Raw genomic sequence first — 144,179 nt, forward strand, 5'->3', positions numbered from 1 at the left:
AATGCCAAAATTGGGAGAATTCTTATAGGCAGTCTAGCTCAGTCGTTTGTTTCAAATATGAGTAAATGTTTGGCTAAAAAAGCTAGATGACAAATTCACCACCAAGTAGGGTCAGTATTGGTACAAAAAACAGTGTCTTAGGTCACACTCAGGAACTTTTCCCCAAAGCCTCTGGTGGAAGGTGAAAGCATTAAACAAGTCTGTTTTAATTAACTTTTATTTTTCCAGAAAACCACTCCAGGCATCTGTTTGAAAGATCAGTCAGCACTACTGAAACCTTTTCCTACTAGTGAACAGCTAGCGTCCTCCCTCAGAACTTCATACCCAACCGCATTCTGGCCATTGAGAGGAACGATTCCACTTTACTTGAGTTTCTCCGTGACTGTTTCCCCCACACTCTTCTCTGTCTTCTAGGAATCTTCTCTTCATCGCTAGTGTTTGACGTTTCCTGTGTGTGGAGGAGGGATGCTGGGGGGTTTCCACTGTTGGTTATGACGCACCATCTCCGTAAAGGAAATCTATCCTGCTTCCATCTTTAGGCTCTCTCTCCCCTCTCTTTTAGTCGCTCTATTTTTCTGGACTTTCTATTGCTTCAAGATTAGGCTCCTGAATTGATTTCCTAGTTTTCTCATTTTTTACAATCCAATTTTTTTAAAGATTTATTTATTTGACAGACAGAGATCACAAGTAGGCAGAGAGGCAGGTAGTGGTGGGGAGCAGGCTCCCCGCTGAGCAGAGAGCCTGATGTGGGGCTCGATCCCAGGACCCTGAGATCATGACCTGAGCCGAAGGCAGAGGCTTAACCCACTGAGCCACCCAGGCGCCCTGTACAATCCAGTTTTTGAAAAGGATTTTTATTTATTTATTTAACAGAGAGAGGCAGCATGAGCAGAGGGAGTGACAGAGGGAGAGGGAGAAGCAGGCTCCCTGCTGAGCAAGGACCCGATGTGGGGCTCGATCCCAGGACCCTAGGATGGTGATCTGAGCCAAAGGCAGATGTTTAACCCACTGAGACTCAGGCACCCCTTTTACTCTCCAATTTCCATTCATATGCCTCTTTCTCTTCGTAATAGAGATTTTCTTCTCCATTTCTTAATTTGAAAATGCTTATGTACTGGGGTTCCTGCGTGGCTCAATTGGTTAGGTGACTGACTCGATTTCAGCTCAGGCTGTGATCTCAGGGTTGTGAGATCAAACAGAGCATCAGGCTCCACGAGCGCAGAGTATACTTGGGGTTCTCTCCCCCTCCCTCTCCCCATTACCCCACCGCAACCTCCCACCACCCTCTGCTCGGGGGCTCACTCGCTCGCTCTCACAAAAAAAAAAAAAAAGCTTATGTGCTTATGTATTTTAACATTTTCTTCCTTCACAATCTCAAAGGATCTCATGTCCTTTTTTTTTTGCAAACACGAAGGGCTACAATAAATAGAATATTTAGCTCTTTCTATGTCCCTCAACATTTGAATTTAGAGAAAATTTCAATTTTCTCTAAAGGATTTAAAAAAATTTTTTGGTATACATCTTTCATGGGATTTACTGCTACATACATTAGGGTTTTGTTCTGTTGTAGCGAGTACATATTTTCCGTTTTTCTGTGTAGTGTACAAAAATGCTATTGATGTCATGTATTGAACTTGCATGTAGCAATCTTGCCATACCTGTATTACTTCTGTTTTTGATTTTCCTAGATTTTCACTTATTTTTTTTAAAGATTTTATTTATTTATTTGACAGAGAGAGACACAGCGAGAGAGGGAACACCAGTAGGAGGAGTGGGAGAGGGAGAAGCAGGCTCCCTGCCGAGCAGGGAGCTCAATGTAGGCCTCGATTCCAGGACCCTGGGATCCTGACCTGAGCCGAGGGCAGACGCTTAATGACTGAGCCACCGAGGCGCCCCTGGATTTTCACTTATGCTAAGCATATTGTATGGAAATAACTCTGATATGTTTATGCCTAATTTCTGTTTCCGTTTGTTTTGGTATGAAATTAAGACCACCTGGATATGTTGAATAGTAATGGTAGTGGAGAACACATTGGTCCAGTTCCCGAGTTTCATGGGATGTTTCTGAGATTTTATCACTACACATCATGTTGTATGTTTTTGGTAGATATGCTTCCTTAGATAAAGAAGATCTTTATTTTGCTCAAAGTTTTAAATCCTGAAACAAGTGTTCAATTTGACCAAATGAGCTTTATCTATTAAATGATAATTTGGGTTTTTTTTTTCTGTTAATACTTTTCATTTATACTAAATAATGACTAAAGGTGAACCATCTTTATATTCTTTTTTTTTAACCATTATTTTTTTTAACCATTTTTTTTATTTGTTTATTTACAGCATAACAGTGTTCATTGTTTTGGCATCACACCCAGTGCTCCAACAGTACGTGCCCTCTTTATATTCTTAACAGTCATTGGTATTACTCATTGCTTTTGCCTCAGATTCTGGCTGTTACTGCTCCTGTCTTGTTAATAATTTCGATATTTTCTTCATGAATTGCTTAATTTAAAAAAATGGTACATTGTAATATTATTGATCTTGGTTATTGACTTTTTTTATGTCTTTTCAAATTTTGTGCCTGAGGCCTCACTCTAGGCCCGACCTGGCAGTCAGATCACAAATTTCAATAGTGCTTATGCCAGGGGGATGTTTGGAGTGGACTTGTGACTCATACCTGGTTAATCAGAAAGTCACACTTCTCTAAGCCTGATATTTGGGTGAAGGCTGGCCATTAGATATTTGGGTCAAAAAGAGGGCAGCCAGGATTTTTTTTTAATAAGAAAAATTCCTTAGAGTTTTTGTGTCCACAGCAAAGTTGAAGGAAAGATACAGAGCTTTCCCGTATATGTCCTACCACGACACGTTGCCAGTCCCCCAGCAGCGTGTACGTTTGTGACGGTGGATGAGCCTCACTGACATGTGATAGTCACCAAAAGCCAGAGCTTATAATGACTCACTCCACGTACAATCCACGGATTTGGAGATGTAATGACCTGTAATGACCTATTTCCATCATTACGACCATACACAGAGGATTTTACTGGTTTAAAAATCCCGTGCTCTGCCTATCGCTCTTCCTTTCCTACTTCCCCTCGGAGCCAGGATCTTTTTACCATTTCCAGGTTCTCTTTTCCACAGCACCACGCATGGGGACTCCTACAGCACGTAGACTTCCCAGTTTGGCTTCTTTCACCTAATAATATTCATTACAATTCTTCCATGTCTTCTCACAGTTTTGTAGCTCTTTTCTTTCTGACACTGAATAACGTTCCGTTGTCGGGATGTAACACCGTTCATCCGTTCATCTGCTGAAGGACCTCTTGGTTGCTTCCAGGTTATGGCCATTAGGAATTAAGTTGCTGCAAATATCTGTGTAGGCTTTTGTGTGGACAAACATTTTTATCTTATTTGGGTAAATAGCAAGGAGCTTGATTGCTAAATGGTATAGTAAGAGTGTGTTTACTTTTGTTACGAACTGCCGAGTTGGCGTCCAACGTGGCTAACCATTCTGCGTTCGTACCAGTGACAAGTGAGGGTTGCGCCTGCTCCATCCATGTGCTTGCTGGAACTTGGTCATTTCATGTACCTGGTTTTAGCCGTTCCGGTGGATGTGTAGTAGTAGCTCATTGTTGCCATTTGTCTTTCCCTGAGGACCTGTGGCGCCACATCGTTTCATTTGCTTATGTCATGTGAGCTCTTCTTTGGTGAGGTGTCTGCTAAGGCCTTTGAACATTTTTTTTTTAAACAGCATTGTTATGTTTTAGTTTTAAATGTTTTTTATGTATTTTGGTTAACAGTCCCTTATCAGATGTGTCTTTTGAAATTTTTCTCCCAGTTTATGGCTTGTTTTCTAATATCTTTTATTATCCTTTGCAGAGCAAAAGATTTTAGTTTTAATGAAGTCCAGCTTGCCAGTTATTTCTTTCAGGGTCATGCCTGAGGCCAGGACTTCAATTCTTTGAGGTAAGAGAGTATAAACTTTCCTAGAAAAATTTATCTGAGAGGATGTGAGCCTTAAATCCTAGAAGTCATCGTGTAACCCTGTAAGATTAAAAAGTAAAGGCAAAAAGTGCTCGGCAGAAGAATCAGAAATAAAGATAGACTGAGCACCTGAGTCCACTATACTGAAGTAAAATAACTTTGGCCTTTCTAATTTGGTGATCAAATATATCCCTATTTTGTTTCAAACTTTGGGGATCCAAATTTTTGGATGAGGAAATCCTATTCATTGTCCTAATGCTCTATTTTATCACATTAGATGACTAAATGTGTTCACATCGCTCCTCTCTCTTTGGTGAAATGAATTACCATATATCACTATTCCCTTAAACAGTGCTCTGCATAATTCTAGCCAAGACACCAGCTACGTGGTTGTAATTCAGAGATTGGCCCCAAGGGACTGATGTTCTGTGGGGTGGAATACAAGAAAAGTAATTCAGGTGTGTTCATGCTAAAGTTCTTGAGAAAGAACTGAAAGTCAAAAGTTGGAAACTAAATTCAAATAATAACTTCATAAAAAGGAGACAAACAGGAACATTTTATAAAGTAACTCAAGATTTCTCCTAAATAGCTGATTAATGTCATTTTCTTCCTCCTTCTGGCATGGAAATGGGCCATGACACCTTTATTAGTCAAGATTGGAAGTCACTTATAAAATCTGCAGTTGGGGCACCTGAGTGGCTCAGTGGGTTAAAGCCTCTGCCTTCAGCTCAGGTCATGATCCCGGAGTCCTGGGATCGAGCCCCACATCTGGCTCCCTGCTCGGAAACGAGCCTGCTTCCCTTCCTCTCTCTCTGCCTGCCTCTCTGCCTACTTGTGATCTCTGTCTGTCAAAAAATAATAAATAAAAAAAATCTTTAAAATCTGTAGTTAATGATATATATTTAAATATGCATGTCATATTTACGTAAATGTAGGAGATGATTGTAGAAATACATACGGAACGGAGTATGCATTGTAAGGCATAGTAATTAACTTGTTCAACAATTAAGAAGTCCTAGTATATGAATGCACATTTGTGATTGAAAGGAGATTATTAGCAAATTCCAATAAGGGAGGTAAAAGTCAACTGAAGCTTATAGAACAATTTTTTTCTTTGTCTTAGGTCTCAGTCTTTGTAATAACTGAAGAACACTAAAATTTTTTGAAGTATAAAAAACTTCGTAACAGTTACATTTAGTATTTTATTTTATTTTATTTCTTGTAATGTAAAAACTAAAATCATTTGATCAGTTTTCAGCATGATTTGTTAATTTCGAACACAGACTAAGCAAATTTGGTAAATATATATAAATGTTATATAATGTAATTCTATATAAAATTCACAGTAGATGTATTTGATTATGTAAAACAAAGTAAGACGGTACCACCAGAGAGCTTCTTATCTAAAAATACAGCAAAAATAATATTCTTGTGAATTAAACATTGCAAACTATCTCAGGTGAGTCTTTCTTGATTACGTAATGAACCCATGGATGGTTTTTGGAGAAAACGTCCAACTCACTAATGCGTTACTCATACATTGTTGGTGGCAACTAATCACTTGACCTGAGGAGACTTTACCCTTTATTTAAGGGTATTGCTATCCATTTGTAAATGACAAGAAAGTGTATTGCACAGGGATTTTGGTTTCCCAAAGTCTCAAATTCCACAGCAAACATTCAGTTTAAGACTATTACTTATGTATATATTTTGTGTATGTATTCTCTTTGAAATCAAGATATAAAATTAAGTGAACTATTTTATAATGATATAATTTTTATGTCATAGGATGAAAATGATTTATAATTATATCTTAGGACTTCATATTCAGCCTCAAAACTATGTGGATTTTATAGCACACATGAGCTGGACCCTGAATTCATGTGGAAAGTTGAGAAAAGATCACATTTTTAGGTAGGAAATCAGCATGGATAAGTTGAGTAATTAAAGATGTATTCAGTGAATAGTGTATATACCCTTTTAACTAAATTGAAAGTCAAGGAAGAAGGCAGTAGTTAAATCCAAAAAAATACATATCAAAATAAACTTGTGGGGGATGGGGTGGCGTAAAGTACCAACTAGTGAGTCCTCGATGGATTCTGAGTGGTGGAGAAATATACTGAATTAATTCTTAGGAATTAAAGCAATACTGTTGTGAAGAATGCAATAGGGGCAAAAACCTGGAGCTGAAGGTTATGAAACAGGAAGAAAAAAAGTGTTCAGAGACCGATTATATGTATATTTTTCTTCATACATCCATGTGTGAAGAAAAACAAGAAGTCAAAATTGGCTTCAAACTTTCAAGACTGAGGAACAGGCAAAATTACAACACTACCACTAGAGAATAGTCATTAAGCTAAACTAAGTAGATGAAATGGTTACTTCTAGATGGCGAGTTCAAATTTAAATGCAAAGCTAGAGATGAGCGCTACAGACTGGCACGTCCCAGAGGCTGTGGGGACGCCGCACCGCAACGGCTGAGCCGGGAAGGAACGGTCTAGCTCTGGAGGAACAGAATGAACTCCAAGGAAAGGCTAGGTCACTGAGAGGGAATATCACATAGATTTTCTAGTAGAATCTTCCTCTTCGACAGAAATAACATGACTTTTTTTCTCCCACCTTAAACATGACTTACTGGGTTGTACTACATGCAAAGCCTAAGGATAAATAAGTAGGTTTCAGCAGGTTTAAATATTCTTACAATTTTGGGTAAGAGAAAACTTTGTTAAACAATGAATTTGGGAAGTACATTAACGATTTCCTTTTGATTACCATTAAAAATTTCCCTTTCCACCAAGCCTCTTCTTACCATGATCTGTACTTAACACACAACTATTGAACCATTTTTACAAATATAATGGGTCATAAACAAACAAAAATAGTTAATCAGAATCAGGCACATGATAGAGTTGACTCTTTTTGTTCTGATAATGGTTTGGCTCAAGACTGATCTGAGGCACTGGCTTCCAAAAAAGGAGGAAATTCTGTCCAGGGAGGGAAGCGCATGATGGGATTGCGTTATTACCAGCTCTCCTTCAACGCGGAATTTCCGATCCTTACAGAAGAGAGTGCTGGTCACCATTTTAGATGGGAAGTCCAAAGGGTGCTTGATCTTTCATAGCTATATTTTTTAATCTGTGCATAGGCAATAAAGGAGATTATCATCTACATGATCAAAAGAAATAAATGACAACGTATTTTCAAACAACTGATTACCAAATGTAAAAATGGTAAAAATGGACTGATTGGATATGGTCAGTCATATGATAGCTTGTAGTCAATGGGAAATAGAAAGGGATTGAGAGAGTCAGTAAATTCATAGTCGTCAGCCCCTGAATATGCACTTTGATTACATAAAGAAGTTAATTCTAATACAAATCATTAATAGTGGTTAATATGTACATAGAAAATTCATGGAAATATTCATTAAAAGGATTTTGGGAAAGAAAATATAGTGAAAAGTTTCATCCAGAATATTTAGAACTGATACAATAATGTAACAAAATTTACGTTTTTTTAACAAAAATTTTTTCATACACTATTTTCACTCTCTGCTTCTTTCTTTTTCTTTTGGTTTTAATTAATCCTCCTTTTGATATTCTTTGGATGAAACCTACATAAGGAAGAGAAACAAATTTATTATGCAAAACAGAGTAATAAAACATTTTATTTAAAATTTTCTCAAGTTATCTTTAAATACATAAATATATATATAAATATTTATATTTAAATATATAAAAATATTATATTTATACATAAATATATAAAACCAAAAAATTGGCTTAAAAGCTTTAATTAGTCTTTATGCAGAACAAGCTATTTCTAAGGAAGTCATTTCACATATGTAAGAATGAGCAAAAATGAATAAGCATGTTTCTGACTTTTATCTCTCATCTTCAGTTAGAAATTCATGCTCATTTTATTAAAGCAAACCCGAAGCTGAATATGATTGGTGGACTTATGTGTGATTTTTACTTATACGTTAATACCCTATAAACCTGCATCATTTTAATATCCAGAAGAAAATCAGTAGCTAAATTTAAATGTTGTGCATTGTAAGACAGCTTAAAAATATTTTGGCATAATTTAAAATGAAAGCTTAGTATGTAAATATTAAAAATTGAATGTTTTGTTTCAAGTAGATTATTTTTTCTGTGAAAGACACATTATGAGGAATTGTAGTTAAAATCTCCAGCAGCTTCATCTAAATGTAGTTGAAAAGGGGACATGTATTACCTAAATTATAATATTTTGTTTCTTATTATAAGTAGGACTAATATCATAATATTTTTCTTATATTAAAATTTATTCATAATTTCAGTGCAATTGTTATCTTAAACACTAGTGAATTAATGGGAAGAATGTCCTTTTTACCTTTCTTACAAGCCCTAAGACATGCTTTTTTAGAAGTAAAATTATTTTCATTCCCTCCACATCCACTGTACTTAAATGGGCGGCATTTCCCAGTGACTGAATTGTAGTAGAATCGGCTCTCATTGGCGTGACACAATCCTCTGTCTGCTGGAGTCAGACACCAGGAAGGACCGTGAAATTCTACGAACATCAAGAGAACAGGGTAAATCACATGGTGTTAATCTGAAACTTTCACATTGTTTATTGCTTATCTATTGTCTTATAGTATATTCGAAACCGTAATCGGAATGAATAAAAGTAGTACTCGGTGAAACTCATGTATTTCAACTCCAGGAAAATGCTCTAGTCACCTCCAAGTGTTCGCCACAGTAAGACCTTTCTCCGGTAAATAAAGTAGTTGTATTTGTGAAAGGGAAGTGCTGTGGTCACGCTCTACAAGGGAAAAAACTAGTTGTACGTGATAGAAACCGCTATTCAAAAATTTATAAAAATTTGTTAACCGTATTCCCTTTAGCAAGTTATCAGTGTTTACACATCCTTTTTGTTCATGAATGTTCGACCTGGGGAGGAGAAGCGTCCTGATGACCAGTCCTCACTCGCTGAGCGACACAGGCCCTGACTCTGAGGAAGCGTTGCTGCTGCTGCCGGTTGACTCAAGTTCTAGGTGGTGTAATTCACCACAGTTTCAGGCACAGGAATTCAGGCGTTCAGGCTTCAGAGAAGGATCCCTGAAGAGATGACGGATGTAGTGATAAGGTTCTCTTGTGAACTGAGGCATCGGTTCTTGATGAATTAGACGTTTTTGCAAAGGAAGGCGTATTGTTAAAGCCAGTAAGATAGGACACGTGCGGGTTGAAACCAAGCATACAAACTGGTCTGTCGACGGGACAAACCACTTTAGAAACCAGGAAAGAAAACACAACCAGGGTAATAAGAGGATCGCTCATTTTCTTAAGGCAAAGCAGAGAAATAGTTTCAGTTCAATGGTAGTTTTTAGCTCTTTTGGGAATTCCTGTCAGTGAGGGGAAGCTGGTGTTCTAGCAACAGACTTACGCAGCTTGATATTAGTAAACCAACGCTGCAGGGAAGTTGGTAGATGGAGAGAAATCAAAATAATAAAACTTTAGTGGCTTTGTCAGATTGTGAGATGCGGGACAGCGGATGCAGACAAAGAAGGTATACTAAATATACAAAACTGGCAGAAAATAGGACTTTGAGGAATCCAGCCAATGAAGGCAAATAGGTTGGCCGGAAAGCTCTAAGTGGTTTGATGATAAGCGAACCCCCGAGGAGACTATAAAAGAAATAAAATGAAACAGTTTAAGGGGAAAATGCAGAATTTGATATGATCTGAATTAATGAACAATAATCCTAATTAGACATGAAAAATACAAACATCTGCATTTCCTCCTGCCTTCTTGATAATGTAAATGAAGATGAGAGTGTCTTGATGTAATGGCTCGTATAATAGAGAAATTCTGGAAAACAGGAGTCAGAATACTATGGAAAATACATAAGACATTTTAGGAAGATGAAAATTCTGTGTCAAAATTCAAGAACTGGAGTCACCTAAAGAATATTGTATTATTTAGGTCCTTGATTATGTCTATGAACACTGATTTTTAAAAGAAGACCTTCAGATCTGAAAAACTAAATCATTAGTCTAAGTCATCTTTTATGTCCTCCTATGTGGGGGTTACAGTGCATGATCACTGCCAGCATTAATCAGAATTAAAATGTTATTCGGTGAGAATGTACACTTAACTTTCTAGAAATGGTTGCTAGAAATGGTCCTGCCTCCAATACGGTTTATGCAAGAGGAACTTTCTAACAGGACAGTAGAGATATACTGTAATGGAACCTACTATTGTGCAGACTTTTCCAACTCTTTTTGCTCTGGATTCTCATTGACCCCGAGCCCAGAATATGAGATGGCTTTCTGTTGCTACCACTTCTATCTCCGTGAGCTTCCAAAGTCATCACCTGTGTTCAGAAACAAAAGAAATCCTCCTCACGCGATTAGCCTAATTTGAGAAACAGAAAATTTCTTTTTTTTTTTTTCATTTTCAGCAAGCACCCACAGATGCTTCACAGCTGCTGTAGAAATATGACGGTACGGCTTATACCTCAGTTTCACTTTTGTATGTTGTAAGTGAGATTTAGTAGTCCACAGTAAGTTGAAGACAACATATATGGACGTTTCTATAACTTTATACTCCTTTACAAGTGCTGATTATCATGTCCTAACTGCAATGTTCTACTAAAGTTCCTTATTCCAGGACAGAGAGAATTTTCTGATAACATGAAGCAAATCCATCCTTCTTCTCCTGTAACCTGGAGTAAGCTGGGCCCCATAACAAAATCAAGGCTATACCAAAGTAAGAACAAGCTCGGTGGGTACATCTGGGGCTCCAGCCCTGGACCGAAGTTAGCAATGGAGGCGGCTCTGGAACCGTGGAGCATATGCTACGGGTTTGGTGGGAGAGGTTCCCTAGCTTCTGTCTTCCTTTGGTCACTGAGTCTTCCAACAATGTCTGCCACTCACCAAATCTACTCAGAAGCCACGGGCAAGAGCACAATGTACGTATGAGACAGGGCAAGAAGGCGGCAGTGAGATTAGTCTGAAGGCAAACAGGCAATTGGCCGGCACAGATGCCGTTAGAGAGTCTCACAGTTGTTCACCTGTTTCACTGTGTTTGCCCTGGTTTTAATCACTGTCTACACAGATTATCAAATATAACTCACTGTGGACCCAGATAATTATTGCGGTTCCTAGCACTAAAAATACAAGTATTTTGATAGTGGGTTAAAATTTGAAATTCATTAGTGAAAATGTTGTATTACAGTTAACTTTTAAAAGTTTTTAATACAATAGTTATCACTTGTAGAGTTTTTATAAGGCCATTATTCTTCAGAACATGAATTATACTTGCTGTGTAACCAATTCATTTCTCCTAAAACCATTTGAACTCCAAGTAGTTAAGACTATCATTGGATTGGTGCACATGGTGGCTCAGTCAGTCGAGCGTTTGACTCTGGATTTTGGCTCAGGTCATGATCTCAGGGTTGTGAGATCGAGCCCCACGTTGGGCTCTATACTGGGCATGGAGCCTCCTTGGGATTCTCTCTCTTCCTCTCCCTCTACCCTCCCCATTCCCCTCCCTCTCCCTCTCTTAAAAAAAAAAAAACAGAGACTCTCATTCGATTACTCTAGCATAGGCAACGAGACTATGACTACAATAACGAAGCAGGTGGCTTCTCAAGGACTGCAGCTCTCACGGGTTTTGAGTCTTTGATTATCATCCAGTTCATCTCCAAAGGTGAGGAAACAGAAGTTCTTGCCCCTCATGAGGAGGTAAGCTTGTTTGTTTTCAGTTAACATACACTCTAGATAAACATAGGCACTCACCTATTCAAAATCCAGACAATGATATCTATAATGAAAGAAAATATAAAGGTTTTGAAGTAGTTACACAATGTAATTTTTTTGGTCTAGATTATAATTATTCACAGGTATTTAAGATAGAATGAAAAGATACTAACCTGACTTCTGTTCATTTTTCCAAACGTAATTTAATAACCAAATGCATTCTGTCTTGATCTTGCCATTAATAAGAACTTGGATGGCTTCCACTTAGAGGCTCTAGGATATTTTTCAGAATTCAGGCTCCACTTACACGCTGCCAGGACCTGCCATGATCTAGTGGGACGGCTAAACTGGAGGGAGGCGCTCCAAAATCAGTCTTCTATTTAAGTGGTTTATGTAAATTTTCTCCAGAACTTACACTGTAAACTTCACGTTCCGTAATCACTTTGAACCCTTACCGTGGTGTCTTCCTGTTCCCGTTTTACACACTAACAATTGGGCTTTTATTTTACCAATTCAGGATTTATGAATCACCCCATGACTTGCTGAGGAATGTTTTGTCTTCTGAGATTGTTTTAAGGAATTGAATAATAAATCTTTCCTTTGAGTAATGTGTTTTTCCCCATAATTTTCTAGTAAAAATATAAAGACTTTAACTTTCTAATTATAATTTATCATTGTAAGACACTGAATTAATGCAAAAGTATAACAGCTATAAAACAAAAGTTCTCTATAATTTGACCCTTGTCCCTAAACTGTTGTCTGTGTTTTGGTATATATTTTCCTTCAAATTGCTTGCACAGGCACACGGATACGTGTACTCTGTGTCTTCCTGTACTTACTAGTATTTTGTGACTGTTTCAATATTTGCTCATATCCACCTTCTTTTTAATATGTGCAGTGCTCGTTTCTTGAATTGAGTACAGGGTGTTCAGTCAGCCATGATTCATGAGAAGGTGGATTCCTGTTTTCAGTTCTGTATTGATGGCACACTGGTTCAGATATTTCTAAAGATCTTTCTAAAATCAGAATTATGGGGGTGGCTGGGTGACTCAGTCCTCAAGTGTCTGCCTTCGGCTGAGGTCATGACCCCGGGGTCCTGTAATCAAACCCCACATCGGGCTCCCCACTCAGCAGGGAACCTGCTTCTCCCTGTCGCTCTGCCTGCCGCTCCCCCTGCTTGTGCTCTCTGTCTCTCTCTGTGTCAAAGGCAGACCTGTAAAGAGCAACACCATCTTTCTTATTTTTTTATTCAGACTCCCCATCCCTGTGACAATTCCCATCGTATAGGAGTCACTCGGGATTTGTTGCATTGAACTGACATTAAGAAGTATAATAGACTTATTCCTCGGGTCATAGGATAAAATTAGAAACACAGGTTTACAAGTCCTCCGATTAGAGCATATGGTCCAAAGACACAAAATACGTATTGGTGTTTTATAATTACATTTGAATTTTAGAAGGGCTTTATTTTATTCAGATAGTCATAGTATGACTATTGAATGAGATACTTCAGATCAAGGTTATAGGCTTTACTTACGTGTAAAAATTATCACTAATAAAATGTATAAAATAAAACCCCTGATTATTTCTTCCTGTTATAAATCTCCATTGACACTGGGTAATCATCATCAAAACCTTCAACTATTAATAGTTCTGAATCCTTATTGCATGGTAAACATGGGGATAGAATTTTATATTTGCCATAATCATCAGCAATTCTGTGAGCTATTACGCTCCTTATATAACAAATGAGGACCATGGCCAAGAGTTGTGTGATTCTTTCAAGTCCACAAGAAGAGCTGGCAAGTAGGAGGACTGGAATTTAAACCCACCTCTTTCCGCCCATAAGCCAGTGCCCTTAACCACCATAAGGTGCCCTCTGAAAACTACCTAGAAAATAAAAAGAACCGAGCAAAGACAATTTAATAATCATCAGATAAAGAGAAAGCTGTCACAACTTCCCTTTTATATCCAGCTTCCAAATTCTCTCTCCTTTGCAACTCAGGTTCAGAATGTACCCTAAGTTATGTGCATGAAGTCAGAGTTTATCAAGTTTGAACAGGAGAAAATATCTCATCAAAATAAGTCATCAAATGGAGAAACTGGAAACAAGTCTTGGGAGTAGGAGTGCTGAGCCAAACAGTATTCAAAGAGCTCAAATACTTAAAGGCAAGAATCACTGTGTTTGCAGAGTCAACCCGGACTGATTCTGGAAAGAGACTGAAGTCCCACGTGTCTGTGTGTTCCGTGAGCACGTTTGCCAGTCGGCTCGGCTCTCCTGTTAATAGCGATGAGAAGTGACCGAAGAGTAGAAACCACCTTCCACCGTGTCTCCAGAAAAAGATAGAAGTGGGGTTTTCTAATTAATACATTTTATAAAAGTGCTTTTTAAACGTCTTCCTGAACAGATTGTCATTATTCAAATAGAAGTAGGGCAGTCAGAGAATGACAACAGAGTAGCACAGGCTTTCCTGGCCCGTTCCTCATTCCTAACCTGCTCTAGAGCAGCTAATCCCAAATGCATGTCATAATAGGGATGCGCCACCTGAAATCAGACACACAGGCCCATGGAATGAAAGAGCCCAGTAATAAACCAAACTTATTTGGTCAGTTGATCTATGACAAAGGAGGGCAGGATATAAATGGGAGAAAGACCGTCTTTTCAATAAATGGTTTTGGGACAACTGATCAGCTCATGCGAAATAATAAAACAGGACCCCTTTCTTCACCATATATAAAAATAAACTCAAAATGGGTTAAAGATCTCAATGTAAGACCTGAAACCATAAATTCCTGAAAGAAAACACAGGCTGTAAACTCTTGGGCATTGGTCTTACCAGTTTTGTAGGAGTCTGTCTCCTCAGGCAAAAGCAACAAAAGCAAAAATAAAAAGTGGGATTACATCAAAGTAAGAAGCTTCTGAACAGTGAACAAAACAACTAGACAATGGAAAACGGAAAGGCAACCTATGGGATGGGAGATGCATTTGCAAATGAGGTCTCTGAAAAGTGGTGAATATCCAAAATGTGTAAAGAACTTGTACAGTTCAACACCATATTAACAATTCCATTTAAAAATGAGATAACCTGATAGACATTTTCCAAAGAAGAGCTGCAACAAATACATGAAAAGAGGCTCAACATTACTAGTCCTCAGGAAAATGCAAATCACAACCACAAAGATATCACCTTATACCTGTCAGAACAGCGAGTATCGGGAGACAAGAAACAAGTGTGGGCAAGAATGTGGCGGAAAAGGAGCCCGCAAGTGCTCCCGATGGGAGTGTATATTGATGCAGACACTGCAGGAAACATTATGAAGGTTCCCCAAAACATTAAAAAGAGAAATACCATATGATCCAATAATTTGCTACTGAGTATCCAAAGAAAGCAAACACACTAATTTGAAGAGGTACGTGCGCCCGTGTTCACTGCAGCGTTCCTGACAGCAGCCAAGCTCTGGCCGCAGCGCCGGTGTCCATCGGTAGATGGATGGGCAGAGGTGTGGTGTGTGCCCACACGCCCACGCTCACACACACGTACACCCCACAGAATATCACTCGGCCACAAAAAAGAATGAGATGTTGCCATCGGTGAGACCATGCTTGAACCTAGAGGGTTTATGCCAAATGAAATAAGTCTGAAAAGCCAAATTCCATATGACTTCACTATATTAGAATCTAAAGAACAAAACAAAACACAAATACAGAGAACAAACTTGTGGTTCTGAGAGGGTACGAGGACAGAGGAGTCCGCAAGTGTGGGCGTGCTCGAGCCGCGGGAAGTCTCCCTCCCATGGTGGGTCATGGGTGCATAGCGCAGGGAGGATGGCCCAGACTGGAGCGACTCTGTGTGGGGACAGGCGGTAACTGTGATGTATATAAATGTCAGGTCACTGCAAACTAACAGTATTGTAGGTTAAAAATTACCATCCAGTTAGTCTTGTTAACTCATTAGTTTGCAGCTTGTACTCATCTGCGAGTTTCGATCGATAGTCGTATAATGGTCAGATACTTAATGAGACACAGTACTTTACTCGCTCATAGGTGATTAGTGTCATACAAAAGAATTTAATTCATAGATTAGAAGTATGTTTTTTTCTTTTAAAGAAAGTTCAGGAACACTTCTCTGGAGGCCTCCCATGACCGGGCCAAAGAACGTATCCTTGCTGAAAGCAGAGAGGGCCCAGGAAGAAAAGGATTAGCCAAAGTGGTCAGTGGTCACCTAGGGTGACCGTGTCCGCTGGCAGAGTGCTGGCAGAGGGAAGGTGCTACAGTTTTGTTTCTCGCCGGCTCTGCTGCCAGGAAGTAGATGGTCTTAGGGTCCTGTCCACAAGTTACCTATTTTTAGAAAGCCGGCCTGTCAGTAGACCAGCGTGTGGGAACCAGTGTCACTGAGCATTTCAATGAGGAAAGTTTCTACGCTTCTGGGTCGGGAGCACAGGGTGGGGAGGACAGTTTCAGTGGGTTTTTGATGAAGGGGCTTCTCAGAATTGTAGACAGGTGGCGGCGAACTGTGGAGCCCTAGACGACGGGGGTATTTTCTTTGCACTTTCAGTGGTTGTCACATGTAAGCAAATCTTCAACCACAGACCAAACAGGTGACAGTGTTTTCTTGAAAATCTATAAAGTAACTGTATCAGCGATGGCATTTGTCAATTTATATAACAATAATAGATTCAGTCAATTTATATAACATCTCTTCCAAAAGGCCAGTGATAACCAAAGATTTTTTAAAAGGTACATGTGTATGTATGTGCATGTTTATATATGTTTGGTTTGTGTTTATGTTTTCTTTTCTCCCCATTTTCCCACATGTATATGGAATCTGGCCGTAGGTTATACCTTGAACATGGGCAGGAGAGAGCAAGCCTCAGGTACCCACATGGCTTGCAGAATGATACACAATCATTTTGCCTTGACTTAGTGGCTGCCCCGAGGAACTACAGATGAGGTCCAATATTTAGGTGATTTTTTTTTCTGTCAGAGACCAAGTGGGAGACTGAGTTGCCAGGTTTTTGAAGTCTATCACAAGATTTTGTTTTTTCAAAATACATAGCTGATATAGTCCCAAGGCAGCTATTACGAGCTGGCGTAGAGAAGTAAAGACACGATGAGAACCAAGAAAACAAATCACTTTTTAAAAGATTTATTTTAGAGAGAGAGAGTGAGCATGGGGGAAAGGGCAGATGGAAAAGGAGGGAGAGAATCTCAAGCAAAGCCCCGCTGAGTGCAGAGCCTGACGCAAGGCTCAGTCTCATGACTCTGAGATCAGGACCTGAGCCGAAATCAGGAGTTGGATGCTTAACCGACTGAGCACCCAGGCGCCCCAAATCACTTTTTTAATCAACGGGTCAGGTCCATTCAAAAAACCCAGAATCACATGCAACTGATGAATCACAAAATTAACCCCTGAAATTAATAATATACTATATGTTAACACATTGCCTTTAAATAAAAAATCACAGAAAAATAAACAAATAACTCCTTTAAAAAAAAAAAAAGGAGCCCAGAATTAGTATGAACACTTGAGAACATTAACTTTTCTTTGATAGACATTTACCAGTGAGCTCTATTGAGAGGACTATATTAGCTATGTTCACATAAATATTAAAACTTTATTAATGGTATGTTATCAAAGGCATCACATACGATATAAAGCAGAAATATTAAAATGTGCACAAAACGCTGACTTATCCTAAAGCGGACACGCACACATGGACGTGGAAGGACGTGCTTCCAACTGCCATCTGTTCTTCTGAAACTGTGGGTCGCAATTCACAGATAAAAATTGTGAGCCTCCTGTCTTACGTGTAACACTGACCTGAATACTGAGAAGGGAAGATCTGCAAAACATGTAATACATGGTCTCTTTCCTCAAAAAACTTGTCATCTAGCCAGTGAGGCAGGGCTGAGACAACATCCAGTCATAGGAGCGTTAGGGGAATCAAACTAGGAAGCCGGGAGAAAAGGGGAAGAAGGCTTCCTCGTGGGGGTGAACGCAGCCTCCATGCAGAGGGCCATGAATTTCAGGAAGGAGAAACCAAACATCAGGAGCCCAAGAATGGATAATTCGTGTTTACTAATAACAGAGTAAAGGAGTTCTACTTAATGACAATGTCCCTTCAGAAGGGACAAAAATATTTTGTGTTTAGTGAGACGAAAATCCGGGACAGTTAGAGGGGTAGCAGATAATGCAGAAAAATCTAAAACAAGCGAATGAGGCTAAATTACCACAGAAAGAGTCTATCTGTTAAGGTTTTAATTTATTTTTCTCTAATGGAAAAGAAGTATGGGAACTCGCTTGACTGAAGATCAATATAATGGACGAGTGTGAGCAGAACAGCAGTGTCCCTGTCAGAAAGGCTGTATCCGGGGCGCGCCACGCCAGACTCCCTTGTCCTCTGTCCTTTCTGTGTCTCCATGGATGTCCATATGCATTGTGCACGTGTACATACATGTGCTGTGTCTATGTGCACACCTGTAGGAAATGTTGTACTTAGCATGTGCGATACAGAGTATATATTAATATATATGGTGTGTCTGATCTCCTTGATATACTGGCTTGCCTGAGCCAGTATCGGTCCAAGCTCATTTTTTTGGTAGATCATATCCCAACACATATGTGATTTTTTGAAGATTGAAATACTTTAAAAATAAATCTATTTTATCTATCCACCAAAATGACAGACCTAGTTTTCTGTCATTATATATTTATCTCAAATAGATCTTTTTTTTTTTTTGACATCCCCTTTCATTTTTGTTAGTGTCCCTGTTTGATGACATCAGACGGAGATCCTCGAAACCCACAAGACTGATACTCTGAACAAAACAGGCAGACTGAAATTGGAGAAGACAGGACTGAACATTGCATTAGAAAAAGCGATAGAAGGACTGACTAGAAGGAGAGGGTGATCAGAGGAGAGGACCAAGTGCTCAGACTGAAGTAGCTAGAAACAGAGGCAGAACTCTCAAAGTCTGGAAAGCTGCAAGTTTTCAGAAGACAAAAGTTACACGAAGTTCTTTTGGCTTCAAAGCCCCATGATACCTCTATATGACAATAATCTTAACTTGTTTCCACTAAACACATCTGAACTGTGTAAGTTTCCGTCTCTGTATTAATTTAGGCCTATTGTCCTTTCTCTTCTGAAGCTTAATTGTAGTTTTGTGACCGTATGTGTACCGATCCGCTTAGATGAATGAGCAGAGATCTTAGGAGTGTCTGAAATACCAGCTTCTGTGAAGAGGAACTTAGAGACGGTTGCTTTGCAGGTGAGAAAGGAAGGCCAGGGGAGTTACGGGTATCGCTCTGGGTCCCACAGGTAATACGGATGAGTGATACTCATGTGCTTAGTGGACCTTGTATACTGACTGACTTCACCTCACAGCACAACTTACGAGGTGAGCACTGCATTACTGACACCCTCGTGGTATAGTGGGAAACTAAGGTTCAGAGAGGCTCAGACGCAACTCAGGGTTGCACAGCAGCAAGTGAAAGAACTGGGATTCAAGCCCAACTCTTCAGGCTCAGAGTCTTTGACTGGACTGGTGCTGGTCACAAAGGAAGAGTCAAGAAAACTAACTGTGGTAGTTTTTCGTTCTGAAGATTAAGTACAGATGTACACATGTGTAGAGGGGAGCTTTAGAAGGATTTCTCTCACACACGTGGTGAGAACAAGTATTTGTTTTACCTGCATCGATATACTCATTAGTTCAGCCCAAACTCAAATACTTGTACATAAGGATGTGCTTACAAAAGATGTTATAAAAATCTCTTTAAGGGGGGCACCTGGGTAGCTCAGAGGGTTGGGCCTCTGCCTTCAGCTCAGGTCATGATCCCAGGGTCTTGGGTTTGAGCCCTGCATGGGGCTCTCTGCTCAGCAGGGAGCCTGCTTCCCGCCCCCCTGCCTGTCTGCTTGTGATCTCTCTCTCTGTGTCAAATAAATAAATAAAATCTTTTTTAAAAAAAATCTCTTTAAGGAAGAGCCAGCCCCAATCTTTGAGATCCCCTATATAGCCTACCAATAACGAAATCTGGAAATGAAAGGAGAAAATTAAAGCTCACTTGCACTTGGCAGGCATTCCAGTATTTCCAGTCAAGGAGGCTCACTGGGAAAAACATTCTCAAGCTTACATGCAATTTCATGGTAGTTAAGAATAAACAGCAAACAAAACTTCTAAAAGGTTTTCCTATTATCGTGAAGCAGAACATTAAAATTATGTTTACAAATGTTCTCCTTCACAATGATAACACAGTCTAGCTACTGTTTTGGAATATGCAAATACTCTACCTAAGGACTACTATTTAATGGAAAGAATTTTAAAGATTTTTTTATTTTATTTTATTTTATTTTATTTTATTTTATTTTATTTATTTGACAGAGAGAGATCACAAGTAGGCAGAGAGGCAAGCAGAGAGAGTGAGAGGGAAGCAGGCTCCCTGCCAAGCAGAGAGCCTGATGTGGGGCTCGATCCCAGGACCCTGAGATCATGACCTGAGCCGAAGGCAGCGGCTTAAACCACTGAGCCACCCAGGCGCCCTTGAACAACAAGGTTTTACAGAAACATAGAAACATATTTGTTAAATTAAAATATGCTAATATAATTGCAAGCACTGACAGATGTAATTATTTTTGAGCTGGAATAGCAACAGTGTCTTCATAGACCTCAGCAAAAGTCTTTGGTGGAGTAGGAAAGGGATAGTCTGCGTACAGGACAAGTGGGGGCGCAGTTGCCTCTGACACTGAGTGAGGTAGAGAAGAGGTCTTCTAGATCTCGGTGAAGAGTGACAGCTGCATTTCCACCTTCTCCACCTTGGACAGGAGGGACAGGGATTGAGTGGATCTTACAGAGCGTGAGGGCACAGCTGCATTGTCCCCTTTCACGTTAGTGACTCTGCGTCAAACTGCCTATAGTCACTATTGCAATATTGTTTCACACTTTAGCTCAGGAATGTTACAAAACAAAAGAATGAGAAATTCATACTCTAGCAAAGGAAGAAAAGGAGTCAGATTGACTAGAGGAATTGAATAGAGGAATTGAAGTCTCGAGGCAATTACATATAATAAAAATGAAATAATTATCTAGACAAAGAAAGGAGGAAGATTTCCCTAATTTTAAATGCAGTTACTATAAAAGAATTAAATATCTATTGTTTTAAATAAAAATCCTCTTAATCTTGTTTTCTTTTAAATTCATGTTGTGAATTTTTACTGTTTCCTTAGTAATTTTCTGTTATAACCACTAATTTGGTTTTTTTATACTTTTCATTGCGCAACTACATAAAAACTTAGGACATTTATCAGACAGTATTTAAAGCTCGTTTATCTTCTCACACTTATTTTGTCTCCTCCTTTCTATTTTGGTCATGTGCATGCCAAAAATCATGATTTTTATACTTGATAAAACTTTAAGGCAAAACTTTCTCATAACTTATTCCATTCATTATGATAAATAGATACGGATCTCTATTTGAATTAGTGAAGCATTCCAAGCAAAAAATATTGAAACATATTGAAAACTGATTTCATGATTTATTTTATTAGTAGACATATCGTATCACATGTCTCTTTAAACCCATTAATTTGTTATTCTAAACTTTCGCATCTTTCACACAGTACGATTTAGCACGCTTTTCAACATGGGATATTTAGCTGGATAAAACAAAATGTCACTGAAAGACACAGGGCTGGAAGGACACAAAGAAACAATGCAATGAAATTACTTAATTTCACAGATAATAAATCAGAACTACCAAGATATTTACTATTATCATTATTACAAACAAAGTCGTGTTTAAAAACTAGACGTAACTCATCAGGCATTGGACTCGCTGCTCTCATTACAGACTCTAATCTGAGGCCCTGAAGGCATTTGATATCCTGTTTTCAAACTCCCTCTGACATTCTGCTCATTTATGACGCCTCACAGGCTGCTGGAACGCGGCTCGAATGCCTGCAATTTCGGGAATTTAGTTCCTATGGAACCCACTGATTTTTTAAGACCTCACATTAAAAAACAAACACTTTACTAAAGGAACCTTATACTTCACATTTCATGAATTAATCCTGCTTCTGAGACTGGTTGAGGCAACGAGGAAGGACGGGGACCTGGGCAGGAGGAACCAACCCGCAGAGGACGGGGGTGAGGATGTAAACTTGATGTTCCCTCGTGGGGCAGCGCCTGGAGCGCCGAGAACATGTGTCACGTTCCCTCTCGGCCTCTCCCACTTACACTGCCCTGTCCTCCTAAACACACGTTTCCAGTTCTCCTTGAGGCCTCTCAGGGCTGGCATTTGGGGCTGAAGCGACGCCCACAGACATGACGGGGTCCCTGTGGCACTGAGCGTGGCATTTACATCCCTCCCTTGGGACAGGGACAGGGACAAGGACAGGGTGCAGCCACCACTGCTCTCCATCTGTCCAGCAGAGCCGCTCCCCGTCTGCCTGCTGATGTGCTGGAGACTGTCCCCACCTGATTCCCACATGCTGCTGTGGGAACCCCTGCTGCACACTCTGTCTCTTCTACCCTCGAGTCACGGTTGGATGAGCTACAGAATTCTCTCAACTCTCCTCAACTTGACATTTGAGACATTCACGCCGACTGCGTCAAAGCAAAATCTCCAGTGTGTGAATGAGCACGTGTGATTTTTAAAATTTAGGTAAGACCTTATATTTAGCCTGTTAACCTCAAGCTCTCTTGGTTGTTTTTAACTGCCTACATATTTGTGGTTTCCAGTTCTGTATTCTAATATTTTTACTATTTTCCTGCCCTGCATTTATTGTGGGCATATTTCCTCTATGTCTATTTAAATTTGAAAAATACATTGACAGGGTATAGCCCAGAAAAGAATCTTGCAGAAATGCAAAGGACAGTTCCCTTCAGAGTGACATAACCTTTGGTGATGGTTATTCAACAAATTCCTGATGTGTCCTGTGACTAGACACCTGAGACCTTGCCCAATGCCATGTTCAAAGAGCCCTATGCTGCCTTTGACACAGCGCTGCCATTGTAATCATTTCTCACGAGACATTGATGCTGACACTTCTGAACACGATTTTATAAGGTAAATTTGGCAGAGTTAAACATCATAGGAAAGCTTTCATGTGATATATAATCAAAAGCCTCCCTCAAAGCGTACTTTAAAAGAGAGGAAAATTATCACCCTTACAGGATCGAAGACAAACATTTTGAATTTCAGTATTTCAACACACCTATTATAACAGCTGTATTTAAAAAAACAAAAACTTCCAATATACATTCTACTTCTATTGTTACCATAATATTTTGGGGAGAAAAATTTAAAAAAATTTATTCTTACCCAAAAAGCTGGGAGCCTCGGTAGGCGGGGGAGCGGCGGACTCACTGTTCACAGAATCAGCCGGGGTTACGTTATTCGTCAAATCAAGTGGTGTCATGCTGCCGCCAGAACTAATGGGCAGTGTATTATCCGTAGAGTCAGATATGATTGTATTATGCACAGCTTCATCCAGCTGATCATGTGCTGGGAAAAAACACCGTTAAAATGCAACATTGTCCTAAGTCCATAATTACAAACACAAAGCAAGGCTTAGCGGTTGTGTTAAGAAGAGGAGACATCAGGGCACCTGGGTGGCTCAGTCATGATCCCAGGGTCCTGGGGTCAAGCCTGTTTTGGGCTCCCTGCTCAGTGGGGAGCCTGCTTCCCCTCTCCTGCTCCCCTTGCTTGTGCTGTTTCTCATTAAATAAATAAATAAAATCTTAAAAAAAAAAAGAAGGAGAAAGAAAGGGAGCAGGGGGAGGAGGAGGGGGGGCAGGGAGAAGGAGAAGAGGAGGAGAGAGAGTGGGTATCTACAGACACCAGCGCCTTAGTTTGCGGAGACTCGTGGCGTCGGTTTAAACCAGGATTTCATGGATCTCGAAGGGCAGCCCCCGTTGGGTTCTGTGCTCCGTGGGGAGTCAGTTTCAAGGTTCTCTCCCTCTGTCCCTCCCCCAGGTCATGTGCACATGGGCGTGCACGCACACTCTCACTCAAATAAATAAATAAATCTTAAAAAAATGAGTTGGCTTCTAGAAATTTTATTCACATTGCTATGTTAAATTAGTGAACAGTAAATTTTCATATTTATCCATATCATTTAATAAGATCATATTTCTGTGAGTAACTTTGTAGTTCTTGGTTAAAAAAAAGTCAAAGTTTAAGGCAATCCTTTAATAAATTTCATGCTCAGGTAAACCTGATTGATTTCAAGTGGTAGGTTCCAAAGAACGACTTGTCTTCAAACTATTATAAACCTAAGGGATGTCAGCAGTCCTATTCTTATGCTTACATTGTACTACAATATTCTCAGGAAAGAAAATTAAATAATGTAACTTAAGATAAATCTATGGAAATCTATGGAAAGAAGTTCCTCTATACATTTCTTACTTTTCTGTTCCTTTTTTTTTTTTTTTAAGTTAACACAGTGACTAATTTTTTTATCAGATTTAGTGGGTGGTAATGTATCTTCATCTGGTGGCTGAAGCAAACATCTAGGTAAGCTTGAACATCCTTTAAGATCCGTCCTTCTTGAAAGAAGGCCTGTAAATGAAGTAAAAGGAGATGAAGACGACTTACCGAGGTCCTCACAGGTGCTCTTGCATTGCTCCAGTGACATAAAGTTGTTTTGATTGCCGAGGCACCCGCCATACTTGAACTCTTCACATTTCTTTGTCTCATTGTTATAAAAATACCTAGTCAGATAACCTCGACAGAGTCCACTGTCTTCATCCAAAAAGCAGTAATCTGGCTTTTCTGGAAATTACCAAAATGTCAGAAAGCAATATACTTTTTTGTGAATAATAGAATTATGCTGGGTGAATGTACAAAACAACTAAGTGGAAGTTATTTAAAGAGTAAACATGAAAAGTTAACGGTACAAGGTAAAAATGAAACTTTATCCACAGCCGCACAGTATTAAAATTGTCCACTACGTCTGCTGGGACGTTGAGAATAAGGAAGACGTATCTATTGCACACATTGTTGCTCCTGGAATTTCAAGTTCTAAATTTATCAACATAAATTAATAGGGCACCAACTATCAACTCTTTCATGAGTTGAAAGAGTAAACGATATTGTTATTTTACCCTTGGTTTGGAAGAAATATTCAAAATTTCATAATATTACAAAATATCATGTCAAAATTTTGGTTCAGTTATTTTTTTAAATATTTTTTTTTTATTTATTTGACAGAGAGAAATCACAACTAGGCAGAGAGGCAGGCAGAGAGAGAGGAGGAAGCAGGCTCCCTGCAGAGCAGAGAGCCCGATGTGGGGCTCGATCCCAGGACTCTGGGATCATGACCTGAGCCGAAGGCAGAGGCTTTACCCCACTGAGCCACCCAGGCGCCCCTGGTTCAGTTATTTTTTTAGGCCTACATGCATTGACATTTAGGAAAGATCTAGGAATATTTCATATTCTTCAGGTGTAGACTCTCATTAGGGAAAGAAGTGTAATGTGTTGCTTCATTACAGTGGTTTCAATTTTTAAAAATATTGGAGTAGGAGCTTTGAGGTTTATGGAAGCTTTCATGGCTATTCTTAGAAGTTCCTGAATTCTTTGGCCGGAGTCTGTATTAGGTGAGGCATGACACCCTCTGCCGCCGTGTCTCCTGTTTTCTTCTTCCCAGGCTGGAGTGACTCCAACAATGCAGAGGCAGAAAGGAAATACATGTTCAGGGATTGGAGAGGCTTTTGAGAAAAATCTAGTGCCCGTTCTTTGATAGTGGTCCAAACCAGATTAAACCCAGCTGTCACCGAAGCTGCCACTGTGATCTACATTACAAGCCTTGTCTACATGCACACTCTGCAAAGAGGAGAATTAAACTTAGTTTCAAAATGGTGATTGCAAGATAGACGGAGCTTGAACTGGGCGAGGTCCCCATCTCCCCACTTTTCCCTGCAACTGTATTACCAGAGTGGCAAAAACGAACTGTCGTTCCTTTTACATTTTAAAGCAACTTGTTCTATCTCAAGGAAGCAACACTCAGGAGGGTTTTACTATAAAAAGCGTATATTTAATAATGATTTCTGCAATAATTGCAAACCTGCAGGAAGGCTGATCTCCTAGGAAAGCATTGTTTTATTAAATAAACATCCTATTTTCATGTGGTATGAAATATCTATCTTCTATAACTTCTCAAATTACCAGTTTTAAAGTTATTTTGTTTATTGTTTATTGCCTCTTGTTTCTCAGGGTGAATGTTACTATTATCACCATATCAGCCATTTGTGGTTAAGCGTAATATATGGGACAAGGAACAAAACTAATTCTTTAAATTTTTGTAATACTTTTTTTACAAGGGACTGAGGAAAAGATATCTTCAGTTGCTAACATTTTTATTTGTTTTGGCCTTAGTATTTACTTCATAGGAAATTTTAAATCATCCTAACAGAATATAAGAATTCTATGTTTAACACAAAGGAGTAGGTAGAATACATTGTGTATAAAGAATACAAAACAGGGCGCCTGGGGGGCTCAGTGGGTTAGAGCCTCTGCCTCGGCTCAGGTCATGATCTCAGGGTCCTGGGATCGAGTCCCGCATCGGGCTCTCTGCTCGGCGGGGAGCCTGCTTCCTCCTCTCTCTCTGCCTGCCTCTCTGCCTGCTTGTGATCTCTCTCTTTTAAATAAATAAATAAAATCTTAAAAAAAAGAATACAAAACAATAGGAAATTATGCTGAGAAGTATAATTAAGAAACTGGAAGTTGCTATTATTTATGAGGCCCCATTCTAAGGACATACATTTATTTTAAGACAAAGTTGAAATTGCACACTTGGAAAATAATTCCACTTGGGCCTACTGTTTAAAATAAGGGTACAGATCAGGAAATTCATGCCCCATATTTCGCAGGTAAAGTAACACTCGTACTAAATCTGAAACACAATTCTTGCTCTAGGCTGAGTCTCGGTTAAAACACAGAATACAGATTTTTCGCGAGAAACAGACTTCCACTGGCCACATTAAGTTTTACCATGAACTTCTGTTTGAGGCTGCACACTTGATAATTGTCCTAAACCAAACTATTTCGAGGAGGCTGTCCTGTAACTGTCCCAGTGTCGACACTGAGAAGCCTATCACGCAGTTCGTCTGAAGCGGGAATGCTCTCATTAGAGGTCTTTATTCTCTCAAACGCGTAGATAATATCAGTTAAGGATGAGAGCAGAGGACCTCCGAACTGGGACACATCTGCCTGACGGCCCCGTGACCATCCGCTGAGCACAGCGACCACCAAGCCCACCTCCCTGACTCTTGACAGATGCGTTCGTTCAAGTCGCCTCTTGATCTTCCTCTTGCTCTGACACAGCAGTCTCCCATCCTGCGGTCTCCTGCTTACGTCGCATCTCCTATAAATGCTGAAGTCGAACTCTACAGACTGGGGATTCTGGAGGCTTGGTGGTCTCGCTGAGCAAAGCAACGTAATGAACCGAGTAGGTCATGAACAAAATTGAGGACACCTTGTTTTGCTCCTGAATACCACCGCTATTCTAGGATGATTAAGAAATCCATAAACCTACATGGAACGGAGAACATTCTTACCTTGTATCTAAGGAAATGTTGTATATTTTTTCTTAATCAAGTTAATGCCAATCTGACAAAGCTCCTAAAAATGTTGATTTAGAACTTGTTAAAGGTAAAGGGCTCTATTTCCCTTAATTTTATAGTCAGGGAAATAGGAGTTCCAATGGCAGAGTGGTTCTTTCAGTTGGTAGCGGAGGTAGGCCCTTTGCCTACCGTGGAGGTCTTCCTCACACCTGCTAATCTATACTGCACTTTACAATGTATATGGTTACTTTTCATACGCTGTCGATTTTTGACTGTGTGGAGCCAATAACTTGGGTGAAAATAAAATACTGCATTTTTGGAAAAATATAAATTAATTAAATTAATAGAAGAAAAAGAATGATTGAATTCCAAATCATTACATATACATTAAATAGCATAATTTTATAATTAGTTTTACCTGCATACATTTTTTTATTAATTTCACATTTTAAAAAAAATACCCTAACATTTAAATGTTCGTATTTCTTTTCACGAAGATATCACCTTTTACTTGGTGGATGAAACCCGCTATTTGTAAATATCCTGCATTCTTTGATACCGCAGATAACGAATTTCATTTAATTGGGACATGGAAGGCGCCCAGCTAGCTCAGTCAGTAGAGCATGGGACTCTTAATTGGGACATGGAACATTTCTGTAAAGATTAATTCAATATTTATAAAAAGTTATTTTAAAATTTATAGATAAATACATCCACTGATAGTGTTTGTACAAATCTTGCTACTGAATTTATTTTATAAATTTTGATTCCAAAGTCTAGTAAGTCTTAAGTTTATCAGCCTCAAAAGCTTTCAACTTTTTCTCACACATTTTAATCGAAGTCAGAAAAATTAAAATTTTGTGACTCATTTCCCAAGTTAAATAATTTGACCTCTTTGTTCAGTTCTTCTCATTCAAAAGAAAATGATATAAATGGTAGTTGGACTAGTTAGTTTCTAGACCTTTACTAAAAGGAATGTATTTCTTAATCTACCAATACTTTTTCATGTGCTAATATAACCCATTAATCAGAAAAGTATTTAATATAAATATAAATTTAAAACCAATAAATAATTTAAATCACAAGATAAAAGTGTGCACACACAGTGAATAACATTGGTGAGAGCAACCGCTTATTGCCCTGCATCTGCATTCACTGCCGCGTGCGGACTGGGACAGCTCGGAGATGTGGACCAGCTCGGGGACTCCTGGGTGTACCTTGCGGAAGACGCACAGTGCTGAGATCATCAGGGGACTAGGATCTGAGAACTAAAGTGAGGTTAGCAGCATCTAAGTTACCGCCCAGGAGATGGCAAAACACCATGTGCATGGCTGTGGGATTTGGCTGATCTAATATTAATCACCATGCTGCATCAGAAGGAGAGACAGACAGTGTTCGAAGACTTCCTACCAAATATCATGTACACTATTTTAAATGTTTCATTATATCGATAGAAAATAAAACATAATTTCAAAGATCATATGGATTTATGATGAGCTCCATATAAAAAAAAACTAAGAATCGAATTTCTAAGTGTCTTACATAAATTCTAATTAGCATATAAATGAATGTTTACCTTTTTCTAATTTTGTCTGTGTCCTAGTCTTTGGATAAACTGCAAGAAAAAAAATATGTGCATCAGTTACAACAATATATATAAACAAAGTATATATAAATTTCAATTTAACAAACTAGGATGATGTATTTATTGCCATTAAAATTATTCTTACACAAAATGTCAACAAGTAGCTTAAATTTCTTATTTTCTCTAACGATTAAATAATTTTAATTTTTATAAATATGAGGCTGTCTACATTTTAACATAATAACGTCTTAAAACCAGGGTCGAAAGTTTCTAACACACTGACAAAAGTAAGAATTGGTGGTGAACTACAACTGCTATTCTAAAGACCGGTGACTGAACATCACTGACGTGATGTGGAATATGAAAGTAATTCCAGTGTCGCGCTGTGCATATCAGAACAGATCATTTCTACAGGGAAGTGGCAGTAGGGGAAGAAGAAACCAGAATTGTCTCCTTTCCTGATTCCTTCCCACTCATTGCTTCAACCCAGTCACAAGTTTTATTATGAATTCTAAGTACGAAGAGAAATGAAACAAAAATCTGTGACATATTTTTCGGTTTAACCTCAAAGAATTAATGGAATTACTCAAGAACTAGAATGCTGCTTGTCCTTGAGCCACTATATTCAAGTATAGATTCTAAGTTCTAATTTAAATGAATAGTAATGAAATGCAAATCAGTACAATATGTGACGTTTTAATTTGCTCATGTGAACATTAGGAAGGCTGAGTGATGTTTCTTGTACAATAATTTGTTTCGCAGGGAAAAGCTTTGGTCAAGGCAGTTTATAATTAGTTGTATAGCTGGAGATAGGGGTTGGGACAATAAGTTGGTTTATATGCTCTTTCAGCCAAAAATCAACAGTTAGGGTGCACCTGGGTGGCTCAGTGGGTTAAAGCCTCTGCCTTCAGCTCAAGTCATAGTCCCAGAGTCCTGGGATCGAGTCCCGCATCGGGCTCTCTGCTCTGCGGGGAACCTGCTTCCTTCTCTCTCTCTGCCTGCCTCTCTGCCTACTTGTGATCTCTCTCTGTCAAATAAATAAAATCTTTTAAAAAAATCAACAAGTTAGGTTATTCTTTGCAGAATAAAACATCTTTGAAAGAGAAAGTAACGAGGTCTCTTTTTAAAATTTTCCTATGCTTCATTAAATAGTCTTTAAAAATATATATATACAGTATTTTAAATATTATGGAAACTTCAGGGTCTTTCTCATCGTAAATAACCAACTGTCAATGTGTTTCAGTTAGTGAATTGTCATAATAAGCTTATATTGAAATATTTTGAATATTTCAAATTTTTGAAATAGTGAATATTTCAAATTTTTGAAAATATTTTGAATATATTGAAATATATTGAAATATTGAAATATTTTAATATTTTATATTAAAATTTAATATATTATATATTATTTATATTAATTTTATTTTTATATAATTTATATGATTTATATAAATTTATATAAATATATATATTTATATATTATATTATAATATATATGATATATGTGATATAAAATATATTTGATATAAAATATAATATTTTTATATATATATTTATATAAATATATAAATATATTTATATATATAATATATATATTCTGATATATTATATATAATATATAATATATATAATATACATATATTATATATAATATATATAATAAAAATATAATTATATTATATATTATATATATAATATATATTATATATTATATATTATATATTATATATTATATTATATATATTATATATTATATTATATATTATATATTATATTATATATTATATATTATATTATATATTATATATTATATATTATATTATATATTATATATTATATATTATATTATATATTATATATTATATATTATATTATATATTATATATTATATATTATATTATATTATATATATTATTATATATAATATAATATAATATAATATATATAATATTATATATTATATATAATATATATATTATATATTTATATATATTTATATATATGTCATATATATTTATTATATTATAATTATATTATATATATATTTATCATGATATGATATATCATGATATCTATATGATAATATATCAATTAATATATACATATTTATATATAATATACTATTATTATATTATAATATATGATATAAAATATAATATTTATATTTTATATTATATTTTATAATATTTATATTATATTATAAATACATAATATTCATGTATTATATAAATAATATTTATAAATATAAATATAATATTAATAGATCACATATATTTATATATAAATAAATACAAATTTCTATCAATAATATTATATTTAATATTTTATATTAAATTTACATAAAATTAAATATTTTATATTAAAATATTTTTATATTTTAATGCACAACTGTTACACTTTTAATTTATGAGGGCAAAGAAGGAATACATACAGATAAATATTACATCAGACTAGAGTGCTAAATAATAATTTTTACTGTTTTGCCTACTGATAGTAGCCATTGTATAGGAACAGAGAAATGCTTGATTTCAGTGTTCATGCAATATTAAAAGAGATAACTTGTTTGTTTTCTGATTCCATTCCAAGTTGGATTAATTTAGCTGCCATACATGTGAACTAACTCAAATGTTTGTTTTGGCATGCTAAAATTTAAATATATTTGTGATACCAGTGATTATCTTTGAGGATTCTGAAAATAACATGGATACCCTATTTAATGGGTATTTATGCCAACCAGCTTTATTTAAATAATATCATACCAGTCTGAAGAAATAGATAAGTTTTGCAGCAAATTATCCAAATTATCTTTTCCTAGATTTATGTAGAGCATAACATATGTGAATTCACATTTTAAATATCTTATTATGATTATAATATAATTAATATCTAAGAAATTAGTTTGTAATTACATAACACATTTTAGTAATTTTACTTACCCCCTATCCTTTCTTCATCTTTTTCTCTTATATTGGGGACCAGAGGGTAAGAGCTTAAGACTAACTTTTACTGATCCATATTTGTTGAAGTCAGCCTAGAAACTATTCTAAGCAAGCAGGTGGGGAAAGGACTGTATGGTCAGAAGATTCTCATTAGGACTGAACAGGTCTTCATGGTTCCAAACAAAACGTGAAATAATAAAGTTAAAGAGAAAGGAGCAATGTTAACATGCTCATTAATTCCCTATGGGGAAAATTCCTATCTAAACCCCCCACGAAAAGCCACAAGTCACTACTAGTCCAGCCGTAAAACGGCAGGCCGTGTAAGTAGCGTGCTTCCGAGAGCCTTTATGCCTGTTTCCGGAGTTGGTGAAGTCCTGTGAAACCAAATATACTTTTAGCCACGCCGTAGAGGCTGACTGGCTAGAAAACTGAATGAGAATTTGATAATTTGATCTTTACATCTAATTCTCTAATTTCCCATGCTACATTACAGCTATTTTTCCAAAATTACAATCAAAGATAATATTGTTTAGGCTATAGGAAAAAAGCAACTAACCCGAAAGATAATCATTTTAAAAGTCATGTATTTGAAGCCATTTTACAAACTTAACTTTTCTTTTAAAAAAATATTAACCTTAATTCCATGTCTCTATTATTAGATAGGTAAATACACCAAAAATTATACATATGTGGAAAAAATTAATAAAACAACTTTATGTGCAAAAGGAGAGCTGTGCTTACATAGCAAACTAAACACAGTCATAGCTCCTATTCTCTGAGATACGTGGCTTGCTTTTATTCTCAAACATGGCAGTTTACGGGATAGAGTTCTCACCGGTCTTCCCAAAGAATACAAAACTTCAACTTTCAAGCCTTAATATAAAATATAAATCATATTTTGATTTTATGTTTCCTATACTTATCCCATCTTCCCTTTACCTAGGAAAAACACTTAAAGGGGTATATGAATTTTGGGGGCACCTGGGTGGCTCCATCAGTTAAACATCCAACTCTTGATTTTGGCTAAGGTCGTGATCTCAGGGTCCTGAGATGGAGCCCTTGTTCGGCTCCTGCTGGGCATAGAGCCTGCTTGGGATTCTCTCTCCCTCTCCCTCTGCCCTTCCTCTCCCGCTCGGTCACACATACTCTCTCTCTGTCTTAAAAAAAAAAAAAGTGATATGAATTTCTATAATGAAACACTTAATAACATTCTGTCAACAGAACGTTAACTAATTAAAAGTAATTAACATATTAAATAAAAAACAACCAAAATTTTCTCAATTGATCTTGGTTAACTGTAAAATAATTAGGTTCTCAGCATAAAGAGGGCCACTTTTGAGAGATTTCACTGGCTGCTTCCCTAATATTTATACCTTATCACAGTAACTAAGCAGTGTGCTTTACATGTGCACAAAAAATTAAACTACTATGAGCATAATGAAAAAAGTGTATAATTTAACAGATAGAGACACCAGCAGCAACATGCTCATGTCATTATTTTCTAATGTTTTCAAGTGCTGTCAAGCCTACAGTCACATTATTTGCTCGCAAGGTTTTTCCCCAGGAACAAGTGCTATAGTGAACATAGCATTGATGATTTTGGTCTACGTGATCATCACATCCTCAATGTGCACAGGAAGTAACTGAGCTTCAGAGAGTAGCAACATTCAGGATTGAAACAAAACGAGCATTTATCCCATTTATTACTTTTTATTAAACTGTTATTCTATTCAGAACATAATGTGTCCATCCTCGCTGAAAGTCACTTAACGGTGATGGTGGTGTCTCTTTCTGGATTATTCTGTTCCATTGACTTCTGTCTGTCCTACACTCACATCATTCTGCTCAGTTTTGGCAACTGTGCTACAACTCTTGAAATCAGATAAAGTCTGGGCCCCTGAGTGTCAGACTGTTAGCATCTGACCTGGGCTCAGGCCACTGTCTCGGGGTGTGAGATCGAGGCCCACACTGGCTTTGAGCTCAGCGCAGTCTGCTTGAGGTTCTTTCTCTCCTCCCTCTCTCCCCCTTTCTAAGATAAACAAAATATTTTTTAAAAAATGGAAATCAGATAAAGTCCTCCAAATTTGCTTTTATTCAGAATTATTTTAGCCATCCTAGGTCCTTTGTATTGTGTATCAATTTCAGAGTTGACTAATTAATATGGAAACAAAAATGCACTGGAATTTGATTGGCATAGGATAAAATTTCCAGATCCATTTGCGGAGAATTTACATCTCAACTAAAGTGAGTCTTTCGATCTATCGTTTTATATCTGCTTTCACTGAAGTCTTCTTTATTTCCAATGGAGCTTTAACAATATTTTATAGATTTCATTGTAAATGCTATGCATTTTTTAATTTAAATCCATCATTAAGAATTTTATGTTCCTGGGCTCCTGGGTAACTCAGTGCATTAAGCCTCTGCCTTTGGTTCAGGTCATGATCCCAGGGTCCTGGGATCGAGCCCTGCATTGGGCTCTCTGCTCAGCGAGGACCCTGCTTCCCCCTCTCTCTCTGCCTGCTTGTGATCTCTGTCAAATAAATAAGTGAAATATTTAAAAAGATTTTTTATATTCCATTATTTTAAATTGAATTGTTTTTTTTTTAATTTTGTCTAATTTTCTATTTGTTCACTGCCAGTATGTGTGTGTGTGTGTGTAAATATTTATACTGTCCTTTTATCCAATGAGATTTTGAAAATCATCTGCCAGTTCCTAAAATTTGTCATATATATAATCGGGTTTTCTCTCAGTCATGTGGGTGCTCTGGGGTGTTCCATTTACAAATCCCTGTAATTATTTTCTCAAACTTAGGGAATTTTGCCAAATGCATGCAGTTTTGTTGTTCAGTGACAAACTCAAAGGGACTCTTGTTCTGACTTTTTAGCTTTTTCTCTCCATATGTCCATTCTCTCCCACTTATTATGCCCCCAAACCCAGTGACCTCAGTCTCCTAATGTCCCATCTCCTTCTCTACCAGGGAGACCACCGTCCTGGGCATGGGTTCCCCTCCCGTGGCTGTGGTTCAGAAGTGCCTTCATGCAGAAATCTGGGGGGCCTGACTCTCCTCACATGGTCCCCTTCTCTCAGGGGTCACGTCCCGCACTCCCTTTTGCTCCACGCCTGCCAACAGTTGCTTCGTGTATTTTGTCCAATTTGTCTAGTCACTCAGTTTCAGCTACTCCATTTAGCTGAGGATAGGATTTTCTCTTTCGGTGGTTTTCTTTTTTTTTTTTTTTTAAAGATTTTATTTATTTATTTGACAGAGAGAGATCACAAGTAGATAGAGAGGCAGGCAGAGAGAGAGAGAGGGAAGCAGGCTCCCTGCTGAGCAGAGAGCCCGATGCGGGACTCGATCCCAGGATTTGGGTGGTTTTCTTTTTTTTTTTTTTTTTTTAAAGATTATTTATTTATTTGATAGAGAGAGATCACAAGTAGATAGAGAGGCAGGCAGAGAGAGAGAGAGGGAATCAGGCTCCCTGCCGAGCAGAGAGCCCAATGCGGGACTCGATCCCAGGACCCCGAGATCATGACCTGAGCCGAAGGCAGCGGCTTAACCCACTGAGCCACCCAGGCGCCCCTTGGGTGGTTTTCTAAAGCCTGGCAGTCCCTTCTCCATCTGCTAGTTACATCCTCACAGTAGTTTACTACACAAAACACTCCTGCTTTCAAGCAGTGAGCGGCTTCGGAAGATGTAATAAGGAGAAGGAAGCCGGAGCCTCGTCTCTGTATGGTAGGTAGGAATGACGTTGTAGAAGATGCTATAGGTAAGGGGGTCACTGAAAGGCCAAATGATTATATTTGATCAATTTCTAAAGAAAAGTGTAACTTTTATACGATGGTGAAATAAAAGAAACAGGTATGCATTACGGGAAAGAGGCCAGCTGATGAAAACATTCAGGCTGCTAAAGAGAAAGACGAGTATCAGGAAGAATGAGGCGAACGGGTCTCTAGCCGAGGTGCTGAACCTGAGCGCTGGTCAACTCAGCACGGAAGACGCTTGGCCCAGCACGGACAAGAACAAGGCCCAATGAATGGAAAATGACCAGGCGATCACCAAAACCAGAGGCCCCACAGAAGAGCCCCAAATGCTTGATCTGTGTTAGTAACATTTCTGCTCTTGTACGGAGGAGAAGCAAGGAAATAAGTGCTCAAGGGCAAAGAAATACATTCACATCAACCTTCTCTATGGGCTCTAGAACCTCACGGAGTCACACACGGGAGACATTCTCTTTTTCACCACAGTGAGATTTTCCCACACGCCAGGAACATCATGAAGCCAAGGCTATTTTGTAAAAGCTGCTTGGGAAAGCATTAGCCAAGTGAGAATGCAGAACTGTCTGTTTTGCAAAAAGCAAGACACCTCGTGTTACTAAAGATGCCCTCTCCATAGTGCTACCATTTAATTCAACTAGCTCTGATAACGTGCTCTGGGAAATTTGGGTGAGACACTGGGGAGATAAAGACAATTCAGATTCTTCTATCCTGTAAGTAGCTCACAATTCAGAAGAATTAAACAGACATAAAAGCATTCCAAATTTTGACCAGCCGTTATCTGGAATTTATCTCAGTGAGATGAGATAAAACCATATTATAGCTTGTAAAATTCAGGGGGAACTGTTTTAGTAGGATTAAAGCAAAATAAAAGTGTTCCATAAAGCTTACCAGCAATATAATATGATATACTTTGAAAAAAGTGTAATATATATGATATATTTTGAAAAATAATATGATATACTTTGAAGAATAAAAATATGAAAAGTTGGGCTTCATGAAGTCTACATGGGTCAGTAAGGTTCATATTTTCTTTTCCACACTCTTCCATTCTCTTTAGGTAGAGAATGACTTAATTTTCATATATATATATATGAATGAAATATATATATATATTTATGAAAATATATATATATTTCATATAAATAACTAAATAATATGTATAAGTATATATTTATGAAATATATATATATTTCTGCTCTCTAATGTAGTTTAGAATTTTCTAGTGAGTAACTACTGGACAGCTCGGAGCAGCTTGACAGGAGGTAACTATCAGGTCACTGTGCTGATGAAGGGAAGACTAAGTCAATGTGACTAACAATTTCCTTCCTGACAACTCACAGCTGCCCAGGAGGCAGAATTATACCCAATTCACTGCAGATATAAAATCAGTGAACTTAAAGGTTTTTCTTCTTTCTTTGTTATGGAGAAAAATATAGGATAACAAATGGGGCTTAATATAATTTGTAATAATGGATATGGAAAATGAAAAGCAGTAGTTGAACATGAATGCCAAACATGTGAAAAAAAATTCATTGGAATGTTCAAATAGTTCTAATTTCTTTCCTAAAATTATCAAATCTATAATTAGATCTGATAACCCTAAACTTTTTTTAAAAGTTAAAGGAGCTTCGAGGCTCCTGGGTGGTAAGTGTCTCCAGAAACCTACCGTCTGTACATTTTTCTTGGCAAGCTTCCAGAGTTGCAAATCGATTCTGATTTCCTTCACATCCCCCATACATAAATTCTTCACACTGCTGAGTGTGGATGTTGAAAAAAAATTGCGTAATCATGGCTCTGCATGGGCCGTTATCCGGTTTCAAAGCACAAAATGAATGTAAAAGTTTCAGTGGCGGCAACTCGACATCTACAAGGTAAAAATAAAAGATACAGAACCTTTCATCCACACAGTGATAATTATTTTATTTCCTTTTCCATCTGTCCTGATTTTTCTTAAAAAGCACAGCAGAAATAACACAGGCTGAAGAAACCAGAACAAGTTATTTAAAATTATCAAAAAAAGTAAATAACATTTATAAACATACCAAATGAAAAATACTTTATCAGCAATTAAACTTTAAGAGTAGAATAATTTTCGGGGCACCTGGGTGGCTCAGCGGGTTAAAGCCTCTGCCTTCAGCTTGGGTCATGATCTCAGGGTCCTGGGATCGAGCCCCACATCGGGCTGTCTGCTCAGCGGGGAGCCTGCTTCCCCCTCTCTCTCTGCCTGCCTCTCTGCCTACTTGTGATCTCTGTCTGTCAAATAAATAAATACAATCTTTAAAAAAAAAGAGTAGAATAATTTTCTAGACTAGTGTTAGAGATTTGGTTTAAACGTATACAGTCAACCAGCATGGAAATGCGTAGTCGTCGTAAGGTCAACACTGTGTTGACATTGCAAGTAAGCAGAGACATCTTTTTAAGTTCAGCAGTTTTTAGGGGTAGACATTAATGGGCAGCTCTTTGATTTGCTCTCCCTAATCCACAATTGTGTCATTTTTTACATACAAACAACTTTTTAAAAGCAGCAGCATACACATGTTCATGTATATATACGCATACATATATAGCATTATCACACTGTATTAAGCCGTTCCCAAATTATGAAAACGCTGGTGTTTAGTATTAGAAATACATATATGCCATGGTCCATTCTTTTACTTACCATGGCTGGTTTTTAACAATGTTGAAAAAACTTAATGCTGTCTATATTTTAAAATAGAATGAGGCAATGTTTTTTGATCTTGAGTTAGAATTTTTTTCCCTCAATATCCAACCACTAATTTTAGTCACAGAGGAATTTCATATCTTGGGGAAGGACTTGTGTATACAAAAACTCAATTTAAAATTTTAAGTTTTATAGAGTCTAATATTATTAATATAGGACTAATTTTAAATAAGTTGCATTGCTTATAGAATCTATCAGTAAGACAGATACTGAAAATTGTGGTTGGTACTATCAGAATAATAAAAACCAGATAATATTATTTATACTTCTTGAGTATTGTCTATAATATATTTTCTAAGACTTTCAGTATTCACGGCGATCTCTTCTGAGGGACAGTGAAGCCTTAAAATGACCTAAGCCAATTTGCCCTTTAGAGGGCAGCAGTATGCTGCTAAAATAAAACTGATGAAATCTGGGTATCTTCCAAAAGGAGTTTAAGGCACTATAAATTGACTTCGAAAAAATATGAATGGATGTCATCATTTAAAAATATATGGGGGCGCCTGGGTGGCTCAGTGGGTTAAAGCCTCTGCCTTCGGCTCAGGTCATGATCCCAACGTCCTGGGATCGAGCCCCGCATCGGGCTTTCTGCTTGGCAGGGAGCCTGCTTCCGTTCCTCTTTCTCTGCCTGCCTCTCTGCCTACTTCTGATCTCTGTCTGTCAAGTAAATAAATAAAAAATCTTAAAAAAAAAAAAAGATTTTAAAAAAAATAAATAAAAATATATGAAACATTTTAAAAGAATTAAATAAAAGAACAAGTTTGTGAATATATAACTGCCTAGAAGGAAATCAATTTTGAATGTCCTATAGTTTTAAAACTTCTGTGAATTTTTTGAAAGAGAAGTTATAGATATCATAAAAGTTGGATTAGATAATTTTATTAAATCTCGTCTACCCTCCAGCTTTTGTTACCTTAATGATCGAGTTAATGTCAAGTGTGAGCCACATTTTGGTAGTGTTAGAACTCTTTTTGATAAAATAATTGGAATTTTTTGTTAATTTCCATATGGGTCATAAAATGATAAGTAAGCCCTGAAATCTTAGAAGGGTTAAAAATGTAGCTCTCTATACGTAAGTTATTATTATTCATTTCACAGTAATCATTTATGAACATGTGAATTTTATCTCAACCTCTCATCCAGCTTTTAAACTTAAAAAAAAAAATCAAAGTTTAATTTATAAAATGTCAAATCGTCATTTTGATTTCTTGGATAACTGAATTGACAATTTTTTCAATTGAAATAAATTGAGCTGAGAGAAGTGATACAACAGTAAGTCTTCAGGCCCCAAATTTGACAAGGTAGAATAACATAAAACAGAGATTTATTATGACACACAGATCGCCATCTACGAAGGACACGGATATTTTCAGCACCAAACACAGTTTTCATGAATTGGCTAATTAGCAAGTTAGCTAATTATTACTCGTCAAACCTTTAACGAATGTTGAATTTTATGCACCTGCACACTTGGGCGTTTTCAGCTTCCTATGTGGTTATGTGCAAACAAAAAAATGTAATTTGAGTCTTATCTCTATGATATTTTAAAATAATTTTATACCAATTACACAGCGTCCCTAGCGCCAATCAATCTCTATAACATACATGTAAATAGCTTACCAAAATGAGTCAATAACCATTTATTGACATATACAATTTTTGCCTCATTTCCTTTCAATTATGTACCTCATATTTTATGCTGATAAACTTATTTGAATATGATTGGCTTTAAAATATCTCTCAAGGCATATCAAAAGTTTCTGGCACCTAATAATATGGGTACTCCAGAATTATAATTTTCCTTAAATGTTCTTGGATGTCCCTGAAATTCTTATTTTTTAAAATTATATACACAACTACTTTTCTCTATAGAAATTCATCATATATATATTATAGCATTTATATAGACATTATATATAAAAGAGCATTTTAGAGAATTTGTAAAAATATTTTCCATAGATAAATATGTGAATAAATAAAAATGTGATTAATGGAAAAATATGTGCTTTCCATTCATCACTGAAGTTACAGTTGTCAGTTTGAAACAAAAAATAACTAAAAGCCTTTTCAGAGCAGTAGTACACTTGCGAATAATTGTAAGTCCTGCTTCCATTCTCTTTCTTGAAGATTTAGAGTCCGGCCGCTGCCGCTGTGACTTGTTAAGAGCGCGAGAAGCCAGAAGACTTTGCATCTAAGACCCTACAGTGGGTGTTACTGCGGGCAGACCCACGGCAGGCACCAGTGCATGGGCACGATGTGTTCTACACTCCACACACATTTTCATGCCCCCGATAAAAATCTGACTCGTCGCCCGTTCTATAAATATCTGATCTTAGAATCAGATTGCAGAATCTCAGAAGTCACATATTTAGTTTTGAGACATGAACTAGGAATAATAATAATCTGGTATTCTCAATGATATGGCTGCACACGATTACTTCAGAAATCCGTATAGCGCTCCTTAGACAATATGATGGTCCCCGAGTCCCACATCAACGTGACTTCGGATGTTTACAGACACAGTACCTCAGTCAGGTGTCCACAGTGTAACTCTCGACCTGTAGAACTCGGGCGGGGCTTTATCTAATACCTGAGTTGCTGTAGATATTCAGGAGAACTAGTTTTTATCAATAGTAACTTATATAAGATTCTTTCTCATTGATAATTCCTCTGGTTCTGACTTTTGATCTACCTGCTGGTACTTTTCATCAGGCCAAACTCGTATTGTCCATTTTCTCTATTAAGTCTGTCCCACCAAGTTCTACTCGCTATTGAGGATTGTGCCACCAGGGAGGTTGTCTGCCACAGAAGTCAAAGCTGGTGTCCCTTTCTGTCCTTGTCGTAGTTACACTAGCTACTGTTCACGCAGTAAAGGGCCCCAGACATTTGGTGATTATATTATTTAGAAATCACACCAATCTTCGAAAGGTATTCTCTCCAATTACAAATTACAAAACGGCACCGTGGAAAGTGACCGCTCAGTTCGCACCATGAGCACCAGCTGTGGAACTGACCCACACCTAGTTTCGGGCCAGGCAGCTCCCACGCTCAGTCGAGTGATATTGCTAGAGATCTGCATGCCCGAGATTCCTCAACGGGCATTGTAGGTCTAGCACATAAGATTTAGTTCTAGAATTTACACTCAATACACTTTTTCTCAAACTGACCCTATTAAAACTGAAAATGTTTCAGCTGTGAAAGTTAGGTAATTTTATAGCTACTTCCCAAGTGAAACACTAAGAACTACAGTTCATTAATTTATTATCTAATTATTCATCTTTACCCTTCGCACTTTAATGCATTTCTTAGGTGAATCACACACCAGGAGACTCTTCCAAGCAGTCAGCCTCTGACCCACCCTTGGCAGAGCACCCTGACGTGCGGGAGTGATGAGGTGTGGTGCTGCGCCGCTCCACCCAAAGGAATGGGAGTCAGTCTTGGTTTTCATTTCTTACCTTGGATAAATCTCCCTGAAAGTTAACAATCCTGTGTTGATCATGGGTCAGGTGCTGTGCAGTCATGGTGGATAAGATAGTACACTGGGGGGCAGGGGCGTCCCCCGTCAAGTAGCCTGTGGACACTGAAGACTTACAAACATTCAAGAAGTTCAAGGTGCTCGGAGAGCTCAAGCAAAGTGCTACTGACAAGGATCTGCCTAACCCCATGTAACCAGAAGACATGTGTGGGGCTGTGTGATCGGAATTTAATCTGATGCAGCACGGGAACAGAATTGGTTTTTAGTGTATCATTTTTATAATTGACTTTTTGCATTTTATGTCTCACTGTCCCCTCCCCCTGACCCGGAACGTTGGATAGCAGGCTCATGATAATATTTGGGGACATGTCATGTCATTCTCCTGGAACTTGTGTGGAAACCAAGAGCTTTAAGGTAACTTACTATTGAAGAGTCTACATGCTGTTTGATCCTTTCACGAAGATTTGGTTTGTCTGGCAGCGAAGAACAGAGCCATATGCTCTCTCACTTCTCCGTGCCAGAAAACATGCCATGTGCTTTTGTGCAGTTTATGGAACAACCATAGGAACAATTTTTTGCATCACGTACATATCAGCTAAGACACTGGGAGTCAGAGCATTTACGTAACTCATCGAATTCTGCAAAGCTACCCTGTAGCAAACCCCACATGGGAACTCGGGCCTGCCTGATCGTGAATCGTATGAAAGACACCTGTCTTCCTCCCAGTGCTCCCTGCAAAGCTTCTCTCGCTCTAAGGGAATTTTAAAAAAAAGAGCTTATCACTAATTTTTTATTATCAAAAAGTTTATTGTATTTCAACTTCCCTGTTGGTTGGACTGATTAAGAAAAAGCCTACTATTGCCTTGTGAGAGAAGTGATAAAATCTTGCATGTTTTTCTCTAAAACGATAGTGCCCTCTTCCAGGAAGTGGCACACCGCTGAAAAAAGACGGCATGACCTTGGCACCGTGTGATAAATGGTGTCTTCAAAATCGCATTGATTCTGATGTGGGATCATGCTATTTCAAGATTAAAAGCAAAACAAAAGCAAAGAAACCCCAAAACTGGTTCAGACTGTGCAGCCGGTTTCATGATCTTCACATCTAGCTTTCAGATTAAAAAAAAAAAAAAAAAGTTTTCTTAGCCAGAAAGTTTTGGGTTGTTCTGAATTTATCGAGAGATTTTAAACTCCAGCTGAATTATGGATGGGCTAATTCCAGTTTCTTGGCAGACTGTACCAGCCCTAACAATGTCAGGAAGCTTCAGGTTACCTGGCTTGCGTCTTCTCAACCTAACTGAGGGACGTCAGATTAGGTGAGTACTGGGGATCCTTTCTCCTCCCATTTTCAAGACCGGTTTTCTGCTTTTTTCCCTTTTGGGACTTTATTCTCTACGTTCCTTCTCTTCTCAGCTTCCAGAATATTAGAAACCTTCTCTTTTGATAAGCGAGACAAATGAAGAATTAGAGCCCAGATTCTCATTTTATAAGACACATTATAGTGTCTACGTTGTTAAATAGTGTCTCATCTTTAGGAAGTTTTTATAACAGTATTTTATTTCCAGTGACAATTTAAGTCTCCCCTGTGAAAGTGTGAGGTTCTTGAGAACTTGGTCTGAGTCATCGCTGCTTCCCCAGTACCTACCGATTTCAAGCACATGAGATGTATTTATTCCATCTTTATCAAAGGGAAGTACATTGAACAAAATCCCCCTCGAGAGTGGCTGGATATATGAAATAAGAATGTGTGTGGAAGTCTTCGGTACGTCGTCAACATGCCACCAACAGAAGCTGTCACTTTTGTTTGTGTTGTCTCACTACACCAATGACTTGAAATCTCTACCAATAGTTTACTAATTTGCCACAAAATGCTAAGAAAGAAATATATAATAATAATCACTATACAGTTTTCTTCTTTTCTGTTGCGGGTTGTTAATAGTTTAGTTTAAACACAGAGCTTTATGAGATGGAACTAAATGCATTATGTCAGATCTCCTAATGTCCTGTTTGACTAGATTCTCACACGGGACTCATCTCAGAAGTTGTTATCTTGAGAATAAGGCAAAAAGAGAATGTCTGTCGTTTCCTTCCCTTTCTCATGCTTTTCCCGCTACAGGGTGGCACCAAGGTTCACAGCTGTTTCTACAGTACTTTGCTCCTTGCAACTGTCCAGAGATACTTCTGAAAAAAAGGAAGTCTTCCTTGCTAGTGTGACTTTTTTTGGTCTAAGTTTTTTTTTTTTTTTTGACAGATTACATGTAAGACAGTTCCCAAGAAGGATGCCACATCCATAAAAGCTAGTTTTCCCACACAATGGAGAAAAACATATGACATTTTGGGATCAAAACTGAGAGCTTTAACTAGCCGAAAGATATGAATGCTTCCAATATCTTACCTGTAATATCTGCATAATCTTCAGTTTCGAGGACAGCACTGAGCGGGGCAGAGGCACAGTCAAGCAGTAGATACACAGACACCCAAAAAATCTGTTCCTTCTTCATTGTAAAAATCATCTCTGAAATACAGAACCCAGATATATTTAATGAAGAGTTAATGTCCAATTACCTGTAGACGAGCAGGAATCTGATGCATACCTCCCAACGTAAGTTTCTATGACACTTCACGTGTACTCCACAGATTCCATGAGTCATGTTTAAAGCGTGTGTAGATAGCATTCGGCATTGGAGGTGCACAAATGTGCAGTGCGTGTGTCTAACAATATTCAGATAAGCAGCTCACAGTTCAACCTCGAAAATGCAAATGAAAACAACCACTGATCAACATGCCTACGTGTTACTAAGACCCATTTTCGTGTACGGTTCTATTTGCCACATCTCTCTCGCATCTATTCTGTCAGTCAGAATTAACGATATTTTAAGACTTCTGGCATTTTTCTATTATTTCATTAATGCAACTTTCAATTCCCGACTTCTTTTTCCATGGCTTCAGATCTTTTCTTCAAAAAGAAAGACATTTTCCAAAGTTTTGTCTTTGTTTCCTTTAAAATATATTTGTTTATATAACCAATTTTCAACCCAGATTTTCTATGAGACAGCAGACGGAACTGCGGAAAAAAGAAACCTGTGGGGTCCCAGCAAGTCCTTCACCCCAGTCTCTCACCCTCGACTTAGGGAGTTGTCTGATTCCAAAGAGCCTCACAGACAAGTGACTGGAGTGACAAACCGACACATTTACACTCTGAAAGAAACAGATTTCAGCAGGAGAGTGAGACTTCCTCTTTCCAAATGATTTAGAGACTCACAATGAAAAATAATGGGAAACCACACTGAAATTTGTTTAGGGTCTTTCTACTCTGGCTCAGAGGCAGAAGGGAGTGTGCTGAGAAAAAGTAGGAACACGTCCAGCCACTGATGTTATCAGAGTCAGGAGGGAGAGAGAAATCTTATCAGTAAACCTCACAAGGGCAAGAACAGACACTCCATCTGGAATAATCTAGGGAATTCTCTGTTTACTCCTAGAGTGAATCATAGCGGCAATATACACCATTACGGTGTATGCAGCTTTATAATAAATAGTAAAGTAATGCCGTTTTGGTTTAAGTTTCATTAAAATCACTAGTGAAATGTACAACCTATTTTTCACAGCACTTTGTGTTAACATGAATTTGATTTTCTGTCAGTAGTCATGTTATAGACCTTCTATGTCATACCCTAAACTATTTGAGTCCACAGATATGTGTGTGTATAGATATGTAGGTGTATATACATACACACAAATAATTTTGAAGAGTCAATCAGCTAAAGTTCTAGTCTTTATCTTATGTTTGAAAACGTAGTTTTCAGAAGGCCTGGGTGACTCAGTGGGTTAAGCCTCTGCCTTTGGCTCAAGCCCTGATCCCAGGGTCCTGGGATCGAGTCCCGAGTCAGGCTCCCTGCTCAGCAGGGAGTCTGCTTCTTCCTCTCCTTCTGCCCCTCTCTCTGCTCATGTGCTCTTTTTCAAATAAACAAATGAAACCTTAAAAAAAAAGAAAATGTATTTTTCAAGGACTTTTCTGTCTCCATTAGTTTCTTTCAGATATACAACCCTGTTGTATTTTGAGTGCAAAGTATAGCCTAATTTTCTATCCCATCACTTAGGGAACAGGCTAAAGTTGGGTGCCTGCGACCTTGATGAGAAATTGGGGTCTCAACCCACCAAGTTACTTTCTTTAAAACTAGTGGCCTACAGTGTCGTTTAATTTCAGTTGTTCCAGACTTTCCTTGGTTGCAAGGATCAGAATCAGATCAAACAGTTCAGACAGTTTGGGTCCAAAGGCCATCAGCTCATTCAATCCCGAGAAGGTGGAAAATCCCAGATCAGAAAGGAAGGTCTGGGTTGGATCTGAGAGTCGGGGCACTGAATGCCGCTGGAAGTCTCCCAAGGCTGCTGTGCCACGTGGTCAACGTTTAGTCTCCCTCAGTGCAGCCCAGGTTCCCTACGTAGGAGGACGCATAGAACCGCTATTTCCAGGGTTTGAAACCTTAAAAGATTCTTTCTTCAAAACAGTGTGACTGGGACACCTGGGTGGCTCAGTGGGGTAAGCCTCTGCCTTTGGCTCAAGCCCTGATCCCAGGGTCCTGGGATCGAGCCCTACATCGGGCTCTCTGCTCAGCAAGGAGCTTGCTTCCTTCTCTCTGCCTGCCTGCCTCTCTGCCTACTTGTGATCTCTGTCTGTCAAATAAATAAACAAAATCTTCAAAACAGTGTGGCTGCTGCTTTTTATGGCCTCGAGTCAAACAGCCTGAGAACAGCACCGACGCTTCAGTGTGGAGAAGCTGCCCCCGTCACTTCGGGCCAGTGCATCCGAGGTGGACAGCTGTTAGGGGAAACTAGCCCAGATGTGGAGGCTGGGACGGGCTTTCTCAGGGTTAGGAATGGGAGCTGTGCTGACACTACGTCTTCGCATGGGTGGGAGGTTTTCGGGCGCAGCGGACCAGGGTGGGTTTTCTTCCAGAAGAGAAGGAAGAGCGTCAGACAGAGAAAACCCTAAACCCTGAGTGTGTGCTGCAGCTGCTGTGGCTGATCCAGAGCCTGAATTCCAGGTGCAGAACCTCCCAGAGTGAAAGACTGACTGCGGCAGACCCCGGAGGACAGTGCGACTTCTCGTGACGCTGAGAAACTGTAGCCTGCGGAGGCCGGCGGGCGAGCTGCTTCAGTGCAGATCCTCCTAACTCATTCCCTCTGACATTCCCAAACGCATCTCTGAGTTACTCGGCGAAATCGCAGACAAGACAGCAAGGCCGAGCAGAAGCGACGCGTCGGTTCCCTCACTTGGCCTCTCCGCACGCGTCTCCTTGAACAGCTGACCCCACCTGAGACACCTGCCACCGTTCCCGGATCATACAGGAAAAAAGGTTCCAGGAATTCAAAGATCTGAGTGTGAACGATAAAACAGTCATCTCAAAAAGGAAACACAGGAGAATATGTTCAGGATGAGGCCGGCAAAGGCTCTGGGGCAGGAGACAGACAGCACCAAGCGGAAAGTAAAACACTGTTCCCTGGGCCTCGAGGAGATGGATTCCGGCTCATCGAGTCGAGCACCGTTAAGACGGCGGAAAGGCAAGTTGTGAGAACGTAGCGGAGACTCGTGTATCTGAAGGTTCCACAAATACTTGTGGAATTACAAATAGTGTCCGAGTAAAAGGGGTCAAGATTGACCAGGCACGTCTCAGAAGACGATAGGCAAACGGCAAGAGGCATATTAGAAGATACACAACACAATTCGTCAGGAGCGGGCTATGGACATTGGGGAGGGGAGGCGAACCATAAGAGACTATGGACTCTGAAAAACAACCTGAGGGTTTTGAAGGGTCAGGGGTGGGAGGTTGGGGGAACAGGTGGTGGGTGATGGGGAGGGCACGTTTTGCATGGAGCACTGGGTGTTGTGCAAAAAGAATGAATACTGTTACGCTGAAAAAATTAATAAAAAGGGAAAAAAAAAGGATGAAATCTAAAATTAACACCATTGTGAGATAGTGTGACAAAAATTAATAAAACTGACAATGCAAAATATAATATAAAAACGGACAATATATAAACAAAGTGACTTGAAGCTTCAGCATTGTCGGTGGGATTGTGCTATCATCCGAATTATCTGCTTCCCCAAATTCTTATATAGAACCCTAACTCCCAGACCTGATGGTGTTCGAGGTAGGGTCTTTCAGAGATAATTAAGGCTTGATAAGGTTCGTGTTCTTATAAAAGTGACCCCACAAAGTTCCCTCATGCCTTGCTCTATGTGAGGACACAGCAAGAAGGTGCGAGCTATGAACCCCTTTTAATTTCTAATCCAGTATCAGAAGTTAAAGCAAGAATACATGATATAAATGTGTTGTGTCAGTGACTAATTGTGCGTAATAATACCTTAGACACTAAGACAGATTAAGAAAGCTAGAGGAAGCCTTGACCCTTGGGAATTTACATGTAACCAACTGAGCTAAATAAAAATGCAACGTTAAATGCCTAGATAATGGTCAAGGATCTTTGTATATGCCAGGCACATAGTAGTGGAAAATGAACACGAGTTAAATTATTTAACTTGAATAAAAATAATATTTATTTTTGGGGCAACAAACTAAAAATCCTAAACTTACCTCTGCCAGCAACCTGTTAAATAACCTTTGGAAATAAATTTATATATATATTTTTAAAGACTTTATTTATTTATTTGACAGACAGATCACAAGTAGGCAGAGAGGCAGGCAGAGAGAGGAGGAAGCAGGCTCCCTACTGAGCAGAGAGCCCGATGTGGGGCTCAATCCCAGGACCCTGAGATCATGACCGGAGCCGAAAGCAGTGGCTTAACACATTGAGCCACCCAGGTGCCCCATATTTTTTAACCTGATTTATAAAACACATGACTTTGGCTACATTGTCCTTAAATTCCGTTCAAGTTCTAAAAATTTATGCATTTTAATTAACATATTTTATACACTCCACAGAACAATTTATAGTTATGTTGTAGAACTTACATTTTCCATTCACTTTAATGCCAATCTGCAGCGTCAATTTTATCCTTTTAGGTCAAGACGTGTTCTTAGAATATCAGTTCAGCAAGATGTTATTAGCTGTTATAAAAAAAAAAAGTGTTCATAGGATAATATATATTTAAGTCTGAATTAAAAACCTTATATAGGTTTCTCAACTGTAGGATGCTTACAGGATCCTTACTATGGTTGTGTGCAATTGTATCTTCTATGGGAGAATACAGGCAATGTATTTCCAAACTTATATGACAAGGGGCTATTTTCCCATAAAATATTTTTGGAAAATTCCTTGACAAATAATGTTACATTTAAGGAGAAGTCAGTAGATTATCTGATCTAGAAAAATATTTAAAAGCATGGTGTGATCTGTGCTTTACTAAAATCCGGCGTGGATAGCAGGACGTCGAGAGGGGAAAATTTAAGTGGAACTGGCTGCTGGAAAGTCACAAAGAATCAGACTGAAACTATGAACCGGGATCGTCAGTGGAGCTACAGAGCCAAGGGCAGGTCTGAGAGACGTTCTGAGTTAAGTATTGCAGAAACTGAGAAATCGAGTAAACACAGGATATGAAGGACAGAGAATTCAAGTATATCCTGATGATTTATTGTGCTGGGCACACAAATAGGTAAATTAATATAAGTATTGATTGGTGTGCATGTTAGGGATGAATTCAGTCTGGACAGATTGTGTTTGAAGTTACGTTTCTCTAGGTGGACCTGTATAGAGGCAGTTAAAGATGTAGGACAGGAGCTGGGAAGCGTTTTGCTGAATCACCATCATCATCGTGAGGCAGCGTCATTTCACCAAGGGACACGGTGCCAGTAAGTCATTCCCAGCTCCCCTTCAACTTTATTTCCTGCACGTCTGTCCTGTAATTGCTTGCTCTATGGACACTGCCTACGCATCCCCTGGCTTCAAAGAAACGGCTGATTTTTAAACAGACCATGCTCATTCTAGGTGTACTCCACTGACATGCCTGTTTCGTGTGACCGGAATGCTCTCCTGCAAGACCCTGGAAAGGCAGACTCCTCCTTTAGGAGCCTCTCCATAGATCTTTTCCCCCAAAAGATTTTCTTTGAGCACCAGACTTAAAAAGTAACCCACACTGGTTCCTTATCGTTTTCTACCCTGGTTTTTCTTTTTTTAAGTTTCTTTGTCTTTTCAGTACTAAACTGTAGAAGTTCTTAATCTATTATAGATATAAATTCCGTGCCAAATGTAAACATTATACATATTTTTTCTTGGTTTATGTCTTATCTCTTCTTTTTCATATACGGGTCTTGATGAGCACAAGTTTTTATTTTTAGTAAATTCGATTTTTAAAAATAAGTAGTTCAGTAGCTATTAGTTTATCTACAAGTTGTACAAACGTTGCCCCAGTCACTTTTAGAATACTTCATTATCCCCTAAGAAAATTCCCCACCCATTAGCTATCACCTCCTTGCTCCCCAATTTCTGTCTCCACATATCACCCAATTCTGGACAGTTCATATAAATGAAATAATGCACTCTATGGCCTTTTGTGTTGAGCTCCTTTCGTTCAGCGTCTTCAAGGTTCGTCCACACAGAGCACATACCAGTATGTCCTTTCTTTTTATTGCTGAAAATATCCTATTCTGCAGAGATACTGTAACTTATCCATTTATTAGTTAGTGAGCATTTGTGCTTCTTCTACTTGTGGGGGACTATGACTAATGTTAGGAACATTTGTGCACAAGTTTTTGTGCAGACAGATGTTTTCCTTTTTTGGGTACATAACTAAGAGGGAAATTACTGTATCATGTAGTAATTCTGTTTAATATTTTAAGGAACTTCCAGATTATTTTTCAAAGCAGCTGTACCATTTCACATTCCTACTAGGAATGTTCTGCTTTGTTTTCTGAATAGCACTTATCACCACTTATATATTTATTTTTGTACATGTTCACTGTCCCCATCACTAAGCATTTTCCATTCAATCATAGATACTTTATGTAACATTCACAGTTCCATGTTTAGTACCCGAAATAATGACTAATACTTGGTGAATAAATGAATTAATTAGGGTATACTTTGTGACTAATTAATTATAATATCGATCTTTGGATATATCCATGCAGTTTTATTTATTTCTCTCAATCCCACCAAAAAATAAAGAGATTAGAAGCAAGTGTGACGGAGTGGTCGTCCATCCATATTTCTCTTTGTAACAGTGGTTTTCAATTGCTTATTCTCCTTGTCTGGAAGTACGAAATATTTCAATTGATAAATTTGCTAAATTTTTTTAAAGAGAAGGTAAATACAGTAGATTTTGTGTTTATAAAATTTTGCTGAAGTGGTAGGTATTTTCCAAATCAAAAGAGGAGTAAGAATGATCGTGAAAATCCAATCAAAAGAAATGGCAGCATGTAGGAGAAAGTGTGTGAAAGAAAGGGAAGTGGTTTGTATGACCTAGGGAGTGAGGAGCCAGAAATGGAAAGGAAAAGGGAAGAACCTTGAGATTTTCACTTATTGAGGGTATAAGCTTATCAAGATTTTATTTATTTATTTGACAGAGAGAGATCACAAGTAGACAGAGAAGGAGGCAGAGAGAGAGAGAAGGAAGCAGGCTTGCTGCTGAGCAGAGAGCCCGATGCAGGACTTGATCCCAGGACCCTGAGATCATGACGTGAGCCGAAGGCAGCGGCTTAACCCACTGAGCCACACAGGCGCCCCTATCTATGAACTTCAGATCAACTATAATCCTCTTAAAAAATCTTACCTATATGAAATCTTAAGAAAACTGAGGCTCAGAAAAAGGGCGTAACTTTTCCAAATAGAATGAGATGGAGCTAAGGTTGCACCCGTATCCCTGTAACTCCAGAGCTCACGGTCATATCACCAGACCAAGATGCCTTCCCAACAACCGGTCAGTCTTCACCATCGTCTACAAAGCACCCTGCCTATGAGGTTACTCTGGTTTGCTTGGCAAGTACATCACTGTATAGAGATGGATATCTTCCTTAGGGAAACCCAGAACCATCAAATCAATCCAAGTAATGTCCCATGCTATAATACCAAATAATATCTTTTCTTCTTCCCTTCCTCCTTTTTTTCTCTTTCTCTTCTGTTTTTCCTGCCTTCTTCCTTGTTCCCTCTACCCTCCAATGCTCTCCCCTTCCGTCTTTTCTCTTTTTTAGGTTTGTTTAGCAGTTAACAGAAGGGGTGTGGAATGAGACTCTGTCGTGGGCTCAGTTGTGTCCCCTACAAATTCGTAGGTTGAAGTCTTAACCCCCAGTACTTCAGACTGTATCCTATTTGGAGATAAGACCTTTAAAGAGGTACCTGGGGACAAATGGGGTTGAGGTCGGTCCTAATCCGATGTGACTGGTGTCCTCATTAAAAAAAAAAAAAAAAAGGAAAAATTATGGTTCGGATACATACAGAGTAAAAGACTTATTACCTATTAGCCCAGAAGAGAGACCTCAAATTAGTCTTTGTTGACACCTTGACCTCCAACCGGCAGGTCTCAGAGCTGTGAGGAAATAAGTCTCTGTTGTTTAAGGTGCCGATTCAGCAGCACATTTTGACGGCCCTGGCACAATGGCACAGGCTGTAAGCTTCGAACAGCGGTTCAGCAACTGACCAAGTATCTGAACTTGGTAATACATCCATCCCCTCTTTGCCTCTGTTTACCCGTCTCTAAATGGGCATTTGACTAGAACCGCTCTTGGGGATGTGAGGGTTAAGAGGACTGAGATGAGCGTCGGTTTCAGAGGAACCAGAGCGGCGACCAGTTCAGTCGCTGCAGCTGCCACAGTCCCGACCGGTCGTTCCCGACCGCGTGCTGGCCCAGTGTGAACGGCAGCTCCAGTTCGCGGCGTGTGTCCTCCGTGAGAATGTTCTCCCAGACTCTTTGAAGGTCGGAAAGACACCTGAAAACATAGCACTGGCTGGGAAGACTTTAGGGACAGCCTGAGGCATTTCAGGTCTCATCTGGTGATGTGGGGCACTGCTGGGCTGCGCGTGGACACAGCACAGACCTTCAGGCAAAGCGAGGCTCATTGGGCCGCGGCCAGCCAGGCGGGAAGAGCACTGGAAGGCCATGACCATGGGTATGGATGCGGCTGGGAACTTGGGATTCAGAGAGCAAAAGCTCCCGAGAATGGACGAGACCCAGAGCTGGAAGCAGCGCCGGATTCTAGAACATCCTTTCGGGGAAGGTGTGAAACAAGATGAGGACGGCCACTCCTCTATCATTCCTAACTTCTGTTGTTTTATCATCTTGTGTTTTAAGATTTACTTCTTTGAGAGAGAGAGCGCGCACAGGGGGAGAGGCAGAGGGAGAAGCAGATGCCCCACAGGGTGGGGAGCCCAAAACCGGGCTTGATCCCAGGACCGTAGGGATCATGACCCGAGCCAAAGGCAGTCGCTTAACCAACTGAGCCAGCCAGGAGCCCCTTATTTTATCATCTTTAAATTAATCTGGAAAAATTATATACTATGTTTATTTGTATATCATCAGCATGGTGCTTATGTAATTTAAACTTCCTAGTTCAAATGTTCTTTTTCACATATTGTTGAACTTTTTTGAAGTCTTACTATTAATCTCGAGACCAATGCATACTCTGCCATGTCGAAAAGAAGAAATTCCATTCTGGCTGCGTCTTTGTGGTGCACCAGCGAAAGACAGGAGAGACAAAACGTGACAACCAGAAAAGAGAAAAAAATGACTTGAAGGATAATTCCAATTTTCTGCTCAGCAGTGGCTAATACTGTATCCCCTGGCGTTTCTTACTGCCGTCCACTCAATTTGGCTGCTCCCTGGGGGGGCTACCCTTCTGCCCGCTAACATCTGAAGCCTGTTTATATCTTTAACCTGTGCGCTTCCTTGACTTTTTTTTCATTTTGTGTCAATTTGCAGTACCCAAACACCAAGGAGTATGACTGAAGAAAGAAAAACTTAGGATAAAACTTCTGGTGGGAAAGCAGAAAGATTAAAAACCCTATAAGAATTATAATAATTTTCTCTTCTCTCTTTATGTTTTGAAGTTCATTTTTTGCAAGCAGTATTTTCAATGGAAAATTTCCAAATATTCATAATGACTAGGGTCCAAAAATGGGTTTTTGTTAAAAACTATTTTTAATAGGCTTCCCACCCTCGTTTCTGAATGCAGTTTCTGAACTTGCATCATCTCAGGGAGAGGTTTGAGAGCCAGACTTTTCTCAGGAAAAGAGTATTTTTTGAGTAAATGCGTTGTGGGAATGCAACTGTTCCGGCAGTTCTCCAAGAGAGGTCTGAGGCTGTGTGACCACACGTCCGCCACACACCAAACTCTGACAAGTCAGGTCAGGGCCTTCTCTATCGCTTTGTTAACTTTCCCCCAGGCCCACATTCTTGGGACACCGAGTCATCATTATAAACACTGTTTTGGCATCGGGATTATTTACCTATGAAATAAGATTAAAATAAAGATACAATGTCATGAGGTTCTGACTATATGGAAATATACACCACATTTACTTTAAGAAATACTGAAAGTACAAAGATATCATTATAAGACATCATTTTTTGCAGTATTTTATCATTATTTTGAGTGGTTTGTTATCATTCGGCTTCTGCATCTTGACAGTAATGCTGTGCAGCCAATGGGACAGAGACACTGGATTTATGTTGGACGTACGTGACTTGTTTCCCAACGTCATATGCCCAGCTGGCTGGTAAGCGACAGAGGCAGGACTCAATCCTGGACTTTCCCCGAGATTTCCTTAAAATCAGCCGGACTCATGTGACAGAGATGAAACCCGACTCAAAAAATATGATTCAATGTATTAACTACTTACATCTGTCCATGTTTATTTGTCTTTGAAATACTCATCTTCCCTGTGAATCAGAGACTATGAGTAAGCAAGATCAGCAAAGGACCTGCAGGATAAAAATCAGTTTCTCTGGATGCTAATCCTATAAGTCCAATTCATTAACCAAAACAAATTTTTACTGTGGTTATTATTATACCACATATGATATGAGTTTGATATGAGTTGAGTTGAGTTGAGTTTGATATGAATAAGTTGCCTAAATGTTTCTATTCCTGGTTTAAAATATATATACTTCATTAGTGATTATATTTAATACTGTGTAAATATTTCTACATCATTCTATCCAAATATATGGGAAGTTGGTTTTTGACTCAACCTACCTAAGCACATTCACTAAGGGCATAGGTCAAGGCCTTAAAAAACCTGGGGGGTTTGTCCCTTACACTTGAGAAGAGGACACAGAAGTTCACCTGCATTCAAAGACCCAGTGAACAGAACAAGTCTACACAAAGGAACATCTACAAAAGGTGCCTGAAAATCTATAAAGTATCATATTTTCTTTTTCTCTCCAAACTTTAGAGGAAATAGAAGCTACATCTACAAACATAAAAAAAAAAAATCTTGACTAAAAGCCAAATTTGAAGGAGCACGTGGGTGGCTCCTTCAGTCCAGCATCTGACTCTTGGTTTTGGCTCAGGTCATAAACTCAGGGCCCTGGGGTTAAGCCCCGTGTCAAGCTCTACCACCCAGCAGGGAGGCTACTTGTCCCTGTATCCTCCCGCCTCTCCTGTCTCTCCCTCAAATAAATAAATAAAACCTTAAAAAAGAGAGAGAGACAGCGAGAGAGGCTCATATGATATATAATATTATTACAAGTGGAAATGGTGAGAAGTGGGCTGATTTGTCAGTGAAATACAAGGTAAATTCAAGATGATTTGATGGTTAAAATTACATGGACGATGAGGAAGAGAAAGAATCAAGGACAGCTACAGTCCCTGATTTAACAAAGGTGTCGATGAGTCGTTCCAGGCAATGAGTCAAGAAGCCGAAGACAAGGAACTTGTTGCTTTAGGATGACTGAAGGTGATGAACTCCGTGTGAGGCAGTTTGAGTTCGAAATGTTTGTGAGACATTCACAGTGTAAGGACCCATCTAGCCAGAGCGACTCCATCCCGGTTAAGAGCCATTTTGTTGTTTGTGCAGTAAAACTGAAACAGACCCTGACCCCCCCAGCCCCCCAGAGAAACTTACTGAGAAGCAAGTCTGGGAAACCAGTAAAATATGGTCCGCTAGTTCCTAATAACAGAGCCCAGAATACAAGGCCAGGCCGGCCAGTTCCTGATAACAGAGCCCAGAATACAAGGACAAGTCGGGCCAGGTGGAGACATCCCATCAGTAAGAAACACACATACTGTCTCCCTAACCACCAAAGAATGTAAACCCCGCCGTTTGGGCACCAACCTTGAGCGCCAATTCTGACCAGAGTGAAAGGTTAGTTCAAACAGCTACTATAGGGTAAATTATAATTCAATTATATTGAATTATATACACCTGCGTGTGACCTAACATGACTGTGCAATGTTACGATCTCATTGGCCACCTAGTTTGGCCAGGCTTTTGCTCCATAAAAGTTAGTCTGTGAGGCTGGGAGGGGTCGCTCTCTTCAGAGATGGCCCTGGCCGGTCAGTCTGACTTCTAACGCTTGGCATGGAATAGAGCTTTACATAACGTTCACCTTGTCTCAGTCTCGTTCCTTTGATAACAGACCCTAACGGTAGGAGCCATGAAACAAGAAGCCCAGTATGTAGACGTGGAGCTCAGGGCAGATATCTCGGCAGGAGACGGAAACATGACGGTCGAAGTGGAAAAGGTCATGACTTCCGTGGAGTGGAGTGGACGAAACTGACTGCACATTGTACAGCATTCGCTCTGGAACAGGCGTTCTTCTTCTTCCAAGTGATTTTGCAAACTTCAGTTTGTGTGATTTGTGACTCTTCGAGGTCAGTGTGAAGACTGGAAAGGGGTACCCTAGAGCTAAAGCCCAAGAATGAGAAAGAGGAAAAGAGACCTGAGAAGACAGCTAAGAACTGGCCAGGGAAGCAGGAGGAGACCTGGCGAGCTACAGCGGCAGGAACGTTAAGGGAAGGGGACACTTGGAGTCGACAATGTCTAAAGCACACGGGTTCAAACTGAGGCAAGAGCTAAGCAGGCGTGGGGTTCGTGACAGGGACGTTGTCATTGCCCTTGCAAAATTATGAGGATTTGGTTCGGTTTCGTGGGCAGCAGCAGGTGAGCTACCGAAGGGGCTGAAACGGAGGCTGTGAAAACAGCAAGTTAGGATACCGTTTTATGAGTGTTTCCTGAAAAACAAGGAAGAGCCTTGTAAGGGAGACTTTTGTGGAGGGTACAGTTTTGTTTCTGCCACTAGAGAGAGGGAGACAAAAGCTAAAACAAAAATAAAATGAACAGAGGGGCCCTGGGGGCTCAGTTGGTTACGCTCCCAACTCTTGATTCCAGCTCAGGTCATGCTCTCAGGGTCTGGGACTGAGTCCGTCAGGCTCCACACTCAGCGGGGAGTCTGCTTGGGAGCCTCTCTCTCCCTCTCCTTCTGCCCCTCTTCCCACTCCCATACATGCTCTCTCTCTTTCTAAAATAAATAAGTCAATCTTTGAAAAAATAAAATGAAGAGAGGGTCCTGGGCAGCAGGTGCAGAGGGCCTAATTTTGGCCTGAAGAAAAGAGTATATTCCATTAAAACAACATGTTCTCTTTTTTTCTGGGGGTAGGGACGTAGAGGGATATGACCCATTTCCAAGTGTGTGTACGTGTGTGTTGAGAGAGTTGTTAAAGGATAAGTAGAAAGTAGATTTTCTTGCTGTGATTCAATTTTCTAGGTGAATGAGAGGTTGAGATTGTTGAAAATGTCAAGAAGTAGGGCATTTTTAAAAACATGAGGGTTTAATGAAGCAGAGTTGCGCAGCGGAAGCGTGCTGGGCCCATAAAAACATGAGGGTTTGATACTTTCTCTAGATGAAATAAAAGGATATACTGAAAATTTCTTATTAAAGGATTTATGGGTTTCTGGAATCCAAAAATTATCAATGCATGATAATTACACCTCAAAAATCAGTGCTCCTTCTTTCTCTCCAGATATAAAAATTAAACTGTTGAAGGATTCAGAGTTGGAATTTATGAATTGGACAGACGTAAAAGACAAAAGGGGCAAGACTCTGAGGAGTGTCAGCCAGAGGAAATATACAAGTAAAAGTTGCTGTTCGTGCAGGAAAATGTGCTCTAGTAAGGGAATATGGATTAGGCCAGTGAGACTATGGACATATTTTGAACTTTTTAAAATGATTTATTTATTTATTTCAGAGAGAGTGACAGAGCGCATGTACAGGGGCGGGGGGGGGGGGTCGACGGGGGAGGGAGAGCAGCAGACTCCCTGCTGTGCCCACTCGCTCAGGGCTGGACCTCACAACTCCGAGATCAGGACCTGAGTCGAAATCAAGAGGGGATGCTCAGCCGTCCAAGCCCCAGTTGCCCCTTATCTGTGACACCTGGAACTGTTCCCTCACAGGGATTGGTTTAATTGTCTCTACATGATAAATCGCCAACCAATGACACGAGAAAGAAAATATGCCACTTTCCAGGGATGGGCACTTTTGAACAAGGTCCTTTCTCTAAATGAAGCCACATGGGAAAGGCCACGTGATGTCCCTGTTTACTGACATGCAGTGACTTTGGCTGAAGCAACCATCATGTAATACTGAGAATTACCTGAAATAAAACTGCATGTCAGGGGCTCCTGGGGGCTGAGTCGGTCAAGCCTCGGCTTCAGCTCAGGTCGTGGTCCCAGGGTCCTGGGGTCGAGCCCCTCATGGGGCTCCCTGCTCGGCGGGGACCCTGCTTCCCCCGTTCCCGGCCTGCTGCTCCCCCTGCTTGTGCTTTCTCTGTCTCAAATAAGTAAATGAAATCTTAAGAAAAAAACTAGCTGCTCTAAGTGATAGAGAGAAAAGGACAGAAGAACCTGGTTTGCTAACCAGTCCTGAAGCCTGTTACCCCTCTGCTTTGTGTGATAAGACCATGTGACCAGGTACGTAGCCTCATTGTTTAAGCTAGTGGTGCTGCGGCTTTGTCCTGCCACCAGCCAGACGTGACCTGACTGGCAGTTATTTTGCCATTGTCGCCTCCCAAACTGGTTATGAATCAATTTGTTTCAACTGCTTTTACTTGGAGGATGCTTAGGAGACGAGGAAATAATACTGGTACTACAAAGCCTAGGTCAGAATTCCCTTCCTTTTCATTAAAACTATTTGACATTAAAATAATGCCTGATGGGGGCGCCTGGGTGGTTCAGTTGGTTGGACAACTGCCTTCGGCTCAGGGGGTGATCCTGGAGTCCTGGGATCGAGTCCCGCGTCGGCTCCCTGCTCAGCAGCGAGTCTGCTTCTCCCTCTGACCCTCTCACTCTCTCTCTCTCTCTCAAGTAAATAAATAAAATCTTTAAAAATTTTTTAAAAAAAGGTAAAATGATGTCTGATGTTTCGTTATAAAAGTCAAATTTTTAAAGTTTTTTAAAAAGTTTTAGTGTCTTTTATTTTTTATTTTTTAAAATAATCTCTCCACCCAACATGGACGCAAACTCCCCACCCTGAGATCAAGAACTGCGTGGTCTCCTCAGTCTACTGACTGAGCCAACTGGGAACACCTGCACGAGTGAAATTTTTAGATTATGTTTCAGAAGTATACGCAGAGGAAAGGTAAAATATGAGAAACAACGAAGCAAAACACAGTGCTTTTGTAAGTAATATTAGAACACAAGAGTGGTTCAAAAAGAAAACAAAATCAAAACAACAAGAAAACCTCCTGAAACAATTGCAGACTATTGACTCCACTCATGTTTATCTAAAGATTGGCCAATTCTCTAGGAAAACATCTCTTAGGTCTGGTTCTTATTACAGGAAGTGACATTTCCGGAGAATTGTGTAATGTAAAATTCCCTAATTAGTTCATAGGTCAAATCCTAAGACTGATCTGTAGTTTAGATTGTGACAATCCCATAGATAAAAAGCTTTGTTACTCTTTCTTTTACATTCAGAAGCAGCTCTCAGATATGATTTTATAAAGTTTCTTCTAAGAATAATACATTAAAATCTGTTCACCATGTAGACTTAACTTCTTGTCATGTAGAATGTAAGAAATGAAAGTAAAGAAAATCCCACAGAAAGGAAATGGTGACACCAGGGAGAAAGAGTGAGTATCTTCATGTTACAAACAAATAGCCTACGTGCATAAACTATTTATTTACAAAATAAACACGGGGAACCTGGGTGGCTCAGTGGGTTAAGCCTCTGCCTTCATCTCAGGTCATGATCCCAGGGTCCTGGAATCGAGCCCCGCATCAGACTCTCTGCTCAGCAGGGAGCCTGCTTCCTCCTCTCTCTCTCTGCCTGCCTCTCTGCCTACTTGTGATCTCTGTCTGTCAAATAAATAAATAAAATCTTAAAAAAAGAAAAGAAAGAAAAATCTATGGTTGCTCCTATTTTTCCTACTTTTTGTATTTGCTTTTCCAGCTACTCATATGGAGCAAGATAAGAAAATGGCTTGTAGACCTCCCCTCTCTATGTCTGTTGTCTGCCTAGCTAGCCCTCTGTCTCTCATCTCTCTCTTTTCTTTTGGTTATATAACTCACTTATTGGTTCTAATGATTCTATCATCTTTTGGTTATACAAATGTATTGATTCTTTTTAAAAAGATTTTGTTTATATATTTAGAGAGAGACAGAGAGAGCATGACTGGGGAGGGGCAGAGGGAGAGAGAGAGAGAATTTCTGCTGAGCACAGAGCCTGACATGGGGCTCCACCTCACAACCCTGAGATCATGACCTGAGCCTAAAATCAAGAATCAAACCCTTAACCAACTGAGCCAACCAGGCGCCCCAATAATTTATTAATTCTAATGATTCTATTAACTCACATTGACTGTGACATCTATGGGCAGGAGGTATACGAACTTTGGAAAGACGTAGGAAGACAGTAGAGATGGTTCAAATCAGAACTGTGATTCATAGCTAATGGGGTTCAAGTCGATACTACCTTTTCCTGTTTTAAGAATCAATAACTGAAGTCAGGTCAAATCTCTTATTTCCCCTCAAAGTCTGTTGCCGTCCCAGATTTTGTGTCTGTTTAGACAAATATATTAGTGTCCTCTCAATTTTTTGCTTCTGATTATCTCAATTTGTATGAGAAAAGCAGAGCAAAATGCTAGCCGATGTATGAGGCAGAGGCCCAGAGCAGACTGCTCCAAGATGGGCCACTTTGGCATGATTCTGAGCTGACGGCCGGCAATCAACACCCTAAGAGCTCAAGAAAAACTTTTGCCCCTCCCTTAATTACATAGAAGAACCTAACCTGGGGGGTCTTTCCCAGAATACAGGTTATTAGCAGAGATAAATTTTATCTCGAGTGATCCATCTGTATGACGGTACGAATATCTAATCACCTGACATCTGTTCACCTAATTGCTCTGTGAATTCCACCCTTTCCTCTGAAGTCTGAGACCTCCATCCCCTTCTTCTTAGCTCAGGGTGACATATATACCTCATTCTGCCTGGCTGTCCCTGGAATTTGCGTGCCTGTGTGGATTCCCATATGTATGATAATAAGTTTGGTTTCTCCTGTTAATCTGCCTCATGTCATTCTGATTCTAAGTCCAGCCAGAAGGGCTTCTGAAGAGGACACGAAGCAGGTAACTTCTGTTCTGGCTGGAAAGGGGTTATACTTCCAAATATTATCTAAAGTTTTCATCCTTAGGTACAATAAACGGCAACTGTCGGTGACTGTACCCGTCCTGAGTTCAGCTTCCTGGAGTCCTCGTTGTAAAGGAATAGGCAGCCCCGGGGATCTGAGTCAAGGACTTCTAGGAACCGTGAGCGTTTTCTCCTTTAGCTACTTCCATTCGAGATGCAAAATGTCAGACCACAAAGAAGGAGAACTACGGGCCCAGAGAATGAAAGGCAATAGTGCCACTACCGTTCTGATTCAGAGCATCCTACAAATAGTCTCTTTTCCCCTGGTTCCTTACAACTAATGCTCGTTATTTTACATTTTTATAAAGATGAGTTCATTTGTCCAAATTATCATTTTTCTTTCTTGTCCAAATTCAACCTAATACCTACTCATATAATCAGGAATTGGATAACATCTTCTTGTAATGTAAACTTAATTTCTTTGATTGTAATTTTCTGAGAATAAAGAACAGAGTGTTGATTTTTTGGTAAGCTACTTTAAATCTTAATGATTAAATTAATGTATACATTATTAAAATGTATGACATTGCATACTTTTTGCATCATGCAAAGAATCTTATATATAAAAACATATAGTGGGAAAGCCTGGGTGGCTCAGTTGGTTACGCATCTGCCCTTGGCTCAGATCATGATCCCAGAGTCCTGGGAAGGAACCCTCCGTCGGGCTCCTTGATCAGCAGGGAGTCTGCTTCTCCTTCTGCCTGCTGCTCCCCTTTCTTGTGCAGATGCTCTATCTCTGTCTTTCTCTCTCTGACAAATAAACAAATAAAATCTAAAAAAAAATAAAATAAAAAATAAAAAGCATATAGTTAATGCTCAACTTTGAAGATACTAAAAACTGAATCTGCTTATCCAAGGGAACAATAGAACTGAAAGTGATCTTAAAATGATTTAATCTCTTCTTTGGCTTCTCAAAAAGATCTTTTCTTAAAGATTTCTTTTTCATGGGATAACTTTATGGCTTATCTCACACCAAGAACCTTATAAAGAGGGGCACCTAGCTATCTCAGTTGGGAGTGCATGCCACTCTTGATATCAGAGTTGTGAGTTTGAGCCCCATGTTGGGTATAGAGATTGCTTAAAAACAAAAATCTTAATTAAAAAAAAAAAACATTATAAAGATAACTTCTTTATTTTGCCATCTCCAGGACGTTACTACCTGTTTCTCTTTTCAACCCTGAGTCTATATACTGTTTTCTTTAGACGTTTAATCACGGCCCAGATATATTCTTCATGGTGACATGCAAGCTCCTGAGGGAAACTGCCGACTCCTTTCTAAAATGCAGATACACATCCGCACAGACACTTTTTCACACACATTTCTGAAGACCATGTGTGGATGCCCACTCGTTCCTGTCTTTTTAAGTGAGGCGTCCAGGACCTATTATAAGGACCATCTGTCTTTCTGTATCTCTCTGGCTCCTCAATATGGAGATGATGGTATGAAATGCAGCAAGTGATCATGGGAAGAGTAATGTTGATAGAACGGTGAAATGGCACATTTCAAAGACCTTGATAAAAGGATGGATAAAAGAATAGAGAAGGTACAAATTACTCACGTCAAGAAGTAGAGGTTTCACATCATTATCAATTCTAGTCTAAGTTCATTTCAGGGACCTTTAACTTTTTTAGGGGCTTTAATTAATGAATGCAATCCTAGAACTGTTTTAAAGGAGATGACCACTATAGAAAAAAATCTCTCCTGCCATGTGAATTGAAGCTAATCTAAATTCTCCTGATTAAACATCTTTCCTCAGGATTTCCTTAAGAGAAAACATACAAAAAGAGGTTAATCTTGGGAGGTCTGGAACCTGATGTAATAAAATTATTGGCACCGAAAGAAGGGCCTAGGCATTTCTAGGAAAAACTGCTTATTTCACAATTTTTTTGATAAACCACATTAACATCAGGATGTGGATGTATAATGATTTCTCATTGTGTCACTGTTTCCTTTCCTCGTAGACCGAACAACTACGCTAAATGAGATTAAAACCACGGAACTCAAACAGGATGTGTAGAGACTCGAATAATGTATAAGCTCTCATCCATGACTATGAAGTCAAATTCTAATGCTTAATATAAATTTTGTCTACAATATTTATTATTTGGGATCATGTTTGCTTCACCTGGTATAAATGATTGAGTTCTGAGGTAACATTAAACATCCTCATTAATACACATGTCACCAGAGTCGCGGAAAGAGAGAGTGTGCCTGAGAAGGAAAATGACCTTGGATGGAGCGTGGTCTACACAAAGCAGTGAAGATGCCAGTGTGGCTACGTGGGGAAACATAAAAGACTTTCTTAGCATTTAAATCTGTTTAAAGATAATTAGCTCCCCAATTTTGACAAATGTATCATCGTAATATGTTAATAAAAGGAGTTTGGAAAAAATGGCTAGTCTTTCCAGCTTCATAAATATTCTGTAAATCTAAATATATTTAATTAAAAAGTTTTTTTAAAAGGTAACTCGCTGAAACCAGAATAATGACATTGTACTGTGTTACTAATAACATATATGGAAGCAAATGTATGACAACAATAGCAAAAAGGCCAAGGAAGGAAAAGTAGAAGTATACTGTTTGAAGTTTCTTATGCTATAAGAGAAATGGCTTAAAATCTCTTGAAAATAGACTGGGCTATATCAAAGCTGTATATTCCCAGCCCCAAAAACTGTTAAAATAAAAATAATGATAGCAAAGAAACCAACAAAGAAAATAAAATATTATCATACATAATACTAAATTCAAAAGACCCCAAGTAAGTAAAAAAGAAAACAAAAATAGGACTGATAGAACAATAGCTTAATGAGAGACTAAAATCCAAACGTATCAATTATCACATCAAATGTAAATGTTCTAATTTAAGGGCAGATATTGTCAGGGCACCTGGGTGGGTCATCAATTAAGTGTCTTGATTTTGGCTGAGGTTGTGATCTCAGTCAGGGTCATGAATCAAGACCCGTCTTGGCTCTTTGCTCAGGGAAGTTGGCTTCTCTCTCTTTCTCCCTCTGCCCCCTCCCCTGCTAAAGCGCGTATACACACGCATGTGCGCACACACACGCACACACACACACACTTTCTCAAATAAATAAAATCTTCAAAAATTAAATAAAGGCAAATTTTGACTGATTGAATAAAACATCAAGACCAAACTATATGTTACCTAAAAGCCCATTTTATATACGAACACAGAACTTAAACGTTCAAAGACCTTGATATAGATGGATAAAAGAATAGAGAAGGTACAAATTACTCACGTCAAGAAGTAGAGGTTTCACATCATTATCGATTCTAGTCTAAGTTAATATTATAAACAAATTTATGCCTATAAATTTTACAACTTAGATAAAAGGACCAATTTCTCGAAAGACACAAACTACCAAAGCTCACTGAAGAAGAAATAAATACCTTGAATATTCCTATAATTATTTTTTTAAAAACAAAATTTTGTAATTACAAACCTTTCTACAAAGAAAACTTCAGTCCCAGATGGTTTCACTGGAGAATTGCACCAAACATTTAAAGAAGAAATAATATGAATTTTACATCAACTCCTCCAGAAAATTTAACAGAAGGGAGGGAATACTTGCCAACCCCATCTGTAAGGCCCAAATTACCCTGGTACCAAAACCAAAAAAACAATATGACCAAAAACCCCAGCCTCCAGTACAGCAATATTAGGTAAAAACATGTTCCTGTTTTCATCAGGAAGCAAACTAGGAGGAATCTGCTTTGATTTTTAAAAATTCAGGTATCCAACATCATATTTGTATTTTATTCTACTATTTGAGAAAACGTAAAGGGAATATTATTAGGAATCTAGAATTCTTCAAACTGTGTTCTTATTAATAGTTTTCTTTTAGTGTTTTCTGTTGTAGTAGATACACCATAAAATACGCAGTTGTAACCATTTTAAGTGTGCAGTGTGGTAGCGTTAATTCCATTCACAATGCTGTACAATCATCACCACTGTCTATTTCTGACATCTCGTGTCTCCCCAACCAGAACTCCGTAGGCATTAAGCAATAACTCACCTTTCATCCCATCCTCTAGATGCTGGCGACCTCCAGTACGCTCTCTGGCTGTGTGAATTTTCTATTCTGGGTAGACACATGGATTATGTTCTTCTGTGTCTAGTTTATTTCACTTAGCAGAACATTTTCAAGGTTCATTGATATAGCATGAATCAGAAATTCATTCATTTTGTTTGCATGTATATTTGAAAATAGTTGGCACGAAAATAAGCAAGAGTAGGCATATGACATTTTGATATAATTGTTTCAATTCATTTTCTAAGATACAATAGGTTCCTAAATGAACCTTAAAAATATTATCAAAATTTGCAACAAACACTATTTTTCTGAAGACTCAACCCATTACTAAGATTTACTCCATTTCTAAGCCTTGTGGAATGAGGAATGAGGGGATGCCTCAAGATGGGTCATTACAGGGTTCAAGGACAGGTTAGACACGGAGATAGACAGACTGACGGCAGAGTGGTGGTGGTGCTGAGGGTGCGATGCAGCTGAAGGGATCCGTGGCACATGATGTTTGGTGATAAAAGCCCTACATTTTATCAGTGCCATAAGGATTGATACTTTCACACTCCTGATGTTGAAATAACCTAATCAACAACATAATATCTATATTAGCAGTGCACTTTGACTTGGGAATTACTTGCAATAAGTCCATGTCACCTTGGGAAACTCGTTCACCCAATGGAACAACTGGGATAGAAATATTGCATCACTGGGACTTCCACTGCGGACCATGTTGTCCTTTTACTCTTTTGTTTTTAAAATAAAATTAAAACGTGTTTATTCCAACCAAGAGAGAACAGAAAATCCCAAGGGAAGGCCTGAAGAGAGACGAATAGAGCAGATTTGACATAGGTCCAGTGCTTTTGGTTATTGGTTCTGGAAAGAAGAAATGTGGAAAAGACGAGGTCACCCTCAACCTTTTGTTAGTTGAATCTTTGTGTTCCCCAAAGATTTCATCTATTCATTTGAGAGAGAGAGAACAGAGGAGGAGGGAGGAGAGGACTCACTGCCGGCTGAGCAGAGAGTGGAATGTGGGGCTCAATCCCAGGACCCTGACACCATGACCTGAGCTGAAAGCAGCCACTTGGAAGTTGAGTCTAAGCTCTTGTTCTACACCTACCACTTGGAGAAGAAGTGGAAACAAGGAAAGAAGAGGAATGGGAAGACCGGGTTCCTAGAAATGACGTATCCCACCAAGAAACCAGTTACTGAGGATCTCGGAGAGACCCAAGAGAGATGGTCTAGCATGAAAGAATTTTCTGGAATAACTTGAACCCTTTCTTCGTTTTGGTTAGATTTAATATTCAGAAAGGAGGACTTCATTAGTCACTCAATTTCTTTTCTTTTTTTTTTAAGATTTTATTTATTTATTGGAGAGAGAGAGGAGTAGAGGGAGAGAGAGCATGAGAGGGGAGGGTCAGAGGGAGAAGCAGACCCCCAACCGAGCAGGGAGCAGGATGTGGGACTCAATCCTTTGACTCCAAGATCATGTCCTGAGCTGAAGGCAGTTGCTTAACCTACTAGCCATCCAGGCACCCAAGTTACTCAATTTCTTGAATTCAGATTTCTCCAAACCACAAAATAATCTGAAGGAATTATAGTAATGATATATTTCTATAAAAACTAATGCATTTAAGAATATTTGTTTAAAAATGGCAGCTCTGTAAATTAATTTCCCAAGTTAAATATTTTAGATGGAAAACAGAAAAGGGAGTGGGTTGGAGATAGCCTTTATTGAAATAGATGACTTAAATTATAGTACAGTTCCTCAATCATGTCTACATACCAAAAATAAATTGGTAATACAATTAACTTATTTTAACCAATATTATTATTATTCAACTTATCTAATGTATGCTAACAAATATTTTGAAAATCCTATTCTAAGTACTTCCCTTCCTTTTTCATATTGTCTTTCCTGCTCTTTACTTTTTTACTTTGCTTTTTTTTTTCTGGCTAATTATGTGGTGATATGAGGTGCAATCTGTCTCAAAAATTCCAGACACTGAATTAAACCAACCATTTCTAAAGAATGTATAGAACATTTGCTATTTGGTTAGCTGTTATGTATTCTGGGAATAAGTAAAGCCTTTTGAAGTTGGCCTTTTCTTCCAGTAGTCAGTCATCTTGTCCAGTTATCTTTTGAATTTGAATAATACAGATAACCAAGATCAGGGAATTAATTCTGAAGAAAAGAGTAAATCAATGTTATGAAACCTATAGTTTAACACAAAATAATTTTTCACTTCATAAATTATCTTTCAATTTAGCAAAAATGTTTATAATAGAAGCTTCTAGTCAAAGAGTTGTACGACCAACACGTAAGTGAAGCCTTGAGTGACAGACAAGCAATCAGACCAGTAAGTACTGAGAGCATAATTCATCTGCACAGGAGTCACGTTTCCCAGGGATTTTGATCCAGTCATTGGAGGTAAGACAAAGTCTTAAAGATACCAGACTATACCTTTGAAGAAACAAAAACAAAACAAAATTTGTGCCATTCAGCACACCTAATAGAAAGAGGAACCAAATGGCAATGAGAATATCATTAAAGTTCTCCAGCAAAATTCTATGGACAGTCACCTAAAGACAAATTTGGTTTCCCAGTGTAACTATTCAAATTGTTAAAGTATTTTAAAGTTTTTGTTTTAAGTCTATAATGTTAATTATCTGTATTTACAGTATTTTTAATGTAATCTCCGTTGATCTCTGAGTATTTAATATCATCTTATTAACCCACGGTCTCTGAATCAAATTTCACACTCCAACACATTTTCAAAGACATTATTCACTTTTGAGCCTAAAGATTAGATGAGATACAGATAATATGTCTTGAAATAATCATCACTAGAATGATGAATTACAAAAATCTAAGAATGTTTTAGGAAAGGATTGTGGTAGGTTTAAAAACTTTGCAATATCTAAAAACTGACATGTTTCTCTTCTGACATAAATATTAGGCCTTCACACATAAAATATGGCTCTCTGGGCTGTACGTTTCCTGCGTGGGTTCTGCCCTTTGTGTTTATCACACAATTTACAGAGTCATTTGTGACTAATTTCCAGAGCACTGTGACTCAGTGTGGCTGTTGCTTATCTTTTCTGTTTTCCTACATGGCTCTGCTCTCGGCCTTCACTGTTCGGTCATACTCACAGAAATGAGCTTTCTCCATCCTGAAATAACTTGGTCTCACTGTAGTTCTGTGGTGCTGTGCTTCTGTATTATGGGCTTTTATTGACCAATGTCTTTTCATAACCGTCAGGAACATGACAGTACATCATGGAGGTCTATGCAGATCGATTGCTTTAATTAACATAATACACTATCTGGAGTGCAGTTCTTATCCTTCTGTATTCTTATCTAAGTATCTTAGAATATGAGCTTTGGTCTTTAAAGACTTGTAAAGCATTTCCTCCGAGAGGCTTAGTTACTATAGGCATAAAATATTTAATTTAGATTGCAAGAATTCTAATCTTTCTACTTCATTTTAACTATCAACAACTAAAAGGAATGAAAAAAAAATTCTTTAAACATGCCAGAGAGTCTCATTATCACATTTCTTTGTATGTTAATAAATAATATTTAAAAGTAAACCAAATATTCAGAAAATTCTAATTAAACACACGATTAGTAAGAATTGCCACAAGTGGAAAATTAGAAGAAAGGCTACATCTCACCAACTTCTGAAAGAAAAAACACAAAGATATGCTGCACATACATTTCCTTAAGAAGGCAAAGTGCAGAGAGCTGAATTTTGTGAGTTTACTTAGTTCCCAGAAGGGTCAACTTCCCTTGTGGGTTAAACAACAACGGTCCTCCCCTACCAGGCTTTGCCTCTCAGTAGGACCTGCTCTCCTCCCAAGAAAAAGAAAGATTATTTCTCAAGGGCTAGAAAGTATATTGCCAAATACTCACGAGTAAAATCTCTGAAGAAAGTTCTTGGAAAGATTTTTTTCAACGCGGAGTTGAGGGTGTTTTGTTTTCCCTTCCAGGCAGTGAAGACAGGACTTATCTTTTCTGCTTCTTCGTTTAAACAGATCAAGAAACTGGGGAGTGGAGACTAGTGCGGGATGTAATCTGATCTTGCCAGCAGCAGAGGGCCGGGAAGGAGTCGAGGATCCCACAGCCCAAAGTCGCTCCCGTCTATTGGAGCAGAGAGGGAGCCTCCTGGCTGGTTTCAAAGGCCGGGTGGTGGGGACGACCCGGGCTTCCTGTTTAGGTCACTCCAACAGTATTTAGGCTAATTCTGCCAAACTCTTTGAAAGGCTTTTCTTTTATGGACGAAACAAAGGAAACAGTTTACACTAAGAATTCACAATTACTATTCTTAAATAACCCTTTCTTCTACCTTCTAGGATTCCTTTTCTATCAGTTGAAAAGCAAAGCACTTCCCCCCCCAGAGCTATATATTTTTAAAGCAGTCTATATGTGGTATTACATTGTTACTTCATAAAATGAACTTTTTTCCAGTTTGTTTTTTCTTCAGATTATTTTATCCATAATATCGGTATACTCGTGCAAAACCTGGGGGCGACGCAGGTGTCCCGTGATTAGAGAGGGATACGCTGCCTCTTCTGTTGCAGCGCGCTGGGCTGTGAGCCCCGCAGCAAAGCTAGCTGCTGGTGTGGCAACTTTGGTCAATTATTGAAACTCTCTGTGCCTCTGTTTCTTTTTCCCTAAAATAATGACCAAAAAGTTCCTAGCTTTGATGTAAGAGTAAATGTATTAACACATATACATGTATGTGTACGTATAGCACGTATAAAGTACTCGAGATGGCTCCCACACATAGCAAACCTTCAATTACTGTTAACTGTTGTGTTTGTTACTGTTTATTGTAGGATGATGATGATATTAACATTTTACATCACTTCTAAGTACTTAACTCTGTCCCTTTGCTCTGCTATAGGCTGCTGCCATGGAGGTAAACCTTTAGGATTTTCCTAATGGAATTATGGTCATATCAGACTAAGATCACTAGAGCTTTCCTAACACATCAGAATCTACTATGCCCTGAAAGCTTAGGTCATTTGATCAGAAAATCCACCAGTTTCTTGTTTTCTCCATTTCAGATTGTCTTTATGCCTTCGACTTTTTTTGATTCATTACTTTGATCTCTGGTTAAGGGGTAACTTTTCTTCTGTGTTTTTAATATTTATTGAATAACTCTTGGGTGTCTAGCTCATAAATCAACACATTTAATTCTCACAACTAGCTTAGGAAGAAGGTCTTCTCTTTATGGTGTAGGTGCTAAGGCCACCCCAAGATGGACCACTTTGGCATGAAGTTTACTTTTTCGTAAAAAGCCATCAAAACAGGGCACCGGGGTGGCTCAGTGGATTGGGCCCCTGCCTTCAGTTCAGGTCATGATCTCAGGGTCCTGGGGTCGAGCTCCGCATTGGACTCTTCGTGGGGAATCTGCTTCCCCACCTCTCTCTGCCTGTCTCTCTGCCTACTTGTGATCTCTCTCTCTCTCTCTCTCTGTCAAATAAATAAATAAAATCTTAAAAAAATAAAAACCCAGCAGGTTCAGAAAAGTCTATTTACTTCCCCCACAATCGCCTAAAATAATTTATGTATTTATTTTTAAAGATTTTATTTATTTATTTATTTGACAGACAGAGATAACAAGCAGGCAGAGAGGCAGGCAGAGAGAGAGGGAAGCAGGCTTCCTGCTGAGCAGAGAGCCTGATGTGGGGCTCGATCCCAGGACCCTGGGATCATGACTTAAGCCAAAGGCAGATACTTTAACCCACTGAGCTACCCAGGTGCCCCTTGCCTAAAAGACTTTAGATAGAATACTTGCTCCAGGAATATAGCTGTTGCTAGAGATAACTACAGTACAACTTGAACTCGGCATGGTAGACACATTTGCTCATTTTTATCTTCCAGCGAATCTAGACCCCTGCCCCCTTCTTCTTAGCTCAGAATGACACATATACCTCATTTTGCCTAACTATCTTTGGAATTTCCACACCTGTGGATTACCCATATGTACAAAATTAGTATTATTTTCTCCTATTAATCCATCGCATGTCAATTTAGTTCTTATTCCAGCTAGAAGGACCTTGAAGGACCAATAAAATGTTTCCTTCCCTGCAGTAGTGTAGGAGAGAAAAAAATAATTTTCCCTCTGCCCTTCTAGGTTCTTGGCTGACCACTCTGCTTGTGACCTCTCTCTCTGTCAAATAAATAAATAAAATCTTTAAAAAAAAAGTGTAAAAAAAAAAGATCAACAGGAAAAAACAAACACAAGTGTAATCATATGTATGCCTACTGTATACAAGGGAGATACCTAGGAAAACTGAGTAACTCTTGAAGTGGCCCAAGCCACCACCTTAAACATCTCTAAAGACAAAGACAAAGACAATGTTGGGGTGTGGGTGAGCAGTGATGGGAGGCTACGGGAAAAGACAGTAAACGAGGATGCGGTTGCTCTGAGAATTGAAGTCTTTGCCTTCTCCACTGATAAACTCCCGCTAGAGGAAGGGGGAGGGAGACCCTGTATGGATGGAGACTTCTCTTACAAACGTAAATGTCCCTTAAAAAAGGGCAACTTCTCCATTTTCAAAGCTTTTCCTGTATCTGGCATTTTTCAAGAAATATTCACCCTACGTAGGAGATACAGACTTCCAGTTAGGGAATGAGTAAGTCACAGAGATAAAAAGTACAGCACAGGGAAGACAGTTAATGGTGTGGTATGGTGACGCACGGCAGGGGCTACCCTTGTGGTGAGCATAGTGACCAAGCACCGTCTCCTATATGTGAAACTAAGGTAACATCATAAGAGATACATGAATTAAAGAGGTTTAAATAAATAAATAAATAAAAGTTATAAATCAAGTCAATGAAATAGTAAATATGTTCTATTTTTTCTAACTTGGAAAAATAAACAAACAAAAAAAGAGCCTACAATTACCCTTATACCAAAGAAGAATATTTTGGGGATGATAAATTCCACTCCCTTTCCTTTTTTAAAAATATTTTATTTATTTATTTGACAGAGAGACAGTGAGAGGAGGAACACAAGCAGGGGAAGGGGCAGAGGGAGAGGGAGAACCAGGCTCCCCGCTGAGCTGGGAGCCCCATGGGGCGGGGGAGCTTGATCTCAGGACTCTGGGATCATGACTTGAGCCAAACACAGACCTCAAGGACTGAGCCACCCAGGTGCCCCTCCACTCCCTGTCAGTGGTCACTTCACAGGTTAAGGAAGGAGGATGATTTGTGGATTCGATTCTGTGGTCTGACTTCAAAGCACGGATGTTTCAATGTTCTTTTGTGCTCCTTTCTCACACACATTCTGTAATTCACACCAGAACAAAGCTTTGCTGTGTGTTAAAACTTCACTTTGAACAATGAAACGTTGCCGCATAATTATTCCCCTATTACCTGCTATCCTGCCACTGAGGAACGCCAGTTGGGAGGGAATGGTGAGCGGAATAGATGTGGGGCGCCTGGGCGGCTCCGTCGTTAAGCCTCTGCCTTCAGCTCAGGTCACAATTGCAGGGGCCTGGGTTCAAGCCCAGCATCAGGCTCCCTGCTCAGCAGGAAGCCTGCTCTCCCTGCTCTCCCAGTCCCCCTGCTTGTGCTCCCTTTCTTGCTGTGTGTCTCTCTCTCCAAATAATGAAAACAAAAACCAAAGAGTAAATGGAAGAGAATGCGCAGCCCCCAGGAGACAAGGACGGAATGAAAGCACGAGCAAGGCTGGAGCAGGACAGGTGGGAGAGGACGCCCCGGCTCCCCAGCCAAGTCCCTCTCCAGGTCCAGTTCAAGCTCTTCTATGCACTCGGAAACATATACCCTTTTACCAATCCCTTTTCCCCTCGTTAAAAAGAAAAACACAGGCCCCACATAGCATCAGTTAAGTCAAGTCACTAAACTGGGGCTTAATACCTACTTAACTAATTGCGATTTCAACCTCCCCCCAACATGTCAATCCTAACCAGTTATTCAGGAACTTCCTGATCTGCGGCCAGGGCCTCCACATTCCCCAAGGCTGATATTTACCTTGTAAGGTCTCTTGCCCTTAGCCCTAAGGCAAGAAGGTGGCCTTACCCGGGACCATCTTTTCTTTTCGTTGGTGAACGACCTTGTTCCACCCCCTGCTTAGAAAAACCTTCCATTTCGTTCGATTCCTTGCAGCTCTCCTCTCTTTTCGAGATGGGATGACACCATATTCCTGACTTGCTTAGTAAAGCCCACTCGATCTTCATATCTACTTGGTTGGATTTTTGTTCTTTAACACCCTAAAGCACTGAAGAAATCTGCGTTCTGTGAGGTAAAGAACCCCATTTGGAAGAGCGACGCTGAGCCGAAACGAAGTCCCCAGAGACCATCCGTTTCACATTCACGTGGCACTCAGCATCGATGAAACTTTTCACCGTTTTGTGTCCGTGTGGCTGACACAAACTGGCATATTCTTGTCCCGAAGAGAGCGTGGGGACACAACGGAAAGCGATGGCTGAGACGAGACGGTCACTGTCACTGCGGTGTGTGGACTTGGCTTCTCCCCTGCCTGAGCTCTGCCTGCGCCCGTTCCTGTGGGTTTGCCCCAGTTTGCAGTCCACGCTGCACAAGTCTGAGTCTGATTTAGTTGGATTAAAAAAATGTTCTCACCAACATTTCGACTATTTGCCATTGATCTTAAAGCTCTTTTTATCCATCAGGATCAGGGCGTTTCCATACCCCTAATCCTGGGGACTTTTCCTTTTCATTCCTTACCATTCTCTGTGAACTCTTTCCTTCCAGCTCTCACAGAATTCAAATACACTCCAGGCTCTTTACTATGAGTTCGTTTATATCTTATCCAAGATATAAAAGTCTTTTTTTCTTCATTAGTCCAATGTATCAGGAAACATTTCCTAATTTTATTAAGAATCTTGTCCATTAAAATAAATTGAATGTTCCAACAAGTTCAGGTAAGTCTGTAGGAGTGAGATGAATCTGGAAGGAAGTTAGTTCCTTAAAGGAATTGTGAGAAGAGCACACAATGTTGCAACATAGAGAACCACAAAATTCGACAGGATGTTCCAAACCAACGTCTACAGAAGAGTTTATAAATATCTCCTTTTTTTAAAGATTTTTTTTATATTTATTTATTTGACAGACAGAGATCACAAGCAGGCAGAGAGAGGGGGAAGCAGCTTCCCCACTAAGCAGAAAGCCTGATGCGGGACTTGATCCCAGGACCCTGAGATCATGACCTGAGCTGAAGGCAGATGCCTAACCCACTGAGCCACCCAGGTGCCCCAGATTTTATAATTATCTTAAGCAAAATTAAATTTTATCACATCCAACACTCATTTCATGCATTTCTGTCTAAAGTATGTGTAAGATTAGATATTCTATTGCTTTATATTTCAGCCAATTACTTATCACACGAAGTGTGACTGCACGATCTTTAGTTGGATTAGGTGAGGGATGAGGCTTGGGCTTCACACGTCATCCCAGGCTTCATCCTTTACCCAGAGTGTAAACCATGACTGCTTACAGCTCACGCTCCTGCAAGTGGCTTTCTGAAAACGATCAACAAAAGGAAACCATCTATGTTCTCAGAGTTCACATGTAAAAAAGAACAATATCTAAATTTTATCAAATTGTAATCATAGAAACTGTGTAGTAGGTATGACACGTTCCACCGTGAGTGCAAGATTGCCTCTATTTATTTCCTTATGAACAAAACAAATTTAGCGATGAAACCCGTATTTTTTTAAAGATTTTATTTATTCATTTGACAGAGAGAGACACAGTGAGAGAGGGAACAAAACAGGGGGAGTGGGAGAGGGAGAAGCAGGTTTCCTGCTGAGCAGGGAGCCCGATGTGAGGCTCAATCCCAAGACCCTGAGATCATGACCTGAGCCGAAGGCAGAGGCTCAATGACTGAGCCACCCAGGCTCCCCTAAAGTCCCTATTTTTACTAATGTGAAAAATTTGTTCTGTTTTAACTATTAAGTATCTCAATTTTCTTAATTTCCAAAAAGAGATTTCCAAAAAAGCAATTCCAAAAGCAATTCTTCTCATAGGAAAGAAGGGAATTAGATATATGTCGGGGAGAAAGGGAATGCTTAGCTTCTTTTTTTGTTTTTCTCTGTAGTAGATTATATTTTTATTTGTACATTTTCTGCTCCTCCCTTGGGCTCCCTCTTTGATAACCAGGGACAAGAGTCTATCTTCCCTCCACATCGACATGAAGTTTTGCTCTATCGCTTCGGCTAATAGAATGAGCAGATACATAACAAATGAGCAACAGCTAAACAGATTTTTACAAGCTTTATGGGAAGTTTATGAATTTTATAGCTCTATACTTATTTTCTTCATTTTTTCTGACAGATGGCGCTCATGTCCCCCACATGAGGGTTATTCTTTTGAACACTTCACTGTGGTTTCACAATAAAGAAGAAACCGACACAGATGACCCACCAAGGTCACTGAAAATAAACCCTCTCTTGGTAAAAGCCCTGCAGACTTTGGGGGAGCTTTTCTCTCCAGCATAACCTGGGCAGAAATGAACACTACACTCTCTCCTTACAGACCTTCTTCCCTCGAAGATCTGTTATCCTCACCACATCCGTGTTACTATATTGTCTGACCCCGGGGACCGAGCTACACCAGACCCTTGAACTGAATTCCTCCTGTCTCTCTGCAGCCGTATTCTTTTTTTGTTTTTTCCTTCTTTCTTTTCTTTTTTTTCCCCTATGCACTTCATTGCCAGGTATGAAGTAATCGGAGGGGATGCTCTCTGGAGATTTGCTGATGGTGAGCAGCAGCATAAACAGAATCAAGCACCGATCAATTTGAAGTATGTTGCAGCCTGAAGTGAATTCTTGTTTAGCAATATCCTAATAACAAAAGGGTGTTTAGAAATTTTATGGTCACACACTGACTACAGTTATAGAAAACTAGTACTTCTCTACTGTGGTTAAATTTTCACATGGAAATCAAAATGAGTGCTTACATACAAACTTGAACTAGAATCATGTTACTTTGGTTTTCTCTAGTTCATATTGTTATTAACAGGACAATTCTTTCTTTTTTGTGAGAACAATTGCTGGGAAGTAGTGGTAACAATGCGACCTTGAAGGTCCAGTCATGGCTGAGGGTGATGTGGCGGTTCTCAGGGCGTCCTCCCAGGACCCTCGGTCGTAACTCGCACTACTAACAGGCAGACATCGTGAGCAAATGATTTTCCTTATCAGACAAAACATGTTAACTAAGAAAACAGGGAAAGCTACATTTTTGTATCATCTGTGCTTAGGCATTGCATTTCATAATTACAGCTACTTATTGATTTTTTAAAATGTAATGTCTCAGAGGAAAAATAAAACAAGTTGAATTCCTAACTTTTTCTTTCTAGGTATCTGGAATCAGATAGTCTATTAGCTAGCATGGTGAGACTACTTAGAACCGTTGCTTTCATTAATGTGTTTTCTCCAAATCTTATTTAGTTTGTCTACCTCCTCTGTGAGAATCTGGAATGTATATCTGTATCTCTAAAACATTAATAAAGAGGTAAATGCTTTTGCTTTCACTGATGAGTATGGGATTGTTATACATCTGCCTCTGTGAAGTAAGTCCCACGGAAGTGACACGTCTGTGAAAAAAGTATCATGCTATCTTAGGTCACAGTAATTCATCTGTATCATCTAGCGAAAAGAAAGTAACATGCCCACTTCACTTTGTGGTATTTTGCTCTCCTATCTGGACAAAATTGTAGAGAACAATTGTCAAAGCAGAGTGTGTTCACAGTAGCAAGATAAGACCTAGTTTGTTTGTTTGTTTTAAAGATTTTATTTATTTATTTGACAGAGATCACAAGTAGGCAGAGAGGCAGATGGAGAGAGGGAAGCGGACTCCCCACTGAGCAGGGAGCAGGACACGGGGCTCAATCCCAGGACCCTGAGATCATGACCTGAGCCGAAGGTGGAGACTTAACCCACTGAGCCACCCAGGCACCCCAAGACCTAGTTTTTTAAGGCAAACACATTTATATATCTTACAAGTACATATGTCTAAAAATATTGATGCAACCTGGGATATTTAATTTTAAGAGGAGAACTCAAACTGTGGGGAGTCATAGTATATATTCTCTTGAAGTATTTAGGAGGTGATTGTGTGGAAACAACAGCACCTTTGTTCTGTATCGCTCCAGAGAGAGTAATTGGGGGAAGAAGCTACTGGGGACACGTGACCACCATGGCTCAAGAAGAGAGGATGAGCCGCTCTGTGGTGAGGAGAGTGTCCGCTCCTTGCAGGAGTGAAGGAGGCCCAAGGATGTGTGGATGTTGTTCAAAGACATCCCCCTGACACTAGGGGAGAGAACTGGACTGACAAACCAGTATTCAAAACCCTGAGTCCTTTACTCCTTGATTAATGGTAAGGATAATACAGCTACACATAAAAAATAATATAAATAACAAACATAACAACAATAATTAGTGCTTACTTAAGGCTTATTTGTTGCCAGACATTATTCTCCATGTGTTCTACTTAAAGAACCATTATGAAATGTGTAATTCTATTTTCTATTTGGAGATTAAGATAAATGGTTCATTCACTTGTGCAAACTCAAAGAGCTAATAAATGACAGTGGGATTTGAATCCAAATAGTTTGAATTCTGAAAATACAATTTAAATATTAGGTCACAGTACCTCCCTGTTTGAGGCCTTATGCCACCTTTCTGACACGTTTCCATAGCCACAATAACTACTTCATGTCCTTCGTAAACTAGAAAAAAATTTTCTGAAAGCCACATCTAGTAATTTCTAAATTAAATATAGTCAGAAATAGAGAAGTTCTATCTCTATTATACAAAAAAATTACACACTGCTCTGTGCATCAGTAGATATTTACAGCAATATCAAGTGCAGTATTTTTATAAAAATGTAAAATTAAAGGCAAAAAATCAATCAACATGGAATAGATAAACACATCGTGGTGATCATTTGGTAGGATATTGTTGGACAAGTAGGTGTTCATGAATATCTGTGAACCTGTCCGGAACTCAAAAATGAAGCAGTAAGTTGCAAACATGGGTGCCCGGTGGCTCAGTAGGTCGAGCATGGAAGTCCTGGTTTAGATGTTCTAAGTTTGAGTTTCACACTGGGTGTAAAGATTACTCTAAAAATCTTTAAAAAGAACTCAAAAATCAAGAACATCATTTATTGGATTCCTGGTGGCTCAGTTGGTTAAGCATCTGTCTTTGGCTCAGGTCATGATCACAGGGTCCTGGGGCCGAGTCCCGCATCGGGCTCCTTGCTCAGCGGGGAGCCTGCTTCCTCCTCTCTCTCTGCCTGCCGCTCCCCCTGCTTGTGCTCCCCCCCCCGACAAATAAATAAATAAAGTATTTTTTAAAAAGTCGCGTCACTTTGGAAGCACACAAAAGTAATACCGTGTATTAAGTAAAGATGCGTCTGTGTTAGCTGGTTGTTCTGGAAAAAAGGAAAAGGGAAGGAAAGAAGAGGAACACAGTCGGGAAAGGCTATAGAGAATGAAACTTTCCTTGTATTGGTAATATTTTATACTTTTATATAAAAATACTGCATAATACCGTATTTTATATAAAACACTATGCCATAAATGCAAATAAGTTCATGTAAAATGCATAGAAAATAGGAAAATGTTAGCATTTATTAACTGTAAATGATCGTTACTTGGATTCTTGATGTTTCATTTCTTGTACTTTTCCTTGATGATGAATGTTTAAGTTAAAAATCAGTCAGAGCGTGTGACAGACAACCCTGGAGAGAACATTTCACTGTTCGTTGTCTCCAAAATGTTTAACTTTTGAAATTCTGAAATCTTCCTAAAAAAAGCAAAAGGTACGGCTTCAAGGCAACGTTACGAGTAACTCCTTGCACCGTCCGTTCGGCCGCTTTGACCCGCGCGACTGGGAGTCGGAGTTTCGCGTTTCCACGCGGGCTGCTCCGGGCTGTGACCCCGACGGTGCAGGTGGAGGCAGGTGGTTTTGGGCGGGTTTCACCGGTTTCACCTTTCGCGCCGGTGCCGTGACCTCGGGGCCGCCCGGTCGCCGGAGTCTGAACGCGCGGGGCCTTTCCGGGGCCTGCGTCGCGGGGCGGCCGGGGCGGTCGGGGCGGGTCAGCAGGTGCCCAGGGCAGGTCAGCCGGGGCAGGTCAGCCGGCAGGTGCCCGGGCTCCTTCCTCCGCCGCTTCGTGGCTCGGTCCGGCCCGGCCGTGAGGCTGCGGACGCGGTTCCCGTGCGTCCCCGTGGCGGGGCGTCTGCGGGACGGGGTGCGCCGGGGCCCGTGCGTCGCGGGACAAAGTGGGGACAAGCGGTGCGGCCCACGAGCAGCCCCGCGTCGCTCCCGCAGCCCCGCCGGCTGACCCGAGGCTGGCCTGCCCCGCCCCGCCCCGCTCCGCCCCGCCCCGAGCCGCCCCCCGCGTGTCGCCGGCCGACGCCCCCGCCAAGCCCCCGAGGGCCCCGGAACTCGGTCCCAGTCCTGCCGGGAGGAGCCGGTCCCCCTGGAGCAGGGCTTCGCGGACGCAACCCCCGACCTGGCGCCCCGGTCCCGCCCGCGCGGCGGCCCCTGTTGGTCCCGCATTGCCCGGCGCTGCGGCGGGGACGCTCCGGGACAGCGGCCGCGGGGACACGGGCGCTGCGGCGACGGCACTGGCTGTGTCCGTCCGACGCCGGCACCGGTTCGCTCCCAACGGCGGCGACGCGCGGTGTCCCCAGACGCGGTTCCCGGGGACCAGCACCACGGCCCGGCCCAGGGCGGGGCTCGACCGGCGACCGGCGCTGGGACCACGGTGGATGCCGGAGCCCCGAGCCGCCGGGCGCCCCCAGACGGATGGGACCCCCGGGCGGCAGAGCGACTCCTCGGAACCTCGAGCCGCAGAGTCCGAGGGCAGCTGCCGCGCGTCCTGCGGGTGCGGGCGGGCTCCGGCTTGGAGGCTCCGCGCAGTCCGTCTACACACAGAAAGTGGACGTGCCTCCCGCGGACTCTCGCTCCAGACTAAATGAAGTCTCAGCGAAATAAAAACTGATTAAGCACCTGTTAATCATAAAAGTGGGACAAGTATAGAAAAGGCCCAACTCGAGTAAAACGTTCCGCATACATATTGCCCGACCACAGGCATTACAGAGATTCTTCTCCATGTTCTCACGGACGGCCCTGCACGGCTGCAGGCACGTTACGTGTTTGTTTCAAAACGAGATTACATTGTGTCCATCCATAGCGAGTCTGTTTTTAACCACTGAACATCTCTTCACGGCATGTACTCTCCTAATACATTGTTTTAATAGTTGAGTTACAAATGTTTCATTGTTTAGCTAACCAATGTCCTGGTGTTAGAAAGCTTCAACTTTTAAATGAATGTCAAAGGTCTAAATCCCACAGGAGGGGCGCCTGGGTGGCTCAGCGGGTTAAAGCCTCTGCCTTCAGCTCAGGTCATGATCCCAGAGTCCTGGGATCGAGCCCCGCATCGGGCTCTCTGCTTAGTGGGGAGCCTGCTTCTTCCTCTCTCTCTCTCTGCCTGCCTCTCTGCCTACTTGTGATCTCTATCTGTCAAATAAATAAATCTTTAAAAAAAAAATAAATAAATCCCACAGGAAATACATTCTAGAAAGCCTGTGCTCCCTGACACCATATTGATGCCAATTACGTATTTTATGTCACAGGAATGAGACCTGTTTTCTTGGTGAAGTCAGCCCATTGCTGCCGTAGGTCAATGATCTGTCTTCGTAGGCACGTGGCTGTGTCTCCGGTAGCGCTACGGGACCGTGGAAGGTACGCGCCCAGGCACTAACACTCTCCTCTTGGAGCGTGGCAGGATGGAATTCAAAATTGTGCACATACTTATCTGATAATATTTCCTCTAGTTATTACAGTATCAGAAAGTTACAGAGGCAGCATAAGGTTGTTGAGCTTTAGGTAGAGGAGAAAATGTACACAAGTTGGGTAAGTCTGTTTAAAAATTAGACTTAGACCGGAGTCAGGTTCATCGAAGTAGAAGCTCGTCTAACTGCCCTATGTAGTGTGTACACAGGTGCATTAGAATCTCTACAAATTATGTTTATGACAATACATCTCCAAAAAGTTTTAAGTGGTACCAGGGAATGGGTTCAAAAGAAATTAAGAATACTTTGTTATTTTTATTTTATCCTGATCACTTAAATTACCAAGTATCTTATATGTAATAACTATGTGGGTAATAATTTTTCATTCAAAATATGTATCTTATTTAAAGCAAAATTTTTTTTTACCTCTTTGTTGTTAAGTATATATTTGTGTTTTCACTAATCTTTTCTAAAAGAAACAAACAAAAAAAACCCACACTGCTTGGTGTCATTTGGAATTCTGAAGAAAAATGGCTCATGGATGTGGATTTGTGATTATCTCCCTTTGTCTAATGATATAAAACACAGCCACGAAAGCAAGAACGGTTGGCAGGCAGAATTTGGTGGGCTTTTCCGAGAGAATCTTAAAAATATTGCTAACAGGGGCACCTGAGTGGCTCAGTTGTTGGGCGTCTGTCTTCAGCTCTGATCATGATACCAGGATCTTGGGATCGAGTCCCACATCGGGCTCCCTGCTCGGCAGGAAACCTACTTTCCCTCTCCTAGTCCCCCTGCTTGTGTTCCCTCTCTCACTGTGTCTCTCTCTGTCAAATAAATAAATAAAATCTTAAAAAAAATACATTGCTACAGACAAACCTTATTTTAGAAAGTTAAATAGTTATTTTTCGTAAGTTATTATTTTTATTAAAATATATTCACTTAAAAATTTCTTAGGAAAAATTTCTAAGTATAAAATAAAACAGCATGTAAATAAACAACATGGACGTATTTCCTGAGTATTAACCGTATGACAAACTCTGTTCTAGGATTTAAGGAAACACTAAAGAATGAGACAGTAAAACCCTTGTCTTCTTGAAATCTTTGTTCTAGAACAATAAACTGAATGTCACTAATGATGTAATCATGATTACAGCAAACAAAAGAATGTCTCAGCTTATAAAATATCTCCTTTTAAAGCTGCTTAGAAAAAAGTTATTCCAAGAGCTTCATGTAAAATTCTATTTTTTAATTTATATAAAACTGTATTAGTTTATCTTGTAGAGGTTTTCACTAATTTCAACATCTGAAAAGTAAAAACAAATTATCATTCATTTCACATCTTGATTAATTTCTTAAAAACTTTTAGAATGGAATTTTGTGGTTAAAAGATTTAATTCAGTATTTAACCAGCCGAACTTCACCGCTTATGATAGTACCTGTATCCTAACTCCCTCAAAGATACTTTCCAAGGATTTTTTTCTCAGTTTTATAGGGAAAACATATAAAAATTTTAATTTGCAATCCATTGACTAACACTGACGTTGAATGTTCATTTTCTTATTAAACATTTTCACTTTTTCTTTTGTGAAGTGTTATTTATATTCTTTGTTCATTTTACATTTTGGGTGCGCATCTTTGTGGTTGATTTATGAGAGTTCAAATTTAATATACCAGATTTTCCCTTTTTAAAAAGCTTAAATTGAGGTAAAAGGTAAACTGATGTTTATTTTTAGTTATTAAAACATGTGCCAGATTGCCAAAATTTGGCTCAAGAAAACAAAACATTGTTATTATTTGTTAGAAGAATATATACATATTATTTATATACATTTATGTAAATGTACATATACACGTTTAAGGATAAAATGTAATTATTAGACTGAGTTGCACTAAAACAAAGAAATCTATATGATGATATGATATGATATGACATGATAATAACAACAGTAATAATAATGATGACGGTAATAATAAAAATTATTGGGCACCCAATATATATATATATATATATATATATATATATATATATACCTAGTATTCTGCTATATCTTTTACAAATAATTATCTTAATCCTTAAATAATCCTCTAAAGTAGCCATTGTTACTATTTTGAATTTGAAGGAATGTGAACATTGGAAAGCTGCAGTCAATTGACAAGAGTTTAGCGCTTAAGGCAACAAGTAGCCAAGCATCGTCACAAACCAGATCTGTAGTGATGCCTCACCTGTGGCCTTCCGTGGGCAGTGGTATGGACAAGGCAGAGGCCATGACATTCCGATTCCCGCCAATAAGGCTTCGTCTTGTCATCACAAAACTCACTTTATATTCTTCCCTCTTTTCTGCCTCATTTCCTTATGCAAAGACCGATGTTGTTTGGGAAAAAGCAGTGTTTGGTTGGAGTGTTTATTCAAATGGGAGAAAATTGGAGTAGAATCAAAATTTTCAAAAATAGTGAGAAAACTGTGATACTCTGAATACTATCATTCTTCAAATTCTATGAAAATGATTTATTTCTGGCTCATGGAGAACATGGGGCTATTTGTGGTTAATTAGTGCCCTCTGCTGACAACATGTTAAATGTCTTCATCTACTCTTAAGAGTGTTTTAAGTTTATTAGAAATACAAGAAATTTCACCTATAAGTCTCATCTCCAAAGATGTGTAATTAAATCTAAAAGAATTGAAGTGCCTTGCCTAATCGCCAGAGCGAGTTAATGATTAAGGACAGAAAGGCCCCTCGGATATCATGATCAGTATTGAGCTCTGTCTTGTGTTGACTAAATATAAAACAATATTTTTCCCTGACAATATTTTCATTTTCTGAGACTCCAAAGCAAAATTTACCATAGTCAAAGAAATTTTTTAAGTTATTACAAATATTTAAAAAATAAAATGTCTGTTCAGGTGAAAAACAAGTCACACAGTACAGAGAAGTGGGAAGAGGAATATAGACGTCTTTCTCTCCCCGTCCGCCTGACTCCGCTCCCGAGGTGTTTGTCATTCTCGATGTTTTTTACATGTGTATCTGGGTTTTTTTTTCCAAAATCTAAGTACTGTTTTCCAACTTTTTAAAAAATGTAAAACAGGGGCACCTGGGTGGCTCAGTGGGTTAAGCCTCTGCCTTCAGCTCAGGTCATGATCCCAGGGTCCTGGGATTGAGCCCCACATCTGGCTCTCTGCTCAGCCGGGAGCCTGCTTCCTCCTCTCTCTCTGTCTGCCTCTCTGCCTGCTTGTGATCTCTGTCTGTCAAATGAATAAATAAAATCTTAAAAAAAAAAAACATAGATCTTGGAGCTACTTTCATATTATGAGATGAAGATATCAGCTCTTTTTAGCACCATGGACTTTTATCGACACTTGGAGAACTGTAGGTGAGTTTGGAATGTCCTTGGTCAGGTTTGCTGACACTTCCTCATGATTATTTCAGGTCGCGCATTTCTTCTGGGACGGCGACAAAAGGGAGGCTGTCCTGTCCGGATTTCGTTCTGTCAGGAGGCATGTGACTCTGGTCTGTCTCTTTACTGATGACGGACGGTCACTTCCATCACTTAATCGGGGCGCCGCCTGCAGACCTCTCCGTCCTAAGCCACCTCCTATTTCTGCTTCTGCTCTGAGAGGGGATTTGTGCGGCAGAAGTGCTCAGCTGAGATGTAAAATCAAAATAATTACTCCCTCAAGTCCTTTCTCTCACTTGGAGGGAACAAATCCATCTCCGGGTGTGAGTGTATTTCCACAGTCTACTGAGTGCTGGTTTCCTGGCCTCGCGTTTGACTCCAGCTCCCATTTCTGGAGGGACACAGAGATCAGTCGGTATTTGCACAGGCGCAGAGGGATGGTGAGGAGTGGTTTGGTGTACTAAATAATTCAGGTAAGTCTGAAATTTGTTAGTAAGTAGGTCCAAGGATAACACGTGAAGCATAATAATATTTTCATTGGCAACTAGACAATCCAGAACTGCTCACACTTTTTCTTAAAACATTTAGTAAGACTGTCATATTTTTAAAAATCGTATTAAAATTTTAGTCTTGTAAATCATTATTTTAAATTTTGCTATTTGGTAAAATTTTTCACTTTGCACAGATATTTTAATAAATACTTTTCAGTGCTTCTCAGAAAAAAGCTTTTTGAAAACATGAAATTTTTTAATGTTCAGATTTAATTTAATTTTCATTTGACAAAATATTTCAAATTGCACACACTTGAAGTAGAACAAAATTATGCCGATATCTTGATGATACCATAATTATTAATGGAGCTGAAATGGAGCAAGAAAGGTCAGTGGTGTGGGCCAGACACATAAACACTTGTGAACTACGTATGTATTCAGTTTGTTGTTCCTCCAAAGCATCACTGGCCAATTAACCTAACACCTAGATATGCAGAATAAGATCCACTTGAGAGGTCTTCTATGTCTTTCAGCATAAAATATTTTCTGTCTTAGACAAATACAATTGTAGCTTCACAACATATATTACAACTTCATCTTTAATGAATTGTATTTGTCTAAGACAGAAAATATTTTATGCAATAATGTGCTAACGTGTTAACAACTTTCGATATTTAACAAATGGTCGTCATTAATGCTTTGCTGCTCTCCCCTTCACCGTAATACAAACAGAGGTGTTTCCCGAACAGCCCATTTCCCAAGCATTTATTGAGCACTTACTACTGCATGCCGCTATTGGGACTGTAGCAGTGAGCAAACCAGACAACCATCCCTGCTTTCTTGGAACGTCACGTCTTAGTGCATTTTTCATCAAAGGGTTCTGGGGACATATTCAGGCATATGACACGGCTTTCGGCCATGTGATAGCACACCAGACTCTCTCAATTTTCCTCAATGACATGACAGATTTGGGCTGAATCAACATGTGGTTTGGTAGGCCGAGGTCGTAATTGCAGAGAGATGTATCAGAAGACTTGAAGAAAGGGTCTGGCCTTGGGGGAGATGTTTGGGAGCAAAAGGAAGCAGAAGAATGATAAGAAAACGCCAACACAGCCAACAGTATCCCCAAAATTTAATGAGTAGAATTAAAAGAAGAAACGAGGAAAATACAAATTTAAATTGAGTTTTGTTACAGGCTAGACAGACATTCTGGAAAGTAAGCAGAATAAGGTAGATTAATTGGCACCTCAGCCTGTAAAGAGCAATCACAAAACCTCATCCTCCATGTCCCTGTGGAGACACGGTGGTAAACAGGGGTTTTGCACACACAGAAAAGCGAGGCTGATTGAAAGTACTGCGCTTGCAAATTCCACTCCCTTCACAGGAAGCCAATTCCGAAGAGGGTATTTTCAAGGCATTTTTCCCCGAGTTCTATTAGGATTGTGTCAGACCCATGTAGCAGCGACTCATTAGAGAGCTTGGAAAGTGGGGCGCCTGCCAGAAACTCACCTGGACTGAAGAGGATTTCCACTTTTTTGACAACAGTCATGTTTCTCTCTTTTGATGCGGAAGTCATTCAGAATTCACGTGACTTTCATTAAAACCAAAGTCGGACTAAACGATGAAAGCGTAACAGTAGTTTGCTCTCTCAGTCTCTCTCAAAAATTTAAGTATGAAGTGCATAAATGACAAGAGCAATGTAGATTTTTCATGTTTATCTTAAAGTCAGGGAGTGAACCTTTCCTTTCACGAACACGGATGACAACTGGCAGGCATTTACTTCGTGTGACATTTCCGGCTTCATTACCTACGTGTCCCCAAGTATGGAAATAATCCTCGGTGAGTTTAGCATTTCTTTAGGCCGCATGCATGAGGGGCTGTTTTGTATCATGAAACATGTCCTCTGACACCAGTTTTATTCATGCTCCTGGATAACGTTTATCTTACGTAATCAAGAAGGACCCAAATCCATTTTGCTGTTTGACATGACCCGAACTCCAGTCCAGTCCAGTCTCTCGTCCCATTTAGTAGTCAAATGGCCCAAAGCTGGGGCGAACCTCTCCTATTTATTTATTTAAGATTTTATTTATTTATTTGAGAGAGAGAGAGAGCGCACACAAACATGGGGAGGGGCAAAGGGAGAGGGAGAAGCAGACTCCCGCCAAGCAGGGAGCCTGACGCAGGGCTCCATCCCATGACCCTGGGATCATGAATTGAGGGGAAGGCAGAGGCTTAGTCAACTGAGCCACCCAGGCGCCCTTCATTCATGGTGTCGTACAATGCTGTGTTTGATTTTTACACAAATAATTTATCCAGTTGCTTTTCATTTTTTTTTCTTTAAAGATTTTATTTTTTAAGTAATGTACACGTCTGACAGGGGGTTCCAGCTCACAACCCCAAGATCGGGAGTCGCATGCCCTTCAGACTGGGCCGGCGAAGAGCTCACCGGGGCCACCGTTGTTGTTGCTGCAACACGTAAACAGTTTTGTGCTCTGCTCATCCGTTCGCAGCTTTCCTTTTTCGCACATCATGACGTTTCTGAAACGCACACGTGCTCACTCGCCGGCCGGACTTCCTCGCTGGGGCAGGGTGTAGGGTTCTATTTATTTAGAAAGTGCAGCTGACTCCTTCCGTTCTTATACTTAGGGGCGCTTTGTTGGTGGGCCTGCTTGCACTGGGTTGTGCGTCAGTGAACATTCTCACACGTGACACCTTGCACAAACGTAAGTGCCCGTTCGGGCAGGTACGTAAGTGGACTTGCAGGACCAGCAGTTTTCCAGTTATCCAAGGTCTTGCTACATTGATCTACAAAATAACCTCATCACAGCACTATACAAGACTACTTATTTCTCCACATATTTGCAAAAAGTGTTGTCAGAATTTTAGATTTCTGATATACTGATATTTAAGAAATGTTATCTTGTTGTTGATTTTACCTTTCTTAGATTTTCTTGCAAGGAAATGTTGGTGTTTATTGGTTTACTCGTCTGAAAAAGGCCTGTTCATATCCTTTGACACTTCAAAATACTTGGTTTTCTGTCCTGCCTTGTTCTTATTTAAATAAGAGATATATAAATATATACATATTTATAATGCAAATAAATATTTGTTATTTATATTAATTAATATGTAAATAATTATTTGTATTAATAAAATAAATATATTTATTATATAAGTACAAATATATAAACATAAATAGATGTTTCTTATGTATTTTGGGAAAATTTTGTATTGGTTATATGAGTCAGAGAAACTTCTCCAAATAGGTATCTTTGTCTTTTGAGTTTGTTTAGAGTGGGTTGGTTTTTATTTTTGTTTTTTCTTTCTGTCATATAAGGATTAAGATAGAGGCGGGTAAATAAATCAATTTTTTCCTTAGTGGTTTATGCTTTTAAAATCTTAATTAAAAAAAAATCTACCTACCACAACATGATAGATATATTATTCTACATTTTCTTCTAAAAATGTGCTTTAAAATCTTTAGCTTTGAAATCGTTTACACCTTCTATTTCAAACATTTCAAAGTTCTTTGGCTCTATTTTTACCCTTTACATCTTCTGTATGAGGTTTAATGCTGGTATACCAACTTCTTCAGAAACAACAAATAGTGACTGGTCAGGCGTTGAATTAATCAGTTAATTGGGGGAGAATAAGCTTGAATCACCAAGAGGAGTTGGGATCTGGTGACCCGTTGAGGTACTGACCTTAGCTCAGAGACCAGCAGCTTATCCATAAAAGTGGACGCAACCATGCAGGGCACCGCACCAAGAAGGGCCCTGCGCTTAGATCAATACACTAAAGTTTTGATCAAGTGGTCCACATTTTCCTCTGGCACTAGGGTCCCAAATTATATGGCTGGTGCTGGAGGGTATACGGGTCAGGGACAAAATATGGGCAGACAGGGTGGGGGTTGTATCTGGAAGTTGTCTGCTCTTGGCTTTCATTTCCTCAGTGAAATCGGAAGCAAGTCCATTTCTCTGCCTGTGCTGCGTTTCTGGTGTATCTCCAGGTCTCGTGTTCAAATCATTGATTCCTTCTGTGCTTAATACATTGGCTAATCCAACAAATTTTTAATGGCAGTGCTTACATTTTAATTGCAGAAGTTCTATTTGATTTTCTTTCAACTTTGCCTTTTCTCATGATTTGTTGGTTTTTTGTTGTTGTTGTTGTTTTATGCTTTTAGTTTGTTTTTTATTTAATGATTTTACACATACTATTTTCTGGCCTTTTTATTTCTTTTGTATTTTTTTCCATTTTTTGAAGTTTAGGGGACTCTGATCATCCTGTTGGCTACATCCACTAGGGGTTCCTTATGATGCTAGTAACTTTGAAAATGTTTTCAGCTTCACAGTGAGATTATTTGTGAGAACTGTGTCTTGGGTTACATATCTTTTCAGAGTGTGTACGTCTGCATTTGCCTGGTATTCCAAATAACATTTACTATCCTACCTGCAAACTTTCTGTTTGCAGGTAGGGTTTGCAGGTAGGATAGTATCCAGGATTCCCTGCAGTATCCAGGTGGGTATATCCAGTAGATAATTGTACAGATAACATTTGTGTGTAGAAGAGAAGTATTAGAAACAGAAAAATATTTGGGATTCATACGTGTATGGTGTATCTGGCAGCAAGGATGGGAGGGTGGTGCCTGACGCGCAGTCTTTAGAGTAGAAGAGAGGAATGTGTAGAAACTAGGGACAAATCAGCCATCAGTGGATGACCAGAGAAAGAGGACCATGTATAAAGCTGGACTGTGTCGGTGATTTTCTAATCTAGCCTTCCTGGTACCCTAGAAGCTTCTTAACTCCTCCTTCTCCCTTACGTCCTGTGGACGGCACCTCCTGGACGGAGTCCTGGTCTTTTCCATCTCTTGCGTCCCTGGAGCTACTACCTTGGTTCTTCCTTTCTTACTCAGCAGTGGCCGTAGTGGTCTCCCTGACGACAGGTCAGCTTCCAGGATTTAGTTTCCAGAATGGTGTCAACGTGATCCTTTACAAACGGATCTCTGATCACGTCACTTCTTATGTAAACACTTGGTGCAGTGACTTTACAGATGGGGATGACACTCTATGCTCTAAGTGCAGTGCAAGGCTTCATAGTCTCACACGTCATAATCGAGAGCAAGCATTCCAGCGGTCTACCTAGTATGCGACACCCGGAGTAGATTATTCTTTAACATCTCCCTCCTGTATGACAAATGTTTTTGTTAATCATTTTTCTAGAGCAGTTTAGGTCCACAGGACAAATATGACAAAATTATTTTTTAGGTGACCATGAAGCTGAATTATCCATAAGAAACAGATTCAGACATTGTCGCAATTGCTTCCCAGTGTGGACTTTCTGTTTTTGCCTTAAATGTTTCCTTGTTGAGCTCTACTGGATTGCTTAGAGAAGTCTGGTGGGGATGTGACAGAATTAATTGTATATAATATATACAAATATATTTTTATTTAGAGTGGACTCAACCTTGCCCAGGGATGAGAGGACTGGAAAAGGAGGACTTCGACTCCTAAGACTTAAACTATGGAGAACAACAAAAAAAAGGAACTTTCAGCTCATTGACTTTCTAATGTTTATTTTACCTACAATAAGAGCTTTCCGGTTTCTCTTTGGTAACACAGTGGTTAGAAATGAAACATTTCGAGTAAAAACCCATTTTAATCATTTCCTATTGGTACGGGTGTCACATTCCATTTTCTTTCTGAAATTCAGAGTAATTATGAACCAGTTGCTGGTCACACAAAAATATTGCAAATGATTACAGGTTTCTCCAGATTTTATCGAAGAAAATCACAGTATTTTTACAATAGCTTTTATATTCACTGGAGTTTGTTCTGTCATCCTTGGTGACATTGTTACAGTCTTCTCAGACAAGTTTCATGTAAACAAGCGTCCAATAACAAGTGAGTTTTAATACAACTGGGAGGTCTGCACAATAATTTAAGTAACGACTACACTGTAACTCTGATGTAGTGTTTCATTTTCTTGATCTGTCCTTTAATTTCCAAATAATCAATTAAAAGTCAAAAAGAGGAATATATTTTGGTTTTAAGGACAGTATTTAATTTATTTTTTCAAGATTTGTTTACTTTAGAGAAAGAGAGAGAGATTGTGAGCAGGAGGGGCGGAGGGAGAGGGAGAGAGAGTCTTGAGCAGACGCCCCGTGGAGCATGGAGCCTGACACCGGGCTGGATGCCGGGTCCCTGAGATCACACCCCGAGCCAAAACCAAGAGTCAGCATCCAAGTGCCCCATTATTTAAATTTAGTAAAAACTTTCATGCATGGAATAAAATTATTGCTCACTAAAAAATATTCTTCCAGGTCATACTCTATTTCGGTGTTTTAATTTTTAGTTACACATGCAAAAACTTGTTGTTTACTGACTGAGCGCTGTTTCAACATTGAAGCTTTATGAAAAGAAAACCTCAAAGCTTTATGTAACATGAAATATTCTAGATCAGAGGAAAATGGAATGTTTCACATGTCATTTTACACATTTATCACAACTTCAATATTATAACACATTAGAAGCTCTAGGATAATTCACTTCACACTATTATTTTTCTAAATACGTAATTAGAAATATATTTCCCATAGTGTGAAAAGAATAACACCAGAAAGAGAAAGGATTTAGACAGAAATATAAGTTTTGTCCAGAACTAGGACACCAATCTTAAGCAATTACACATACACATTAAAAAGACAAATCATATACCAAAAAATACTTGCTTAAATTCTGAATCCATTTAAATAAATGGATCCATTTCATTATTATTATTTCATTATCATTAAATAAATGAATCCATTTAATCTGAATTAAATTTCTAGACATTAGTAAGGAAAGAGGAATGTATGGAAACCGTTTAAAAACAGTGATTAATATTCACACACATACACAGGTAAACCAGCAAACAATACACAAAACAGTGAAATGCTAAGATGACTAAAAATAATAAATAGACAGGGATGTCTGCTATCATGATATTTTTCACTATTCTTTTTGATACTTTAGATCTGCACTGTCCAACACAGTAGTCCTTGTTGATATGTGAAAATTTAACTTAAATGATTTACAATTAAATGAAATTAAAAGTCAATTCCACAGTTGCACTAGTCTTGAGCACCTACTACCAGCCCTTTGGTTAGTGAAGATTTAAAACATTTTCATTAGCATAGAATGTTCTGTTCCAGATAACATAACAAGACAGTAAACAAAATTTGTGTATGTGTTAAAACAGAGAGAAACTTACTCGCAGATGTGGGCGACGGGAGTGCATACCGGCATGGAAGAGCCTGCAAGTACACCAATGAGGAGATTTGCTGATTGTTTAGGTTAATGCACAAAAAATTCGGTGTAGCATTTTATCTCTAGTAACAATTACTATTGAGAGATGAAAGTAAAAAATACCCTATTATGGTAGTAAATAATAAACACATAAAAAACACATAAAGCAATAAAGAAATTTAATGGCAAAAATGGAAAATCTGTATAATTTGTTTTCATATATTATTGATGGACATTAAATAAGACCTGCTCAAAAGGGACAAACATGTAGCTAAATAGAAGGGATTGCAAAATTAATGAATAATTTCAAGCAATCCCATAATAATTTGATTTTACCCTGGATGTTAAATATGATTTGTAATTCAGAAGAAAATTATGAAGAACTGAAAGAAGAGGTTCTGTTCTTGCTTCACTGGATATTAAAATTGAGTACGAAAACACCGTGTGCAAAAGGAAGCGTATTGTCTCATTCAGGTGCACACTAGCTGGAGGAAATATATAGAAAGCTTGTAAAGGAATCTGATACAGTGTTATAAAGGAACTGTTTTAATCCAGTGAGAAATTGCTTATTTAACAAATGTTGCCAGGCATTAATGAATCATCTGGCAGAAGAAAAGCCAGATTCTTACTTCATTGTTTAAAAATCAATGTCAATGAAGTAAATATTTACATGGAAAGAAAATGAATAAATATTCTATAAAAATAAGAGAAAAATGAAGTGCTGTATGTCTTACTGAGCAAAGGAGATATTCAGGAAATATGAAAGGGATAAAAGTATAAAAGGGATATATTTAGGTAGACATTTTCATTGTATGGCAAAACCTACCACAAAATAGCTGATGAAAAATAAGAAGAAGAAAGAGTAAACAAATATATCCTTATAACATAAATTATACAAAATTAATATCTCCTACAAATATTTCTGATAAATTGATTTAAGAAAAGGCATACATCAAGCTAGAATCACAGCACCCATTGCAGGCATGGTTAATATTATAAAATATTTACCAAATATAGCTCATTTGTATTTCCCAGACTTACTAACAGATTGATACCATAAAACGAGTTAGCGTAGAAAGTCAAAGTAACTATGTGAAAGCTAAGGCTGGAAGAGCTGGTATGTTTCCTCCACAATTCTTCGAGTTTTTGGAAACTTTCTTGGAACAAATAACTGTTGGTGGTTCAGATACAGACTGAAGAGCCTTTTTCAGTCCCGCTCCCTCAGTGACCGTGGGTCTGGGGTCACTGCTCATCCACTCTGGGCATGCACCATGATTGAGACATAGAACTCTCTTGTGGTAAGCCATCAAGGTTTCTGCGTTAATGCATTACCAAGCATAGCCCAGATCACCCTAATACAGTAGGCAAGTCATCGAACTAATAAAACAATGACAAAATCTCTAGGAGTATTTTCAACCTCATAAGAATGCAAGTTAAAGCAGGAATTACATAATTCTTTTGTCTTCAGCTTTACCAAACTTGATAATATCTAGTGTTATGACACAATAGGGAAAATGAGACTCCCTTTCACTTTCCTGCATGATTTGCTACAATTACAAAGTAATTTGTAATATCTGTTGAACAAAAAATTCTTTAACCCAGCATTTCCATCTTAATGAATGTTTCTGCAGAATATAATGTGAAATTAAAAGCAATAGTAATTAAATGCACATACAAAGTTGTTTGGTGCAAGTAGCGTGATTTCAACATAAATCTAAAAACCTGGAACAATGGGCCATCCAGCGACAGAAGAAAGGTTGAATAAGGCTTGTGATCCGAGGAATGGGCAGCATGTTTGTTAAAGGAATTTTGTCAAAGTTAAAGTTTACTATTTGTAATCCATTTTTTGTAAAGGAACATGTACATCTATTTAATCTGTTCATGTGGATATAGAGAAAGTATAGAAGAATATACAAAAGACTTGAAGTCATCATTGTCGGAAAGGGTATGTATGAGTGGAGATGTTTAAAGTTTTCTTTACATTTTTGCATTTTTCACTTGATACAATATGCAATACTGATTTCAAGATAAAAGAAGTCATTTTTAATGCACTTCTAGCCTTTCATGTGGAGAGCCATTGACATGATTTGTTTATAATTTCTTAATAGGTAATTAGTAGCAAAAACCATGTATTTTTCTCTCAAGATTTCTATCATTCTATTTTACATATGTTCATAAAAACAGATGGGGTCCAATTACATTGGAAAAAAATAGATCAATAACTCTCTTAATGTTATGTAAATATAGTCAAATTCTGTGTGAATAACTTATGTGATCATAAGTGACAATCATTGAAATAAAATGTATTTCCCTGTAATTTTCACCCATTGCTCATAGTTTCCCCATAAGGCAAAAAAAAAATGTTATTTCACAGGTAGACTTCAAGTATTCAAAGGTAACTATTGCTGATTACTTATGCTTTTCTTTCTTGAAGCATAAGTATCCCTTTTTCTTTCTTGAAACATTCCCGTTTCTTCAGCTCTCATTTATAAATTCCAGCTCCATACCTCTTCTCAAGATGAGTTCACTCGTCAGTGGCTCTTCAAACGCGGCAGCAGGAACTGAACACAGTGCTCCAGACACCGTCTAACCAGCCGGAGTTCACAGTTGGCTTATTTCCTCCCTTTGTTTCGAAAAAATAAATAATAAAAACAGAAGGAAAATAGAAATTAAACAAATAAGACAGAGTAAATAAAAAACCCTCATTATGAATAGGCTATATTAGACCTGTGGTCTGCTAAGAATCTCTTAACATTGACTTTTCAGTGTGAACCATTATCAAATTGTATCTCCCTTATAACATATTTTTGTAATTGATATGGCATTTTGTATGTACCCCTATTAGTTTCATAGTAGGTCATTCCATTTTTTAACCCATCATGATTGCATTAAATTATGATTTTTTAACCCATTGTATTAACTTTTCCCACAATGCTTTTAGAAATGGTAAATTATGATAAAAATACTGAATTCCTCAAGGACATGGACTGAACAAAGTAGCAAGATTGTGAAGTCTTCCACACCCCAAACATATGCAATATCCAATTTAATTTTTGTAATATACAATCAGAATTATGAATAATGCCATGAAATATCTTGGTGATGAGTGACTCCACTCAGTGAAAGACATTAATTCAGTGGAAGAGATTAATATTATAAATGATTGTTGTTTGACTATTTTTTAAATTAATAAACTACTTTTTAGGAGAGCTTAGATTTACATTGAAAACGGAAGATAGTACAGAGTTCCATATCACCCCACACAAACAGCTTCCACCGTTACTAACTTCTTGCGTTACTGGGGTACATTTGTTACAACTGATGAATCGAAATTGATATTGTTATTAACTAAAGTCTGTAGTTTACATTGAGGCTAAGAATTGTATTGTATGGCTCTATGGGTTTTTTTAATTTTTAAAATTTTTATTAACATATAATGTATTATTAGGCCCAGGGGTACAGGTCTGTGAATCGCCACGTTTACACACTCCACAGCACTCACCACAGCACACGCCCTCCCCAGTGTCCGGAACGTTCCATGAGTTTTACCAGTGCGCAATGTCACGCATTCCACCTTTACGGTGTCTTACAGAAGAGTCTCACTGCCCTAAAATTTCTCTCTGCTTCCTGTATTCGTCCCGCTCTTTGACGACCACTAAATAGTTAATGTCTCTACACTGCTGTCTTTTTCAGAATGCCACACAATGAGAATCATACGGTACATAGTCTTCTTAGACTTGCTTCCTTTTCTTGGAAACAGGCATTTAACTTCCCTCCAGGCCTTTTCGTGGCTGGAGAGCTCACTTACTTTCATGGCCAGATACCGCTCTGGTGTGTCGGGGTACAGTTGTTTATCTGCTCACCTACTGAGAGATATTTGGGTTGCTTCCAGTGGAGCGATTAGGAATGTAGCTGCTATAAATATTTGCATGCAGGTTTTTGTGTGGACATAAGTTTTCGGTGTGTGTCAGTAAATGCCAAGGAGCACAATTGCGGGATCCAATGATCAGACTGTTTTTAGCTTTGAACAAACTGCCGAGCTTTGCTGGCAGGTGGCTATAACATTGTGTTCCCACCAGCAAAGAGCAAGAATCCCCGTTGTGCTATCTACTAACTGGCATTTGGTATAATCCGTCTTGTATTTTAGCCATTCTAATGATGTGCAGTGATATAGTGTTGTTTTAATTTGCAATTTCCTTGTGACACAGTTCTTTGTACATCTTGGGTGCAAATTCTTGATCAGCCGAGCTTTGCAAGTATTTTCTCCCAGTTCATGGCTTATTTTTTTCACTCTCTAAATGGTCAACTGGTTTTTATTTTCACCCAATGATCGATTGATCGATTATTTATTAATAAGTCCTGCATATGGATACATTCTTGGAACATTTAAAACAAATTTTAAAAAGTGTGCAGTTTAATATTTAAAACACTTTTTCTTTTGATCGTATGCCAAACCTAAACACTATGCCTGGGACAAATCTCAGTTGTCACTGGATGTCACTGTTGCTTTACCAAATGTGACTGTTTTGTTCATAAAGACAATGATTTAGAACATTTTCTAAATGAGCACTTCATTGAAAGAAGAAAACCCACATTGTTAAGTAACTGTCAGTTAGGTCTAGATCCAAGCTACGTAGGCTATCAATAATTAGGAAAACATTTGTTTATAAGATATAATAAGTTTCTTGTTAAACTTACAGACATATTTCAAATAGTACAAATAATTCATTAGGAAGACTACACAGAACAAAAAAGTTTTTTGAACAATAATTTTTTTTCAAGATAGAGGATTTAGTCTATGTATGGTACATGGCTAATAGGTCGCACATTAAAGTATTTGGAAGTATTTTATTATAAAACATTTTAAATCATATGCATAAAAATATATATTTATGTACACTCGAGTACTAAAAATCTCTATGCTTAATATGAGCTAAATTCATCCTACAGACACTTTTCCGTTGCAATCTGATATATATACCGAAAATGCTACTTTTAAATTTTTTTCCCTTTGGAAAAAAATGTTGGAAAGAAAGCAGTTTATCACAACCTTCCCCAGATGCAACAGCCACCAGCTAAAACTGCCTATACAGATCAGTTTCTTTTGCAAAAAGTGCCTTATGCTGAAACCGTCTCTACACCTGTCCTTGCATGCTTGAACCTGTCACCCACCACCCCATTGTCAGGCTAAACTATTCTACCTTACGCATCTTTTCAAGGACTCCTACACGCAGTTAGAACTTCTTATTTTACATTATTTTAGATCTGCTCTATCGAGCTATAAGCTTTCTGAAGGCGCATAGTGTCTGTTTTATTGATAGCTAATGTCCACTCGCATCTATAAAGTTATTCATAAAAATGTGTTTAAGTGTGAAACCTTTGTCAGTCAAAGACTAACACTGTAAAGGTCAAAATCATAAGGAATATTATCAAAAATTTATTTGAGAGATAGGGATAGAGCTTTAAATTTAAAATAAATTATAATGATAAACAATTTACCTAATTAACCCCTGGACTGAAAGACACAACTAATTATTCTGTTACATATCTATCCCTAAGTCTGAAACGAATGGCACTTCCAGTGAGTTATATAGATCACATAACATAATATTTCTGAGTCTTGTTAATTGTTTATGCAAGCTATTTTGCTAGGTACCTGATTAGATTTACATAACAATGAAACCCCATTTTGTCCATGCTAGTTTTTTTCAGCTTCATAGGTTTTGTAGGCACAAAAGAAGAAAGAGTTTGCAGGGGAGACTACAAGACTCTCATAATACAATTAATTCTGGGGTTGTGTGGAACTTTCCAAGGGAAACACAATTGTTTTAGGTATTTGCATATTCGTTTTGGAATTGGAACACAACTTTAGAACTCTGCATTGAATGGAAATGCAACAAGACAAAAATATTCTGAGATTTCCAGTTCAGAATTAGAATATAGGGTTTTTGAACACCTAAACGTAACATAATGAAAAGAACACAGAATCAGATAAAGTAGACAGACAAAATAAAACAACCAAGATTCAGTACATTCTCTTAATATACCACAGATGTAGTATATTATGATCCTTCATCATTTAAAAGATACTTCATATAACAAGCAATTACCTAGCCATTAACCTGATTTGTTGATTGTTCTGTAGGGGTTACATAGATTGAAGAGACATTGTCCTATTTGTACAAAGTAATATCTATCAGTAGCATTCATTGTTGGTCCTCGGAAGATGATTTTGAATGAAAGTCTTCAAAAATACAGACTGGCAAAAATGATACTCAAGTCATAGGTAGAAAAGCTTATATGAAGCTGTGTATTTATGCACAACGAATCAGAAATCTTATGACCCATGATATTCAAACAGTTGTTTGCTGGCAAACGTTTGAAACTCACGGTACATGATCAACTTTATGTGATAGAGATGTACGAAAAATTGGGGTTTTTCAACATCTATTGAGAGTATCATATGGTTCTTGTTCTTTCTTTTATTAATGTGTTGTATCACATTGATTGATTTGCGGATGTTGAACCAACCCTGCAGCCCTGGAATAAATCCCACTTGGTCGTGGTGAATAATCCTTTTAATGTACTGTTGAATCCTATTGGCTAGTATTTTGGCGAGAATTTTTGCATCTGTGTTCATCAAGGATATTGGTCTGTAGTTCTCTTTTTTGATCACCTCACATCAGTCAGAATGGCTAAAATTAACAAGTCAGGAAATGACAGATGCTGGCGAGGATGTGGAGAAAGGGGAACCCTCCTACACTGTTGGTGGGAATGCAAGCTGGTGCAACCACTCTGGAAAACAGCATGGAGGTTCCTCAAAATGTTGAAAATAGAACTACCCTATGACCCAGCAATTGCACTACTGGGTATTTACCCTAAAGATATAAACGTATTGATCCGAAGGGGCACGTGCACCCGAATGTTTATAGCAGCAATGTCTACAATAGCCAAACTATGGAAAGAACCTAGATGTCCATCAACAGATGAATGGGTAAAGAAGATGTGGTATATATACACAATGGAATACTATGCAGTCATCAAAAGAAATGAAATCTTGCCATTTGTGATGACATGGATGGAACTAGAGGGTATCATGCTTAGTGAAATAAGTCAATCAGAGAAAGACAACTATCATATGATCTCCCTGATATGAGGACATGGAGAAGCAACATGGGGGGTTAGGGGGATAGGAGAAGAATAAATGAAACAAGATGGGATTGGGAGGAAGACAAACCATAAATGACTCTTAATCTCACAAAACAAACTGGGGGTTGCTGGGGGGAGGTGGGATTGGGAGAGGGGGAGGGGGTTATGAACATTGGGGAAGGTATGTGCTATTATGAGTGCTGTGAAGTGTGTAAACCTGGCGATTCACAGACCTGTACCCCTGGGGATGAAAATACATTATATGTTTATAAAAAAAAAAAATTGGAAGGGGAGGCGAACCATAAGAGACTATGGACTCTGAAAAACAACCTGAGGGTTTTGAAGGGTCAGGGGTGGGAGGTTGGGGGAACAGGTGGTGGGTAATAGGGGGGCACGTTATGCATGGAGCACTGGGTGTTGTGCAAAAACAATGAATACTGTTACGCTGAAAAAATAAATAAATTTTAAAAAATTGGGGTTCACTTCAAAGTATAAATATTTTGGAAGAAAGAAAAAAGAAAATAAAAATCATGTGAATTACAATGTTGGTCACTTAAGCAATATATATTCAAAAACAGAGGATTTCTTCTTGTAATAAAACCTACACATAAAAATCTTTTTTACACACTCATAAAATCTGTGGCTTTTTAAAGGGTAGGTTGTGTTTAATATGGATACAGAGTGACTGATGCAACCATCCACCATCGTACTCTGTCGATCTCTGAAGCACTGCGTCCCAGAACCTCATTTGCCGTGGTAAAATGGGGATGAATACATTTCAGTGATGTTAATAAGAGAAATGGTAATGAGAGTTTTCGTCCTGCAACTATCCATAATTAGTTTATTATCAATTGGAAGAATATTTCCAACAGTATAAATTAACTGATAGTCATGCAGAACAAAGAGCATCAAATCTGAGTTATAATAGTGGACGAAGAGAAGGAGTTGACTTTACATGTGAGAAACAAGGGATATACAAATACAAGCGAAGAAGAAAGACAACTGGCAATTGAACCTGCTCATCATGGTAAGTAGGTGTAAGTCTAAGGTGTATAGATATTGGTACTAAGGAGAGCATTTTTAAATATAAACTGTCTGTAGGGGGAGATTGCTACTTTTCCTCCATATTAGAGTAACTGTAGAAATTATTTCCCAACATGGAACTGTTCCGACAGTGAAGGGCCTTAAATCTGAAGGGATTCCGGAACGGGTGCATTTTTACCTGAACTTACACAGCGAATGGCGTTCAGTCTACTGCAGATCCGTTCTCTCCTTCTCTTATAACAATAACATTTTAAAACTAAACTTATGGCCTCTCAAATAAAGGTCATTTTTTCTAACCTGCCTTGAAACTAATTTTGAGAATGCCAGTGATGGTGAACCACCTGCCAGCATGAGATAAGGGGGTCAGCTAAGCTCGGCGGAGGTTGGAAGAACCTCATACCATGACATGATCTCACAGCTGCTACTCCTAAGTTTTCTGGAACAAAGACACTAACTAACACATATTAATGTCCAAAGCAGAATTTGTAGAGCAAAGAGTGCATAGTAAAAATGTGCATTTCTTAATATTGGAAATACTTATATAATATGCATTTCTTCAGATAAATGATGATTAAGATCTTTAGGTCACAATTCGGGACAACATAATTAGAAAGCTTATGCCTGGTAATCCAAGTGGTTAATAATAACTAGTTAATAACAACTTAAGGAGTATATTAGTTTTATGAAAATGGTGGTAACCAAAAAACAACCAAATTTTTCTATCTATCCATCATCATCTATCTTTTAAAAAAGTATGTAAGGCTAAAATGCTGCTAATAGAAAAGTTGCATATTCACCCGATATTAGCTAGACTAAATTAAGCAAGATTAATATGATTCAGCATGTATGTCTGTGTAGCTGATATAAGCAATTACTGCTTTAATTACTTCTTGACCACGCATTAAAAAGGAAGAAATCAATGGAAAAATAGTAAAGCATTAAAATGTGTCTTGAAATGAAGATTACGTTTTTCTCGGCAGATTTATTTTCTCATGTTTTGTTTTTGGGTTTTTGTGGGTTTTTTTGGATTATTTATTTATTTAATTGACAAAGAAAGAGAGAGAGTATACAGGTAGGGAGAGCCAGGCAGAGGGAGAGGGAGAGCAAGGCCCCCGTTGAGCAGACAGCCCAGCGCGAGATCCCAAGACCCTGGGATCATGACCAAACTGAAGGCAGATATTAACCTACTGGGCCATGCAGGTGCCCCAATTTTCTCATGTTTTGATAGGTTAATGCTAAGTTACTTTGAAAACTACCTTTACTGTACAGTCCACTATGATCCAGAAGCTAGTCATCGTTTGTCTTCTCTAGTCTCAAAATCAATCATCAAACCTTATATTTTATAGTATCTTATAATTTATCAAATGTTTTTACATCTATATATGATCTTGAAGTTTCATTATAAGTGATATATATGACTATTTATGGATAAAGTTTGAGTGAGAAGGAGTAAAATTCCCTTCGATGTGTACAGATTTTCTTTTAAATTTAGTTTTACCAAAGGATCACTTTGCTTTGTTGGACAAGCAGTTTCAAGCCTTGACATGGATTTTATATATTTCTGCATACAAACAACCTAAACACAGTCTTAAAACAGGTGTAAAATGTGGATAGTAAATATTTTACACATGTGGTTAGTCGCTTTTGCGTGTTATTATCGTCTCTTAAAAATATCAAAATGGGGGGGCTTGGGTGGCTCCGTGGGTTAAAGCCTCTGCCTTTGGTTCAGGTCATGATCTCAGGGTCCTGGGATCGAGCCTCACATTGGCCTCTCTGCTCAGCAGGGAGCCCGCTTCCTCCTCTCTCTCTGCCTGCCTCTCTGCCTACTTGTGATCTCTGTCTGTCAAATAAATAAATAAAATCTTAATAAAGTGTATCAAAATGACTCTTAGGTGGAAGTTCCATACACAAATTAACTTGAAAGCTGGATTTGGCCTGCAGGTCATGGTTTTCCAAGCCTGGATTAACAACCACTTTATTTACTCTAATTCCGTGGGTCAGAAATTCGGATGGGTTTTGCTGGATGGTCTTCTTCTGCTCTCACAGGGACCACGGTTTTGTCATCTAAGAGCTCAGCTGCAGCTGAATGGCCTACGACGGCCGGACTCACACGTCTGCGTGCGGGGCTGATCGCAGGCTGTGCTGTAGTCTCTCTCATCCTTCAGGAGTCTGGCCCCAGCTTCTTGAAGTAAGTACCTGAGGTTTCTAAGATCCTGCTGGAAGCTAGAAGGCCAGCGCTGACTCAGAGGAATGGGAAATAAACGTCCCCTGGCAATGAGACCGTGTGAAACCACAGTAAAGGTGTGTGCAGACGTTGACAGACAGAATCAGAGAAGCTTATCTTTACAAGCACTGCATCCCCTTATTTTAAGATCTGGAAACTCAATGTTTTTATAATGTCTAATGACAAGTTTTCCTGGAAGGAGGTCATATGACAAACTAACATAGAATACCACTTTATTAATTTACGGTGGGATTGGACTGCCGGGGAGTTCAGAATGCTCGTGACGGCCAAAAATATATGCATCTTTCTCTATAAGCAATCAATATGGAAGGCAGAATTTTTTCCTAAAATTTGCTTCATAAGAAGTAAATCGGAGTGTGTTTTGGGTGGGCAACATAAGATAAAGGTAGGAGTGGATTTTTTAATGCTTCCTCTCCTGGGGACAGATGCTCCTAACCGGGACTCTCCGCATATGTACCAGCTTCCCTAACGTACCATCTACAAACACAAACAGAATTGCTCCGACTCTCCTAGGCTAGACATGACCTAGGCTCTACCTCGCAGTTGTCCTACCATCAGATTTGGAAGGAAAAAAATAAGCATGAATCAAGTGTGAGGATATTAGCTTCTTCTTTTTAAAAAAATTTATTTCTTTATTTGACAGACAGAGATCACAAGTAGGCAGAGAGAGGGGGAAGCAGGCTCCCCGCTGAGCAGAGAGCCCGATGCGGGACTCGATCCCAGGACTCTGAGACCATGACCTGAGCTGAAGGCAGAGTCTTAACCCACTGAGCCACCCAGGAGCCCCAATATTAGCTTATCTTCTGAGCACATGGTGATGTGTTGTTATACACACCCTGTGAAGACGCCCCATGAAGTTTCTGACATTCAAACTAATGTATAAATTCAATACAATTAAAAGGAACCTTCCAGAAGAACGTTTGCCGAATTTAATTACTTGGCTTAAAATTTTTCATAAAAGAGTTATTGCCCACAGAGAACAAAGAGAGTTCTAAACACAAAGGATATCTCTTTTATGGATATTAAGGAATCACATAAAGCTGTGACAATGAAAACCTCACATGTGTGCCTGTGACAAAAAGCAAACAGACGAAACACTGGAACAACGTAACCAAACAGTCCAGAAACCAGTGTTCCTCGAGTACAAGGGAACTCCGTGTGGCTGTGGTTTAACAGATTCGTGGGGCAAGGACGGAGAGCAGAGGTGGGACTGAGAAACTGGCTTATTATATCTGTGGGAAAATAAAGCTGCCCTGGGAATCAAAGCACTATGAAGGTGTGTGCTAGGCAGATTGAAAACCTCAGTGTGAAAGGTAAGACATAGGGCTCACATCAAAAATAATAGACTTTTATGACTGACATGATGAAGTATTGTTAAAGTCCCCGAAAATGGACATACATTTACCCATATTTCTCTTCAGCGCAGGCAGTGATAGAGAACACAAGAAGGTGGATTACAGCCCAGGAGAAGACGACTAACACCAAGGGAGGAGAACCTCAACTATGGAGTAAACTCTCCCCACTGATAAGAAAGACAGGACACTAGGAGAAAAACGGAGGAGACAAGTATTTATTAGAGAATTAATCTGCTGTCTAATGTGTTTGTGGGAAGATATTCAACTTTACAAATAATTGAATAATTAAATACAAATAATCAAATAATTAAACAAATGTTTAAAGCATCAGTGTTATAGGATGAGTGTCCTGGCTTGCTTAGCATAACCCATTTATGATTTATATCTTTGCAGTTAACTTGGCCGTTTCCTTAACTATTTTTATAATAGTTACATAGTAACTATAATAGTAACATAATTTTTATCTTCACAGTTAACTATTAAAAATGCTCTGGTTTGGAGAGATACAATTATGTATTTTCTTACAGCTATCAGGTTGCAAGCATTGGGAACGAAATAAATAACAAGTCAGTTAATACTAAGTGTTGAAATGAATACAGAAAAGTGAGAGCAGGTTCATCTTGCTGATAAGTGTGTAAAAGGGAAGAACCGTTTGGAAGGCTAACTGCCAAGGCTCACTGGAATTGTGACTGTGTGATTCCCGTGACGCTGCAGTCCCACGCTGAGGGTTTGCCCGGTGCCACCAGCATTATCCACTACTGCATGACTGTGGTAGCAGGAAACTGGGAACACTCGTGTATCCATGAACAGAAAAATGAAAAATGATTTGATATGGAATACTGTGTCGACTTGAGGACTTGGAACTAGATGAACATAGAGCAAAGATCTTCAACTATACTATTGAATGAAAAAATTGGAGGAATCATATGGTAAATAATATTATTAATCCAAATTAAAAACACATACATCAAATAACATCATTAGAAAAAATGAGGATACAGACATATGAAAGACCTATGGCAAGTACATTAGAGTGGACAGCAATGGGAAGAGGCTAGGGGGGCAAAAACCAATGGTGAAAAAAGCAGGAAGTGTAAATTGCAGAAGAGGGGCACCTGGGTGGCTCAGTCAGTTAAGCGTCCAACTCTTGATTTCAGTTCAGGCCATGACCTTGGGGTCGTGAGATTGAGCCTGGCATTGGGCAAAGTCTGCTCGGGACCCTCTTTCCCTCTCCCTCTCCTCCTCCCCCTGGTTTCTCTACATAAATAAATAAAATCTTTTTTAAAAATTGAAGAAGATTCCTTATGTAGCTGCTAATATCATTGCATTGGATGGGAATACAATTAACTCCGTTCTGCCCCTTATGTCACATAGTACGTATAGGTATATGCAGGTGGCATTCATGTGTGTGTGTGTGTGTGTGTGTGTGCGCGTGTTTATACTGTGCAATGTTACACTATCTAAATAATTTGTTATTCATTCGTTTACTTCCTACATAACTTAGCAAGTGGCTTTTATTTTTTGTTTTCTTCAGCCTTTATGTCTAAGAAAGAAGACTACTAAACAACCATGTATTTGGTTATTTTCCTTCAATTATTGGAAGTGTTTTCATAGCCTATAATTCTTTGTTGGATGCAAGGAAGAGCCAAACAAAATTACTTTAAATATCTGTTTGAAACGATTCCAGATCTTAAAGAGAAATATAGTATACATATAACCCAGTGATACAATGAGGTAGAGTGTGGCAACATTGTTCAGCGACAAGATCACTTGGAAACCACTGTCCCGCTTGTCTTTGGCAATCTCAATCAATACTGACCCCTCCAGCAGTGACCCTTCTACGCTGATTCTTCAGGTTTCCGTTGGCCACGTTTGCATGAGGCTTTTGTGGAAACAAAGAGCATAGTGAAGAGAAACAAAATCACACAAGTCCAAAATAACTTATTGACCCTGGAAAATTAACTCAAAATTCTGGCAAAACAGAGAGAGAATCTTTGATTTTCCTTCCGTGATAGAAGAGATATGGTTACACACATCCAATGTATTCGCTAAGAGACGCCTCCACTAATTTTTCTAGCATTTACTGATGGCCGAGCACTGAACTCTGAATTGTTTCCTACTCATCACCCACATTTTATCCCCTTAATAGCCCCAGCATGAATGTCCGGCGTGGTTTCAAGTGAGGTTATTGTGGTGTTCCGGTCTAATTGAAGCAAAGAAGGATTTAGTACAGGGATGGTACTTACACTCTCATGGAAAGGACTGGAGCATCGGTCAATAAGCCGGACTCCCAAGAATCAGTTCCCGCGGAACACCACAGAACAAGCCCACCAAAGTTCTACCTGAGACAGACCATCTGAGGAATCTGGTCACTGATTCTAGAATCGGAATCATACGGCCTTTGTCAGTCTTGGAGCAAGGTAACAACCAGCAGAATTAATGACTCTAGGAACCCATGGCCTTGGCCAGAGACTAGGAAACAGAAAATTGCTGTCCAGTGGTTGGCTTTCCTGGATCCGTTTAAGGAAAAGAGAAACCTTAGGCTTAGGCTCTCTTCTCTAGTGATTTTCTTCTTGACTCTAAGTCTCAAACACAGGCATCTCTTTAGAAAATTCTAAATCACAACCAGAGCCATAGTTGCAAGGAATCTGGGAAACGTAACTTCTTAGTTTCCTGCCTAGACAGACAGGACATTCGACGGGCTGGACTGTATGCTGAGCAGCTGATGCCGAAATCCCACATGGACGCGTTAAGGCCCTTGCCAGGCTACACATTTAATTAATGGTTTGCAATTTAAACATAGGTTCTAATTATAGTAACTGCCTCAAGGAAGTATTTGCAACAGGAGAAAACTTCAATGCAAACCACCAGTTTTCTAAGAGAGGAGAGAAGTTATAAGATGACAAAACAACCTCTGTTCTTCATAAGTAGATGATTAACTAATGTGAAGCTCCTACTGCATCGACTGGGCAGCATCTGTCAGGCCCCAGGTTCTTAAAGTGTGGCAATAATCACAGCAGGTATGCATAAGTTACTGAGATTTAAAAATATTGGTAAGATGAGATTTTAGAAAATAATTTTTTTATGTAAAATATAGTGGTAGTGGCTCCCTCACTATTTCCTAGTAGTGAAAACCCCGACGATAAATGCCTTACCTCGCCCCCAGACTCTGAGAGGCCGTCGGAAGCACGGTGTCTGTCCCCTCGAGTATCCTCTCAAAGTAACTTCGATTCAAATATTAAATTATAATTTCGACTTGGAAACTTGAATTGTGCATTTTACTTAGTAACAATAATTTATCAATGTGTAAAAACTATTGACTGGGGCGTCTGGGGGCCAGAGCTTCTGACTCTTGCTTTTTGCTCAGTTTGTGCTCTCAGGGCCGTGGGGTCGATCCCCCGGTGGGGCTCTGTGCTCAGCGTGGCGCGTGCCTAGAGCTCCTCTCTCCCTCTGCCTGTGCCTTTCCTCCACCCCTTCCCCGGCTCTCTCTCTAAAATAAGTGAATAAATCTTTAAAACGATTGATTAGAAAGTGAGATTAACTTGTGGTTAATTTTTTTTTATTAACTCGTGGATAAAACTGATATTGCCTATTTTAGTTTGACTTTCGAAGAAGCCAGAATTATTTATTTTTAGAAATTTAGAATATGAACATAACAAAAAGTTGTACTTTTATTTTACATCAAGTAGTGGCTGAAATTAAAATTCTCTTTCTATATCTCCATCTCCATAAAATCCGTATCTATGTCCAAATTCATATATATTTTTCTATCACCAGTTTTACTAATAACTTCAGTTCATGCCATACTTTGTATTTTTAATGCCATAGTTATGATTATAAATTAGGTCTACCCAGAACACAGCATAATAGATGGAGATATTATACAGCTTAACATTTTTTTAGAGTTTGTTCAATATTTTAAAAATAAATCTGTCACATAATATAACTGAGTTCAAAACTTCTTGCTTCAAGAGAAGTAAGTCTGTGACTTTCAGAGGTCTGAAGATATTTGGTTCAAGATAAAAAATTCACAAGCACTAGTTTCATGGGGGTATATTAAAGGGAAAGTAAATACGCTTTGTCTAAAAACTACAAAAACCTTACACTACTAAGTAAAATTATATTATATAACTTGTTTAATCTTATTCCATATATACAGAAAGATAACAACTGACATGCAATGGGAAATTAATATGATCAGGAACTCTTAGAGAAATACACGTTTTCAATATTAGAGGCAAAGTTTTGTCATATAATGGAGCAAAAGTAGCTTGTTTGTCTTTTCCATAAATAATATTTTTCATTTATGAGTAACTTGCCGCATACTTATATATTTGTAAAAATTCTTAAGAAAATATATTCTTCATAATGGTGTATTGTTTCCCTCTGCAGTTTAACTCTAGAACACAGTATCTTAAAACACAATATGGTCAGGAACACACCGTTCAGTTGGTAAACCTGTTAACCTGTGCATTAGTTACACAGTTTGCATCTACTTAGTCTACCTGTCGTAATATCTGGGCTTTTTCTAAGTTTGTTTTTTTAAAATTTAGAACCTTATGAACACAAACTTAAACATGTTTGTAAATCACAACACAGTGTATTGTGTATACTGTGATTTACACTGAAGTCAGGTGTAAATCACGATACAGTCGAAAATGTTTAATAGAAAATTCATGTCATACAAAAGAATTATGTATTTACAGTTTTGTCCATGTTAAGAGACCAAAATCCCCTTAGACAGGTATAAACATGCGTACTCTCGTACTGTCCTGGTGGGATGTGCTTTGCTTAGATTTTAATCAAATGTTGCTGATTCCCTTCTCGTCACGTGTTATTCTTGACACACGCTGATTTGAGTTTCATTGTCTCTTTTACATGAACCGTTATTTTCAGCAGAAAGTTCTTACCATAAGTTTATGTGGTATCTCTCTATTTAAAAAAAAAAAAAATGTTTGTTAGTCTATTGTTCCAGTATATTATATGAAGTGTCTGGTGCAAATTATATGTTCTGCAACATATATGTACGACAAGTTGTGTTTCTACTGACAAAGTAACACCTTTCGTGGGTTTGTGTCTCTGCCTGGCTTCCCTGGTTATTCGTGCACACTTGCTTGCTGATTGCTTTGTGACCTGAATCTCCTCTATCTTGAGTGTGTTCGACTCTTAGGGTGAAATGAAAATAGATGGTCCGAGTTCCTACAGGAAACAGACGGCTCACAGACATTTAGATAATTCAAAAAGAGTTTATTCCCAGAAGTAGTAATTGCAAATTTTGGGGGAAACACAAGAATAATGTGGGATCCAGGCCTAACAGCAGCTTGCTATCAGTACCCCTGGGCCTAACACGGCAAAAGGAGGGAGGAAACTAGAATCCAGAAGAAAAAAGAAAGTCGTGATAGAGCAGAACACCTTGAGAAGAGCTGCCTTGATGAGGTGACCTTCACAGGAAGGACATTGACAGTTGAAGGGAATTTCACAAAGAGAGAGCCGTGGGGATACCTGCTCTCATATTTCTCTCCTCTCTCTCCATGTCTCCTAGTCTCTCTCTGAATTTCTGTCTCTGTCTCTCTGTTTCTCTTTCTCACTTCCTGCCAGGACTCCCAAAACACTGAATTTAACCCCACACCAGTATGGATGGTGATCTTATTGATACAGTCCACAGGGATCAGCCTCCTGAAGAGATAGGACAGAATGGAGAAAGGGGGGATTCGAATCTGAAGGAGCACAGAGACCCAGGACAGTCTACTCTTCTTGCCTTTCAGTGTCTACTCATTTTTTTCCTAAGGTTCGTCTCTACATAAGAAGGCATGAAGTCTGATCAGCTACCTTATCATAAAAGGGTACCATTAATGAGTTCTTATTCCTACCTAAAATCTACAAATTTAAATACTCTTGTGTTCTTCATATAAAGTGATAGAGGGGAAAAAAGGATGTTATGGAAAATAACCTATTAAGTAATATAAAAATACAGCTACTATAGTCCTTTTCTCTGTCATCATCAATGAGGCCAAAGTTGACAACTATACTTTCTGCCATTATTCAACGATACCCTTAATGATTCTCTTACCTGTTGCCTCTACCAAGTGAGACTATTGACCAGTGGATAAGCCAAACCTTCATTTCTGCTTGAACTGAGTCCTAACTGGTCTTATGAATACCGTGTTCTTAGAGTTTCTTAAGAAGGAACACTACTGCGTGGGGAAACACTAAAAGGTACCCAAGCCAAGGGAATCACATGAACTTAGTTCTCACTGACCTCATTGGGTAGTAGCAAGCCAATTTTCCCCTAGTCATCAGCATGAAGCACCTTGTACAATACTGTGAGCTCTTCTCTTCTTGTGGGTTCAGTGGCATAGGAGATCAAAATGGCCAGATAGTCTCAATTCCTAGTTCTTTGGAAACATGACCAAGTTCAGGGAACTATTCTTTCATTTGGAAATGGCACCTCTAAATCTATGGAAGCAGAGGTCCTGTTGATGGAAGACACATGCATTTTCGTAGTGTCTCAAAGAGAAGGTTGTTGCCTTGAAATCAGAGGCCTGTGCATACTGCCGGTGGGGAATTGGGCACAGTATGTTGGCCGCTTGTTCATGGCTTATTTAGCAACTGGTAGGATAGATCCTGGCGGCACAGGGTTTAATCACTCAGGAATCACTGTAATTGAGTCTTCAGCTCACCATTCCCTATTAAGCACGTTGTTCCCAGAATCTGTGACACGTGGCTAGCCTAGTCAATTTCATGGGCATGAGCTCACTGCTACATCTCCTTTGCCAAAAAATATGCCCCTGGCCTATGAAGATTTGTGCAGCATAACATAACCATAAACAAAGGATTCCGTAAATCTGCCGAGGCGTGCAGCTTGCCGAAGCCCTGCAGTCCGAGAGGGCGAATCCATGTCCAGTGGGTGTGAATCCATAGGAAGATAAAGAAAGAGAGCGAGCGAGAGAAAGAAAACAGGGGATATCCGGCATTAGTTATTTTAACTGAGAGGGGTTTTAAGATACACACATATTATTTAAAAAAAGATACATACATACATACTCCTTTAAGCAAAAATACATGCCATACTAATACCGGTTCTTGTAATACTGGTTCTTGTATTTTTAGATTTTTGTAGTCAAGCAACATTTTATTCAGAAAATAGGTGCTTTACAGAGAATACTAATTTTTAATTTTTTAAGGCAACTGAAAAGTAACCCTTCTGTTTACTTTAGCCACATGAAAGAAAGAACAATTTAACATCTAAAAAGAAAGAAAAACATAATATCAGAATAAAAGGTGATTATTTGAAAGAAATAATGAAAAATTTCCTATAGCGTCATTACTTTTCTTATTTTTTTGTGAATATTTTTAAAATCACAGGCCAATACCTGACTGAAATATTAGAACAACTGACCTGTCACATTATTTAAGACCGTTATATCGTCCTAACATCCCATCACAACTCCAACACAGCATCAGGTAGAAACAGTGAATTCCATGGGCAGGAGCTCATTGCTATACTTCGTTTATCATAAAAGTGCCTTCTTGGGAACCAACAGTGCAAGAATGTCACCGACTAACATTACGCCTGTAATGCAGCATACATTTGTATTGAGTGATGTGAGAGAAAAACAATTGTTTAAAGGGTTACCAAGACCTATTAAAGAATCTCAAGTGTTACGGCTACTGTTTCGTATCAATCCAATTGTTGGATAATTGATAAATTCTAAAACCTCCTGTTTACTTGATGTGTAAGAATATAAAGGAACACCAGACCACTATCATGCCTTCCTCTAGCCTGTCAAATTACATAAAATTTTAAATGCCTATACACACAGTGAGAAATAAGCTTAATGGAAAGATCCATATTTCCCAACTTTATTCTGGTTTCAACATTATATCAAGATACATCGGGCATGAATTCACTTTTTCATTTATGTCCTTAAAGGGAGACCATCAATTTACTTAATTTACATATGTGGTACATGCAATGGAAAGGCAGTTCTATGGAGAGTTACAGTAATGAAACAATTTCTTAAATTCTAAAGTTAGAACAAAGCTTTCTGTGTCCCCAAAGAATAGAATATTTATGTTATGGTAGTTTTTTAATTTAAAACTTGGAAACCCTTAAGGTAAAAATATAGAATGTTTTTGTTTAGAAATTTCAAACACTGTGTGACATCATAGACGACTGGCATATGTGAAACTGTGTTGCAAATTAGAAATGTCATGATGCCTAACACAGAACGTATCAAAGTGACCTCTGCTTACGTGCCTTCAGAAGATCACCATTCATCTTTGAAATTAGCCTTTTTCCTTCAGGGTCTGGGCTCTTATTCTTTTGATTCTTTGATCAAAAACAATGAAAATATGAAAAAAATTTCAATATCCTGTGCTAGAATTCTTCATGAGTTGGCATCAAAACCTTAGTGTAGAGAGTATGAACTTTAGAATTTGACCGATCTGGGTTTTAATCTTGCCTCTCCCACCATAATTCTGGGACCTCTGGCACCTTACATAAACTCATTGAGATTGAGATTTCTCGTCTGCAAAATGAAAGCACCGCACCAGCTTTGATGTCCTCGCTGACACTCACCAGCTGTGTGACTTCAGTCGTGCTATGTCAAGCTCTAGGGCTCACGCTCTCTATCTGTAAATTCACGATGGCAGTAGTATCTCCTTCCAGAGACAGACTAACCAAATGGCTAATAAAGAATCCTTCCCAGATCCTGTACCTAATTATATACTCAAAATTTTTATTGTCTTTAACCTCTCATATTAAAATCTTCAGGATCCAGAAAATCTGTATCCTCTTCTGCCTGCTTCCTTGGAAAGTTTTGATATTATTATTTTTCATAATTACCATTATCTTTCAGGGTTAGAAGGCATTATGGTTTGTGTCTGGATCAAAATAGGTCTTTATGTAAACACAGTTTTAATAATAATATCAGCAGTATTATTGTTATTCTAAAAAGGCAAAGTGACCTCATTTACCCAGATAGTACAATTTTTTAAAAGATATTTATTTATTTATTTATTTATTTAACAGAGAGAGAGATCACAAGTAGGCAGAGAGGCAGGCAGAGAGAGAGGGGAAAGCAGGCTCCCCACTGAGCAGAGAGCCCTATGCGGGGCTGGATCCCAGGACCCTGAGATCATGACCTGGGCCAAAGGCAGAAGCTTATCCCCTGAGCCAGCTAGGCCTCCCAATAGTACAATTTTTGCATGTGTAATTTATAATGCTTAAATTGTTATTGAACGGAAGGAAGTTCCCATACCAGTTAATTCTCATTTGCAGAAATATCTATTTGTATATATTTTGCTGCTTAATTAAATAATCATGGTTATGTTTACTGTCATTAAATGAAGTGAGCACTGTTCAGTGGTTGCCTGGCGTCAAATGCTCTGTAAATGTAATCTATTAAGAATGGTAGATAGTACTGGTAATAGTAATTAGTCCTAATTAGCTGACTGCATTGGGACTTAGTCTTTTAATCTCCGTGATGACGTCTATGAAATTTGTGGCAGAGTGCAATAAGGCACAAGTGAATTATGAAATGTGTCAACAGTTTTCAACCTGCAATGGTAGATATGCTTCATATTTATGGAGAAACTAGAAGTGTAACCGTGTCAGACAGAAGCATTGATTTACTTTAATTATGAAATGTCCTTTTTTGCTAATTTGGCTGTTCAGCAGTCATTTCCTCCTTCTTTGGTGACCCTAATCTCCTTTTCAGCTGTTCCTTCATTCTCACTTTGGATGGTCTTAGTAGAATGTTGATCAGTGTGTCTTGCCCTACTCTAGGGTCCATGTTCGAACCCACTGAGGCAGAAGGAAATTGCTCATGGGGAGGACTCTATCCAATGGAGTCTCAACCCTAGCCTTAAACTTCTAGTGAGTAGCTTGGCCATATTTTCAAACCCAGGACTGACTGGATATTTGACAATCACAGAAGCAATTCTGTGCAACAGCTTCCAGTGTGGGTGAATAATAATAATTATCAAAGTCGCTCCGTAAACATAAACTACCTGTGGGGGTAAATGTAGTGCAAAGTGAGACTCATATGACAATTCTTCCTGTTGAAATATTATTACTTAAAAAGTTAATAATAACAATAATAAAGTACAATCTGTCTTGGATGAATGAAAAATGCCATGACTTTCCCCTACAGTAAAAAAATTCCAAAAGTAAGAGTCTAGAATAATTGCCAACCAGCGAGGAAAAGCCATCTCCTACGGAAGTGAAGGCTGTTTACTATGACGCTACATAGCTCCTCACGTCATTCCCAAACATCGCCACGTTTCGGAGTCCTGGAGATCCTCTAGGTCTCCACATTGTTAACACGGCACACAGTCCTCAGACTACATAATCCTCTGACAAATTGTATAACGCATTGGAAACATTTAGAATAAAATTAAAACCCCTCTGAGCGATCACTGAGAATTCCTATGTCATGTCTGGCTGCTGTTAATGAGCAGTGAAAGGATATTTAATGAGACTGTGGTGTGTGAGCTTGGTAATTGCTGTGGCTAAATTCTTTAAATCACAGCAAGGCAGATCCACGTGCTCCTGATGAAAGGTGGCATGCTTCCGCAGACCTGCAAGGAGCACCCAGCTGTGTGGCATTCTGTGACCACTCATAGTTAGCTCACAGCACATTGTGTAAAAAATGGAGAGAGAATTTCTTTTAATAAAGGATATTTTATTTGGTAGCATACAGCATTGACTTGTGGAAAGACAGCACTTTCACTTTTTTTTTAACCTTCCACAATATGAATTTATTCAGTAATTATCTTCAGAGTCTGTGAAGAAGAGCCAATTTTTTTTGTTGTTGTTCATGTTCGACAACCAGAGTGCTCCCCTACACCATGTTCTACTGGCTTTTAATGACCTGAGGAATGCTTGGAAGTGACTGCTAAGCAAACTGCTTTTGGTAGTCCCACCGCTGGCCAACATGCCTGATGGAATAGATCTAACGGGCTGGTGGTAATCTCTTACCAATGGCTCTTAAGGGGAAGAATAAAATCTATCTCATGTGTAGCCCTAAATGTTTCCTGGGACTCTAGAGATTGCTCTCTGGTAAATGGCATTTTAGAAACCGTATTGAGGTCTGAGACACAATAGGCAGGATGGAAATCAAGTGCAAAATCACAGAGCATTAAAAAGGCTTGATTTCAAAATGTGTCTAAAATAAGCTGTAATTTTCTTATATTTTTATTTGTTCACCTTATTCGTGCCTTTTCTCTGTCATATGTGAGTATATGAGACATACACCTAATGGGCATATAATTAATTTTGATTCATGTAATCAATTCATGGATCTAATTGGCAGAGTATCCAGGTTAGTATACTTTTGAGCATGACATGTTAATAACTGATATGGAGATACAAATTCCTTAAAGAAACACTGTATTTCTCTATCAATGGATGTGTTATATCAATATCTATATTACCAATATTGAATTAATATTTCTCTAAAAACATTACAATAAAAAAGAATCAGTATTTTCAGTTTGAAAATAATATTTTGCTTTTAGTAATTTCTTAGATAAGGATTTGTAAGCTATAATAAGTACCACATCAAGGCACATCTTTTTGTCTATACTGCATTCCCGGCATCTTCAGCTGCTCTGAAGTCCTGCATAGAAGAAAGCACTTAGCTTTGCGGATGAACTCCATACCCCTGTTTGTCAAAGACCCCGGGAGAACTCTTCCTTCTATGGATATTGTGTCAGACTTAAACATTCTCAGCACATAAATGGTCTAAAAAAGAAAAATAAAGAAAATCTTGTAACTCCTCAGAGAGGATAGATACAGCCTGAATGGGACATTATAAAGAGGAGATTAAGCTGTTTTCCAGAAATCGCAGGTAGGGACTGAGAGGACTAAACTATTAAATTGTGTTAGAGATTTCTTTTTTATCTAGCCAGTAAATTCTCGCCAAATGGTCCCTGCAAGTTATATGACTCAGGGTTTCATCCTTTAGTGGTATAGACGACTCCAAGGTTACAAAAGAGTTTAAATAAAGCAGAGGCTATTTACACAGACGACAGCCAATTTAATTCTTTAATGTTTAATTGTCTGAGAGAAACCGAGTATACTTATATCTTGCTAGCTAGCAAGCTATCGATATCTCAAAAAAGAGGAATTTAAAAAGATTAGGAGTATTTTATGAGCAATTGGTATACCATAGTGAGAGCTGGAATTTCTGAATGTTAGTAGGGACAGCAGTCAGAAGCTGAAAGGGTTCAGCACTATTTACTCACATCCGGTATCACGGTATTGACTCGCATCCAGTACCCGAGTATTTACTCACGTACAGTACCGCAGTATTGACTCACATCCAGTATTATAGTATATATTCACGTCCAGTATCGCAGTATTTACTCACATTCAGTACCACAGTATTTACTCACATCCAGTATCATAGTATTTATTCACATCTAGTACCACAGTATTTATTCACATACAGTATCACAGTATTTATTCACACCCAGTACCTGCAATACTTACTCTGAGACTAAGAACTCTGTAGCTTCTTGATGCAAACTCCCAGATTAAGAGAATTATCTCCTGGCTTTGAACTGTAGTAAACACAAATGCAATATCATATCAGTAGGAACAATGGCTCCTGGGAGAGTAATAAGACCAGCCAATGAAGTATTTGTCATAATGTAGGAGTCAAGAGTAATTCCTATGTCAATAACAAATGGTTATTATTTCCACTTTTCTTCTCCTTTGTCAGGTATTCCTAATTTAGGACATTTTTTTCTTCCTTTCCAAACACATAAAAGTGTAATTTAAGAAATTACTTCTGTGTCTATTTGGGAATTATCCTTAAATTAAAATGTCCAAAATCTTGATTTTCAGTTTAAGCAGGTATTTTGGAAATAGCCAACAACACATTTTACTTTGGGAAAAAGTGAACTTTATTTTTTTAAATTAATTTATTTATTTTCAGCGTAACAGTACTCATTGTTTTTGCACCACACTTTAAAACCATGTAGGTGGGTTGACGAACTATTAGTTGCCCTGTGATTTTTTACATCTAAGTTCATCCGATAAGACTACTTTAGGGACTTGTAAGAATATGATGTCATTGAGTCTATAGACTGTCTTTTTTCCTAACTGATTCCTCAGAATTTTACCAGGTCACCCAGCACGTACTATGGCACACAGTGAGCATTGAGTTTGTTTTTTTGTCCCTACTCCACAAATATAAACAACTTCCATCATTGCATCATCAACATTCCATCATCAACATTCCATCATCAACACCAAACAACATTCCATCATCACAGGTTTTATATAGTAATATTTTATATAGTAATATTTTATCCTTCTTCAACCTCCTGAACTTTTAAATGCTCTTAGAAATACCATAGAAGATAAGTTATTTTTATGTTTCCAATTTAATTTACTTTTTCCTTGAACTGCTAGGCAAAGTCAAGGAATGTGAGTTGTTATTCTCAATAGAGAATCTCCAAAATGACCAAAGCCAGCCTCAATTTGTAACCTAGGGGCAGGTTCTTAGGATACTTAGAAATACGGCCTCACAACTCTGAGTGTATGCACCAGAATACAAAGAAAAATGTATTTTTTGAGGAACCAACTCTCTTTTTGTCTGAACAGTGAAATTATTGTCTTTGATGTTCAGTTGAAAACACATAATACCAAGTAATGTATTTCTATGTGACAACCTCTGGGAATGCCACATTGTACAAAAATTGTTGAGACAAAATTAAATTTCTTTTTTTTTAAAGATTTTATTTATTTATTTGACAGACAGAGATCACAAGCAGGCAGAGAGGCAGACTGAGAGAGGAGGAAGCAGGCTCCCTGCTGAGCAGAGAGCCCGATGCGGGGCTCGATCCCAGGACCCTGAGATCATGACCTGAGCCGAAGGCAGAGGCTTTAACCCACTGAGCCACCCAGGCACCCCCAAAATTAAATTTCTATGTTGTATATTTATAATTTGGGAACCTCTGCTAAAAAATGTATGATGTGGTCTGGAGAATACAACACATAGAAATTTAATAAAAGCAAAACTTTAACAAGTTGAAGAAGTAATTGGCTACATGGCTTTTCTCTTTTTACTTTAGGTATTTATTGATTATTTCTTAATCAATGATGAATATTCTATTATATATTGATACAGTCTGTTATCTAGTGAAGAATGCACTTTGCCATTAAAAGTGTTTGAGGAGGCCTAAACTGTTCCCAGGTGTTCAAGATCGTAGTCGTTGATTACAAGGGCTAATTTTTGATGTCCATACATCGAGTTCCCCATATCACTCTTTACTGGAATGTGAGGTGAAGTGGACTATGCTAGCTAAACTGGAAAGCGTAGCTGCTTCAAGCAAAGCCCGCCCTTCCACAGTCAGTGGCTGTTAACCAAGCATCACAGAGATGATGGAACGGTCCAAGTGATGAGAACAGCAAAAAACAAGCGCAATAAAGTGCAAAATTAAAGGTCAAACTGAGGAGCTACGACGGGCAGAAATGGATTCTTTTTAAATCAGCGTGAGACCAGGCAAGGCCGTGTCTTTGCTAAGAACACACCCTGCTGCAGGCGGCCGGTGATGTATCTGAGACTCTCTCCTTAGGACCTGGTGGTACAACTGGGCTAGGTTTGCACCTGTTCCCGGAGCCAACATCCAGAGCAGAGGTTTTACAATATAAAGTAAATTATAGGTCCCCCCATTTTAAAGCAAAAAAGACTCTCACAACGTTGCCGCAGAATCTCGAAGGCAGGGAGGGGTAAGAGTGGGCGCCTCCCTCTCTGTGCTTAGGTATATTGGACTTAGACACCCACGGTGCCCAGAGGGCAGGGTCAGGAGGGCGTGAACATGCTGGACTAGGCCCAGTGGCCACTCCCTGTGGGCCTCCTGCGGTGCAGGCGCCCCTGTCTGCCTCGGGGGGATTCCTGTGGGTCATGTTGCAAGGCCTCGGGAGGGCACGCTGCTTTTCCGATTGTGCAAGGACAGTCGTGGAGACCGAGAGCTGAGTCTCCGTAAACGGCTGGTGACGACAGAACACAGCGGAGCACGGTGGTCACACGTCCAATAGCCAGATGGGTGTCCCTATTAATCATTTCTCTGATTCGCGTTTTTCCTCTTTTGGAATGTGAGGCCCCTAATACAGGGTTCTCTGTGGGATAAACAAGACGAAATAACAAATGTAATATCCTTTTGCTAGTGTCTGGGATTGGGGACCTTTGTTAAAACCCACAAATGCCTGGGATCCCTAAGACCTTTTGCAGGTTGCCTGTTCATCTGGATTTTGAAAGAAGAACCTGGGAGGTTCTGAGCATAGGCATAATGAAAAAAGCATTAAGGAGAGAGGATCACAGAGGTCAACTCTTTTCACATGGTTTAGGACTTTCCCATATCAAAGAGAAACACTGATTTCCATCACGGGACCTTCGTACTGAAAGCTGGTTCGTGTGGTATCGCTGCGCCCGGCTCTGAATTAGCCACCAACCTTCAGCGTGGAGGTTGCTGGTTCGTCGCTGTCACCCATTTTGCTGTTTCCTAATTTCAGTCTGGACCGTCACTCTTCTTGTGGCCTTTAGCATTCATCTGGTAGAAGAATGTATTTTAAAATATCTTTCCACAAATTAATGAGTTGTAGAACTCCTAATTAATGACCAACAGGAATTTGGGGATCAGCAAAGCATTTCAATGTTTAAATTTATGCATGATGAATACGTAAATGATTCTTAAATAAAACATCACACCATTCTTAAAGAAATAGAATTATGGAATATATTATATTTTTAGATGTATTTTAATCAAAAGTGTTCCTAGAAAGAGCCTAGAGACATGTTAGAGAAAATTAAGACGTCAGTTTTTAAGAGATCATGTGGTGTGGTTTAGGTTTATGGCTCTCTAGTTCTACTTACTAAAAAAGGAGGAGCTGTATATTTCATTAGTGGTACTTGGTAACTATGAACATTATAAATTTCTCTTTAAACTGTTACTTTTAAGGTGCTCCTGGGAGGCTCAGTCTGTTAAAAGTCTGATCTCAGGCTTCCGGGCTGCAGCCCCATGCTGGGATCCCTGCTCAGCGGGTGTCCCTCTCCTTTACCCCTCCCTGGTCGCTTGCACACATGCACGCCCGCTTTTTCTCTCAGATAAATAAATAAATTGTTATTGAAATGTTACTTTTAAATAATGGCGATATAGGGAGACAGTGGGAGACATAGCGTGCAAGAGCAGTAATGAAGACCGAGTATCTTGAGAGGCACACGTTCTAGAAACAAAGATTACAAAGAATAACCCTAACAGAGCATGGGCAGCTGCACAGCAAAGCGATGCTGAGAGAAATTCAGGGGACAAGTACAGGAGAGACACTTCAGGCGCATGGGTTAGAAGAAGTCTCCATATTATTAGGATCTTAATTCTTCACAAACTGACATATAGATTCAATGCAATGCCACCAAAAATCCCATTAGGCTTACGTATAGAAATTGATAGGCTAATTTTAAGATTTTATGGAAAAACTAGGACTCTAGAATAGTTTCTCCAGCATTCCTGGAGAACTTACTCGACCACATCTAAGACTTACTGAAAGTTACAGTAATCTAGACGCTGGGTTCTGGCAAGGATACATGAATGGGAGAGATCAGAGACTCTAGACACAGACAAGTACGTATATCATCAGTGGATAAACAACAACGGTGCTAAGAAAGTTTAATGGGAAAAGAAAACTCGGTTCAACAAGTGAAGCGAAGATATGAAAGCACCATCTGTCCTCGTTGCTGTGGGTGTATTATCTATTATTGCAGAACAAATCACTCTAAAATCTAGCAGCTTTGATACAAAAACACATCATCTTGTACAACTGCTGACTGAGGGTTAGGGGGCCGGAGTGGCTTAGCCCGGTCCCCTAGCGCAGGGTCACCCCAAAAGTTACCGTCAGGGCTACAGGCCTCTCATGGCTCACACAGGGCTGGAGAAGCTCTTCCAGTAGAACTCACGTGACTGCTGGAAGGTGTCCACCTCTCCGGCTGTTGACCGGACGTCTGGGTTCCCTCCATGTAGCTTTTGCACAGGGGTGCTCACGGCACTGAAGCTTGCTTTCTGCATAGCCAGTAACGAAGGGGAGAGAGAGCACCCAGGAGGATGCTTCGCCCTCTGATAATCTAATCACGTACTGGGCCACCATCATTTCCTCTGCCCGCTGTTGGTCAAATAGAACAAACCCAGAATGGTGTGGGAGGGGCTGAACAAAGCATGAACAGAAGGTATGGGCATGACTGACAACCATCCTGAAGGTTGTCCTCTACGTAATAAAGGAAACTTCGTACATAAAGCACTCGGATTGGGGCCCGACCCAGCAGAAGCACTAAAAACATCACCTTCTCCTACTGTGACTGTACCAACTGTTCTGATTATTGAGTGACAAAAATACATTACATTTAGGGTACAATTTTTTTTTAATTTGTTTATTTCTTTGAGAGCGAGCGAGCACATGCAAGTGTGGAAAAGGGCAGGGGAGGGGAGAGAAGCAAGCAGACTCCCCACGGAGCCAGGAGCCCGACCGGTTCATTCCCAGCCAAAATCACGAGCCAGGTGCTTACCCATTTGAGCCACCCAGGTGCCCTACAATCAGGGTGTTATTATTGTGTCTCTGACGTATTTATAACCATGACTTTCTTTTCACACCAAGTGAAGTATAATTAGTAGTTAGATGTTGCTCCCAAATTTTAAGTTCACTAAATTGATATTAATGCAGAGAAATTACTTTAGTACTTACTATAAAGTTCTCAGAATGTGGTTATTGCAGGAATATAGGCAGCACCCATGAGAATTCTGAAAACTGTCTTCATCCCCGCAGGCCGACCCTGGCCGTACTGCACTCTGTATTGAACCTTTCTCCTTCTGGACTCTGGTAGATGATTCAGGCAGCGGTTCTGGGTTCCGTCCTGGCGAGTAGAGCCCATGTGCCCAGGGCCAGCCGAGGCGAGGTTTCCGTGGAAGACAGTTCAGGTGCCGGGTCGGTGATCTGCTTCCTCTGGGTCAGCTCACCTTCCCGACGCAGCCGTTGCTGGCTCGGTGTCCTCACGCCGCGAGGTTGTAACAGGTGGAAGTCGTCCTGAATGACTCTCGCCACATACATGTCTTCATGCAAAATCTGCTCGTTTTATTGCCCCTTAATAGCCTCCTTTTCAAAGTCAGATCATGACCTCTTGGAATTTTCAGAGGTTGAGTGAGCGGATTTACAGTAACTCTGAATGTAACAGATCTCCTTAAAAAGTGGGGAATCATAAGATGTCAGATTTAGAAGAAATTGGTCCAAAGTTGAGAGTTTCTCAAATCACACTTCCACAGGAGGTAAATAGCTGTTACATGACGTCACAGGCATTTGTGACTTCTTGACCATCTGCCAGTCATGCTCCTTTCACAATAATCTCTGAACTTATTTTCAGTAAATTACTTTTCTCTCAGAATGCTTTGGCTTAAGATACCCAGAAAACATGGCCTGAGGCAAACTTTCATGCTAATGTCTTATGGTGAATGTCATTCGAATGAAGAAAATTTGGGAGAAAAGGAAATAAGGCAGAGAAGGAGGGAAACCCAGGACAAGTATTTCCAGCAGCCAAGAAGACTCAGATGTTGGCTTGTTTGTGAAGAACACCTCCAGAGTCCTTTGAAATCAGTTTCCTGAACAGCGCCGTTTCCTGTGTCTCCGGAGATCAAGTGGATCCTACGGAGTGATGTGCCCCACACTCCTGGGTCGGGCTTTCTGTCTCCTCTTGACAGCGTCTGGGGGAAGACAAACCTCCATCTGTTTTGTTTCCTTGATCCTGGAGTTTCTAGACGCCCTCAGTGACGCTCTCAGTGGTGTCCGTGGGAGCTGGTCCTGACCCCGCACAGGCTGAGACTATATGAGGTGCCGTAAGGCCGCAGCTGTGGGGCTGTGCGGGTTGCCAGGACGGCCGTGGGAGCTGCCGGCTGGGAAGCAGGTCAGGGAGAAGCAGCCCCCAAGGCCGGTGGTGCTGAGCTCTTCTGTCCTAGTGGAAACAAGGCCCATAGACAAGATGTGTTTTGGCGGGGGGCGGGGCAGGGGGCCGGGCGGGGGGGGGGGGGGGGGATTTCTACTGAAGTCAAAGGACCCGTCACTCCATCCCCTTGTACAGGCAGAAAGAGTAAAATGAAGTACTTGTCCACGTATCAGGCTTTGAAAGAGTTTTATAAAAATTGTGTTTGTAGTCCTTGGTCTCTCACCCGCTTGGGGATATAAAAGCAAAGTTGAAGGAATTCTCAAGGTAAAGTTGTAAATTTGCTATGAGGAGATCATGCTTCCCCCTTCCCCCCAACATAATGATGGAGACTGAATAAGACTCCTCGGGGAATTCGAGAGATCGCGAAGCTCAGACGTTTAGGGGACAAACGAACTCCTATTTCCTTCCTAGGAAAAGCAAGAGTTCATGACAGCAAAGAGGTCTGGCGTGGTTTGGGAAAGGAATCCCACAATGACTGGTCAAGGGCTGGCTCTATCGTGGACTAGTAGAGAAGGAGAGAAAATGGGAAAGAGAAGGACCCAATGAAGAGAGTTTATTTGGACCAGAACCTCACGGGGAAGTCACAAGTGTCCAAGTAGGTCTCATATTTCCTTTGCATCGGAACTAATAGAGGAGAGAACTTCATTTAGGAAAGACCCTATTGTCATCTACATCTTCCCCCCCATCTCTCTCCAACCTGGAGTCGCCAGATAAACTAGGAGAAACTGGTCTGTCTAGGAGATGGAAGATTTTTAGCTCTGAATTTAGAGTCTTATTGTACATGTCCATGTATGTTAATTAAAGGCTGAGACTGTTCAAACACTAAAACGATCAGGGTGGTTTTCTTAACAAAGAGTGAATAGCAATGGGGTTGCCCAGATTTAATTCTGGACAGAGCGGAAAAGATCTCATGCAGTGAGTTTTCCGGGCAGTCTAAGGAAGAAAACCAAGACTGTTGTATCTTGTGTCGCGATTGTGTGCTAGGACTCGTTGTTCAAGATCCTGAGTAACGTAATGTTCATTTTTTTCTGTCCTATTTGTAGAAATGAATTAAGGAGCTTTCTTTATTGTTATCCTTTAATAGTAAATTATTATTCCCACCCTACTTTTTAATGTTTGTTTTGCTGCACTATTTCCGTTAAAATATTTTATTTTTGACAAAACTTACTATAAAGGAAGTTTAAAAGTACAGAAAGTCAGGGGCGCCTGGTGGCCCTGTCGGTTTAGCTTCCCACTGTTGGTGTCAGCACAGTGAGCCACGGGCCTGCGCTTACCAGGGTGCCTTCTCCCTGCCTCTCTGCCCCTCCTGCTCATGCGCGCCCTCTTTCTCAAATAAATCTTTAAACAACATACAGGGGGGCGGCTGGGTGCCTCAGTCGTTAAGCGTCTGCCTTCGGCTCAGGGCATGATCCCAGTTGGATCCTGGGATGGAACCCGCCTCGGGCTCCCTGCTCGGGGGAAGCCTGCTTCTCCCTCTCCCACTCCCCGGGCTTGTGCTCCTCTCGCTGTCAAATAAAGGACATCTTCAAAGCAAGCAAACACAGTCTATGAAAAGTGTTACAGAATAACGCACAGATGCTCTGTCCGGGAGGAAGACTGTTGTCACCGGGTTCGATCTTTAGTGGTCGTGTTGGTACGCGCGGTCGGTGGTGTCTTGGATACACCATGTTTCGAAACGCTTGTAATTCCCATCAGTTTTGGGTTTTATTGTACTTCGGTGTCGGGGCATCTCAGTTTATTTGCTCTTTCTGGGTTGGGAGGCGTCTTGACCGCCTCCGTTTCTGAAAGTGACGCGGGCACAAACGTCCTGGAAGGGGCCGTTGACTCGGGTCTGGGCAGGGACCCTGTTCCGAGACGCACATGACCGCGTGGCGCCCGGGCTCCTGGTCTGCACCCACGGACCAGTGCGGGACTCGGCCGGGTCGGTTTTCTCTCCTTAGTGTTAGTGTCGGGGTTTTGTCGTCCTCCCTCTTGGGTCAGGGATGGCTCCGCGCGTGGCGGGCGCCGGGCCTGGGCTTCGGGCAGGTCCCCCGCGCCGGCGGCGGCTTCAAGCCAGGCTGCAGCTCGCGACCTCCTGGAAGGGCGACTTGCCCGTTTTTTGTCCCCAGACTTGAGCGTATGGGCCAAAGGTACGGAACCGGGCCCTGCCCGCCTCCACACGCACGTTTTGGCCGCTTGCTCCGTCAGTAACAGAACCGACCGGCCGGGGCTCCCGCGGGGCCGGAGCCTCCGACTCTCCCTTGGCTCAGGTTCGGATCTCCGGGCCGGGAGCGGAGGCCTGTGTTGACGCCGCCCTGGGCCGAAGCCTACTCAAATAAAACAAAATAAAAGGAAAGGAAAGGAAATAAAATAAAACAAAATAAAATAAAAGGAAATAAAATAAAAGGAAAGGAAAGGAAAGGAAATAAAACAAAATAAAATAAAAGGAAAGGGAAAAAAACCCACCACAATTAAATCAATTCGGTTAATTCAGAGATTTTTAAAATTTTCCTTCTTGTCAGTGCGTATTATCTCCAAACATCCTATTTTAAACTAGGAATCTATTCTTAAACTAATAAGACACCTTAAATAATTTTGATAAAAACAGTGATATGACTGCGGCCTAGCCTGGCTAAGTTTCTCATTTCCACCTCCTGGAGGTGATTCTTCACTAACCCTGTAACTTACACCGTTGTCCTTCAGACTCCCACTAACCGTCCTTCTGGGTTAAGACGCTTGCCAGCCATCCATATCAGTTCCACATCCAATGTCTGAATTCAGTGTCTCATGACTCATGACTACATGTACTAATGATTTTATTAAAATTAAGTTTATTCACGATTAAGATGCAAATTGCTTCCTGATAGGACCCATTTTGGTCTCCCTACTTCATACACGAATGATTTATATGATTCATGCAGCATGAATCATAGTCAAAATTTGGCTTATATTAATCATTTCTATTATATTTATAACATAAATTTATATTACGAGTATATTTCATCAACATTTTCCAAAAAGAGGCCTTGTTGAAGGCAGAAATAACAAATGTTAGCAACTTGTTTAGATGAGAGTAAATGAAAATCTGTCAAATAAATGTATTAGGGTAAAACATTATTGTTAACTTAGGGGCCACACATAAAGGCATAGTCCTTACTGGAATTCTACAGACCTACAATTTAGTAATTTGTCTTTAAGGTGTTACTGATATTATCATCTGAACTATTCTCTTGATAAAAAGCTAGTTAATACATTTTAAATACAAATCATGTTCTTGTAATTTGTATCTCTTCCTGATAGAAGGCAGAAGGAAGTCTAAGCCTGAGAAAAATTAATATTGAAGAATAAAGTTTAGTTATATTTTATATAACTAAATTATATAACAGAAATTCATAGAGATCTTTCAGAGAGTTTCAGCGACAAAAATTTATCCTTAATAAATATAAGATATAAACAAAACATAGATGGCTCCACTGAAGCAAATGTTAGTTGACTTAAAGGGATAAAATGAAGTACTCATGAAAGAAATTGAGGAAGACACAAAAAAATGGAAAAATGTTCCATGCTCCTGGATTGGAAGAATAAATATTGTGAAAATGTCTATGCTACCTAAAGCAATCTACACATTTAATGCAATCCCTATCAAAATACCATCCATTTTTTTCAAAGAAATGGAACAAATAATCCTAAAATTTATATGGAACCAGAAAAGACCTCGAATAGCCAAAGGAATATTGAAGAACAAAGCCAAAGTTGGTGGCATCACAATTCCGGACTTCAAGCTCTATTACAAAGCTGTCATCATCAAGACAGCATGGTACTGGCACAAAAACAGACACATAGACCAGTGGAACAGAATAGAGAGGCCAGAAATCGACCCTCAACTCTATGGTCAACTAATCTTCGACAAAGCAGGAAAGAATGTCCAATGGAAAAAAGACAGCCTCTTCAATAAATGGTGCTGGGAAAATTGGACAGCCACATGCAGAAAAATGAAATTGGACCACTTCCTTACACTACACACGAAAATAGACTCCAAATGGATGAAGGACCTCAATGTGAGAAAGGAATCCATCAAAATCCTTGAGGAGAACGCAGGCAGCAACCTCTTCGACCTCAGCCGCAGCAACATCTTCCTAAGAACAACGACAAAGGCAAGGGAAGCAAGGGCGAAAATGAACTATTGGGATTTCATCAAGATCAAAAGCTTTTGCACAGCAAAGGAAACAGTTAACAAAACCAAAAGACAGCTGACAGAATGGGAGAAGATATTTGCAAACGACATATCAGATAAAGGGCTAGTATCCAAAATCTATAAGGAACTTAGCAAACTCAACACCCAAAGAACAAACAATCCAATCAAGAAATGGGCAGAGGACAGGAACAGACATTTCTGCAAAGAAGACATCCAGATGGCCAACAGACACATGAAAAAGTGCTCCACGTCACTCGGCATCAGGGAAATACAAATCAAAACCACAATGAGATATCACCTCACACCAGTCAGAATGGCTAAAATTAACAAGTCAGGAAATGACAGATGCTGGAGAGGATGTGGAGAAAGGGGAACCCTCCTCCACTGTTGGTGGGAATGCAAGCTGGTCCAACCACTCTGGAAAACAGCATGGAGGTTCCTCAAAATGTTGAAAATAGAACTACCCTATGACCCAGCAATTGCACTACTGGGTATTTACCCTAAAGATACAAACATAGTGATCCGAAGGGGCACGTGTACCCGAATGTTTATAGCAGCAATGTCTACAATAGCCAGACTATGGAAAGAACCTAGATGTCCATCAACAGATGAATGGATAAAGAAGATGTGGTATATATACAAAATGGAATACTATGCAGCCATCAAAAGAAATGAAATCTTGCCATTTGCGACGACGTGGATGGAACTAGAGCGTATCATGCTTAGTGAAATAAGTCAATCGGAGAAAGACAACTATCATATGATCTCCCTGATATGAGGACATGGAGAAGCAACATGGGGGGGTAGGGGATAGGAGAAGAATAAATGAAACAAGATGGGATTGGGAGGGAGACAAACCATAAATGACTCTTAATCTCACAAAACAAACTGGGGGTTGCTGGGGGGAGGTGGGATTGGGGGAGGGGGAGCGGGCTATGGACATTGGGGAGGGGAGGCGAACCATAAGAGACTATGGACTCTGAAAAACAACCTGAGGGTTTTGAAGGGTCAGGGGTGGGAGGTTGGGGGAACAGGTCGTGGGTGATGGGGAGGGCACGTTTTGCATGGAGCACTGGGTGTTGTGCAAAAAGAATGAATACTGTTACGCTGAAAAAATAAATAAAAAGGGAAAAAAAAAGGGATAAAATGAGCTAAATATACCATAAAAGATGCAATTTAAAAAAAAATGTAACTATCCAAATTTTGAGAAAAATTGCAATGAATTGATTATATAAATTAGCAATGTATAACATGACACAATCTGGAAAACTATATAGAGCTAAAATAGAACAAGTCAATAGTACATTTATTTATTAAAGTATGTTTTAATTTTAAATGGTGTTAACTTTGATTTGTAGATAAGCAGAGTTGATACGAGAGCTAAAGAATTCATAAATTGAATTTGTGTTTTGCCATTTTTATGATGTTACAGGGTTTTTTTGCGTACTACACAGAATATTTTATTAATGAAACATACCTTTCAAAAGCCAGGAAATTCACCATTTATGTTGCAGGCATCAGTGAAAGATAAACTGTGATTCAGAAGAATTGGGTTTTATGGCTAATTTTATGACTAATTCACTAGGTAAAACAAAAAAAAAAGAGAGAGGAAGTAAACAACAACAGAAAACTTAGGCAATTCATTTAACCACTCTATTTTGGGGGCCCAAATATATAAAAATACATAGTTCAGGCTTGATAAGTTTGATCTAGGATATATTCTGTTTTTAGTGATCTGAGATGAAAGATGGGAGAAGGAGAACTAGCTCCTTACAGTGCACAAGCTGTCATTTGATCGGATGAAACCAACGCAACTGGGAAGGATAGAGCTTTACTAAAGCAGCAGAACATGAAGAAGAACAAAGTATAATTCTGACTACTGCTAATCTGTTAGGTTACTGAAAACAAGTCCATCCAGTTATCGCAAATATGTTTTTTCTTCTTGATTTTAATTTATATAATTCATTTTAATTTTTCATATATAAATACACATTAATTTAAATATGGAATATTGGCTATGATGCAAAAATCACATAAGCTGTACTTTCTATATGAGGAAATAACACTTAGTAATCTTGGAAATAATTCAGTAATGAATTGTAATAAATCTAATTTAAAAATCTAATGTTGAAGCACATTTTTCAAAAAAGTTTTTTTCTCTGCGAAGACGTATTTAGCAATACTGTCATTATGTTCTGAAGAATTGACTCCGTTGAAGGAAATGCTTATCCCCTAAACCTCATTTTTCGTATGGGAAAGGGAACTTGCTGCTACAAAGTGGAAAATGTTGGAGGATATGATGACTCCCTCCGTCTTACTTCTCCACATCCTCACACTTAGTCCCCGTAAGTCATGTCTTCACCTGAGTAGTGATCCTCACTTAAGATGGGGCATTGAGAAACGAACTCTTCTGGGTTTTTTTCTTTGGGAAATCCCTGTTTTCAGATGCACTTGTTCTGTGCTCAGGTGTGTGAAAAATGGTCCTAACAAGCTCTATTCCTGCAGGGTTGGAGGCACAAGTTCAGGATTTATTTGGGAAGAAGAGTATTTGTAAGCCCATTTGACCTGGGAAAACACTTTTGTCACCAATCAGCTCTTTGCATTTTTATCTCCGATTGCCTGACCTCCTACTTCCATATTTCAGATGGTTCCAAATTATCGTTGATGACCACAAATACACTTGAATGCTTAATACCTTATTGTGATATCATGAAATCTCCTGTGTCAACACCTGCCAATAAAACTGTTCATACTCCTGGCTCTTAGGAAAACAGACTTTGAATGGGGAATAACTTAAGGAAGTTTGGATAAGATGTAATGCCAAGATTGTGGTCAGTTTTGCACTTGATTTTTCTCTTCCCTTGTCCCTAATTGAGTACTTTGCCCTTATTCTCTCCTTCAAAGCACAGATCCAATACCCTGTGGGTTTTGTCAGTTTCTTCCCCTCTACCTAGTCCTTGCTGTATTTCCCCCCACACTGTTTAGCATCTTTGTCTCTGTTAGCTGGGTGTCACCAATCGCGAAAAGTCTCCCGGGGCACCTGACTGACTCAGTTGGTGGATCTTGATCTCAAGATCAAGAGTTGGGTTTGAGCCCCATGTTGGGGATAGAGTGGACTTAAAAAACAAAAACAAAAAGTTTTTTTTTAAAGAATTCTCTATTTCTGATGTCCTATTATATACCTATTTGTACTATTATAATACATGTATTGTGAACATGATAATACTGGTATTGATTATCATAAATACATGAGATAGATTTCAGTTACAGGTAAATCGGAAACAATAATTTTGGGGATTCCTGAATGTTTGGTCTTTGATTCTTTACTAAAGTAAGGGTAGTGGGATTTATGATGATTTATTTAAACTCCTGAACTTCTAGAAATCCTTTAAACTCAGTTTCTTTACTGAAGGTTTGCAACCAACATAACCAGTTAAGTCAGCCTGGCAGATTATGTAGCTAGAAAGGCGTGAAAGCCATGGTTGGAACTTCTGATTTGAGATCTCCCAAGCTAAGCTTGCTTAAGATTGGTTTAAGCTGGAGACAGAGCAAGGTCAGGGTATGTGAATAAAGAGCCCTGGGAAGTTTGCTCAGGCGACATTTCCTAGAATCCCGTGTTTTCATGTATTCTTACATTTGTCTTTTTTTTTTTTTTTAAGTAAGCCCTATGCCCGATGTGGGATTTGAATTCATGACCTCGAGATCAAGAGTCCTGTGCTTACTGATTGCCCCATTTCTTTCATTTGCCTTTAAATAAAAGCCAACAGAAGTGTGCAGTGTGGAACACAGTCTTTTCTAACACTTGAATTTGTAGTATATACCAGGAGATTGAGTTAAAGCCCCTCGGGATATTATCCTTGTGGGGGATGATTGGCCTGAAGAACTCTTAGACTTGATTAATGGCAAATTGTTTTCTTAACTGTTCCGTAGATGAATACATAACATAGAGAAAGCTCTATGATTAGGGAGGTGAAAAGTTATAGTCCGTACAGAAATAGGAAAAAGTTTATGCTGGTACTTCCAGATGGCAGAGTTTTCTGTTTAATTCCATACCAGGCCCCAACGTTTGGGTATTACCAATGTTTGGAATCTGTATATAGCTTTAATTATCTATATAATTTCTTAGTATATAATGTTAAAAGGCAAGTTCTATTGACAAACAAAGAATTTTGAGCATTTTTTCCTAAGGAGGCCTTGACTTTCCGTTGGCAGGTTGACTGTGTTGGGAGAGTTTCAGGAGGTCTGGGATTAGTCTTCGCTCTCCTGATGAATTAAGAAACACACATTTATGACAGCGCTTTCCGGTCATGCTGTGAAACATACTGATTAATGGTGTTGCTTTGTGACCATGGGTCGGAGGAGATCTGTGGGTGTTTGAACTAGCTTGTTAGCATTGTTTATGGATTCGAGTGAGACTGATGACTTGAATTTGGTCATAGTGAGATCTCTAGAGGGCTCTGTTCTTGGGCCGGAATGGCCCATGTAGAACCAGCACTTGCTGAGTCTGTATCAGGCTTTTTGGTTCTGAGACATGATACGCGTATCTGCTTTCTGTTGTCTGATGATGGTCTCCTTGTGCTGCTACGCTTGGCCTGCGTGAAGCCTGCATCTGCCAAGTTCCGACCCACCCGGATTCCTCTGTACCGCCTTTTCTAAACCCGTGGATTCATCTGCTCTCGAGGTCTCCACTTTTACTAGAGTAACGTTACTAGGTTCACTCTGTGGAGAGTAAGATCATGTACCTCATAAATCTAATTAGAAATTTGTTTTTTTAATTTTGCTCTTTTAAATCCACTACTGTGCAACACATAACTTCTTAAAGGGGCCTAGAATTAATCACCTTTGTTATGCTAATGCATCTATGTTCATATCAGAAACCAAAATCCATAGATTTCTGATTGGAGAACTATGTTAATTTGGAATTTTGGGTTATAAAACTTAAAACTGGAAGGGACAGTTGTACTGATGATTCCTAAAATAACTCCGATAGTGAATTAATTTAGGATACATCTAAGAAGTCCATTTGAAAGTTTATACCTTTGAAGTGCCACTTGAAAAGAAAAGAGGGACTTCACAAAACTTTGTCAAAGCTCTAATTGTTTGGTTTATTAATAAATTCAATAGGGAACACATTTTGTTCTATAAAATTGGTTGAAGTCTGCTAAATTTAACTTTATTCTAAATTTATATTTATATTAAAATAGGTCTCTGCAAACTTGTATATATTGTCACTTCATGTGAAAAAAATCCTAAAATCATTTTCGTCTTCAAAATATATTACGTTTAAATTAATCAATTTCAGTTTAAGTTTATTCATGATCAACTAAGTTGAACGTAACTATATGAGAGTAAGAATATCTAAAAATAATTTTGGAATTAAATTAGTGTAAATTTATTCAGAACAAAGAACAGATGTTTAAATTACTGCAAGCATTCTTTTTTTTTAAGATTTTATTTATTTACTTGACAGAGAGAGCTCACAAGTAGACAGAGAGGCAGGCAGAGAGAGAGGAGGAAGCAGGCTCCCCACTGAGCAGAGAGCCTGATGCAGGGCTCAATTCCAGGACCCTGGGATCATGACCTGAAAGCAGAGGCTTTAACCCACTGAGCCATCCAGGCGCCCCTATTGCAAACATTCTTAAACAGAATAAAATAAGAGAAATATGTTCAACATGGAGCAGTTAATTTAAAACATATTTAAAATTCACCCTTAAATGGTTTATTTCCTTTGAAACATTTTCCCCCTATGCTAGCTAAACTTTTATTATTTTGATTTAAAAAAGCAAAGCAATCAATCACATTTTTTTAAATTACATAATCTAAAGCATTATCTTTGGCCAAATCTAGAGATTCCTATCAAATATGAAAGGCTCTTATGGAGATTTTCAAAGGGAAATGACTCAGGGAATGAGATTACAAAATGGTTTAGTTTTATTTCATGTCATTCTTAAGAACTAAATTATCTTTTTGAAATGTTCGTGTTTTCCTACATTCCTCAGGCTACTTTAGTTTCTAAATTCTTAGTAAAATGAAACTTTTTAGGACAAATATTTTTATAGCTCTGTGAACTTTTCTTAAAAACTTACTTCAAAGTATATAAATCATGGTTTCCTCATTGCTATTTCAAACTACTACATAAACAAAGCACATAAAGTACTTTTTAAGGAAACAGAAGAAGAAATGGGAAAAAAATACCCTAAGTAAAACTTAAACCATAAGAGAATTTTTGAAATTATTGATGATAATATAGACAATTCTATTTAAAAATAATAGAATTCTGCTATATTTGAATGTCAAATGTATTTCTCCTAAAAATTCCAAATTTATTTCTCCTACAAAACCCAATTAGTCTGAATTTCATGTTGTACAAACAAGACCAAGAATCTTCTAAAAAAAAAAAAAAAAGACAATCTTTTTTCCTTTGTTGGCCACAAACTGAGCACCGAGGACTGAACTTCTATTTGATTCCTCCAGAAAGAACGGTGCAGACTAGCTTGGTCCTGATAACCTTACAAACCAGAGGGAGATCCCCTCACCCCTCACAGACAGAATCCTGAGTGACAACAGATGTGCTCCTCTTTTTCCTGTATACTCTGCCAACCGGTTTGGGGGAAGAACTGCATTTACTTGTCCTCTCATCTCCCTCTTCGTCTTTTTACTGTTTTTGTTATTAGATATAATTAACCATAATTTGACATTATCCTTATTATTGCTGGATTAAATCAGTTCTGGCTGAAAAGCCGTGGTGAGTCACAATTGAAGAACTTGTCTCTCCCTTACTTCATCTGTTAGGAAATTTTAGAGCCACCGAATCACCATTAAAGAATTGAACTTCAGTCACCTGATGCTCTACTTTTGAAAAAGACTTGAGGTAAACAATGGCACTTCATTTATATGGCAGGGGACGGAACCTTCCAGTAAATATTTTAGGTTTTGTTGGTTGTGTGGTCTCTGTCATGACAACTAAACTTTGCTGTTGTAATGCAAAGCAGCCATGGAGTTTACATAAATGAATAAGGGTGTTACAATAAAATATTATTTATGCAAATTGGTGACAGGTGAGGTCCATTTAGTTTCCACCATTCCTATCACTACCAACATTTCCCTTCTATACCACTGCAATGGGTACCTGTCTTCTTTATGTAATGATGAACTTTCTTTTGAAATACAGTAAATTGTTTTATTTTTGAATGTCCCTGCATTCAACTTCTGGTTTGTTAACTAAAGTATATACATGCTATGTATAGGGTAGAAACAGAATAAGTAGGGAGAATTAAAATTTGTAGAAATTCAAAGAGAAAAAAAAAGGAAGCAAAAAGAAAAAAGTCTTAAAAGAAAGTCAGTGCTTAACTTTTTATGACCAAAGAAAAAACTTAAAAAAAAATTCCCTAGTAATATAATAATGTCAAGTTAGAAGGTTTCTCTAAACTCATTAACCTCATATTAACAAATTATGAACCAGGACTAGTGCCCTTAAATATTTCTTCCACTATAAGCAAGAGATAAAGAGAACTCAAAATATCATGGAAGTGGGTGGTTTGGGCAGAATCCTGTCTTTATTAGAAGACGAAGGGCAAAGGACCCAATATCAGCTTCCTTCCTATGTCCTCTATGTGAGGAAACTCAAGGATATGTGTACGTTTTTGTGGTTCTGGTGGATGGATATGATGGTATTTCTGGAGATAGGGTAGAAACTTCCAGAAGGGAAAGAGGAAACACGAGAACACTGGTACTAATGACTCAATCCCCTGGATGAAATCCATGAAAGTGTCCATTGACCTTGGGCTACATTTTACAGTCGTAGATATGGGTCACAGCCATGAGTACAGAGAAGAATGTAGGCGACAAATGATCCCACGGGGGTTACACATATTCTACAGAGCACCTGGACGCATTCTCATTCCCTAGATAGCAATGGCGGGGCACTGTTGAGGGATGGAACAGAAATGCTGAGAATATTTGTGGAGCTAAAGAATGCTGGAATTAAAATAGGGAACTGCAATGTTCAGGGCAGTGTAGCCAGAGCTGGATGAGAAGTTTACAGCAGAACAGAACCATCTGTACTTCAGTAGCTACTAGGTCAGGAGCCTATGAGGAAGACCCTTCTGCCACAGAGACCAGTGGGGAATCAAAGAGCAATGTGATTGCTTGACCCTAGAAACCCTCGGGAGAGAAGCAGAAGAAGGGAAAAAGAAAATCCGAGTGAGCATTTAATCAGAAGAAACTGTCTTATGTTTCTAAAATACAAAGAAGTGGTAGTATTGTGCCACTTAAATTATTATCCTTTTCACTACATTCCTTCTGATATCTTTTTAGTAACTGCTTGCTTTAAAGCATGCAGTCGTGTCACCTTACAAAGCTACACATGCCGCCTCTCCGTCGAAAATGCTTATGGTTTTCCCATTGGTCTTATAAATACAAGTTCTTCACAGGACTACATCCTTGTACAGAATCTGATCCCTACTTCTATGTCTAATCTCGTATTTCACCCTGCTATATACCTCCATTGCACCCGTACTGGGTGTTTTCTTGTCTGTGACTTACATGAGGTATTTGCCTTAATGTACCCTCATATAGAAGGAAATGTTTTTCCTTCTTTGCCTGGTTACTCTTCCGTCAAATCTTAATGTTAATCCCTCATACTCAAATTTCATTCATTCTGGAGTCATCTTAATATTTGACATGACCATGTACTATTTGTTTTATCTATTGAACACCTTTATTATTAGTTACTTAAAATATGCCTTTTAAATTTTAAATTTCAATAACCTATATAAACCAGTTTTTAAACAAAAGAAAATTCACTTTCCATAAATGGATATTTTAAAATATTTTTTAAAATACTACTTGGACATGAAACACTATAGGAAAGCCATGTAATGGGATGAGAAGAAAGTAGCATCAACAATCCTCCCATAGATTTAGAAACAAAACCCAAGCAAGTTACCCTAGTTCCCTGGCCCACAAATTTATTCAAGGCCCTAAATTCCTTTATAATCTATCCCTTATCTGATGTTAGCCAATAATCTTTGTTTCACCCTTATGAGAATTATCACCTGTAAGCTGCATTAATTTTATGTTGTTTCCCCGATTTTATTATACTCTATGAATCTAATGCTACACTATCTTTCTATCTCATTCAGTGGTGAAAAACTGTAGATAGACAATAGATATTTAACCATTTTAAGTTAAAAATTAAAATTACTTTTAGTTCCAGGTCTTTTGAAGGAAGAAAGAATTTTTTAGGATCAAAAGAGCATACTCATTTTTACTGAATTCTACTTCAGAAACCAATATTGCACTCTGTGTTAACTAACAAAATTTTTTTTAAAAAGGAATATGCTCATATCTTAACTGCATCTTTATTTCAACCTCAATACTCTCCATGTTCATGTATGGAAAATAACAAGCATCTGATAAAGACAACCTTAATGAATTAGTGGAAATGATCCCTCATTTAAATAGGAAATTTTTGCAATGATTCTTAAGATTACCAAAACAATTTCATGATAATCATGCCATGTCATTCACACAAAGTGCATATTAAAAGGAGAAATGATATTTTGTAGAAGTATTTATAACTGTGACAATGCTGGTCCTACTGATCATTCAAAGTTCAGCCAAGTTTCTTTATCTTAATAACATTATTATTCCAGTGAAAAATTTGCTTCCATTTTACATAGCATATGTACAATTTTATTGACTGGGCAAAATTCTTTATAGTGAAATGAATATATAAAATGAATATATAAAATGAATATATATAGTAAAATGAATACATGAAAATATATTTCACAGAAGACTGCTTTATGAAACATGGTCTGTAAGTCTCACACATAGAAATACCTTTCTTATCAGAAAAAAACAAAATATTTTAGTAATATACAGTATAGACCACTCACTTTTCTACTCAATTTCAGCAATAAAAAACTTAAAATCCACCCTTCAAACCATAAATCATATCAAATGTAGCTCTTTAAAACCCACAAAGAGGGGTACCTGGGTGGCTCAGTCCGTCAAGTGCCTGCTTTCAGCTCAGGCCATATTCTCGGTCCTGGGACTGAGCCTCCATGTTGGGCTCCCTGCTCCGTGGAGCGGCTCCTCCCTCCCCCTCTGCTGCTCCCCTCCTTGTGCTCGCTCTCACTCTCAAATAAATAAATAAAGTCTTAAAAAAAAAAAAAACAAACCCACAAACATAGTTGATGTGGACATGTTGGGGTTTGGAGCAAATGGTCAAGAAGAATTCCTGAGACATCTTTGGTGCAAAAGGTACTTTTATTAAAGCAAAGGGACGGGACAGGAATTGTGGGCAGAAAGAGCTGCACTGAGTGTGTGATAGATGACGGATTACAGACTTTCATGTTGGGAGTGTGTTAGGGACTGCACACGCCTCCGAGGCATTTAGGGAAATGAAGTTTCCAGGCCCTTGAAGGGGCTGGCTATTGTTGGGAAAGGTCATGTATTACTGTTTAGTAAAACCTCAGTCATGAGACCCTACAAATGTCTATCAGTGGGGCATATCCTTGGGAGATGACTACCAACATACACCTGGGTGAGGGGCAGGCGCAGGTAGAGACGAAGTTTCCAGAGGAATTTCCCTATGTTTGAAGAAGACTCACGGGATCCTGGCATGTCAGAACAATGTTCAGCCAAGATTGCCTTTTGCCCTTAACAAAGCGTCCGCACTGAGGCTGCTGGGCTCCCAGAGGAAGGTCGCTCTGTTTCAAGGACTCGTCAATGGAATGTAAGTAGTAAGGAAAATTAATTTTTTCTTTTGCCTTTGGTTCCCACATCAGTAGTCATTAAATTGGCATCCATCTTCAGAAATGGAGTTCCTAAATAATGGCATAGTCTTTCAGGCCCTGTTTATATCTTTCTCTTGCATCATATCAAGTTATATTATACCAATAGAGATTTATGTGCATGTTTAACAAATGTAATGAACTTTAGAACATCGAGCAAAAGACCAAAAATATATATTCATGCTTAGTAATAAGACTGAGAGTACAATTAAAAAATAAACACCCGTTCTTTCATTTATGCGTGAAAAAGAGCTGGTTCAGAAACACTGATTTCATCCGGTTGTGACTCTGGAGAGGGTCATCTATGTAAGCTCTCATTCCTTTAAAAAAGCCAAATTTGAAATCAATAAGCTATTTAAATGATTAAAAAGTAAAATCCTATAAATTCTGGGATTTTAAAAAATGATTTCAAACTTGCAGAAAAGTTACACAAGCAGTACAGAGGACTCTGCTTTCCCCTTAAGCCATTTGAGACTAAATTGCAGAACTGAAGCCTTATCAGCCTGGAATATTTTCTTGCAAACAACGACATTCTCATAAATAACCATATCACAACTATCGGAAGCAGGAAATGGATATTGACATATCACCATAACCTTAAAAAAAATCATCCAATTTAGTTTTCACCAAATGTCAAAATAATGCCTTTTATAGTAAAAATTCCAGTTCAGAATCACAAATTTATTTTAATTGTCACATCTCTTTAATGTTTCATGGTCTCTTTATTCTTTAATCTCTCCTTGACTCCTTCTCTTGCAGGATGGCAGGGTTCTTGTCTTGAGGAGTTGAAGAATGAATCTCACAGACACAAAAGGGTAAAGTAATAGTTTATTAAGTAAAGGTGAGAACAGAAAGAAAGCTCTCTAGAGTGAGGGGTTCCTTCATGGTCATCAAATGATGTAGTTTCGGAATATTGGTGAGCTCCGGAGCTGACAGCCGAGAAAGAATTCTTGAGATGTCTTTGGTGCAAAAAGGTGGTTTTATTAAAGCATGAGGACAGGACCTGTGGGCAGAAAGAGCTGCATTGGGGTCATGAGAAGTTGCCAATTATAGACTCTCAAGTTGGAGGGGGTTAAGGACAGTATAAGTCTCTAAGGAATTTGGAAGCAAGGTTTCCAGGACCTTGAGGGGGCTGGCTGTTGTTAGAAAAAGGTCATTTATTACTATGTAATAAAACTTTACTCAGTGAGAACCTTCAGATGCATACTGGTGGGTCATATGCTTGGGGGATGATTGCCAATGTGTCTGGGGTGGGATAAGAGATAAAGGAAGTTTCCAAAGGAGTTTTTTTTGTTTGTTTGTTTGTTTGTTTTATTTGTTTTGTTTTGTTTTAAAGATTTTATTTATTTATTTGAAAGACAGAGATCACAAGTAGGCAGAGAGGCAGGCAGAAAGAGAGAGGAGGGAAGCAGGCTCCCCGCTGAGCAGAGAGCCTGATGCAGGGCTCAATCCCCCACTGAGCAGAGAACCCAATGCAGGGCTCCATCCCAGGACCCTGGGATCATGACTTGAGCCGAAAATAGAGGCTTTAACCCACTGAGCCACCCAGGCGCCCCACCAAAGGAGTTTTTATATGTTAAAGTAGACTTTGGGGATCCTGGGGGTTGGGCTAAGATTGCCTTTTGCCCTTAGCAAAGTATTAACATCCAGGCAGTTGAGTCCCTAGGGTAATATCACTCTGCCTGTTTCAAGGACTTGTCAATGGGCTATAAGGAATAAGAAAATTTAATGATTTTTCTTCTGCCTTCGTTTCCGACATCACTTTGACCTTGACACATTTTAAGATTACAAGGTATTTCCTTTGTAGAAGATCCTTCTTTGGTGTTTGTCTGATGCATCCTCAAATTAGATTAGATTACTCATCTTGGCAAGATTGTTACAGAAATAATTGTATGTTCTCATTACATTCTATCAGTTTGCACATGATTTTAATTTTCCTGTTATTAATGAGTCTGTTTTGATGACAGCAGCCATTCTTGCTTATTCCCAAATTTACAGGAAAAGTTTTCAACATTTCATCATTATTGATGGGATGGACTCTGGGATGTGTGGACATAATTTGATACTTTTGTAAAATTATAGAATTTTCATTCAGTTTATGGCATGAAAGGATATTAGACTTTTCAAATACTCATTTTGCATGTATTGAGTTCCTTGCTGATTTTTCTCTTTCATTCTGTTAACATGGTGAATAATACTGATGGTCTTCAAATTCTTGACTACATGTGTATTACAAAGGTATGATCCACTGTCCTCATTTATGTGTTACTGGATTAAGGGCTAATATTTCATTTAGAATTTTTCATTATCTCTATATGTGAGACAGACTGGCCCAGTTTTTCTTTTAATCTCTTTGTCAGGTTTTGATGTCAAGGTTATGCTCACTTTATGTAATGAGTTTGGAAGTTTTCCCTCTTTTCCGGTTCTGTGGGAGATTTTGTGTATGATTAGTAGCTTCACTTATGAAATCATATGGCCTGGAGTTTGCTGTGAGAGGCTTTTAATTACAGATCCAAGTTACTTGACACTATATGGGACTGTCTTTCCCTGTGCTGGAGGAAAAAAAGCAGATCCTGAGACACAGACTTAGATGAAGGTAACTGAATTAGTATCCCATAAAACAGGAGTGAAGGAATTTAGAAAGAGGAAGAGGAAAGTCAGTGCAGATTTGCATAACTGAGTTGTTAAATACTCGAGTACCTGAGGTGTGACTCCCTGCAACCTGGTAAGCCGGGAGGAAGAACGCGCCTCGGAACTGTCCGCCTTGCCCTGAAAATGAGAAACGTTCCTTCATTAGCTCTTACGCAACACCGGGTCGGGACTGTCGATGGAGTGTTAACTTCCTGGGACTCGCACTGCTGAGTTGTGTAACGTGGGAGCCTATGGAAAGGTCAGCCATGTGGAGGCAAGGCAGGAGAGAAATAAACATTTTAAAAATTTTCCACTTTATCTTGTATAAGTTTTAGCCTAGTAAAAGCAAAAACTCCCAAACTTTTGGTATTGTTAATTTTCTCTGTTGGACATCTATTAGGAATTTCATAAATTTCAGCTTTTGTTTTTATTATTGCCTCCCTTCTATTCCATAGTGTTTAATTTCTGTTTTTCTCAGTATTTGATATAGATAGATCGATCCAATTCTCAGTTCTCTTCATTCTCGTGTAGTCAGTAAAGGCTGCACCATCGCCTCTAACCCTGTCAGCGCTGACCCTTCTGCTTAATGTGTTCCATTTAATGATCATTCTTTTCAAAATAATTTTTATTTTTCATCACAATTTCCTTGTTGACCCATGGCTTTTTATTTGGAAGTAAAAAATTTAATTACAACCTTTTGGGTATTTTCTAGTTACATGTTGTTTCTGAATTCAAGCTCAATACTGTTTTGGTAAGATGATATGTATAATTTAACATCTGTTGAGGGATATAATCTAGCCCCATCTTTGGTCAATTTTGGTAAATATTCCAGTGCTCCCAAAAGAAGTATGCATTCTGCAACTGCTGCGTATAATGTTCTATAGATGTCAATTAGGTCAACATGATTAATTATATTCCTCAAATATTTTATATCCTTAATAAATTCTTTGTCTGTTTGCTCTCTCAATTCCAAAAAATATAGAAGTGCTAAGTTTTCCACTATAATTGTTTTGTCTCTTCCTTTGTGAATTGTGTTAATCTGTCTCCATTATACATTTAAGACTGTGTTACTAGCACGGGAAATTTGAAGGCCCTTTCACCATTACTGCAAATCCCTCTTTATCACTATTTTTTGTTGTTGTTTCAAGCCTATTTTTATCTGATATTAATGTCACTATGATGTGGGAAACAAAGGAAAAAGAAAAGAAAATTTCCTTACTACCTACAGCCCACGGACAAGGACTGAGAAGTCCTTGAAACAGGCAGAGTGACATTCCTCTAGGGACTCAGCTGCCTGGATGTTAATACTTTGCTAAGGGCAAAAGGCAATCTTAGCCTGACCCCCAGGATCCCCGAAGTCTACTTTAACATATAAAAACTCCTTTGGAAACTTCCTTAATCTCTTACCCCACCCCAGACACATTGGCAATCATCCCCCAAGCATATGACCCACCAGTATGCATCTGAAGGTTCTCGCTGAGTAAAGTTTTATGACACAGTAATAAATGACCTTTTTCTAACAACAGCCCCCTCAAGGTCCTGGGAACCTTGCTTCCAAACTCCTTAGAGACTTACACTGTCCCTAACCCCCTCCAACTTGAAAGTATGTAACCAGCCACTCATGACCTCAGTGTAGCTCTTCCTGCCCATGGGTCCTGTCCCTGTGCTTTAATAAAACCACCTTTTTGCACCAAAGACGTCTCAAGAATTCTTTCCTGGTTGTTGGCTTCGAATCCTAATGTTCAACTATATCATCTTCATTTTGGTTGAATCTGCATACATTTTAGAAGCTTACTTTCAATATTCTCGTATCTTTGTATTTAAGGTGTGTCTATTATAAGTGGCATAGGATTGATTTTTTCTATTTTTATTATTAATTTTATTATCATGTTCAGTTGACCAGCATACAGTACATCATTAGTTTTTGACGTATTGTTCAATGATTCATTAGCTGCGTGTAGCACCCAGTGCCCATCACCACACATGTCCTCCTTAATACCCATCACCCAGTTACACCATCCACCCAACCCCCTCCCTTCTGTAACCTTCAGTTTGGTTCCTGCACTCCAGAGTCTCTCATGGTTTGTTTCCCTTTCTGATTTCTTCCCATTCTGCTTTCCCTCCCTTCCCCCTATGGTCTTCCATTCTATTCCTTATGTTCCACATATGAGTGAAACCATATGATAATTGTCTTTCTCTGCCTGACTTATTTCACCTAGCGTAACCCCCTCCAGTTCAATCCATGTCGGTGCAAATGGTGGGTGTTCATTCTTCCTGATGGCTGAGTAATATTCCATCGTATATATGTACCATGTCTTCTTTCCATTCATCTGTTGAAGGGCAGTTCAGCTCCTTCCACAATTCAGCTATCATGGACATTGCCACTATGGACTTTGGGGTGCATGTGAACCTTCTTTTCACTACATCTGTCTCTTTAGGGTAAATATCTAGTAGTGCACTTGCAGGGTCACAGGGAAGCTCTGTATTTAATTTCTTAAGGAATCTCCATACTGTTTTCCATAGTGGCTGTCCCAGCTTGCTTTCCCACCAACAGTGTAAGAGGGTTCCCTTTTCTCCACATCCTCTCCAACACACGTTGTTTCCTGTCTTGTCAAAACCAGGCAAAGACCCCATCAAAAAGAATTACATCCATGATGAACATGGATGCCAAAATGCTCAACTAGATCCTAGCCAGTAAGATCCAACAGTGTGTTAAAAGGATTATCCATCATGACCTGGTGGGGTTTATTCCTGGGATGCAAAGGTGGTTCAACATTCACGAATCAATCAATGTGATAGAGCACATTAATAAAAGAAAAGACAAGAACCATATGATACTCCCAATTGATGCAGAAAAATCATTTGACAAAATACAGCATCCTGGGGCACCTGGGTGGCTCAGTCCTTAAGCGTCTGCCTTGAGCCCAGGCCATGATCCCAGGGTCCTGGGATGGAGCCCTGCATCAGGCTCCCTGCTCAGTGGGAAGCCTGCTTCTCCCTCTCCCACTCCCCCTGCTTGTGTTCCCTCTCTCGCTGTGTCTCTCTCTGTCAAATAAATAAATAAAATATTAAAAAATATATATAGCAGCCTTTCCTGATTAAAACTCTTCAGAGTATAGGGATAGAGGGAACATACCTCAATATCATAAAAGCCATCTACAAAAAGCCCACAGTGAATATCATTCTCAATGGGGAAAAACTGACAGCTTTTCCCTGAAGGTCAGGAACATGACAGGGATGCCCACTCGCATTACTTTTGTTCAACACAGTACTAGAAGTACTAGCCTCAGCAAACAAGCAACAAAAAAGAGGTAAAAGGCATTCAAATTGGCAAAGAACTCAAACTCCCTCTCTTCCCACATTGCATGAAACTTTATGGGGAAAATCCAAAGGACTCTACTCCCAAATTATTAGAACTCATATA

General features: G+C 39.1%; 1 protein-coding gene across 6 annotated transcripts; it reads right to left on the bottom strand.

Moving 5' to 3' along the window:
- Window positions 1-4,924: 4,924 nt before the first annotated feature.
- TFPI (tissue factor pathway inhibitor) lies at window positions 4,925-69,578 on the bottom strand. 6 transcript variants are annotated; one of them, XR_006820283.1, is made up of 10 exons: window positions 69,313-69,573; window positions 48,752-48,847; window positions 44,176-44,295; window positions 37,250-37,447; window positions 28,861-28,899; window positions 24,319-24,495; window positions 23,044-23,226; window positions 11,765-11,789; window positions 8,356-8,535; window positions 4,925-7,594 (listed from the first exon to the last, which is right to left on the bottom strand). XR_006820283.1 is itself a non-coding variant. In XM_046019086.1 (10 exons), the coding sequence occupies exons 4-10, from the start codon at window positions 44,291-44,293 to the stop codon at window positions 7,488-7,490; spliced, it is 1,002 nt and encodes a 333-aa protein (XP_045875042.1). In that variant the 5' UTR covers window positions 44,294-44,295; window positions 48,752-48,847; window positions 65,391-65,456; window positions 69,313-69,573; the 3' UTR covers window positions 4,928-7,487. The 6 variants fall into 6 exon arrangements, 5 of the variants coding, with proteins under 5 accessions (XP_045875042.1, XP_045875040.1, XP_045875039.1 ...); XM_046019086.1 differs by lacking the exon at window positions 11,765-11,789 and adding an exon at window positions 65,391-65,456 and having other exon boundaries at window positions 4,928-7,594; XM_046019084.1 differs by lacking the exon at window positions 11,765-11,789 and having other exon boundaries at window positions 4,928-7,594; window positions 48,752-48,816.
- Window positions 69,579-144,179: the final 74,601 nt, after the last annotated feature.

This window comes from Meles meles, chromosome 9 (genome assembly GCF_922984935.1).
Source record: "Meles meles chromosome 9, mMelMel3.1 paternal haplotype, whole genome shotgun sequence".
NCBI classification, from domain to species: Eukaryota; Metazoa; Chordata; class Mammalia; order Carnivora; family Mustelidae; genus Meles; species Meles meles.

Excerpts from the sequence above, each read along its gene's own strand:
- TFPI (XM_046019084.1), bottom strand. The coding sequence starts at position 44,293 with ATGATTTTTACAATGAAGAAGGAACAGATTTTTTGGGTGTCTGTGTAT. Across the intron at positions 23,227-24,318 it reads GAGCACCTGTGAGGACCTCG|CACATGATCAGCTGGATGAA; the intron begins GTAAGTCGTCTT and ends GTTTTTTCCCAG. Across the intron at positions 7,595-8,355 it reads TCTTAGGGCTTGTAAGAAAG|GTTTCATCCAAAGAATATCA; the intron begins GTAAAAAGGACA and ends TTCCTTATGTAG.